The sequence below is a fragment of the Heteronotia binoei genome, chromosome 16 (assembly GCF_032191835.1).
Source record: "Heteronotia binoei isolate CCM8104 ecotype False Entrance Well chromosome 16, APGP_CSIRO_Hbin_v1, whole genome shotgun sequence".
Lineage (NCBI taxonomy): Eukaryota > Metazoa > Chordata > Lepidosauria > Squamata > Gekkonidae > Heteronotia > Heteronotia binoei.
The window spans coordinates 39615624-39723708 of record NC_083238.1 but is presented as its reverse complement, the minus strand read 5'-3'; the positions used below and the strand labels follow the sequence as shown (position 1 = coordinate 39723708).

At 46.4% G+C, this 108085-nt stretch overlaps 1 protein-coding gene across 2 annotated transcripts; it reads left to right on the top strand.

The window, feature by feature from the left end:
• Nucleotides 1-20156: 20156 nt before the first annotated feature.
• Nucleotides 20157-89579, top strand: FRZB (frizzled related protein). Of its 2 annotated transcripts, XM_060257323.1 has the most exons (6): nucleotides 20157-20634; nucleotides 44494-44541; nucleotides 69573-69638; nucleotides 75791-75995; nucleotides 78217-78280; nucleotides 89318-89579. In XM_060257323.1, the coding sequence occupies exons 1-6, from the start codon at nucleotides 20175-20177 to the stop codon at nucleotides 89426-89428; spliced, it is 954 nt and encodes a 317-aa protein (XP_060113306.1). In that variant the 5' UTR covers nucleotides 20157-20174; the 3' UTR covers nucleotides 89429-89579. The 2 variants fall into 2 exon arrangements, with proteins under 2 accessions (XP_060113306.1, XP_060113307.1); XM_060257324.1 differs by lacking the exon at nucleotides 44494-44541.
• The last annotated feature ends 18506 nt before the right edge of the window (nucleotides 89580-108085 follow it).

Sequence of the window (108085 nt, the reverse complement as noted above, 5' to 3'; positions counted from 1 at the left end):
AAACTGTTTAAAGGTGTTAAAGTAAAGATAAAGAAGATGGATGAATATTTACAAAAGTTAAAAATAGAGCCCCTAACTGAAAATATGCGAAAAGTTTTGAATGATCCAATTGAAAAGACAGAAATTGAAGTAGCAATCAACCCAATGAAAAATGGGAAAGCTCCCGGGCCAGATGGATATACAGCTAAATATTTTAGAACTTTTAAGGACGAATTAATACCAAAATTGCAGAAGTTGATGAATATAATAAGAATAAAAGGAAATGTACCAAATACATGGAAAGAAGCTGTTATTTCCTTGATACCTAAAGAAGATAGAGATGCCACGAATGTAAAAAATTACAGACCAATTTTGTTATTAAATAATGACTATAAAATATTTACAAGAATCTTGGCAGAACAGCTTAAACAACATTTGATAAACTTTATAAAGGAAGATCAAGCAGGGTTTCTTCCCAAAAGACAAATAAGAGACAATATTAGGACTGTTGTAAATATTGTAGAATATTATTAAAGACATCCAGAAAAAGAAGTAACATTATTCTTTGCAGATGCAGAGAAAGCATTTGACAATTTAAGCTGGGACTTTATGTTTGCAGTAATGGATAAGATGGAGCTGGGAGAAAGTTTTATAAGAATGATAAAAGCAATATACTCTGAACAAAGGGCAAGGCTGTGTGTTAATGCAGATCTCACAGAAGAAATGAAAATTAGCAAAGGTACTAGACAAGGTTGTCCACTCTCACCATTGTTGTTTATAATGACTCTTGAAATGTTATTGCTGCAGATTCAAGAAGAAAAAGATATAGAAGGCTTACAAATAAAAGGATGTACTTATAAATATAGAGCATTTGCTGATGATATAATGTTTATAAATGAAAACCCCATACAAGTTATACCTTTGTTGTTAACGAAAATACAAAAATATGGGGAGTTGGTGGAACTTTCTATAAATAGAGAAAAATCTAAAATTCTGTGTAAGAATATGCAGATGAACAGACAACAAGAATTACAAAGACTAACGGGCTATGAAGTTACCTCTAAGGTAAAGTACCTAGGGGTGGAGATAACAATGAAAAACATTGATCTTTTAAAAAATAATTATGAGAAGTTATGGCATAAAATGGATGAAGATATGCTAAAATGGAACAAGCTTAATTTGTCATTGCTGGGCAGAATAGCTGCAATAAAAATGAATATTCTACCAAGGATAACGTATTTGTTTCAAACTATTCCTATTGTGAAGGATGCCAAACAATTTGATAAATGGCGTAGGAAAATTTCAGAATTTGTGTGGGCTGGGAAGAAGCCAAGGATTAAAATGAAAATTCTGTCAGATGCAAAAGAGAGAGGCAGATTTCATATACCAGATTTAAAATTGTATCATGAAGCAGTTTGTTTAGTATGGATGAAAGAATGGATAACATTGTTAAACAAAAAACTTTTAGTGTTGGAAGGTCACGGAAATAAATTTGGCTGGCACTAGGGTTGCCAAGTCCAATTCAAGAAATATCTGGGGACTTTGGGGGTGGAGCCAGGAGACTTTGGGGGTGGAGCCAGGAGACATTGGGGCGGAGCCAAGAACAAGGGTGTGACAAGCATAATTGAACTCCAAGAGAGTTCTGGCCATCACATTTAAAGGGACAGCACACTTTTTAAAATGTCTTCCTTCTATAGGAAATAACAAAGAATAGGGGCACCTTCTTTTGGGGCTCATAGAATTGGACCCCCTGGTCCAATCGTTTTGAAACTTGGAGGGTACTTTGGGGAGAGGCACTAGATACTATATTGAAAATTTGGTGCCTCTACCTCAAAAAACAGCTCCCCCAGAGCCCCCAAAACCTCCAGATTAATTCCCCATTATACCCTATGAGAATTGATCTCCACATAGGGAATGATGAAGACGTTTCCCTCTCCTCCTCTCTCCCCCCCCCCTTTCTGGCAACTGAAGCGAGGGACTGGCCTTTCTACTCACGAGTTGCTGCCAGCTTCTTTACAGCAGCAGTCACACCATCCCAAAGTGGAGCCTTGCAATCAAGCCTCCGGAGGTGCAAAGGCACATGGTCCTTTGCAGGCGGGGCTTCTCTCCTCCCCCCCCCCAGCCAGCTGACTGGGCGCGGGAAGCAGCTTGCGAAAAGGAAGAACGGCTGCTGCAACGGGGCTGGGTGGGAAGGGAAGGGAGGAGGAGAAGCATCGGGCATTGGAGTCCGTCAAGACCCGCCTGCGTTCGGCAGCCACCTCCACCCGCTCGCTGGCGAGCCAGCCTCCCTTCTCAAGATTCCCTTGCCAGGCTCAGCACCTCCTCCCCGGACGACGCAAATGCTCCTTGGCGCCATTCCCCCCTCCTCCCCCCGCTTCCAGAGTTATGGAAAGCGGGAAAAGAGGCTGAAAATCCAGTATTCTCCCGCCAGGGCGGGAGGCTTGGGAAGGCTAGCTGGCACGCATATTTATATTATGGAAAAAAGAGGATGGATGGTCTTTTCTCTCACCATTATATAAGAAGCAATCTATTAAATACATGGATAAAATATAAGAAATATGGAGATGAGAGAAGACCTTTATGGATAGTGCCAGCTGAAGTGATAAAGATAACGGCTAAGATAGGCGAAGAAAAGTGGCTGTCATATAATCAATTATTAAAAATACAAAGTGGGAAAATAGAACTGAAAACTGCTGAAGAATTGAGTCATAAATATGATTGGTTTCAAATGCAACAAATAAAAAGCTTGGTGGAGAATGATATCAAAACTGAAGGAATAAGGAAAGAACAAACAGAAATGGAAAAAGTTCTGCTTGGAGACAATGAGAAACTAATTTCAAAAGTATACAAATTACTTTTACAATGGTCTACAGAAGATGAAGTAGTGAAATCTCAAATGATAAAATGGGCAATTAATGTAAATAAAGAAATAAAGATGGAATCTTGGGAATATTTGTGGAAGAACTCTATGAAACTCGCAACATGTCAAAGTATTAAAGAAAACTGTTTTAAGATAATGTATAGATGGTATATGACTCCTAAAAAATTAGCAAAGATGAATAACAAGATGCCAGACAGGTGCTGGAAATGTAAAAAGCATGAAGGTTCTTTCTACCATATGTGGTGGACTTGTGAAAGAGCTAAAATGTTTTGGCAGATGATCCAGCAAGAGATGTCTAATATCTTGGGATATGAATTTAACAAAGTTGCAGAGACTTTTCTGTTGGGATTACAAATGGAAACATTTCCAAAAGAAGATAGAACTTTAATCTGGTACTTGCTCTCAGCTGCTAGGACATTGTATGCACAGTTGTGGAAGCAAGAAAAAATACCAGAGAAATGGGATGGGATTATAAAAGTTATGTCATGGAGTGAAATGGACAAATTAACAAGAATATTAAGAGACTATGATTTAGAAGTTTTTAAGATGGAGTGGAAGAAATTCAGAAGATACGTAGAAAAAGAGTGGAAAATAAAAGGACATTGGACAATCTTTGATAATGATTAAGTTTTTTAAAACAAGAATATAACTTTTGGTTTTTTAATAGTTAAGGGTACCTTTAATATTTGTTTTTCTTTAAGTAAATAACACTGGCGGGGGTCAAGTAACGGGGGGAGGGGTGGGGGAAAAAGTAAGATATGGGGTAGATAAATCTTTCCTTTTTTAAGTTGTTAGATTTGCTACCATATGTTACCAATAAAATTGTTTATTGCAAAAAAAAGAAATCTCAAGGTCTTGCTACATCTCTTTCAGAAAATATGTCACAAAATTGGAGATCTGCTAACTATTTGGAACAGACCCATAGCCATTGGGGGGGGGGATGTGGGGGCCCTGCCCCTGACTTCCAGGTGGTGTCCCCTGAATTCCAGTGGACGCTTCAGGGCACAGGCTGCTTTCCCCCTCCTTTTGCCATGGCTGAGCTGGTAAAGCATGGAATGGACCAGGGAAGGGGGGATGGATGGAGCTACTGGCTACAAAGTGCTGGGGTCAGGGAGAGGGAGATGGAAGGAAACCCCCCTGCTTGCACACAAGGTGCAGTCCCTTCTTGACTCTAAAGTTTTAGGGTTGGCTGCCTCGACTTGGCCACTTTCAGAGCCTCCAGCTTTTGTCCCTACCCCAGGAAGCTTCTGAAAAGCAGCAAGCCCCACAGTTGTTGGGAAAGGGTGCCCCCTGACTTTTTAAAAAGCCCCCCAACTTTTAAAATCCTGGCTAAGCCCCTGATTTGGAATAATTGGTGGACCTCCTGATGGTGCCTGATTTTTTTTACCACTGTGTGACACAGAGTGTTGGACTGGATGGGCCATTGGCCTGATCCAACATGGCTTCTCTTATGTTCTTAAGAACAAGACAGCTTTGGAAACCATCTCGTAGATGCACACTCTCCCCCAACCTGAATTGTTTTTTATGCTCAAAGTTTGTTGCAGGGTTAAATCTAAACCCTTAAAAGCTATAAAAAGGCTGATGTATATAATATCCAAGCCAGGATGCAATCTGTGGGACTATACTGGAAAATTGCTTTTCTCTGCCAAGCCAGGATGCAATCTGTGGGACTATACTGGAAAATTGCTTTTCTCTGCCATGACATCCTCTCCCCCCTTCCTGATACCCCCAACTTTTATTCAGGATCTAAAGTACCTAATACCCCTTCTCTTCCTGTGTTGCCTTTAGATACCTGGCAACAAGAGCTCCATAGTGCAGAGTGGTAAAGCTGCAGTACTGCAGTCCAAGCTCTGCTCATGACCTGAGTTTGATCCCGGCAGAAGATGGGTTCAGGTAGCTGGCTCAAGGTTGACTCAGCCTTCCATCCTTCCAAGGTCAGTAAAATGAGTACCCAGCTTGCTGGGGAAGGCAATGGCAAAACAGCTCGTGAACAAAAACTCTGCCAAGAAAATGTTGTGCTGTGATGTCACCCCTTTACCTTTAAGAAGAACAAAACAAGGGCTGGATGTGCCAGATCCAATCAGCAAGTGATGGGAGGGGGGCAGGCACTGAGAGCTGCGAAAAGGCTTGGGGAAAGTTTCCTTAAAAGATCATATGAACATCTTCCAAGCAGGGCTGGCTTATCCACTAGGCAAACTAGACATTTGCCTAGGACACCAGGAGAGGGGGGTGGCAAAATGGGATCCCCCCCTGGTACCCCAGACAAATGCCTAATCCCCCCCCAAGTGTGCTCGGAGGAGTGATGCCAGCCTCCCCCTTACCCATTTTGTCACGGGCATTTCAGTAAAGCGTTCTCTGAAGAGAGCGCACGAGGCTTTGCTCCGCCCTCCCTTCCAATTGGAGCTGAATTTCACTGATATATATTACCAGGGTCTTTTTTGATCAGGAATGCACAGGAACATAGTTCCAGCTGCTCTGGCGTCAGGGGTGTTTGGCTTAATATGCAAATGAGTTCCTGCTGGGCTTTTTCTACAAAAAAACCCCCATGTGAAACAATGCTGATGTCAGGGGTGTGGCCTAATATGCAAATAAGTTCCTGCTGGGCTTTTTCTACCCCAAAAGTCTTGTGTATTACTTTTCTTTCAGCTGACCTGGTGGAAAGCCTTAGGGCCGTGGGTCCAGTGCAGAATGATTTCCTTCAATTTTGTCAAATGGTTGCGCCTCTCCACTTAGCAGTCCTCTTGAAGGGTATTTCAGCAGGAAGTTCTGATGCGGCAGGAGGACTGGAGCAGTGAAAGACTGATGCTCCGACAGCTGGGGAAAATCCCTTTATAAATTCCACTGCCCATGTGCAAGCCGAGAATCTCTCTCTCTCGGCTTGGCTTCGCGAACGAAGATTTAAGAAGGGTGCAATAGTCCACGTCTGCTGCAGGCTCGCTGGTGGCTGACAAGACCAATGCGGGACAGGCAGGTCCGGCCACAGTGGCTGCAGGGAAAAGTCTGATTTAGGATTGGTGCTGTAGCAGTGCGATTCTTCCTCAATCTCCTTTTGTCCTCAAGACCAGCTATGCGTGCGTTCTCAAAGGAAGAGACAGCCTGGTGGATGGTGTGTCTCCATGCTTTGCGATCTGAGGCTAGGTCAGACCACTGGTGATGGTTGATGCGACAGGCGCCAAGGGATTTCTTCAAGGAGTCCTTGTACCTCTTCTTTGGTGCCCCTCTATTTCGATGGCCGGTGGAGAGTTCGCCATACAGGGCAATCTTGGGAAGGCGGTGGTTTTCCATCCTAGAAATATGCCCTGCCCAGCGCAGCTGCGTCTTCAGCAGCAGTGCCTCGATACTGGTAACCTCCGCCCGCTTGAGAACTTCAGTGTTGGTCACAAAGTCACTCCAGTGGATGTTGAGGATGGTGCGAAGGCAGCGCTGATGAAAGCGCTCAAGGAGTCGCAGGTGATGACGGTATAAAACCCACAATTCGGAGCCGTAGATGAGGGTTGTCATCACAACCGCTTTGTAAACATTGATCTTTGTGCCTTTTTTCAGATGCTTGTTGCTCCACACTCTTTTGTGCAGTCGGCCAAATGCACGGTTTGCCTTTGCCAGCCTGTTGTCAATCTCCTTATCGATCTTGGCATCTGAGGAGATGATGCACCCCAGGTAGCTGAACTGCTGGACTGTTTTCAGAACTGATTCACCCACAGTGATGCAGGGAGGGTGATAATCTTCCTGGGGTGCAGGCTGATGGAGAACTTCTGTCTTCTTCAGACTAACTTCTAGGCCGAATAGCTTGGCAGCCTCTGCAAAGCAGGACGTCATATGCTGCAGAGCTGATACCGAGCAGAGCAGGACGTCATATGCTGCAGAGCATTTCTCTTGGAGCTGCCTGAGAACAAATACCATGTCGGTGGTGCTCCTGTTAGCTCTGAAGCCGCACTGGCTCTCTGGGAGGAGTTCTTCTGCAATGGTGGGCACCAGTCTGTTCAGGAGTATTCTGGCAAGGATTTTGCCTGCGATGGAGAGCAGGGTTATCCCCCGGTAGTTGGAGCAGTCTGACTTTTCCCCTTTGTTCTTGTATAGGGTGATGATGATTGCATCGCGAAAGTCCTGTGGTAATTTGCCTTGTTCCCAGCAGGTGACAAGTACTTTGTGAAGTGAGCTATGTAGTACTGTGCCCCCATGCTTCCAGATCTCTGGTGGAATTCCATCAACTCCTGCTGCCTTGCCACTTTTCAGTTGCTTGATGGCTTTAACAGTCTCTTCTAGGGTGGGGATCTCATCCAACTCTGTTTTCACTGGTTGAAGTGGGGTGAGGTGGATTGCTGAATAGGAGTGTGCAAAACCCACAGAAAGCAGCCGGAGAATAAAACCAATACAATTTCTGAGGTGTCAGGATTTAGCTAAGCAAAATTATCTCCTCCAGTTTGTATATCTAACCGTTCTAGTAGATGCTTCATTGCCAGCTTAGACAGCTGAGACATTCTCTATTTTTGCTCTCTTTTCCCCTCCTCCCCCACTTTGTATGTTATGTAGAGAAGCATTTAGTAGGCACAAATATCAAAATAAGCCCATCTTCATCCATTCAACTGGCAAGATTTCGGGTGACTTTTTGAGGTTGTGCTGTTAATTAACAAATAGTTTCCCTAAGTTCAATAAACAAGTCTGTGGTTTTGTTTTTTTAAAAACATAATTGTATTCCTAGTATGCTACTGCCAAGAAAATTAATGAAAAATATTGAAGAATAAATTGAAAGTGCTTATAATAGAAGCTTTAGCAAAACATTTGAAAATAATTAACTAGTGTTAAAAACCAGCGTGCTAGTTTAAAATGCATATGCTGAAGCTAAGGTATAATGCAATCTTTTTTCTTGATTTAAAACATCAAATAGTGTATTTTTCCAGCTGATTTGCATATATACATTGGGGAAGATTTTCAATATTTTGAAATATTTTGAATATTTTTTTTGTTATTCATTAATACAATTCAGCATACTTTGAGGTCTTTTTTTATTCTTCAGTTCAAAATACAAGACAACAAAACAAGAAAATACAGGGGGAAAGTGTACCATAGGACAGACTCAAATAATAGTAGGGTGTGGATCCCAGGTAAAGCGAGTAATAACCCTACCCTTTAACAAACTATTAAGAACCCCATGGTGCAGAGTGTTAAAGCTACAGTACTGCAGTCCAAAGCTCTGCTCATGACCTGAGTTCGATCCCTGGTGGAAGCTGGTTTTTCAGGTAGCTGACTCGAGGTTGACTCAGCCTTCCATCTTTCTGATGTTGGTAAAATGAGTACCCAGTTTGCTGGGGGGGAAGTGTAGATGACTGGGGAAGGCAATGACAAACCACCCCGTAAGTGAAAACTTTGTGAAAGCAACGTCACCTCAGAGTTGGAAACGACTGGTGCTTGCACAGGGGACCTTTCCTTTTTCCTTAACAAACTATTAAAGCTAAATGTAAAAAAATAGTTTTAATTCTACTAGGGAAATTTATGAACATTCCAGTGATTTAAAAGTGGTGTGCATACCTGCACTCACACACATACACATTCAGGATTTTGCATTGTGTTGCTGTTGTTCTTGCTTGATTTCTATGTATGTGATTGGGCTCCTCCCCCCTCCCGTACGTCAGACAAATGCCTAATTCGTCGCCCACCAGCACGCTCAGAGGAGCAGAACCAGTCTCCCATTACCTGCTTCGACGCGGACCTTTCAGTAAAGTGTTCTCTTAAGAGAGCACACGACGCAATGACGCTTCCCTCCCCCCTCCCTTTGAAGGGAGTTATGTCAATATCACAAGAAGGGAGGGGAGTGGGCAGGAGGGGGCGTGGCGTGCGGAGGGGGCATGGTGTCACAACTCTGCACATCCTAGGGCCAGCCCTGTCTCCAAACCAGGAGATCCCCTGCCTCCCAAGTAGGGATTGGCAACCCTAAACAGCAGCATGTAAAACCATTTTGCTCAGCACTGTTGGGGCCAGAATTCTGCCTAAACAACCAAGTTCCCTGAAGCACTGCTGGAGCCAGAGGTGTGGGAGAAAGCAACAGGCATGGTTTATGCCCAACATTGGCTCTCAGACCTGCATGGACACCAACCAATCTCAAGACAAATCCCCAAAATGCTGGCTGGGCCACCGAGTCTTGGCTTGTTCCAAGCACATCTGGCTAAATACAACCCTCGTGTTCCCCCTCCGCCTTTTGTTGGCCAACTTCATCATAGACACACATATGGTTTTTGACACTCCCTCCCACAAAGTTGCATATTTCTGCTTTAAACTTGCATGTTTCTGCCCCCTTTGCTGCAGGAAAAAAATCCAGAGGGAATGATTTCTTAATAGTGGCCTAGCTTGTCACAGCTTAAAAGCTAAGCAGGTTTGTGTTTGGATGGGAGACCACCAAGGAAGACCGGGTTGCTAAGCAGAAACAGGCAATGGCAGCCATCCCTGAATGTCTCTTGCCTTGGAAACCCCACGAGGGGTCACAGTTGGTCATGACTTTAGGGCACTTTTTGGATTTTAAGAAAAGCCCAAATAATATTTTTAAAAGGACAAGATTCTGACATGCCATTAAAGCTCAAAGTCATGAGACTTGAATTGTGAAATCAATGCATCCCAGATGTGTACTACTCCTTAATAAAAGTAAGCTGCCCAAAACACACTAGCTCGAGGGTGTCAAACATGCCGAATCAGGCCCTCGGGGGGCTCCTATCAGGCCCCCAAGCAACTGGCTGTCACCTGCTTTTTTCTCCCTCTCTCTTGCTTCCTTCTGCATAACAGCTTGTTTTGCAAGGGTTGCCCAACCGCACCAGAGCTACAGAGCAAAACCTCTATTTTCTCCATTTGCTGAGGCTCCTCCCTTGGGGAGGAAGGGAGGAAGAGCAAGCTTGCTTTGCCAGGCTCTCTCAATTGCACAGCAGAGCTACTGAGCCAAGCCTTTCTTTTCTTTCTATTGACTGAGGCTCCTCCCCCTCCTGGTCCCCTGGGGAAGGAAGGAAAGAGCCAGAGCTTCCTTTGTCCAGTTCCCTGGATCCCATGGGAAAAATACAAAGAAAGCACCTTTAAGACCAGCAAGTGATAATGTTTTAAGGATGTTTTATTGTAAGTTTTTTTAAAACAATCTTTGTGTTTGTCTGTGTCCTTTATAAAGTTTATATCTCCGCTATCTAATCTTAAATAGGCATACACATGGCCCGGCCCAACCCGACATGGCCTGGCCCAACAAGGTCTCATTTATGTCAGATCTGGCCCTCATAACAAATGAGTTTGACACCCGTGCACTAGCTCAAGATAGGTGTCAAAATATGGCTGAGGGAATGGAATGGATCGTTAAAGGCTGGCAAACAGCACCAGTCCAACATCTCCAGGTTGTTCCCAACCCAGAGTTGGCACTTTAATAGGGAGGCAGACAGAGCTGCAGATACTCGGAGCAGAAAGGTTATCGCAGCATCACTGCAACCCCTGCAACCACATAAAGAAATCACAGACCCACATCTCTTGGGAGATGTTAAGTGTTGAAGACCAAGTTCTTTATGGCGAAATGAAAACGATGCCTCTGGACATGTCAGTTCAGAGCCTTGATCCATCTTGCAGTGGACTGCACTTTTTAAAAAAACCTAGAAGTGCTGTACAAGCAGCTGAAGGGCTGTGAAGGGTTGAGCCTTGAGTGACAAGCTCCCAAATATCTAAAAATAAGTCCATACACAATTGTCATCTATATGTCATATATTCAAATCCTGATAAATTTCTCTTCAGTTACCAGAGCCTTGGCTACCTTGTATAAATCCTACCAAGCCTGTGTGTACCAAAGATGCTACAACCTTCTGAAGTCTAGAACAAATTTTGAGTCCAATGGCACCTTTAAGACCAACAATAGTTTCTTCAAGGTATGAGCTTTTGTAGGCAAGCACACTTCTTCAGATACTGTCTGAGTATCTGTTATATCCAGGGCTTTTTTTGAGCAGGAACGCAGTTCTGGCTGGCTTGGCATCAGGGGGAGTGGCCTAATATGCAAATGAGGTCATGCTGGGCTTTTTCTACCAAAAACGTTCGTTTGTATCTGTATCTGAAAACGTGTGCTTGCCCCAAAAAGCTCATACCTTGACTAAACGTTTGTTGGCCTTAAAGGTGGACTCAAAATTTGTTCTACTGCTTCAGACCAAAACAGGTGCCCACCTGGATCTATCTTTTGAAGTATGTTAGCAAGAATAGCAGTTAATAACATCCACACTCATCAAAGTGATGGGTCAATATATGCACATTGAATATGGTCTTTGCCAGGTCTGGGGATCACAATGATATAGGCAGGTCTTTTTTGGTAGAAAAAGTCCAGCAGGAATTTATTTGCATACTAGGGCACGCCTCCTGATGTCACCATTGTTTCACACAAGGCTTTTTTTTGTAGAAAAAGCTCAGTAGGGCTTATTTGCATATTAATCCACACCCCCTGACGCCAAGCCAGCCAGAACTGCGTTCCTGCTCAAAAAAAGCCCTGGATATAGGCATCATGAGAATATACCAACAATGGCAATGAACCAGATTTTAAAAATCCCATTTTACGATTGGTAAAGTTTGGGAATTAAGAAATCTGAAAAGGTTTGATATTGTTCAGTAATCAAACCATCTGGTCCTGGGGATTTGCCATTATTCTTGTTCTTTATCACTATTCCCATCTTAAAACAAAAAAAGAAAACAAGAAGAAACAAAAAAATAAAAAATAAGCTACTTTGGTTTAGTTTGCCTTAGTTATCTATAGGTGGTAAAGTAAAATAGAGCCAAAGTCATTATTTTATCTTACCACCTACAGATAAACTCAGGGTCACCAAAGTTTGTTGAGAACACGTTGAGCTGTTAGCCAGAATACAAATTAACACTGTCCCTTAGCTGTGTTGACTCTGCAGCGCTACCAGAAAACACTTATTGTGGGTCTAGTGTAAACAGATGTTAAGTATACGCTCACAGCTGATCTACATGGTGAAAAGAGCCATTGAATCAGTTTAGAGGCCTGTGTACTTAACTTAAAAAAACAGTCTGAGGGAATTCAGCTAGTATAGGCAATAAGGACAGACATCCTCCAAAATTAAAGGTAAAGCTGTACTGATGGATGGGTGATGGTTGGAGACCCTTGGGAAAGTTATGTTTTTCTTCCTGTATGCAAACCCACCCACCCCCCCTCAAGTATGGAAGTATTGACATATGCACCAACATCACCCCCAACAGGCCAGCAGTACCAACCCACCAAAATACTTTCCCGCTTGATTGACTACTATGAGCCCCCTTTTAACGATTCCCAAATTTAAACTGCCCATTATTTTATTGAGTGCTGCCCACCTGTGTATGTTTAATTATAAGCCCAGTAAACCCTTTGGGTGATGTTATATCATTTATTGGAATACAATTTCTTTTTAGCAGTGGTTTAGATAGTTAAAGAAAAAGTAATCAGGAGGACCAAGTCAAAGTGAGGGCCTCTTAAGTCCAATGATTTTCAGTCTTTCTGTCTGTCCATCTCTATGTATAAATCTGCCTATCTATCAAGGTAACATACATGATTCTGCTGCCCTCCTTTTTATCTTTATGACGATCCTGTGAGGTAAATTAAGCTGAGACAAATGGATGAGTCAATGAGACCACGTTTCAGGGGCAAATAGAGATTTGATTTCCTAGTCCTTATCCTAGCCCAACATCCTACCATTTTACCATACTGAGGCCCTATTCACACAGCGTGTTGAGTCCGTATTAAACTGACCTGGTTCTGTTCGGGATATCTTTGTTCCGGATATTATCGATCAGACTGCCATACTGCAATTTGAATCACTCCACAGTGAAACCATCTTCTCCCAACCACATGAGGGCACCATGCAGTTATTTTTTCTCCACTTTTATGTGCATTATGCGCACATGCACATCGGTTAAAACATTATGTGGTTATGCAGTTATGCGCATATTGCTAAGTAGTAAAAAAAAATGGTGACTGTAAACCGGATGTCTGAGGCTCCTTTTGTTCCGGGACAGCCTTCAGACATCCGGAAGTTGGTTGAGAACTATCCAGATGGGGAAACTATGAGGTGAAACCAGAGAACTAAAAAAACATTGCAAAGGAGCAGGTAACAAAATACTCCGGTTCCAGGGGGCTACTACGAGTTAATACCGAGAGGCAGATGTTGCTGTCCAATCAGCCACTTTTAATCTGGTATGAAACAGCAGCGACAACTGATTATACTGTGCGTCTGATCTGAACAGCCCCCGAGTCTTCTGTGCACCTGTGTTTTGAGAGCTCTTAGATGTACTTTACTTCAGGACTCCTTTGGAAGGAACTAAACAGCAACTGCACTCTTACAACAGAGGAATGCCTATTTATGGTCCTAGAGAGTCCTACTCCTGCTCCCAGGTGCTGCTGAACCACAGCCACCTGGGCCAACCGAGAGCCCTGAGGGTACTAAACCTGTTACCAGAGGCTTTTAGCCTCACAGGTGCTCCTCTGAGGCTTTCTGCAAGCTCTCTGTAACTCGAGACACCAAAAGATAGGAAAATACTGCAGTTTTAGTAAACTGCTCAAATTACAGAGTCACACTAGGCAGGAACTAAGGCACAAGCACTAGTTACAGGGGTGGCCAACGGTAGCTCTCCAGATGTTTTTTGCCTACAACTCCCATCAGCCCCAGCCATTGGCCATGCTGGCTGGGGCTGATGGGAGTTGTAGGCAAAAAAACATCTGGAGAGCTACCATTGGCCACCCCTGCACTAGTAGATAAAAGAATAATACTGAGCTACACCTGACTGAAAGCTATCTTTGGTGTAGTGGTTTGGTGTAGTGTAGTGGTTAAGTGCGTGGACTATTATCTAGGAGAACTGGGTTTGGTTCCCCACTCCTCCACTTGCAGCTGCTGGAATGGCCTTGGGTGAGCCCATAGCTCTGGCAGAGGTTGTCCTTGAAAGGGCAGCTGCTGTGAGAGCCGTCTCAGCCCCACCCACCTCACAGGGTGTCTGTTGTGGGGGGAGAAGATATAGGAGATTGTAAGCTGCTTTGAGTCTCTGATTCAGGGAGAAGGGCGGGGTATAAATCTGCAATTCTTCTTCTTCATCATCTTGCTATGCATTGACAGCATGCTGGCTTGTTTGTCAGGTGCAGGCTCACCACACAATTCTTGCATGCAGGCTTGAAAGAGAAAGTCCATCGTGTGCTGGGCAGTCCACGATGCAGGAGGACCACTGACTAGGACCAGCTCGCCCACTAGGCAAACTAGGCAGTTGCCTAGGGCGCCGGCAGCATGGGGGTGCTAAATTTGGCCTCCCCGCTAGGCAAACACCTAGTTTCCCCTCCACACACCTCCTTCTCCCTCCCTTCCTCACCCCAGGTTGATTTCAATGTCCGGAAGGGCGATCAAGCGCCACTCCCGGCTGCGTAAAGGCGCCCACCCGCTGATCAGTTGATCAGCAGGGAAAACCATGCTACGCGCTCACTCAGCACCCAGGCATGTCAGCGGCAGCTTGAACAAACCACATCTGGAAAGGGTGCCACGGCTGTTCCCTCCTTCACACTTCCTTCCCATCCAGGAAGTAGGGAGGAGGGAGCAGCCACGGCACCCTTTCTGGATGTGGATCGTTCGAGCTGCCGCTGGCCTACCCGGGTGCTGAGTGAGCGTGCAGCATGGTTTCCCCCGGCCATCAGCTGATCGGCGAGGGGAGCACCTTTACACAGCCTCGAATGGTGCTCGATCGCCCTTCCAGACATTGAAATCAACCTGGGGTGGGGAAGGGAGGGAGGAGGAGGCATGGGGGGGCATGGCACAGTGGGGGGGGGAGGTACGGGGGATGCTGTGGAGGGGGCCGGCAGGCCACCCAGTCTGCCTAGGGTGCCATGCAACCCCCGACCGGTGCTGCTGATGACACAGTCCCTTCTCAGCTGTTGAAGGAATAGCTGGCCTCCCACTCCCTGAGGGAGGCATATTTTCAAACGTCCTTGCCTCAGCCCATGTGCCCATCAGCCAATCAGGACATGCCTGGGTAACCGGCACCAGCAGATTGAACTGAATTAGGCAGACTCCCAAAGATGGTTCTCTTTGCAGTCCAAAGCCACAGGTGAATGCAGTTAAAACAACCACATTGCCTCTAGCAGGCTGGGCCAGGGGGCTGCAAAAACCTACAGGCTAAGGAAACTGGTAAGCCCAAATAACACCAAGGCTTTCTGGCAGCTATTCCTTACAGTCCGCAAGGGAAGGTGAGCCTGTGCTTCAGATTAGACACCTATTCTTGTGCTTCTGAACACTTCATGCAAAATTCTGTTTGGCTGCTTCATCTTTCCTCGCTCAGGTCAGGATATTATCTACCGCAAAGGAGACATATAGTCAGCTTGCAAGTTGTAATCAAGAACCATTCGACTTTGCGCCATCTACCGTGATTGTCTAGAACAGGGGTAGCCAAACTGCGGCTCAGGGCCCACATGTGACTCTTTCACACATATTGTGTGGCTCTCAAAGCAGCTTGGAAAATGCATTTAAAATTAGTTGTTTTCATTCCATGTCTCCCTCCCTCCTCCTCCAGTCACAGCTGGCCCGTCCACTAGGCAAACTAGGCAGTTGCCTAGGGTGCCGGCAGGGTGGGGGCACTGAAATTGGCCCTCCCCATGCCCTGGACAAATGGCTACTTTGCCTCTTCCTCCTCCTGCCCTTTCCCCTCCTCCACAGCTTGCCTGCCTCACCTCCTTCCCATTGCTTCCATTTGTCACTTCCCTGTTCGTCTGCCCGCCCTGCCTCCTCCCTGTCACTTCCGTCTTCTTCCGCCCGCCCCCTCCCTATCGCTTCCCTCTTCGTCCACCTGCCTGTCCCATCTGCTCCCCATTGCATCCCTCTCCTCCGTTGCTTCTTCTGTTCGTCTGCCATGCGGGCGGTGGGGCACCGCAGGGCACCACCACAGAGGGAGACAGCAAGGGTCAGCCCTTTCTCCATCTATTTGCCCTGCTTCCTTCCTGTCTTGCAGCTCTCAAACATCTGATGTTCATGTTTTGAGGCTCTCAAACATCTGACATTTATTCTTTGTGGTTCTTTTTAAGGAAGTTTGGCCACCCCTGGTCTAGAACATTGTGCTGTCCCAGTTGCGCCCCTTCTTGTTGAGTGGCTCTTCATCATGGGTAGGGTTGCTATCATCCAGATGGTGGCTGGAGATCTCTTGGGATTACAACTGATCTCCAAGTGTCAAGATAATCAGTTCCCTTGGAGAAAATAGCTGCTATGGCAAGGGTGGACAACAGTAGCTCTCCAGATGTTTTTTGCCTACAACTCCCATCAGCCCCAGCCAGCATGGCCAATGGCTGGGGCTGATGGGAGTTGTGGGCAAAAAACATCTGGAGAGCTACTGTTGGCCACCCCTGCTCTATGGCATTAAATCCCCAAAAGTAAAAAAGCTGAAACTTAATCCCGACAAAACAGAGGTGCCATTGGTGAAAGGTTTAAGCAGAGGTGCCATGGGTGGGGGGAAGGTTTGACCTCAGAATAAAGTTATTCCCTGTTCTGCATGGGATTGCACTTCCTTAAAGGAGCAGGTTCATAATTTGGGGGCCCAGGGCTCCTGTTGAACACACAAGAGGCAGTGGAGGCTGGAGTGCCTTTCAGCAGCTTTGGCTGAAACAGAACTGATCTTGCAGCTGTAATAACACCTAAATTAGTTTCCTGCATAATAACACCTAGATCAGATTCCTGCATTGTGTTTTATGCCCTTGAAGAACTGAGAGCTGGTACAAAATACTGTGGTCAGAATATTGACTGAAGTGGGGACCGTATCACTCCAACCAGTTTGGAGCCAATTTGGTGTAGTGGTTAAGTGCCCGGACTCTTATCTGGGAGAACCAGGTTTGATTCCCCACTTCTCCACTTGCAGCTGCTGGAATGGCCTTGGGTTAGCCATAGTTCTCACAGAGCTGTCCTTGAAAGGGCAGCTTCTGGGAGAGCTTTCTCTGACCCACCCACCTCACAGGGTGTTCGTTGTGGGGGAGGAAGGTATAGGTGATTTTAATCCACTCTGGGACTCTGAGATTCAGAGTGAAGAGTGGGATATAAATCCAGTATCTTCTTCTTCCTCCTCCTCGTTCCCCATACTTGGCTTACAGGCTCAAAAGAGGCGCTGGCACTGACTCCTAAAGCTTTGTACAGCCTGGAACAAACATACCTTGAAAACCACTTTCTCCCCTACAAACCTACCCACTTACTCTGGTCAACTGGTCAACCTCGGGGGCCCCATCACCTCTGTGTCATTTGAGCCTAGACGAATTGTGTTCCCTCTAAGTTGAGCTAGTGTGAGCTCACAGATTTTTAGCCTCCAGCTCACACATTTTTGTCTTAGCTCAGGAAGGATGGCCCCAGAGCACACTAATTTACGCGGTAGCTCACAACTTTAATGCCAGTGGCTCACAAAGCAGAACTTTTGCTCACAAGGCTCTGCAGCTTAGAGGGGACAGTGAGCACGACCCATTTACTAGTGTGTAAACCCCACTGCAAAACATGGAATTCAACTGGTGTGCAATCCTGAGTGTATTTACTAGCAAGCAGAGCATATTTTCTAGCAACGGGGTCCATTCCCAAGATACTAGGAAGTTAATGCCACATTGGAAGCCCTGGATGTGCATAACTGGTGTGCAATCCTGAGTAGTTACTGGCAGGGCTCTTTTTGGTAGAAAAAGCCCAGCAGGAACTAATTTGCATATTAGGCCACACACCCCTGATGGCACCATTGTTCCACATAGGGCTTTTAAATAGAAAAAGTCCAGTAGGAATTCATTTGCATATTCAGCCACACCCCTGGCACCAAACCAGCTGGAACTGCGTTCCTGCTCAAAAAACCCCAACAACCCTGGTTACCGGCAAGGAAAAGCCAGTAACCGTGGGTTTTATTAACAGGCTTGAGGGTTGCCAAGAGTACCCGTCATTGACCTTTCTTTTCCTCTGGTCTTCAACACCAGATTCTCCTCCTCCAGAAGCAGAGATGTGTAGGCCTCAGATTCAGCAGGAGCTCACTGGAGCAGAGCTCCTGAACCTTTCTGAGGGTTTCCCCCCTTTCTCCCCACCTACCTTGCCCATTGAATAAGAGGTGCAGCTGCATAACAATCCCTGGATTAGGAGAGCAGGCAGCCACCAGTTTTGCCATACCGCCAGCAGCCCTCATTAACCCCTGCAGAAGCCCACGCCACCCTTTCTCCACTTCTTATGTGATTTGGGGTGGTGGGTGGCTTGCTGGCCTTTTGACTGGGGGGGGGGGAGTGGCCCAGAAGAGCCACAGGCGAGCAAAGCTTGCTTGGGCTGGCTGGATCTCCAGCCAGACCAATGAGGCCTCGCTGGCCCAGAGCTCTCCTTTCGTGCATCGGGTTGCTTTTGGCTGGGGGGGCATATGTTAATGAGCTCCACCACCTTTTCCCCCCTACAAAATGACCCCTGAAGATGCGTATATCTGTTAAGGGAAAGACGCATTTTTTTAAGCTTGCGACTCAATGGGACTGTAGGCTTTTACAGAAAGCGCAGGGGGGGGGGGCGTTTGCAGGGAGCGGAGGGTATCCGTTTCTTTCGGCACGGCGAAGGGAGAGAAAGAGCAGGGCGCAAACAAAGGCCTATTTCAGGGGCGGAGAGCAAAGGTGATTTCCTGTTGGGTCGCCTCTCTGGGCGCTTTCGGCGGCTGCTCCCCTCATGGAGGATTAGTTTCAACTTCTCGGGCTCCGTGCGCAGCGATCTGCCAGGGGGACGAGGTCGATGCTTCCGCAGGTCAATGCAAAAGGAGATTAAGTGGGAAGCAAAGGCGGTGGAGGGGAGGGGAGGGAGAGACGGTGGCGGCGAGAGAGGATCTGCTTTCTGTTTCCCGCTGTAGATTAAACGCATCTGGATCCCTGCGGAAAGCGCTTCCTCGGGCCGCTGCGGTGCGCAGATTTCCCAGTTATTTCGCAGGCTTCGTGGGGCGGCCGAGGGGAGGGGAGGGGCAGGTTGAATCAGGACAATGGAAAAGGCCTTTTCCTTGCACAAGGCTGCAGCGGGGTAGCTAGCAGGGAATGCAAAAGAGCTTATCGACCACTTTTGTCCATTGATCGCTGTGGGGGGGGGGGAGGCGAGAGCACGAAACGGACTCATTTTTTAGGCAGAAAGAAGTCTGTGGAAGGGGTGAGCAAAGAGAGGGAAGGGGCTGCAAGTACATTTTCGCTCCTCTCTGGGGATTTATGCACTTTCTGCAAGAAGAAAAATCTCGCTTCTCTCTGGGGATTTAAACATTTTCTGCAAGGAAAAAATCTTTCTCTGGGGATTCATGCATATTCCACAAGTAAAATCGAACTCCTCTCTGGGGATTCATGCACTTTCTGCAAGTAAAAATCTCACTCCTGTCTGAGGATTCATGCACTTTCCGCAAGTAAAAATTTTACCCTTCTCTGGGGATTCATGCTCTTTCTGCAAGTAGAAATCTCCCAGGGAATTCGTGCACTTTCTGCAAATAAAAATCTCACTCCTCTCCCAGGGGATTCATGCACTTTCTGCAAGTAAAAATCTCACTCCTCTCTAGGAATTAATGCACTTTCTGCAGGTGAAAATTTTACCCTGGGGATTCATGCACTTTCTGCAAGTAAAATCTCACTCCTCTCTGGGGATTCACGCGCCGGAGAGGGAGCGCAGGTGTGCAGGACGCTCGCCACCTCGATGCTTGTTCCAACTGGCTTGACCGTGCTCCTGTCCCTAATTCGTTTCCCGCACCCCCCCCCCCGCTATGAAGGGGCGGGGAACGCAGCTTCCCAGGGGGGAAAGCAACCCGAGGAGCGGCTGCAACTTCAGGTCATCTCGTGTGCCTCTCCCGCGACCACCTCTTTGCAAATGAACGAGGAGGAGGGAGCGGCGGCGTTGCTGCTGCCGTGCAGGGGGGGAGAGGAGGAGGAGCTGGGGCGGCTCCTTGGCCGGGAGGTGGGAGAGTGAAAAAGGAGCCGCGTCGAGGCGCACGGGAGGACAGCCGGTCTCGCTCCTCCAAGCTAGTAGCGGGACCCAGCTCTGCAGCAGAGCTTTTTGCCTTAAGCACTCTCCGGCCGCCACCATCTCTTCCCAAGTTTTGCCAACTTCCCCAAGTCCCGCCGCAGGATCCTGATCTGCAAATGTGAGCCGGCGATCTCGCCCAGGCTCGGCGGGCGTTCCCTGGCCTCGCCTCGCCTCCTCCCCGCGGAGCTCTGCGCACGAGAAAGGCAATCTGGCTTCGCGGGGCGCCGCTGGGCAAGGCGAGGAGCGCTGAGGAGGAGCCCCTCGGGTAGGGAAGGCGAGCGCGCCGGGCCCGGAGGAGGGGAGTGGCCGCCCGCGGCCGGACCGCTCGGGGAGCCATGGTGCCGCCGCCCGCCGCCTTGCTGGTGGCCCTGGCCGGCGGGCTGCTGGCGAGCTGGGCGTCCCCGGCGCGGGGCGCGGCGTGCGAGCCGGTGCGCATCCCGCTCTGCAAGTCCCTGCCCTGGAACATGACCAAGATGCCCAACCACCTGCACCACAGCACGCAGGCCAACGCCATCCTGGCCATCGAGCAGTTCGAGGCGCTGCTGGGCGTCCGCTGCAGCGCCGACCTGCTCTTCTTCCTGTGCGCCATGTACGCGCCCATCTGCACCATCGACTTCCAGCACGAGCCCATCAAGCCCTGCAAGTCCGTCTGCCAGCGGGCCCGCGCCGGCTGCGAGCCCGTCCTCGTCAAGTACGGCCACGCCTGGCCCGACAGCCTGGCCTGCGACGAGCTGCCCGTCTACGACCGCGGCGTCTGCATCTCCCCGGAGGCCATCGTCACCGCCGAAGGCTCGGGTGAGTGAGCCGGCGGCTGGCTGGGCGGCCCCCTCCCTGCGTCAAGCCTAGGGTTGCCAAGCCCGACTCCAGAAATATCTGGGGACTTTGGGGGTGGAGCCAGGAGCAAGGCACGAGTTCTTAGCCAGCACTTTTAGAGGGACCCTGATCCTTTGAAATGCCTTCCCTTCATTTGGAATAATGGATAGGGGCACCTTCTTTGGGGGCTCATAGAATTGGACCCCCTGATGCAATCTTTTTGAAACTTGGGGAGTATTTTCAGGAGAGCCGCCAGATCCTATGTTGAAAATCTGGCGCCTCTACCTCAAAACCCAGCCCCCCCCCCCAGAGCCCCAGATACCCATGGATCAATTTTCCATTATACCCTATGGGAATCAGTCTCCATAGGGAATAATGGAGTGCCCAGCAGACATCCCCCCCTCTTTTTGATGATCCTGAACGGGGCCCCCCTCCAAAACGGGGGATCCCCTGGCCCAACCTGCGGATTGGCAGCCCTAGCTGAGTCCCCGGTCACCGGCGGCGGCTCACCCCCCTGCCAGATCCCAGCTCGCTGCGCTCCCACCCGGAACCTCGGCTGTACCCATGCGGAAGCGGCTTCTGGTAAACTTTCCCCTGCTTTTCGGGACCGCTTGCGCGGCTTTTCTTCCTCTACTGCAAACGCAGGAATGCCTCCATCGGTCCACAAAGAACTGGGGACGCGTCCCAGCTCAGCGTTTGCAAAGCGGGGAACGACTGGGCATGCATTCCCACCAGCAAGCCCAACTTTGCCATCCTGTCTCCTACGGAGTCTCCTTTCCGACATCACCACGCCCCTCCAACACCGTCCCAGCTTTGGGACCCACCGGTGCGGAGTCGAGGGACCCATTTTTGGGGCCGACCCCATGCAGTTTTAGGATAAAAGCAGAGCCAGGTAGAGAGAAGAGACCGGGATATGATTTGCAGGACCTTCCCACCGGCATGCTCCCTGCTAAATATTTATTCAGTCAAACCAGTCAGACACCCGCCTTTCCCAGGGTGACTTGAGGCATCTTACAAATTGGCTGGCCAACAGGCAGCAAAGGGTTAAATAGAGGAAACAATGAATTGAAATATACTACAGCAGGGGTGGCCAACGGTAGAGCTCCAGATGTTTTTTGCCTACAACTCCCATCAGCCCCAGCCATTGGCCATGCTGGCTGGGGCTGATGGGAGCTGTAGGCAAAAAACATCTGAAGAGCTACTGTTGACCACCCCTGTACTACAGTATTTATTCGGTTATAAGACAAGGGTTTTTCCAAGATGCGCCATTAAAAGGGAGGGGATTACCTTATTATATTAGCTTTCAAGTGCCAGTTATGTCCAATAATAATTTTGTGTGTTTTTATATGTCAGTCTTCGGAGAGTTGCCTTACTTTCGTGGGTCTCTTCATATCCAGTAAATACAGTACCAATCGTACCCTGAGCTGCCACAAATTAATTCTCTATCAGTGAATGGCTCAAACAGGACAGCCTTTTCCGGAAGGAGGCTAACGAGGGAGCACTCTGCGCACGCTCTGGGACTGTGTTCCAGAAAGGAACTCTGTAGCACAGAGGGAGGGTTTTGCCTCGGAGCGTCTGAGTTTGTTCCAAAGCTCATAATGGAATGGGAAAGCTGGTCTCTTGGGTTCGTTGGCTCCAGGAAACACAGGGCTTTAAAGGTCAATACCAGAACCCTGAATTGGACCAGGAAATAAAACTAAACTTCTAAGCCTGGACTGTAAGGCCTTGAAGGTCAGGGGTAGTGTCTCCGTATTCAAGTACCCCTTCCTTTATTTGGTTGGGATACCTGGTTTGGACACGCTGACAAATGAGATGGTAGAATACTGAGGTGGTGAAGTGGAAGGTCCCATGTTCCAAATGTTGCTTCATGTGGAAAATCAGCATAGCGAGGAGAAAGCTTGTAGCCCTTTTCTCCTGTTGGCCTTGGGTTATTTTTCTGTCTGTGGGAAGTTTTTAACATGGGACCAAAACGTGAACCTCTGAAATCTTCCACTAGCGGTCTGATGTGGTACAGTCCTTTCTGTCTCCTCAGTATTCTGTCTCTTTGTTCCAGGGTTTCGGACTCCTGGTTGGGAAATTTCTGGAGATTTGTGGGCGGTAGAGAAGGGAAGGGTTGGGGGAGGGGGACCCTCAGCAGGGTGTAATGCCATAGACCCCACCCCCCAGAGTGGCCCTTTTCTCTAGGGAACTGATCTCTATTGTCTGGAGATCAGTTCTAATTCCTGGAGATCTCCATGCCTCACCTGGAGGCTGGCAGCCTTCCTTTGTTCCCACCCCATTCTGTAAATTAGGTAAGCTGCTCCTAAGCCCGCCCTCACATGAAACAGTAAACCACCCCCATGATTTGCAATCTCCACAGAAACCCCAAGCCTTGTCCATTCCCAGTCCGATCCCTCCCCCCTCCCCTAATCCTCTCTGATCTTAGCAAACTCGAACCATGTGCTGCTGTGCCGATCAGCCGGCTTCTCCCAGGAGATGGGCCTTCCTGCCTCTTTCCTTTCCTCCATAAACATCCCTTTCTCTCAGCAAGCTGTCACTCCTCGGACATTCTTCTCTGGTCTGGCAGATTGACCACGTTTTTAAACAGCGGCCACCATCTTGTCTGAGCTTCGCACACGGGCAATCCCAGATTCTCCAAAGCCCACCAGACTTCTTCACCTTGGATGATCCTTCCCTCTGTCCACACTAAAAAAGAGAGAGAGAAAAGGGTGAAGTTTCTGGTTCCAAACCACAAGCTTTTCAGCCTTCTTTGAGGAGTTTTAAAACAGAGGCTACATTGGCCATCTGACAGCCATGCTGATCCTGTGAATTTAGGGGAAGGTACTTGTGATTTTCCTGCATTGTGCAGGGGGTGGGACTAGATGACCCTGGAGGTCCGTTCTGTCTCTGTGATTCTGTGAACCTCTGCTCTCCCCATTCGCCTTCTTTATCATTGAACGATGCCTGGATTTTCAGTTTTGACAATAAGTGACATTCTTTAATACAGCAAAATAGGAGTCTGTTGCACCTTTAAGACCAACTAAGTTGTGTATTCAGAACGTAAGCTTTCGTATGCTCTTAAGCACACTTCATCAGAGAGGAATCCGGCACAGTGAGCACAGCCACTGCCTACCAGCTATGTGTGGCTGTGCTCTCTGTGCCGGATTCCTCTCTGATGAAGTGTGCTTAAGAGCATACGAAAGCTTACGTTCTGAAAAAACTACGTTGGTCTTAAAGGTGCTATCGACTTCTGTTTTGTTCTACTACTTCAGACAAACACGGCTGCCTACTTGGATCTATTCTTTAATACAGTTTGTGTTTTGGACTTCCTATTGTATACTTTCGAACAGGGGTGTCAAACTCATTTTTTATGAGGGGCGAATCTGACATATATAAGATCTTGTTGGGCTGGGTCATGTCAGGTCGGGCCGTGTGTGTACCTATTTAAGATCTGTGCAGGGGGACACCAAAAGTTAGCCTTGCCTAGGGTGCCAGACAGTCTAGGGCCGATTTTGGGAGGTTGCAGTTGAATGCTCTTCTCAGAAACACCCCCCCCCCCCCCAGTTCATGCAGACAGAAAATAAATTACTAGAGGAAAGGCCTATATGCTGACTTTCTCATGTGCAGAAGTTTTGACCCCCCCCCCCTTTTCTGGGAACAGTCAGTGTTGTGTATCTGGAGAGAACAAACTACAGCTGGAGAGAAGTGGGTTTGAATCCCCATTCAGCCACGAAGTTTACTTTGCATCAGGCACTTTTTAAGCCTAGCCTACCTTGCAGGGTCATTCTGCAGGGGGAAAGAGAGGAGAGGAGAACCATTCTGAGCTCCTCAGGAAACAGGTTAAAGATCTGATGGGTGGATCATTACCAAAATGTAGGCAGCCTGAAGCTTTAGACTCCAGAAACCTTGCAGTCCGATGTTGGCTTAGTCTTCAGTCGCAGTGCCTTCATATTTCATGTTCTCCTTTCCCATCTAGCGTTTTCCTTTTTTTTTGCTTCCTCCAGATGACTCTGAAAAGTCAGCAAAAGTCAGGACAGTTGTAGACGAGTCCAAGCACAAGATCCTGTTTACATTTGACAAATTAGAATTTGCATCTCGGGTTGCCAGCTCTGGGTTGGGAAATACCTGGCGATTTTGGAAGTGGAGCCTCGGGAAGGTGAGCTTTGGGGAGAGACCACAGCAGGGTGTAATGCCATAGAGTCCACCCTCCAAAGCAGCCATGTTCTCAATTGGTTTCAGGGGTGGAATTCTAGCAGGAGCTCTGATGTAGCCAATCTTCCAAGAGCTTACAAGGCTCTTTTTTGTAAGCCCTTGGAGGATTGGCTGCATTAAGGGTGTGTGGCCTAATATGGAAAGGAGCTCCTGCTAGAATTCCACCCCTGGTCTTGGTCATTTGGAGATAAATTGTAGTAATAGCGGGAGGTCTCCAGGTACCCCCTTGAGGTTGGCAACTCTTTTGGCATCCCAATGCAGAAAGCACATTGAATCCAAAGGTGGAATTCCATAACCAATTATGAACGGTCTGTTTTTAGGAACAAATGAAATTATAGACCCTCATGCATGTTCCTTATCCTGCTTCACCCTTTTTGTCCCTGAAAAAGGCAATAGTGGGGGCAGGATACATTTACATGTGACAGGGTTGATTATTCCTCCTTCCCATGGTACCCCCATCCTCCTCAACACTCCTTCCGGGAGATAGAGAAGCCCTAGGAATAACTGGGAGAATTAGAGGTCTCTCGTGGGAGAGGGGATGGGTGAAACTCACTCTTTCTTTGCGCCTACAGGATCTAAGCCAGGAGTGGCCAAACTTGCTTAATTTAAGAGGCACACAGAATAAACATCAGATGTTTGAGAGCCATAAGGTGTGAGTGTCAGATGTCTGAGAGCCGCAAGACAGGAAGGAAGATGGGGAAGGAAATAAATGGGGAAGGAAGGGAGGTGGAGTAGAAAGCAACTTTAAATGCATCCTCCAGGCTACCAGCTGGCATGACTTAGAGAAGTGATTTAAAGCGAGAAATGCCTTCTTCAAGCTGGCCAATGTGGGAGGGGGGGCTTCAAGAGCCACACAATAGTTGTGAAAAAGCCACATGTGGCTCCTGAGCCACAGTTTGGCCACCCCTGATCTAAGCCATAGTTTGATTGCAACAAACAAACAGAGAAAGGGCTTAACCAATCTGGCCCTGCTCGCCTCTGCTTTTTTTAAAGTTGAAAAAGGGTCAGTGAGGAGAAGTTACACACATTTGCATAGCTGTGGCCTAAATCTACCTGGGGCTTTTTTACCTAATGCCAGCAGCCCAGTGTCCTTTGTCGTGGGGGTGGGCAGAACAGGGAGAGGAAAGATTTCTTTTTAAATCCGTGGACGAAGTTCAAAGGGGCCTTGGAGAGCAGTGTTTTGCAGCTCTCAGAGAAAGAAGGAAGATGACTGAAGAGGGAGGGCTTTGCTGCAGGGGAAAACATCCCTGTAAAGAAAAGTAGAGTGCTCAGATTTAAAAAATCTGAACTCTGGGAGAAGCATGTGGGAGCAGCAAGTGGGAGATTCATGTTACTTGTAAGCAGTATTCCGCCTAAGCTGAGTTAGTGTGAGCTAGCTCACAGTTCTTTAACCTCCAGCTTGCCCATTTTTGTCTCAGCCCAGGAAAAATGGCTCTAGAGCACAATAATTTATGCAGTAGCTCACAACTTTAAGGCCTGTAGCTCACAAAGTAGAATTTTTGCTCACAAGTCTCCACAGTTTAGGGGGAACATTGCTTGTAAGTGACACTAATTTGGGCACTGTTAGAATGCTTGTCAGGAAACTCACAGGGTGATTCTCTACATAGCTACACCCTTCTAAACCTGCTAATTTCAGTGGATTTAGAGGGGTGTGACTCTCTTTAGGATTGCACTGTTGTACAAGGTCTCCATATGGCAACTCAGGCTTTGGATGGGAAAGAAAGAATTCCTCATGATAGGATCTTGGTGAAAATGTAATTCCCCTGGTCAGGGGTGGGATTCTAGCAGGAGCTCCTTTGCATATTAGGCCACACACTCCTGATGTAGCCAATCCTCCAAGAGCTTGGAGCTCCGGCTAGAATTCCACCCTTGCCCCTTTGGGGGGGGGCACCCTCTAATTGAAAGAAACTATGCCCCGATGCCATGCGGAACTGAGCCTCCAGTGCACAGTTGCATAGTATGGAAAACATCTGGAAAAGGACTTCATGGCCTCCTTCCCAATTGCTTCTAAAACCTTTTAGACCATGTTGCATTCTGTGGCTCGGGCAAAAGGGCTGTGAGTTGTAGGGCAAAGAAGAAGAAGGTGTGCCTGGAAGCAGTGACAGCTAGCCCAGGGCACAATCCCGTATTTTGTTGAGGCCTGTGCGGCAGCAGGGGGGGTATGTGGTTCTTCCTGATTTGGCCATCCAAATGACTCCTTGGGCAGTGAACTGGCTCTTGTAGTGCTGTGCCAGAGGAAGCAGCCCTTTTGCGACCCAGCCTGGCTGATTGGGTTGCCTCTTCCCCTTGGTGGCCTTGGCCTGTCATCTCCTCAGTATGAATGCAGCATGCGGTGGGCCTTTCCTCTTCTCAGGGCTTTTTTTGTAGCAGGAACTCCTTTGCATATTAGGCCACACACCCCTGATGTAGCCGCTCCTCCTGGAGCTTACAGGGCTCTTCTTACAGGGCCTACTGTAAGCTCTTGGAGGATTGACTACATCAGGGGGATGTGGCCTGATATGCAAAGGAGTTCCTGCTACAAAAAAGAGCCCTGCTCCTCTTGTCTTGCTTATTTATTTATACCCTTTTTTCTTCTCGCAGCAGCTTAAAACTTTCCTCTGTGTTATTCTCCCAACAACCCTTTGTGGTGGGTTAGGTTGAGAGGGGTTGACTGGCTCTGTGTCACCCAGCAAGCTTCCATGCAGAGTGGGGGTTTGAGCCTGGGCTTCCCAGATCCCAGCCCAGCACTCTTAACCACCGCACCAGATGGCTCTTCTGCTTTGGAACAGAAGCAGTGGCACTAACAAGAACTTGCCCTTCATCTTGCAGACCAGGGGTGGCCAAACTGTGGGCCGGGAGCCACATGTGGCTCTTTCACACATATTGTGTGACTCTGGAAGCCTCCACCACCCTGTCAGCTGGCTTGGAGAAAACATTTGTCTCTTTCAATCACTCTGTCAAGCCAGTTGGTGGCTTGGAGAATGCATTTAAAGTTAAAGTTGCTTTCTTTCCATCTCTCTCTCCCCACCTTCCTTCCTTCCTTCCTTCCTTCCTTCCTTCCTTCCTTCCTTCCTTCCTTCCTTCCTTCCTTCCTTCCTTCCTTCCTTCCTTCCTTCCTTCCTTCCTTCCTTCGTCTTGCAGTTCTCAAACATCTGATGCTCATGTCTTGCATCTCTCAAACATCTGACATTTATTCTATGTGACTCTTAGGTTAAGCAAGTTTGGACACCCCTCCTGTAGACCATCAGTGTAACCGCTAGCCATCAGGTGAAGCTGCATGATGTGGTGGTTAGAGTTTTGGACTGGGGGGCCAAGGATCAAACTCTCCACTTAGTCGTAAAGATCACTGGGTGACCTTTGGCCAGGCATTTCTTGTTTCTCAGCCTAATCTAAACGACAGGGATTTTGTGAGAGTAAATTGGATGGGTGGGTGGGTGTGAACTGTGTGTGCTTTTCTGATCTCCTTGGAGGAAGGGTGAGATAAAAACGGATCAACATCTTTTGGTCTCCTAGTGTCATCTGATACATTGTCAGTGCAGTCCTTAGCAGACTTATACCCATGGCTTTTTTTGTAGAAAAAACCCAGCAGGATCTCCTGCCTTCCCAGTGTTGAAGCCATTGGAGAGGTGTTTAAAAGATGCCTTCCTGCACCTTCTCCAGCGTGCCAGCCGGAGCTCTGGCCAGCCCAGGCGGAGCTCCGCTCCTGTGCGCTCCCATCCCCCAAAAGGCCCTGCTTATACCCTTCTGAAAAGAGCTCCGTGGTGCAGAGTGGTAAAGCTGCAGTACTGCAGTCGGAGCCCTCTGCTCACAATCTGAGTTTGATCCCAGCGGAAGCTGGTTCAGGTAGCCAGCTCCAGGTTGACTCAGCCTTCCATCCTTCCGAGGTCGGTAAAATGAGTACCCAGCTTGCTGGGGAGAAAGTGTAGATGACTGGGGAAGGCAGTGGCAAACCATCCCGTAAAAAGTCTGCTGTGAAAACGTTGTGAAAGCAACGTCGCCCCAGAGTTGGAAACAGCTGGTGCTTGCACAGGGGGACTACCTTTACCTTTTTATACCCTTCTGAAGCAGTTGAGATTAATGGATTTAGAAGGCTGTAATGTAACTCTGCTTTGGATGGCGCTGTGGGTCTCCTGCTGTGACATTCTTCCCAGGCACCAGGTTGATGGTGAGGCCAAATATCAGAAGTGTCAGTCTTAGTGTCAGCTTCCACTGAATCTCGCCTTTGATACACAAAGGCTGGCAACAGATGGCTGGTTTGGGGTGGAACGTCTAGAACGCTCACGTGTCCAGCTTGCAGTTCCCCAAGTGCTCTCCGGGCGTCTCCCCGCTTTCCAGACAGCCGGGAGGCGCCTTGGAGGCGCTGCAGCAAAAAGTTGTACCTTTTGAGCCAGCTCCCGGCCAGCCTGGGATGGGGGCGGGATGGGGAGAGCAGGCAGATGTGTGCATGTGGACGCGCTTTTTTGGTCTGCCTGCCTCCCGTCCCCCGGGCGGCTTTAAACGTCCATCGATTCTCACCCAGAGTTACCCTAAGAGGATTCAGAGAGGAGTTCATTGAGTTGTGAATGTTCACCAAACTTATATTCATGAACGGGCAGGGCTTTTTTGTAGCAGGAACTCCTTTGCATATTAGGCCACACCCCCGAACATTTTCTTCATTAATTGTAGGCTGAGGAATCCTGCCTTGAAACTTCTGCACATTAGCCTAGGATTCTGGGATCATTTCTGAGAAGGGCAGTCTCTCTTTATCGGTTGCTGGCCAGGCCTCTTGGTCCTTACGACCGTCCTGTGTAAAAAAGAAAGCCTGCCCTAGAATGCACTGTCTTTGGGGAGCACAATGATTATTGGTAATGACAGAGATGCTATCATTTAGGGAAGGTCCCCCCCCCTTTTGAAAAAGCTCATGAGGTATCCCAGGATCCTCCGGAACATTTATACGTTGGTAAGGTCACAGTATATGTGTGGAATGGGTGGGGCTGAGACATCTGTATACCCCTCCCCTACCATAGCTACCTCAGGGAAGGGGTTTGGATTGATGCCTTAGTACTTGAGGAAAGGGCTAAATACCTGCCCTCCCTAACTTTTCCTGATGAAAATAACAGTCCCCTTTGTTCTTTTCCCCTTTGTATTTTTATGTGTGTGTGTGTGTGTGTGTACTGGGAAGCCATGGTGACCTCTGGTGACTCACCCTTTCTGGAGGAAATTCAGAGAGGCAGCTGAATAAAGCCTACCTCTGTCCTCCTGACTGCTGGTATTCCAAGGAGGTCTCCCATCCAAGTATTTGACAGAGTTGACTCTGCTTAGAGTTGACTCTGAGATTGGGCTTGCCTGGACTATCCAGGTTAGGACTTCCTATAGCTAATTTGAAAGGAATAAAATGCCTACCAAATCACATTTAGGAAGACCCTGCAATTTTTTTTAAAGTACTCTGTAATTCAGCAGAGCCCTTGTACTTGAATGGGACACCAGCTGACTCATACTTGAATGGGAGACCAGCAAGGAATACCAGAGCTGGGATGCAGAGGCAGCAGTGACAAACCACCTCTGAACGTCTCTTGCCTTGAAAACTGTATGGGGTTGCCATAAGTCAGCCATGTATAAGGTAAAGGTAGTCCCCTGTGGCGCAGAGTGGTAAAGCTGCAGTACTGCAGTTGGAGCCCTCTGCTCATGACCTGAGTTCGATCCCAGTGGAAGCTGTTCAGGTAGCCATCTCCAGGTTGACTCAGCCTTCCATCCTTCCGAGGTTGGTAAAACGAGTACCCAGCTTGCTGGGGGGAAAATGTAGATGACGGGAAGGCAATGGCAAACCACCCCGTAAAAAGTCTGCCGTGAAAACGTTGTGAAAGCAACGTCACCCCAGAGTCGGAAACAACTGGTGCTTGCACAGACTACCTCTACCTTTTTTTTAAGTCCCCTGTGCAAGCACCAGTCATTTCTGACTCTGGGGTGACGTCGCATCCCCATGTTTCCATGGCAGACTTTTTATGGGGTGGTTTGCCGCTCTCTTTTTCCCCCCCAGCAAGCTGGGTCCTCGTTTTACTGACTTCGGAAGGATGCAAGGCTGAGTCAGCTTTGAGCCGGCTACCTGAACCCAGCTTCCAGTGGGATTGAACTCAGGTCGTGAGCAAAGCTTAGGACTGCAGTACTGCAGCTTTACCACTCTGCGCCACGGGGATCTTAAGTCAGCTGTGACTTAGCAGGAAAAAGAGAAAAAGAAAAAAATCAGCATGGATGCAGGAACTGCTCCATTGAAATGCATCCCAAATTTCCAGGTTCACACTTGCATCCTGCAAACACACAGCTCTGGATTAAAGTTTAAGGTTTGAAGGAATGGTTGTCCAAAGGCATTCCGGTATTGTAGATGCAGTCGTGTGATGGTTTGTGTGGGAGACAATCCAAAAGGGCAAAGCAGAACAAACTTTGATTCATCCTCTAGAGCTCCTTTGCTTTTGTGAGGACAGATCCTTCCTTTCCCTCTCTAAACAAGTCTTCTGTAATGCATCTTTGGCCGCTATCCTGCAGCGGGCATCTCTGGTTCTGACCCGCTTAAAATGTCTGTCAAAAACCTTCCTGGTTTCTTTGCCTGCTTCCCCTTTCTTGAATAGTCCAGTTTTTCTCTGCCCTCCCTCAGGCTAATTCTAGTTCTCGCTTCCTTCTCCCTTGGCCTTGTATTTTGACATCTGCTCTTCAAGTTCCAGCCATTCAAAACCTCACTCTCCCTGCGTTTGTCTGTAGACAGAAGGCAGACTGTTGTTACAGCTGTGTGGGGCTGATACCTGCTGGGAACGTTTCAGCGCGAGTGGTTTTTGAGACCCAAATGAGGAGCCGAGGTTGTGAATGTCCCATATTGAAAGCGTTTGCAAACGCCTCTCCTGGCAGAGCGGGGATGCTTTCCAAAAGTGCCTTAAGAAACAGATCCGGCACTGACAAACCGAAGAGAAGTCGTTTTTCTGTCAAATTGCCCCTGAGTTACCTATTACCGAGGACCGCAAGGCACACAATAGCTTCTTTGAATGGCTCCAGCATGAAATCCATGAACGCTTTCTTTCACAGGATGGGAACATGATGACATTTCTGAATTCTGAGTTTAAAAAAAAAATTAAACCAATATTCCAGTCGCTGTGTAGAAATCATCCCCATCTCTCTCTTCCCCTCTCCCTCCTCTGCAGGAATCCAGATTTACTTTCTAGAAGCAGAACAAAAACATTCCTATTCTAGTTACTAATATGACAAACTGTTCCTGCCCCAAGTGCTAAGAGCTTGCCTCAGGCCAGGGACCAGCGATTGAAATGGAGGGGGAACCTGGAACATTTGTGGCCGTGACTGTACCACCTTGCCATTTTGGCTACACTTCTTGCCCAGTGTGATAGGTTTAAGGACGCTTTATGGGTTGAGGGGTAGAGCAGTGAGGGATGGGGTGGCATCTCAGTGGATTATCACATGGTTTGGGCATGTCCTGTGCACAGGAATGGTGGTGGGGGGGAATCACCCTCAGAGTGTGATGCACACAACTTGTCTTGTGATCGCAGCCGCACAGTGAAATCAGAAATCAGGAGGCTACTACATGCAGTGCCCAGAGACAGACCTCCACAGACTCAGTCATATGCTGCTCTCATCTGATTGAGACATTCTCAGGAAGGGCACCAATGGGGTTAAGGGTCTGCCTGGGTCCTGCATCCGGCAGACCAATATTCCGGCAGCTTCCCTGACACATGACCCTGCAGTTCACGGGTTAGGGGTATAGGGGGACCAAGAAGCCAGGAGCGTATCTCCTCCCTACTGCCTCCAGTGTATCTTGGAAGCAGTATAGAGAGAATAGGATTATGAAGTAGATTTCTTTTACATTTTCTTTTTTTTTTTAGTTAAACTTTTAAAAACAATATACAAGTGCAGTCAAATATTCACAAAATCCTTAACCCTTTAAATCCCCTCTCCCCCCAGACAAAAATCTATAATAACACATCTATACCACTCCAAAGGGATCTGTTGAGGCTGGGTGAGTGGGCATCAATGTGGCAGATGAGGTTCAATGTGGCCAAGTGCAAAGTAATGCACATTGGGGCCAAAAATCCCAACTACAAATACAAGTTGATGGGGTGTGAACTGGCAGAGACTGACCAAGAGAGAGATCTTGGAGTCGTGGTAGATAACTCACTGAAAATGTCATGACAGTGTGCGATTGAAATAAAAAAGGCCAAAGCCACGCTGGGAATTATTAGGAAGGAAACTGAAGATAAATCAGCCAGTATCATCATGCCCCTGTATAAATCGATGGTGCGGTCTCATTTGGAATACTGTGTATAATTCTGGTCACCGCACCTCAAAAAGGATATTATAGCATTGGAAAAAGTCCAGAAAAGGGCAACTTGAATGATTCAAGGTTTGGAACATTTTCCCAGTGAAGAAAGGTTAAAACGCTTGGGGCTCTTTAGCTTGGAGAAACGTCAACTGCGGGGTGACATGATAGAGGTTTACAAGATTATGCATGGGATGGAGAAAGTAAAAAAAGAAGTACTATTCTCCCTTTCTCACAATACAAGAACTCGTGGGCATTCGATGAAATTGCTGAGCAGTCGGGTTAGAATGGATAAAAGGAAGTACTTCTTCACCCAAAGGGTGATTAACATGTGGAATTCACTGCCACAGGAGGTGGTGGCGGCTACAAGCATAGCCAGCTTCAAGAGGGGATTGGATAAAAATATGGAGCAGAGGTCTGTCAGTGGGTATTAGCCACAGCATATTGTTGGAACTGTCTGGGGCAATGATGCTGTGTATTCTTGGTGCTAGGGGGGGGGCAAAGTGGAAGGGCTTCTAGCCCCACTTGTGAACCTCCTGATGGCACTTGGGTTTTTTTTTTGGCCGCTGTGTGACACAGAGTGTTGGACTGGATGGGCCATTGGCCTAATCCAACATAGCTTCTCTTACGTTCTTATGCTAGGATCAGATTCAGATTGGGGAAGTTCAAGAGGTAGAGACAACAACAAGACAAGGTGAAGTAGATTTCTTGAAGTGGTGAGCTGTGGGGCCCTTTTTCTGGAGAACCACCAGGCCAAGTTCTCGCACTCAAGAGCGGCTGAGTTGTAGAAACCACCTGCGTGACAATGTTTTTTTAGTTAACAGGATTCCAGTGCAAACAGATGGGGATTTTTTTCTGCACTGATAGTTGATTAGGGTTGTGAGGGGGGGATTGCGCTTCTGAATTTCTGTTCTGGTCCCTTTGTTTCAGCTTATCTACTGGAGACGGTTGCAAAATACCCAGCTGTAATGTGAAGATCTTCTTCGTGGTCTCTGTGCTTCACACTCATGGGATAGTGCGCCTGCGCCGATCCCCGAATCGGTATATGCAAAAGCCCGGGATTTTTTCGCGCCAGGCGCCAGCAGGCATGCGCAAGCGACCCACTGCGCATGCCCACCGGCGCCCGCGCGGCAATCCCGCCAGTTCCTTTCTGACCGCTGCGCTAGAGAGGTTCCCTTTCTGATTCTCCGGTCGGTGAGAGCGATCTTTTTCTCTCTTTCAGCCCGTTTTGGATTTGTATATAGTTAGTTAGCCAGTTATTAGTGTTAGTTAGTGTTAGAAAAAAAAAAAAAAAAAAAAAGAAGAAGCGTTTTTGCTTTTAGTCCGGCGGATCGCCCTTTGGGGTGGTCCGCTTCCGTTTTTGACCTCCCTTTCTCTCAGACGTTTCTGAGTAAAAGGAAAAAGCTTTTCCCGCGCGACCGCTTATGGAAAGTCGCTGGGGGTTTTTTAAGCGCTGCCAGGCTTGTGGGAGGAAGATTGCCCCCCCCGACGGACATTCCTTGTGCCTACTGTGTTTGGGGGAGGCGCACAGAGTCGAGTCGTGCCCGCATTGCCTTCGGTTCTCGAAACAGACCAGGAAGAACCGAGCGGCTCGGCTATCGGCAGCGCTTACCGAATCGGCGCTTCGACCCCATCGACCGATGGAGGGTTCGGCACCGAAGTCGACCGACAACCCGGCACAGGAGCTTGCATCGGCCGATGCTGCTCCGATTCTGACCTTGGAATCGCCGGAAGAGCGTGGCTCCACGAAGCGTCCCCACGAGGGTTCGGTGGATACGCCCGCTAAAAAACGCCGAGAGGACTCGGGGACCCGAGATCCGAAAAAGGCGAAATCGAAGAAGAAGCACAAGCGACCCCGCACTCCTTCTCCGTCGGAGGGCGCATCGGCATCGGCAAAACCGCCGAAATCGATTCGGGTTTCCCCGCGCAGGAGCCCAGCAGCCCAACAACGCCTGTCGGCGTCGGAGCAGGAACCGGAAATTGACCTTACCCAACGGTCTTCATCCTCAGGCTCGCGGCGTCGGTCGAGCAGCGGATCGACGTCGGGGGTGGACGCTTCGGCACCGGTCATAGACCCGCCCTTCAAGCCCCGACCCCGGCGGGACCTAGCCTACACCCCGCAACGCTTCCCGATACCACCATGGGAGCAACGGCGGTGGCAACCTCCCTACTCCCGATACGAATCCTGTCGGTGGTACCCGGAGGACTACCAAGACTGGGAACAAGCTTCGGTGTTTTCTGCGACGTCGAGGGTCTCGCATCACTCCCGGAAGGCGTCGGCGTCGGTGTCGGTCCCCCCGGATCGACAGCTAGTCCCGGTCGAAGCTCCCCCGAGACTTTCGTCGGTGCAACTCCAACCGCGAGAGTCGACACCGAGGCTCTCCGAGCATTCCGCCCAGCGTGACTCCTCGTCATCGGAGTCGGACAGTGAGATCCCTGATCTGGAGCCTTCGCCTGGTTCCAACACGGCGGAGGATCTCCCGATCTCGCCGTCGGAAGACCTGAAATCCTATGGCGACCTTGTGAGGCGCATCGCTTCCACCCTTAAACTGCCTGTGATCCAACCGGAACCCGTAGTGGACGACAACGTGTTCGACATAATGCAGAGGAACACGTCCACTGCGGTGGCCCTTCCGGTCACCAAGGTGATTCTGCAGGCCATCAAAGAATCGTGGAACAAGCCTTCCTCCACACCTGTCTCCTCTAAACGCCTGGACCACATGTACAGGGTTCAGGAAGCAGGTGCTGAGTTTCTATTCACCCACCCACGTCCGAATTCCGTGGTCGTCTCCTCCTCCTCGAAGGCAAGGAAGGTGCACTCCTCCCCACCGGACAAGGAGGGCAGGAAGATCGATGGGATGGGCCGCAAGGTCTATTCAGCGGGGGCACTTGGCATCAAGGTATCCAACTATGCAGCCTGCATGGCCAGGTACCAGTATGCTGTGTGGGAACAGCTTTCCCCCTTCCTCTCTTCACTAAGTGAGGACAAGAAGACGGCGGCAATGAAATTACAAAGGGAAGGTCTCGCTGTAGCCAGACAGCAGCTGGCTGCAGCGAAACATATGGTGGAAGCTTCAGCCAAAGCCATCACATCGGCAGTTTGCATCAGGCGACACTCCTGGCTCAGGTCAACGGCACTGCACCAAGACACCAAGACCTTTATCGAGGACTTACCCTTCGAGGGTGAGGGGCTCTTCAGCACTACGACCGACGCGGCGCTGCAAGAGTTTGATAAGAGCGTCAAGACATCCAGGAACTTGGGGGTCCAGCCTTCCTCTAAGTCTCCGAAGTCGAAACAATGGTCCAAACCCTGGACCAAGAAGCCCTATCAGAAGTTCTCCCCTGAGCAGTGGCGTCCTCGCTCGCAGCAACCTGAACGACCGCCCTACTCCGGCAACGGTAGAAACCGTTATGGGGGCCAGCCTTCTAATAAATCTAAGGGGGCTCGGCCACAGAAGCAGGGGGTTTGACTTCCCGCAAGCACGCGTCATCGCCCCCACTGTCGACCATTCCATTCGCCTACGCCCTTTCCTGCCTGCCTGGGAGTTGATCTCCACAGACAGGTGGGCTCTGTCCATTATACGAGAGGGCTACAAGATAGAGTTTATCCAGACCCCAAACCAGTCCGTGGTAGTTACCACTCCCCCTTCCCCACCTCTGCTGGCGGAGGTGAGCAACCTCCTACAGAAACAAGCCATAGAAGTTGTTCCACCGGAGGCCAGGTTGGGAGGCTTCTACTCCCGCTACTTTCTGGTCCCCAAGAGGGACGGGGGCCTACGGCCTATCATGGACTTGCGGGGTCTGAACAAATTCATTCTATATCAGAAATTCAGAATGGCTACACTGCAAACAATCCTGCCCCTCATCAACCAAGGGGATTGGATGGCGACCCTGGACCTCAGGGATGCTTACTTTCATGTCAGCATCCATCCTGCGTTCAGGCGTTTCCTGCGGTTTGCAGTGGGTGCTCGTCACTTCCAATTCAGGGCCCTGCCGTTTGGACTGTCTACTGCTCCTCGGGTGTTCACGAAGCTGATGAGTGTGGTGGCTGCTCACCTTCGTCTTCAGGGAGTCGTTGTTTTTCCGTACATCGACGACTGGCTTCTCGTGGCAAGGTCGAGGGAGAGTCTAACATCTCATATCGCCATCACTCTGCGCCTTCTCGGCACCCTGGGGTTGCAGGTCAACGTGGAGAAGTCTCATCTCACCCCGTCAAAGACAGTTCAATTCATAGGGGCTCTGTTGGACACAGATCAGCACAGAGCTTTTCTTCCCGCTCAGAGAGCAAGGGACATCATGACCCTAGTACAGCTTCTCCAAAGACGACAGTGGGGCACAGCACAGCAGATCCAGCGGATGCTGGGACTGCTGGCTGCGACGACGAGCGTGCTGCGTTTTGCAAGACTGCACATGAGGGGCTTACAACTATGGTTCTTGCGCCATTTTCGCCCTCTCAGAGACTCACCTCGGAAGAGGTTTACCATCCCATCCGAGGCTCTTCAATCCCTGCAATGGTGGGGGTCGGAGGGCAACATCTGCCAAGGGGCTCCCTTTCATCTGCCAACCCCTTCCGTGACTATCGCCACCGATGCTTCCATGTGGGGGTGGGGAGCTCATCTGGAGAACTTATGTGTGGGGGGCAAGTGGCCACTGAAACTCAACCGGTACCACATAAACTACCTGGAACTGCTGGCGGTCCACTTTGCTCTTCGTTCCTTCCGCCCTTTGTTAGCGGGGAAGATAGTGGCATTACTGACGGACAACACCACTGCCATGTGTTATATAAACAGGCAGGGAGGGACAGTGTCTCACAGGCTGTGCTCACTGGCATTAGATCTCTGGAGGGAGTGCCTCCAGTGGGGCATTTTTGTGAAGGCTACGCATCTGCCTGGGGTCCTCAATGTACGGGCAGACTCGCTCAGCAGGGGCGCAGCGTCCCCACACGAATGGGAACTGCAGTGGAAGTTCCTGGAACCGGTGTTCCAACTTTGGGGCTACCCGCAGTTAGACGTCTTCGCCACAGCGCGGAACAAGAAGTGCCCATTGTTTTGTGCCAGAGGGGGTGCGGACCCAGCTTCCCTGGGGGACGGACTCCTTTTCCGGTGGGAGGGCTGGTTCCTGTACATGTTCCCACCCTTACCCCTGTTGACGAGAGTGGTCCACAAGTTAGTGCAGGAGAGGCCACGATGCATTCTGGTGACCCCGTGGTGGCCCCGTCAGAGCTGGTTCCCGATTCTGCTCCAGCAGTCGGAGGGGGTCTTTTACCAGTTTCCGGCGGAACCGGACCTGTTGTCGGCCCAGGGCGGACACGTACTCCATCACAACGTGCCACACCTGAAGCTGACAGCGTGGTTCATCGATCACTAGACTTTTCCACCAGAGTTCAACATGTGCTCCAGAGTAGCAGGAAACCTTCCACCCGTGCCTCTTACGAGAGGAAGTGGAAGAAGTTCAGTGACTTCGTGGCTGGCTCTCCTGTGCCAACCAACTCGGTTGGGCTCCCAAAAATTTTTGAGTTTCTTTTGTCCTTGATCGATGAGGGGTTAGTTTTCTCCTCCGTCAAGGTTTATTTGGCAGCTATTTCTGCCTTCCATGTCTCGGTTGAGGGTCACTCTGTTTTTGCGCACCCACATTCCAAGAGGTTTTTAAAGGGGCTCTTCCGGCTTCATCCCCCCTCGAGATCCCCTCCACAGTTGTGGGACCTGACTTTAGTTTTGGACAAGCTAACTCGCCGTCCCTTTGAACCCATGGCTACATGCTCCCTGCAGCTTTTGTCATGGAAGACTGCGTTTTTAGTGGCCATCACTTCAGCACGCCGTGCGGGGGAGCTCACAGCGATGCGGTGTGACTACCCATACCTTGCCTTTAGGGAGGCCGGAGTTTCTTTGGCCCCGGACATTACCTTTCTCCCGAAAGTGGTTTCCCAGTTTCACCTTAACTTAGAGGTTTGGTTACCCACGTTTTACCCTAGCCCTTCCTCGGACGAGGAACGGAGGCTACATGCACTGGACGTTAAGCGTGCCCTCCTGTTTTATTTAAACCGTTCAAGGGGTTTTCGTAAAGATAACCAGCTTTTTGTCTCCTACTCTGCCCCTAAGTTAGGGTCCAAGATTTCGTCTCAGAGACTTTCCAAGTGGCTTACTGAGACGATCAAACTTTGTTATCTGTTGGCTAAAAAGCCTTTACCTGGACCTGTGCGTGGACACTCCACTAGGGCGATGGCTACGTCGGTGGCATTCCTGAAAGGCGTGTCCCTCTCCGATGTCTGCAAGGCGGCTACCTGGTCTTCTCCGCATGCCTTCATGAAGCATTACGCGCTGGACGTGCATGCTCAGCAGAGGACTCGGTTGGGAGCTGCGGTGCTACAGGCTGTGTCTTCAGGCTGACCGTCTTCCCGCCTCCAGGTATGCTTTGCTTGCTAATCTCCCATGAGTGTGAAGCACAGAGACCACGAAGAAGATAGACAGGTTGCTTACCTGTAACTGTAGATCTTCGAGTGGTCATCTGTGCATTCACACTACCCGCCCTCCTTCCCCACTGCTGACGGTCTCTCTCTCTCCAGAAGGGGGCTTTCAGCGGTCAGGGAGGAACTGGCGGGATTGCCGCGCGGGCGCCGGTGGGCATGCGCAGTGGGTCGCTTGCGCATGCCTGCTGGCGCCTGGCGCGAAAAAATCCCGGGCTTTTGCATATACCGATTCGGGGATCGGCGCAGGCGCACTATCCCATGAGTGTGAATGCACAGATGACCACTCGAAGATCTACAGTTACAGGTAAGCAACCTGTCTTTTCATGCTATTTTGGGTGTAGATAAGGAATTCTGTTCAAGGGCAGTTAGCTGCTACCTTGGGCCATTAGACTCTGAACGGGGAAATCACATAAACCCACAGAACAGCTTTTGTATGGCAGCCAGACTGTATGAGTCCAAGCTTGATAATGTATCTATCCAGTTTAATCTAAATGAGTGGATCTTATCTCCAAGTAAACACTTATGGAATTTGGTTCTTAGCAAACAGTAGTACAGTTAGAAAAAGAGCCCAGCAGCACCTAAAAGAAGTACAGTTATATATGCATTATCTCAGCAGTCTCTTTCCAAAGGCTCACAGTTTGGCAGCCTTTGTTGTTAAGATGGCAACATGTCCTTTTAAAAACCAACTGTGCCCTTTCCTTGATGAGGGATCTGGCCACTGTTACACCCAACTAGCTTGCGGATTGAACTTTGGCAAGGTATTTTCTGTGGAGGGCTGCCTTTGAAAAGTGTCTGGAAACTCCAGCTGGTACAAAAATGTTGCTGGTGGGAGTTTTGATTAGAGCACATTATCCCAAGATGTGAACCATCTACATGGGCTCATGATTTTTTCATAGGCTAGCTTTGTTTTTAAAGCCCCTGATATTCTGAGTCCAGGAGACCTTTAACGACTGTGTCCTCCCCTTATATTGAGGACATCTGCTGAGGTGTCACTTCATGTGTCCAACCACTAGAAGTGCAGGAGATGGCAAGACAGGAAAGGACAGCAGTGGTGACAGCAACGTAACAAGTTCCACAGTAGCCCTCTGAGGAACATTTGACTGGTTTCTTTCTATGAAGAGACAAAGAGATTGGATTTATACCCTACTCTTCGCTTATTTAATTCTTTTGTACCCTCCCTTACATCGTTCTCATCTCCTCCATTTTATCCTCACAACAACCTTGTGAGGTAGGTTAGGCTAAGAGGGTGTAACTGACCCAAGGTTGCCCATTGAGTTTCTGGGGCATGAGTGGGGATTCAAACCCAGGTCCAAAACTCTCAACTGCTACACTACACAGGCTCTTACGATATTTAATGGGCTGCTTTGGCTTTAAGATTCTTACTTTTTAACATTGGGTTTCATTGCTTTTTCCTCTTGTTAGCCAACCAAAAGGTTTCACTGGCCAGTGAGGCAAAAAAGAGATATTTTAATTAATACAGTAGTGTGGTATAGTGGTTAGAGTGTTGGACTGACACCTGGGGACCCAGGTTCAAATCCCCGTTTTGCCATGGAAGCTTCCTGTGTGACTTTGGGCCAATTGGGCACCCCCAGCCTGACATATTTTACAAGTTGTCGTGAGGATAAATTAGAGGAGAGGAAAATTATGTGAAAGCTGCTTTGAGTCCCCACTGGGAGAAAAGTAAATGAAGTAAACACTCTAGGCTGCAGCTTTAAGAAACCCCAACTCATCTATGCTGTGGACTAAAGCTTCCTAGAGTTTAATTTTCATTTGGGCAGTTTATTTTATTTGATGGGGTATACTCAATAGGAACCCAAAGTGGCCTACAATTTTGTTTCCCCCAGCTCCATTATATTGGAGAGCCAGTTTGGTGTAGTGGTTAAGTGTGCGGACTCTTATCTGGGAGAACCGAGTTTGATTCCCCACTCTTCCACTTGCACCTGCTAGCATGGCCTTGGGTCAGCCATAGCTCTGGCAGAGGTTGTCCTTGAAAGGGCAGCTGCTGTGAGAGCCCTCTCCAGCCCCACCCACCTCGCAGGGTGTCTATTGTGGGGGAGGAAGGTAAAGGAGATTGTGAGCCGCTCTGAGACTCTTTGGAGTGGAGGGTGGGATATAGATCCAATATCTTCTTCTTCGACACTAGGGAAGAATAACCCACACACCCCATCCCAATGGTCCTAGTCCTTCCCCCTCAGCAACTGTTTTTTGAGAGCCAAATAATAAATCCCGGGTTCTTATCATGGAAGTTCAGCATTATAAGCGGTTTGGCCTGCAAACGACTTCTGAAAGGAATGTAAAACAAACCCTGTTTGTTGTGCTGGTTTCCCTTCCTTTTCTAGCAGTTCAGTGGGAGCAGCCATGTTGTTCTGCAGGCTTGCCCCACCCCCATTCAGCCTGGCTCCTACAGAAATTTAAAGGCACACACACCTTCTGAAAAGCAAGCCGTTTCCAAGCTTCTTGCCTTCTGAAGTGGAAAGGCACATGGTGGCTGTTGGGGCAGGGTTTCCACCCTGCTGGCCAGCTGACTGGGGACAGGAAGGAACCTGCAAAACCAGGGAACCCCCTGCTGGGACCTTAGAATTGGGAAGCCTATTAATGTGGTTTGTTCCCTGGCAATGGTGTTATTGTAGTGCAGGCTGAGGAAGGGCAGATGCAATGAAACCAGTATTTGTCAAGGAAAACCAGGCTTTGAGCTAAATCCTGATATAAACTAACTGTGGCTAACATAAACAATGACTTTTGGTGTTGTCTGAACTGTGTCATTTACTGCAACTTCAGCTGAAGACTTCAACATGTGAACAAACAGATCTGTCATGGATCAGTGTAGACCTTCCCAGCACAGGTAGTCACCTTCGACCAGGGCCATAAGCCAGCAGTGGGACAGTGGGGGCAGTGCCCCCTATAGAATTTGCAGCACCCCCACCCAATCTTCAAGTAAACCCTCAAAGTGAAATGGAAGACTGGATGGTGGTTGCTGCAGGTTCTATAAGGGGCTACAGCCTTGTCTTCAGTGGAATCATTTCACACTTTCGTATGAGGAGAATCAAGAACTCAGATGAGAAATCAGTCCCCACAGGTTGTATGTGGTTATATGTGCTGCTCAGAGTTGGTATCTTTGTTTATAAAGGTGGCTGTAAATTCAGATTATAGGTCAAGGGTCTGCAGGTGGGAGCCCAAATGTGGCTCTGTTCTGAGCCAAGCACAGCTGTCTTAAAAAGGGAAACATTTTTAAGTTAATGTGTCTTGGAGGGGTAGTTGGGAGGCCGGAAGAACCAGGATGTGAAGGGAATGGTAAGCAACAGGGGTGGAATTCTAGCAGGAGCTCCTTTGCATATTAGGCCACATACCCCTGATGTACCCAAGCCTCCCAGAGCTTACAGAGCTCTTCTTACAGGACCTACTGTAAGCTCTTGGAGGATTGGCTACATCGGGGCATGTGACTTAATATGCAAAGGAGCTCCTGCTAGAATTCCACCCAAGGTAAGCAACGATCTTCAGGGGACAGCAGGACTTCTTAGAGATGCTTCACAGAAAGGGGAAGGGTGAAAGTGAACAGCCGCCAGTAATTCAAACGAGAACCAAGGGCAGATTTATGCCCATTTACTGAACTGTGCAAGATGCTCCTGAGTGTATGGCTGATTGTGAGGTTTCATGTATGCCAGCTCCTTAAAAAAAGAGAGGACTTGAAATAGCTGGTGTTTGGGCTGCAGAAACTTGATTATTAATCAGCATGTCAATAATCTGCACATTTAACTTCCACATTTTCAGTTATGAAAACGGACATTGTTATAGGGTTTTTAGTTGATCCCTTCCTTGCTCCAAATTCTGACGTAGCTTGATTAATTATAAACCATTACTGAACCCAGGGCTTTTTTTGTAGCAGGAACTCCTTTGCATATTAGGCCACACACCCCTGATGTAGCTGGTCCTCCAAGAGCTTACAGGGCTCTTAGTAAAGGGCCTACTGAAAGCTCCAGGAGGATTGGCTACACCAGGAGAGCCAGTTTGGTGTAGTGGTTAAGTGCGCAGACTCTTATCTGTGAGAATTGGGTTTGATTCCCCACTCCTCTACTTGCAGCTGCTGGAATGGCCTTGGGTCAGCCATAGCTCTAGCAGAATTGTACTTGAAAGGGCAGCTTCTGGGAGAGCTATGTCAGCCCCACCCACCTCACAGGGTGTCTGTTCTTGGGGAGAAAGATAAAGGAGATTGTGAGCTGCTCTGAGACTCGGAGTAGAGAGCGGGATATAAATCCAACTACTACTTCTTTCCACTGAAGGAGCACACGTGCATGAGAGAGAACCATACAGGTAGCTGCTCACTTCTCCTGTTTTTCTGTAGTGGTTCCCACTGCTGAAAAAATATGACTTCACCTGCCTCTTTGACAGGGGGATGGGTAAGTCCAAAAGCCAAGCTCCTCTAACATACACATTTATCTTGTGCACACATATCTGACTCTTTGTTGGATCTTGGCCGCGATAGGGAAACTGAGTCCTTTACTCCCTTCTGGCTGCTCAATGAGTTTATAAATGTTGCTGCAATTCTAAGACTTCTCTGTTGCTTTAGTAGGGCAAGTAAATATGAAAAAAAAAATAGATATCCTATGCTGAAACACCATGGTTCTAATTTAAGCGTGAGGTACATTAAGAAGATGGTCTTCCAAAATAAAGTATTTCCCAAAATGCTTTGAAAGGCTTTTGAAAGTTGGCATCATTTGTGCTTCCGTATCAGTCGATATTTATATGTTTGAGCCCTGATCTGTGGACATCTACTACAACTTTTTTCCTGCCTTAATATAGTCACACTCTAATATTCATTATATTAAAATTGAAGCATTTTAATATAAGGCTGTGTTGTCATAATCGAGTATTAAAAATACTAACACTTCTTTACATATTTAACAATTCATGCCAGATTTCCCTATGGATTCTAATAATGGCAACTGTAGAGGCACCAGTATGGGTGAGTACATTTTTTTAAAAAATCTGATCTTACCTTATATGTATGTATATATAAAATGCTTTGTAGTTTTCTTGGGACTAAATATTAACAATACAGTGATCAGATAGATGGTGGCACAATGATTACTCCGGTTTGCCCTGAAAACAGCCGCATGCTGTAAGATTGTTGACTGTGCTGTTCCTGATTTTGTATTGTCTGTGTTTTTTTATATTATTTTAAATCTGTTTGATTTTACTGTTGTAAGCCGCCCTGGGCCTGCTTGCAGGATAGGGTGGGATATAAATCCAAAAAATCAAATTAAATCAAATTAAACTTTATAGAGAGATTCACAAGCAATTTTTAAAAGGTAGTTAAAGCTTAAGTTTCTTGGAGGTGAATTTCACTCAATGGTTTCGGTCAGGCGTAATGCAAAATCATCATTTTTTAATAACTATGGCTAGTTTGCGACACCAGGATTCATCAAGCAAAGTGTCGTTTAAGTCCTCGTTTCTCTCAGCAAAAGCTGGTTTCAGCACCTTCATTCTTTCTCCTGCCTCCCTTGCAGAGATCTGCTTGGTTTCCAATTTTGTATGTCATGTGAATCCATAGTTAAGACTAACTGTGGTTAATAAATCAACTTCAGACTGAGGTTTCTGATTCTCTTTCAATGTACCCTAAACTCAGCATGCTGGACAATCGTATAAACCATAGTTAGATTAATTAAACCATGGTTTCGCATGGCATTTGATTGGATTGTTCTATATACAGAGAAGCTACAGTTTGCTTGATAGGTAACAGAGATGCCAGGGTGCCATTTGTGTTTGAAGACGAGATGATCCACCTTGGCAGAATGCATTGTCTACTGTAGTTATTCTGTACTAATAAGCAGGGGGGGGGGGTTGTAGAGAAAGCCCAGCAGGAGCCACACCCCCATGTCGCCATTGTTTCACCTCAGGGCTTAGCCCAACAGGAGGTCATTTGGAAGTCAAACAGAGAGCCAGTTTGGTGTAGTGGTTAAGTTTGCGGACTCTTATCTGGGAGAATCAGGTTTGATTCCCCACTCCTCCACTTGCACCTGCTGGAATGGCCTTGGGTCAGCCATAGCTTTCGTAGGAGTTGTCCTTGAAAGGGCAGCTTCTGGAAGAGCTCTCTCAGCCCCACCCACCTCACAGGGTGTCTGTTTTGGAAGAAGAAGATAAAGGAGATTGTAAGCCTCTCTGAGACTCTGATTCAGAGAGAAGGGCGGAGTAGAAATCTGCAGTCGTCTTCTTTGCATATTAGGCCACGTCCTCTGATGCCAAGCCATCTGGAAGTGCATTCCTTTGCATTCCTGCTCAAAAAAAGTCCTGATATTAAGAACAATATCATAAATAATATGTACATTCTATTAATTTACAGTTTCTTCATTAGCTTTCACTTTGAAGTTGCAGCACCATGAGGTTATGTGTATTCTTACACCCATAACTACAGATGTGGGGATAGGTGGTGGGTTTGGCAATGGATCCAAATATCCAAAATCCTGGGAATTGCAGCTTTCTTAATTTTTTAAAGCTAAGTCACTTTTATTAAACAAAGTTCCTTGTAACATATTACTATACAGATCACGTTCAGTTTTCCAAATCACATTATTCCAATTTCTTGTGATGTTTACAATGTCTTGTGACCTTTGCGATAAAGTTAGTTTTGAATACATTTCTTTAACCTTGTCCAACCAGTCATCTATCAATGGTCTAGTCTTCAATTGCCAGACTTCACCAAATGCTAAGCATGCTGCTGTTAATAAATAAAATTATATTAACGTTTTGGGACATATACAGTATAATTAAGGAGGACCAACTGAACTGATTTTCTCAAGGTTTCTTCAGATGCCATAGACTAGAAGTCAGGTCATATTCCAAAAGACAATTTCACCATATATGCAGAAAGGTAGCATTTGAGTCTTCACAAAACCAACGTTTATCATGACTGTTTCTAAAAATTCTGGTAATCTGGAGAGGGGAGAGATGCCACTGGTTTCAGGACTTTTTTTTGTAGCAGGAACTCCTTTGCATATTAGGCCACACACCCCTGATGCAGCCAATCCTACTGGAGCTTACAGTAGGTCCTGTAAGAAGAGCCCTGTAAGCTCTAGGATTGACTACACCAGGGGTGTGTGGCCTAATATGCAAAGGAGCTCCTGCTACAAAAAAAGCCCTGCTGATGATATAGGGCTACCAGCTCTTGGTTGGGAAATACCTGGAGATTTTGGGGGTAGAGCCTGGTGAGGGTGGGGCTTGGGGAGGGGAGAGAACTCAGTAGGGTACAGTGCCATAGAATCCATCCTCCAAAACAGCCATTTTCTGCAGGGGAACTGACCTTGGTCACCTAAAGAGAATAATGGGAGGTCTCCAGGTGGCACTTGGAGGTTGGCAACCCTGGTACGAACCATTGGACAAATATTCTCTTTAAATAAGGTAGAAGAGGAAAAAGGAGCTATGAGCAAATAAATGAGACAAGATTCTTGCGTCTGCATTGACTTCCTCTGTTTCTTAATGTAGCTGGGGATTGAAGCACTGTTAATTTCCAGTAGAAAAAAATAACATGTTAATCTGGTACCTTGATATTTTGATAAACAAATTTCAAACTTGTTCAATTCAGCCTTTAATTCTCTGTTGCTGTGCAACTGCATATATTGAAATACAAGAGTTGTGTAATTACTATGGTAACTCACCACTTCCTTAAGTATTACTCTGCTACCTTAAATCAATTAGCAGAAGTGATCTAAGTTTTCATGAGACCAAAACTTACATTGCTGACTGGTCCAATTTATCTTAAATCCAAACTCTGCCACAATGGGGACAAGAGGGGAAATATAAAGAGCAAGTGTCTTTCAGTAGTTATCCCATTGTGTTAATATGGCAAAAGACTTTTGTAAGCAAAACCTCTGCCTATCTACTTTTTCCCAAACAAAATCCTGTTTTGTAAGTGGACAGAGATTAACAGTCGGGAAAATTTAGTCTGGATCCAACCCAGTGCCTGGTGCAGTGTTAAAAACAGAATTTTCCAAGTTCACAGGATGAGGATTCAGTGCTCTTCATAACTAATTTTTCCCTCCATGCCGATAATAGGACCATATTTGCCTAATTTTCATAATTCAGGTGGCTGTATTCAGCTGTTCTCCCTCTGTCGGAGGCCATCTTGGGTGCTTTCCACCATCTTTTCAGGGAGGCAGGAAATAGAATAATTCTTCTTCCTCTTCCTTGACCCTGGAGCACCCAGATCTCCTCAGTTTCTTTCCTGCCTCTGAAGGGAGAGCAACTAGTTAGCTGAGCTCCTGTTAAAACAGGAAGCAGCTTAGTCTTTATTCTTTATTTCCTTACCTAAGTCTTATCTGTCAACCTTTACTCCTCTTTAACTTTAAATCTGGTCTAGACTTTACCTATTTTCTTCAGTCATATCTCTTTAAGCAGGGAGAGAGTGCTTTCCACGGCTGCTGCAAAGCGGCTGACTTTTTTTTCTTCTCACCTCTCTGTGGAGCGCCGCAAGGAGCGGCGGATGGAAGCCTTCAGGGACAAGTTCCTGGAGGACGCGGCTTCGCTTGGCTCTCACGCCGACGCCGTGGGAAGGGACCCCGGGACCAGCATGACTTCTCAGCTTGCTGTGGTTCCCGGCAATGTTTCCCGACATGGTGACTCTAGTCACCGCGGGTTAAAGCGCGCAGGAGCGGCAACGGATGGGCTCGATGTTCCTCCCCAGCAGAAGCTTGCAACAGATGGCAGCCATCTTGGGGAAGACTTTTTGGCACGCTTTTCTGCTGATGGTCGCCATGAGCCCCTTGCTTTGCCCCATGGGACGGTTGCCAACCTCCCGGCGGGAGCCACTTCAGGAGGCCAGCCCCTGTCAGATCAAGCCTCCACGACTGACCCAGCCCTACTTCAACGGTGTGGTAATGTACTTCACCCCACGGGGCCCTTTTCTCAAGAATTTATGTCCATGCTACAGCAAATGATTAGGGCAGAGCTGTTCAACGCTTGTCAATCAGGGGCTATGGGCATGGGGTCAGTGGGGTCCAGGTCTCCCTCCCCTTCTCCTTCCTCCTCACACCTCCCAGAACAAAATCTGCCCAGAGAGCACACTTGGCCAACTAAAGCAGCCAGAAAAGAGATTAATAATTCTAGATTTATAGAGGAGGATTCAGAAGAGACTCATTCGGATATGGAGTCTCAATCTAAAGATCAAGAGAGTTTTATTTCAGATGAGGAGGTGGAGGATGTGTGTGTCCCAGAACAGTCAGTTCGTTGCCTTAAAGCTGATGATTTTCAATATTTATTAACCAGGGTTATGGCAGCACTAGGGCTGCAGGATCCTTCCCCTGAGGAGGGGAATACCAGTACTGATACCAACCCCAGGAACAAAACTACTGGGGATAGGGAGCTACACACAACTTCTAAGGTTTTTCCACTCCCACAATTTTTTGAGAGGCAACTCAAAGCTGAATGGGGAAAACCTAACTCTTATCGCCAGTTTCCTGGTTTTGTAAAAAAGTTATATGATTTGCCTGTTTTTTCAAATGAGATGTTACAGGTTCCAGTGGTGGATGTGCCAGTGACGGCACTTCAGAACCCGGCTTGGTGTCAGAAGACGGACATGGTTCCATCAGAGAAAATTGGGACAAGAAGATCGATCTGGCTCTAAAAAGATCCCACGAGGCGGTAACCATGGCAATAAAGGCATGTACAGCGTCCTCCATTGTATCCAGAGCAGCTATAGTCTGGGCTAGGAGGCTTTCTCAGCTGTTGCCAGAAAACAATAAGAAGTTAATGGAGGGAACAGCAGCGGAATTCACGGCCGACGCTTCCTTAGACGCACTCACCTTTTGTTCCAGAGGTCTGGCCTCAGGGGCAGTATCCAGAAGAGGCATCTGGCTGAGAGCATGGCCCGCAGACAACCAATCCAAGCAAATCGTGATATCTTACCCGTTTCAAGGAGAAAAACTGTTTGGTAGTGCCTTAGACAAGATTTTAGTGGAAACTAAAGTCAAAAAGAAAGGCCATGCCAAAGAACCTTCGGAGAACTGATAGAAGAGGTTTTTATTCTCAGCCATTTCGTTCCTCACACACCTTGGCCAGATCAAGACCTTATTCAGATAACAAGAGATCATCTTGGAATCAACCAAGACAACCCTTCAGAAAAGAATTCAACAATCCTAGATTCCCCAAACAACTCAGATCGTAGGGACAAACAGGAACGGGAATCAAAGTTTAACAAGGCGTGACTGGACTTCAATTCTGGTAGGGGGAAGACTTCAGTATTTTCAAGACCTCTGAGAGTCTTCCCAGACAGACTGCTGGACATTAGAGATCGTCTCTTTCGGTTATGCAATAGAATTCAAAAACACCCCACCGGAACGTTTCCTAGTATCTCCGATCCAAAAGAATTTGCCAAAAAGATCAATAACAAACAAGGCCATTGCACATCTCCTAGAAATCCATGCTATAGAATATGTGCCAGCAGATCAGGTGGGTCAAGGCGTATACTCAATATTCTTCACGGTCCCCAAGAAGAATGAGGATTGGAGAGCAATACTCGACCTAAAGTTTCTCAACAGATTCATTCAACTTTGGCACTTTCGCATGGAGACCCTGAAGTCAATCACAGAGGCCCTACAACCAGGAGACCCTGAAGTCAATCACAGAGGCCCTACAACCAGGAGAGTTCCTCACATCATTGGCTCTTACGGAAGCTTATCTCCACATTCCAATCCTACTATCTCATTGGCGGTTCCTTCGATTCTGCGTGGGACACAGACATTTCCAATTCAGAGCACTTCCCTTCGACCTAGCCACAGCCCCCAGAGTCTTCACGAAAGCGATGGTGAATGTGGTGGCTCATCTCAGGCAACAGGGGATTCATGATCATCCATATCTAGATGACCTTTTGATCAGGTCAGTGTCCAATCAGAAAGCTCTATCAGATGTCCAAACAACCATCTGGTGTCTACAGGAACATGGTTTCCTCATAAACCTAGCCAAGAGTTTCCTAGAGCCTACGCAACGGCTAGAACATCTGGGGATGATCATAGACACACGAAAAAACTCTCCCGAGCAACAAGATCCAAAAACCCAAGCAGCTCGTGAATCTGGTCATTTGGAATGCTCACACTCCATTATTGACTTTAGCCAAATTGATAGGCCTACTTATTTCAAACATAGATGTAGTTCAATGGGGTAGACTACATACGAGACTTTTATAAAGCTTGCTCTGTCTCCATCAGTACCAGATCATGGAAAAACAGAATCCACAGATCAAGGTCACACTAGAGGTCAAGAAGTCCTTGATGTGGTGGTCCAAGGACTCCAATCTTCGACAAGGGAAAGTTTACTACCTTCCAGAGAAGTACAACTGTTCACGGATGCCAGTCTGTCAGGATGGGGAGCGACGCTCAACAACATCCCAACACAAGGTCACTGGTCAACGTCAGAGGCTCAACTCCCGATCAGTGTTTTAGAGTTACGAGCAATCCGTCTAGCCCTACTATTCTTCAGCGATCTAGTATGGAAACAACATGTTCTAATACGAACAGACAACATGGCTGCAAAGTCCTACCTGAACCACCAGGGGGGATCGAGATCCTCAGCCCTATCCCGAGAAGCAAAGACACTATTCAACTGGGCAGAACACCACCTTCTGTCCATCAGGGCAGAACACATCAAGGGCATTGCCAACATCCAAGCAGATTGGCTCAGTGGAACGACCATACAACCTGGAGAATGGAGATTGAAGACGTCAGTGTTCCAACACATAGTCGAACAGTTTGGTCAACCGGTCGTGGATCTATTTGCTTCTCACATCAGTTATCAAGTACCAACATTTTACACCAGGTTTTTTCATCCGGCCGCAGCAGCAGTGGATACTCTGACAGGGATTTGGCCTCAGGGACTTCTGTATACCTTCCCTTCGATTCCGGTGCTATCACGATTCCTTCGTCAGGTACAACACCAGAAAGCACAAGTTATCCTGGTAGCTCCATGGCGGCCATGACGCCCATGGTTCTCTTCTAGTCAAAAGTTATTGACCACTCAACCCCTGCGGTTGGAGATCCTTCCAGACATGTTGACACAGGGCCCAATCTGGCATCCACACCCAGAATGGCTGAAATTGACCTTGTGGAAATTGAACAGTCTACATTCCTGAAGTTAGATTACTCTTCAGAGATTACTAATACATTATTGGCCTCCAGAAAGGAGTCCACCCACCAGGATTTACAATGCTACTTGGAAAGCGTTTCATAGGTGGTGCCGAAGGAAAGCAAGGGATCCACTAAACCCTTCAATTCAATACATTTTGGAATTCTTGCAAGATGGGCTACAGTCTAGTCTGAAACCAGCCACTTTACGTAGGCAAGTAGCAGCATTATTCTCTGCGTTGGGACTGATACAGGGCAAAGATGTTTCCAGACACGCATATGTACAAAGATTCTTACAGGGGGCCACACTCAAGTGTCCTCCACAAACACACAAGTTCCCAACGTGGCGTTTACACACTGTCTTGTCCGCACTCACAAAATCACCCTTCGAGCCTTTACAGGACATTTCGCTAAGATGGCTTCGTTTGAAGACCATTTTCTTGATAGCGATCACATCAGCGAGAAGGGTTTTGGAGATTAATGCTTTGTCTGTAAAGAAAGAACTCTGTATTTTACACAAAGGCAAAGTGGTTCTTCGTACAGATCCTACCTTTCAGCCCAAGGTTGTATCTAAATTTCACAAATCACAGGAACTACATTTGCCATCATTCTGTCCAGACTCTAAACATCCTAGGGAACGAATGTGGCACAGTTTAGATGTTAGATGCTGCCTGAAGGCATACTTAGTCAGGACAGAACCAGTTCAGAAGACAGATGCCATGTTTATCAACATTACGCAACCAAGGTTGGGCCAGAAGATGTCAACCTCTGCCGTCAGTTATGCTATTAAGCAATGCATCACGGAAGCTTATAGAGCAATGAAATTAGAAGTACCCAAAGGGATTACAGCACATTCAGCCAGAAGCGTGGCAACTAATGCGGCCTTTAACAAATATGCCTCAATGGACTAAGTGTGCAGGGCTGCGACATGGTCTTCCATTTCAACATTTGTTCAACATGACAAATTAAACATTTATAGTTCAGCAGAAGCAGCATTTGGCAGAAAAGTGTTACAACATGTATTACTAGAAGAGAGCGATGCCCCACCCAGTCATTAATCTACTGCTATAGGAGTACCCAAGATGGCCTCCAACTCAGAGGGAGAACGACCATTGGTACTTACCGTGAGGGGTCATTCTCCTCTTGAGTACAGGAGGACATCTTGCCCGCCACATCGCATCGCTCATACTAGGATCTGTTCTGCCATTTCTGTATCTATTTCACCTTTTCTTGCTGCTTCACAGTTCTTTTCTGTTATTCCTTTAGCATATTAACTGGCTGTTATTAATGTTATTATTGTTTCATTCTTCTGAGTAAGGTTGATAGTTTAGAAACTGCTTCTCGGAGTATCCCAACTGAGGAGATCTGGGTGCTGCAGGGTCAAGGAAGAGGAAGAAGAATTATTCTATTTCCTGCCTCCCTGACAAGATGGTGGAAAGCACCCAAGATGTCCTCCTGTACTCAGAGGAGAATAACCGCTCACGGTGAGTACCAATGGTCGTTCTTGGCCCACAGTGCTGGCAGAGATTTTTTTTTTAAATGTACAAAGAGACCTGCCCATTGTCGTCAGGTTTGGTGGGTGTCTTTCTTTAAAAGAGCAACTGCTTAATTAAAAGCTTTGGGTGATCAGAAATGTTTTGGCCTGGCACCTAAAAGAGACCAACATAAGTGTTAGGGTAGCCAGATCTGGGAGCTGGTACGGACATTGCAACCAACTTCCTCAGTCCATTTCTTGCAAGTGTACTATTTTTAGATACTGTAGAAGCAGCCTGCAAACTGCCCCTGGATAAGAAAATGTATTGTAGCAAGCGGGAATGCCAGCTGTCTTTCTCTCAGTCACAGTGAATGAGGGCCAAATTCAGCACAGGAGATCCAGTATAGGCTCTTTATAAGCATCTCAACTTGCTGCTCACATCATCTAACAGACCTCCCTGCATTGACCCAACTATTTGGACTGCTAGATATCGGGCCTACAGCTATGACATCTATGACGCTTAGGATCTCTATATCCAGGGCTTTTTTTGAGCAGGAATGCAGTTCCGGCTGGCTTGGTGTCAGGGGGTGTGGCCTAATATCCTTATGAATTCATGCTGGGCTTTTTTCTACACAAAAGCCCTATGTTAAGCAATGGTGACATCAAGGGGTGTGGCCTAATATGAAAATGAGTTCCTGCTGGGCTTTTTCTACTCAAAAGCCCTGTCTATATCTTAATCTATAAAATGTGCTGTATCATCCATGCTGCATATTTTGATTGCTCATTGATTGTTTTATGGTTTTATTGTTGGATTTTTACTGTTTTAGTGTTTTATCGTGCTTGTGATCGGCCCTGAGCCCATTATGGGGAAGGGCAGACTATAAATCTACCTAAATAAATAAAATCTGCAGGGGCTTGTTAACTTGATTGGGGATGTAGAGCCAGCACAGTGTCGCGAGGGTCTGGAAAAGCCAGGTGCAAAACCCTGCTTTGCCACGAAAGCTTGTTGGGTGAACTTGGGTTTACCAGGGCTTTTGTTGTAGCAGGAACTCCTTTGCATATAGGATACATTCCCCTGATGTAGCCAGTCCTCCAAGAGTTTCCAGGGGTCTTAGTACAGGGCCTATTGTAAGCTCCAGGAGGATGGCTACATCAGAGGTGTGTGGCTGCTACAAAAAAAAGCCCTGGGCCTCTCTCACACTTTGAACCTTGCCTACCTCACAGGGTTGTTTTGTAAGGAAGAAAGGGAAGAGAAGGACATTATAAGCTGTTTTGGGTTCTCATTGTGGGGAAAGGCAGAATCTAAATATATTAATAAGTGGTAGTGTAAGCCAAACAGGCTGCTTACCTGATGTGCCTCACTCCAATAAAACGCATCAGGAGAGATTCCTTCCAAGCAGAGCAGAACTTGATTCGAATAAAGGAGACCCCAGCAAAAGAATAGCCAAGAGGTCTGCCCAAGACATTATGGTGTTAGCTTTTATAGTATGCAATAAATAGCTTCTCAGGCATGCACATTGTAGCCGATTCCTCACTGGTAGATGCTCCATCCCGGGACTTTTGCTTTCCCCAGCTCAAGCGATCAGTTCCCTACCAATTGCTGCATGGGCGCAGTTTGATTTGCGGTTCCCTCCAATTTCCCTTGCAGCTTCTGGATCTCTAAAAAACAAGAGCTGGAAACCACGAGGGAAATTAGAGGGAGCCGTGGATCAAGATGCACCTGCACAGCAACTGGTTGGGAATTGATCGCTTGCAGGGCTTTTTTTTGCAGCAGGAACTCCTTTGCATATTAGGCCACACACCCTTGGTGTAGCCAATCCTCCAAGAGCTTACAGGGCTCTTAGTACAGGGCCTACTGTCAGCTCTTGGAGGATTGGCTACATCAGGAGGTGTTGCCTAATATGCAAAGGAGTTTCTATTACAATAAAAGCCCTGATCGCTTGAGCCAGGGAAAGCAGATGCCCAGGGACAGATCAATAGCTAGTTAGGAATTGGTCTACTATAACTTTGACAACTTTGGCACTATAATGATAAGAGCATCATGTAGCAAACTTCCTTGTTCAGGACATCTCACAAATTCCCTCTGTTCCCTTATCTTTCAGAGTGCTTAGCAAGCGAATGCTGCTATGGCCTTCAGCACAACTGCCACAGAACAATGGCTTTAGTTTTCAGCATGTTTCTGTGCATTCTATTCTTGCATGTTTCCTAGCCTAGCTACATATCAGCAAGCCCGCAGATAAGCTTTTCATTTGTTGAGACAGAGAGACCATTTGTTCTGGCGTTCTCAGCACTCCCCCCACCCCACCCACAGGAATGTCTCTGTCTCTTACTGTATCAAAAATAGCAAAGTTGAGTGAAGACCCAGCCTGATGTTAGCTACCTGGAGCAAATTTGCAAAGTTGATCAGAATGGTGTTTCTGTTTCTTGTCAGTGGAGGTAAGGCGGCGTGATACAGCCTGATATCAGATCTCAGAAGCTAAGCAGGGTCAGTATGTGGACCTCCAAGGGAGACTCTGCAGAGGAAGGCATTGGCAGATCACCTCTGCTTCTCACTTGCATTGAAAGCCCCTTGCTGGCATCTCCCTAAGTCAGCTGTGATTTGATGGGACTTTACAAACACACAGTGATCACCTTTCTGCTTTCCCAGAGCAAGCAATAAGGGGAGAATTTAGATCTGGCAAACAACACAAGGAGAAAAGGGTTGAATTCTCTCTTTCACACAAATTGGCATCTTCCAGACACTGTTTTAAAATGCTTGGAGATCTAAACCTGCGGTCCTCAACCTTTTTGGCACCAGGGACCATTTTGTGGAAGACAGTTTTTCTAGGGACTGGAGGGGGTGGGTGGTAGCATTGTGCACTTTATTTCTATTAGTTTGGCATGGTGGTTAAGTGTACAGACTCTTATCTGGGTTTGATTCTCCACTCCTCCACTTGCAGCTGCTGGAATGGCCTTGGGTCAGCCATAGCTCTCGCAGAGTTGTTCTTGAAAGGCCAGCTCACAGGGTGTCTGTTGTGGGAGAGGAAGGTAAAGGAGATTGGGAGTCACTCCGAAATTTGGAGTGGAGGGGAGGATATAAATCCGATGTTGTTGTCGTCGTCTTATTATTATTACTACATTGTAATATATAATGAAATAATTATACAACTCATGGCCCGGTTGGGGACCCCTGATGTAAACGATAGAGTTGTCCATCTCCAGATGGTGGTCAGAGATCTCCTGCTATTACAGTTGATCTCCAGATGACCAAGATCAACCCCCCTAAAGAAAATGGCTTCTTTGGAGGGTGGACTCTATGGCATTAGACCCTACTGAGATCCTGCCCCTCCCCAAGCCCCGCCTCCTCAGGCTCCACCCCCAAATCTCCAGCTGTTTCCTCATCCAAAGCTAGCAACCTTACTAATCAGTAATCTCTCTGCAGTACTAATGCTGACCTTTCTTACAGAGGGCTGGTGTAAGGACTACAAGAAGATGGCCTATGTAAATAGTCAAAAAAGTGCTATATAAATGCTACATTTTTGCCATCCTGCATTGGGGATGATGGGATATAGTTTTGTCATGATTCTGGACCTAAGGCTGAGTGGCCTGTAGTCTACAAGGAAACCTCTCTCCCACTGGGCCTTGCAGGAATTTTCCCTACACCTACATTTCCCTGGCATCACCTAAGCCTTGTGATTGGACTGGGGTGAAATTGGAGGGGTATGGAAGGGCAGTCACCACCAAGGAGGCTAGGCCTTGAGAGAAATAATATAAGGCTTGCCAGAAGAGGATTGGCAGCAATGTTCCCTCTAAACTGCAGAGTCTTGTGAGCAAAAATTCTACTTTGTAAGCTACTGACATGAAAGTTGTGAGCTACTGTATAAATTATTGTGTTCTGGGGTCATCCTTCCTGAGCTAAGACAGAAATGTGTGAGCTGGAGGCTAAAAATCTGTGAGCTAGCTCAATGCTAACTCAGCTTAGAGGGAACACTGGTTGGCCGGTCCTCTCATTGCTCAGGTGGGGGGATTTAGGGGGCATTCCAGGACATCCCCGACATTATGATGTCACCCAGAAGTGGTTTTGGGGCAAAACTATATGGTAGGGTTGGCCAATGGTAGGTCTCCAGATTTTTTTGCCTACAACTCCCATCAGCCCCAGCCGGCATGGCCAATGGCTGGGGCTGATGGGAGTTGTAGGCAAAAAACATCTGGAGAGCTACCGTTGGCCACTCCTGCTCTATGGTAAAACCGGCTTCAAACCATAGTTTCACCCTCAAACCACTGTGTGACATTCCCAGCCTGATAACATCACTTCCGGATGACATCATTGTGTTAGGAACATCACACAGCGATGTTGCTGTTTGGGGGAAGGATTTCCCTAGCTGACCATTGGTGGGGGGAAGCCCCAAAAAGTAGGGGAACCCACACCAGGATCTGAGGACTGGCAACCCTATTCCGGAAGCTGAGAGGCTGCTGCTAGAAGGAGAGGATCCCTCACCCAAGAGCAGTATCGGGCTGGCCAAGGGTGTCAGCTTGCCCAATGGAAAGTGGACCCTGTAGGCACCTGATGAAGGGGGCCCTCTTAAACATTAGACAATATGTTAAAAATGTTAATGACCTTTTAGTAGCATGAAAATATAACAGAAGTCCCAATATTATTATTGTAATGCAGCTAAAATTTCTATTGTATTTAGGGTTGCCAACCTCCAGGTCAGGCCTGGGATCTCCCTCTTTTACACCTGGTCTCCAGCTGGCAGAGATCAGCTCCTGTGGAGACAATGCAATCTGTATTTATGTTTAGTATCTATTGTATACTGCCAGTAATATGCACAATACACGTACCCTGTAATTCCTTATATATATATACACACACACACACACGCACACACACATTTATTTCGCAAAAGTTTTAATTGTACCATTTTTCCAATTATGTATTTTTTGAAAATTTTATTTATTTCTTATATGAATTAAATGATAGCCATAGTTGTGGGTGGGCCCCCTGTGTCTCTTGGCAACCGATATATTTTGATCCAGTCCACCACTACCAAAAGAGAGTGAGATGGGCTCAGGAGGCGCCAGGTACAGTAGGGACCAGTGAGGCAGATGCCTTAAGGTTTGCACCCCCAGACCAGAGTTAAGCTCGTCAGGGCTGCCTCAGAGCTGTAGAGGCCCCCTGGGAGGGGACATCCATTTTAGACAACACCATGCATGACCTCTTCTGAATAGTGAAAAGTTTGAAGCCAAATCTTGGCCGGATTATTTCTTTGGCATGTTATTTCTAGCGAGCGCTGTCTGTATGCTGAGTGGGGCTCAAAGACACTCTTATCCCTGGCAAAGTCCCGTGTATAAATATCCCCTCCTGTTTGGCTCAAAATGACATTTTTCTCAGTTTCATAAGATGTTTCTGTGGAAGATGCGCCAGCTATCTAGTTGAAAAATTAATCATTTTTCTTCAGTAGATTTCTGCCAGGTGTAAATATTTGTGTTGCGCCATAATGCCCAGGAGTTTTATGGCAACCAAATAGTCCACATAGTTCTAAGGTTTGCTGTATATTTATAGGGACGTCCAAGTCTACCGCCTTCAACAACCTGGAGCTCTTCTGCTCCCTTCAATGACTTTTCCTTTTCTGCCTTGCTGCCCCCCGTACTTGTAATTCCCTCCCTTAACACCTACATAAATCATTTATTTGTTTCCTGCCATCATGGCATCAAGTCAAGTCATACAGAAGAGTCCCAAGAGGTGCCCGGTTCAGGTCCTGACCAGACTCCAAGTTACTTAACTTTAGCAAGACTGTTGCATCATGGATCCTCTCTTGTTCATTTATCACTTCATTTATGCTTCTTTTCTCCTCGGTGGGAATCCAAAAGTGGCCATTTCTCTCTAGGACCACCTTCTCTCTTCCTTCAAACCCCAGCTCAAAAACCTCTCTTTTCTGGGAAACGGTTGACTTAACTCTTCTTTCTTGTTCCCAAATAAAACAAAGCCCAAGTATGCGTAACTATCTTTGTTCATGTTCCTCTTTGTTACACTGCCTCTGTTCCCTGTCTCTCTTCTCTCTGATGCTTGTCTCTTTGTGTACAATGGAGATTAGTAAATTCCTTGGAATGGAACCATGTCTATTCTTCCTGTTACTCTGACCGATTTCCCACTCACCTTGTTTTGGTCTCGTTGCTCCTTTTCCCTGCGGGGCTGCTGCTGGATTTTGCCCTAAGCTGGCAAGTTGCCCCACCCCTTTTCAAGTTCCCTCTGCGGCAGACAGAAATCGGTTTTCAGAGGATCCTGCCTGCTGCGGAGGGAACTTGAAGAGAGGCAGAGCAACTTGCTGGCCTGGGGCAGTTTGTGTGAAATCCAGCAGCAGCCCCGTGGAGAAGAGGAGAGTGAGAGCGGCTTAAGGTTAGTGGGAAATCGATCTCTGTAAAGCATCGTGTATAGCAGGGATGGCCAAACTTGCTTAATGTAACAGCCACATAGAATAAATGTCAGATGTTTGAGAACTACAAGACATGAATGTCAGATGTTTGAGAGCCACAAGACGAAGGAAGGAAGGCAAATAGATGGAAGAGGGAGAGGTAGAAAGAAAGCAACTTTAACTTTAAACATTCTCCAGGCAGATCAAAAGGACAAGTAGGGGCTCCGAGAGCCACACAGTATGTGTGAAAGAGCCATATCTGGCTTCCGAACCACAGTTTGGCCACCCCTGATATATAGTTCTGATAAAGAATATTCCTATGGTTTAATTTTAAGGGCTATTCCTATATTTACTTGAGTAGTAAAACCTTTTTGGCTAATCTACAGCCTGAACTAGTGATCTTGAATAGTGCCTTTGAGTGCTACGGCACCCACAGATGTGTTTTTGCTTGGACAACTCCCATGGAGCTCCGTAGAGCCCCATTTATTTATTTTTTTGTCCCACGCAGGTACATGTGCAAAGAATTCAAGTGACCAGTAAGGGGACTGGGAAACTTGAACATATCTCTGGCAGTAAGAAGAAGAAGATATTGGATTTATATCCCACCCTCCACTCCGAAGAGTCTCAGAGCGGCTCACAATCTCCTTTATCTTCCTCACCCACAATAGGCACCCTGTGAGGTGGGTGGGGCTGTAGAGGGCTCTCACAGCAGCTGCCCTTTCAAGGACAACCTCTGCCAGAGCTATGGCTGACCCAAGGCCATGCTAGCAGGTGCAAGAGGAGGAGTGGGGAATCAAACCCGGTTCTCCCAGATAAGAGTCCGCACACTTAACCACTACACCAAACTGGCTCTCCATAACATACTGAGATGAGACTGGAGCTGAATGGGTGATGTTGATGGGTCTCCAGTTCCAGCCAGTGGCCAGTTACATTGCTTGTGAAAATCCTCATATATGTGCATGGTTGAAGGATGGAGTGAAAACCGAGCTGAATTTGCACCGTATCAAATCCTACATACATGTGTGTCCTCATGTGTGCGAATGGATTGAGCCCACAGCATAGAATTAGAAACTCAGTGGCTGGTTTTCTAGACTTTTCTGTAGCTTACAGTTCCCCTTGTGTTTTGACAGTGTTCATTTTTCAGTCTTAACACACTGATGCATACATTTGATCAAGGCTTTTTTTGTAGGAAAAGCCCAGCAGGAACTCATAAGAACATAAGAGAAGCTCTGCTGGATCAGGCCAATGGCTCATCTAGTCCAACGCTCTGTGTCACAAAGTGAAGGTAAAGGTAGTCCCCTGTGCAAGCACCAGTCGTTTTCAACTTTGGGGTGACATCACATTATGACGTTTTCACAGCAGACTTTTTACGGGATGGTTTGCCATTGCCTTCCGCAGTCATCTACACTTTCCCCCCAACAAGCTGGGTACTCATTTGACCGACCTCGGAAGGATGGAAGGCTGAGTCAACCGCGAGCCAGCTGCTGGGATTGAATTCAGGTCATGAGCAGAGGGCTCCGACTGCAATACTGCAGCTTTACCACTCTGCGCCATAGGGCTCTTATGTCACACAGTGCCCTCCCCCCCAAAAAAACAGGTGCCATCAGGAGGTCCATCAGTGGGACCAGGACACTGGAAGTCCTCCCACTGTTGCTCCCCCTAAACACCAAGCCAGCCAGAATTGTGTTCCTGCTCTAAAAAAGGCCTGCATATGACGCCGTCCATCTCCTCTCTGCAATCAAGAATAAAGAGAGGGGCAACTGAGAGAATCAATGGTTCTCTCTTGCCCTCCTTTGCAGCTTGGCATTTCGTGTTTTTCTGTGCTTCTACTCCAGCTCTGTGCTGTGTTCCACGAAGCTAAAGAAAGAGCTGTCTGCTGGGGAGAGGTATTTTGCCAAAGTATACATGAATTCCCAGAAGCAAGGAGTCTGCCAAAACCCACTTTATTTTTTACTGTCCTTATTGTATGAAACCTCTGGCACAGGAAAGCCTGAGACTGCAGACGTTCACAGACCACATGGGTTGCGCAAACTGCCCTTCTTGGCCTCGGCCACTGGTAGATGACTGGGGAGTCTTGGAAGGAAACAGGGGTCACTGTAACATGTAGCATCTTATGCAGAAATAATGCCTGGATGTAAACCAGTGGGTGCTTCTGTTTCTGCTTGGGGGTTTTTTGAAGCACCTCCTCTGCAGCGTCTGTTACTAGGAAAACCCTGAGAAGAAGAGCCTGTCCTGAGTGACACATCTTCTAAAGCCCTATATGGTCGGGGGCCTGCCTATCTACGGGGACCGCCTTTCTTCGCATGTTCCCCAGAAAGCACTGCGTTCAGGGACACAAAACCTATCTCCCCGGACCAAGGGAGGCCAGATTGGGTTCCACACGGGCTAGGGCCTTCTCAGTGGCAGCACCAGAAATGTGGAATGCCCTCCAGTAGGCCATAAGGGCTCCCCGGGATCGTTCTCAATTCCACAGGGCCTGCAAAACTTAATTATTTCGACAGGCCTTCAACACCTAAACCAGGAGAGGACTGCCACCCTACACTGCTGAGGAACTGCAATCATTATAGGATCACTGTCAGAAGAAAGAAAGATCCTGCCTTTACTGAACTGAAAGGAAAGGAAAGGTCCCCTGTGCAAGCACCAGTTGTTTCCGACTGTGGGGTGACGTTGCTTTCACAACGTTCCCATGGCAGACTTTTTATGGGCTGGTTTGCCATTGCCTTCCCCAGTCTTTTACTCTTTCCCCCCAGCAAGCTGGGTACTCATTTTACCGACCCCGGAAGGATGGGAGGCTGAGTCAACCTTGGGCCGGCTACCTGAATTCAGCTTCTGCCGGAATCGAACTCAGGTCGTGAGCAGAGAGTTCAGACCACAGCACTGCAGTACTGCTGCTTTACCGCTCTGCGCCACGGGGCCGCTATACTGAAACTGAACAGCACCATAAAATGTTTTTAAATTGTATTTTATCTTGTTCAAATTGTAATGGTAGATATCTGAATTGATTGTTATCTGCCCTGAGTCCGCTTGCGGAGAGGGCGGGATAAAAGTTTAAAGTAATAAATAAGTAAAGCACAAGGGTTTGCAGCTGAAATGATAGTTTGCTCCTCTGCCCGTGTGATCAGCAACGCTTGTTGCTCATGTGAGAGTGGAAAAGACAGTATCTCCACCCTCTCCACCCCCCCACCCCCCCGGTCTGCCATTGACTTCTACTTGATATTCTTTGTACGGTATGTGCCACAAGGTTCTCACTTCTGTACCACTCACTTTTGCTTGTTTGCTTTTTCACCTTCTCACAGTGATGCCGTTTATCTCTGCTCAGTCCCTTAAGCATGGGTCTCATGCTTGTACTCTTGACTAATGCATTTCCTTTTCTGTGCATGCTTAACCCTTCGAACGCAAGTGTTGTCTGGCAGCTAGTTTTGTGACTGATGACGCTACTGTCAGGCCAAGGCAGAAATTAGGGGCTCCGACGGTTGTCTAGGCTGGTCAGTTGCTAGGAAACTTTTGGAATGAGAAGCATTTGTGTCCTGCAAATGGGTAGGAGGAAAAGACAAGAGGTTATTTTACCACTAAAGCAAAAAGTCCTGAAAGTTGTTTGAGGAGGGATGAGACCTCAGACAGATATATTGGGATGTTTGGTTCATATAGTAGAGTTTTGCCCAGTCACAGAAACGTGATTTTGAATGCAGTAAATAAATCTTCTAAGAATTATATTGCAAAACAAAAAGTATATTTATTCAAGTAAATCCAGTACACGTTCAGGTAGCAGTCAGAAGAGAAAAAAGTCTAATCTAAAGAGTGTTTTCCCTATCACAAATGGCCAGCTGATCGAGCATCATGGGTGTGGGAGTATGTCTGTACAGGAGAGACCTGCAAAGATATGTTGTCTCCATGGAAGTGATTTACTCTGCTCTGGTAAGATCCCACCTGGAGTATTGTGTTCAGTTTTGGGCACCACAATTTAAGAAGGATATAGACAAGCTAGGACAGGTTCAGAGGAGGGCGACGAAGATGGTGAGGGGTCTGGAGACCAAGTCCTACGAAGAAAGGTTGAAGAAGCTGGGGATGTTTAGCCTGGAGAGGAGGCAGCTGAGAGGTGATATGATTACCATCTTCAAGTACTTGAAGGGGTGTCATATAGAAGATGGTGTGGAATTGTTTTCTGTGCCCCCAGAAGGTACGACCAGAACCAGTGGGTTGAAATTAAATCAAAAGAGTTTCCGACTCAACATTAGGATAGTTTGCCATTGCCTTTCCCAGTCATCTACACTCCCCCCCCCCCCAGCAAGCTGGGTACTCATTTCACTGACCTCGGAAGGATGGAAGGCTGAGTCAACCTTGAGCTGGCTACCTGAACCCAGCTTCCACCAGGATTGAACTCAGGTCGTGAGCAGAGAGCTCAGACTGCAGTACTGCAGTTTTACCACTGTGTGCCATGGGGCTCAATATGTATACGTGTACCTTCTATTATAAACTGAGGCTTTGAAAACAGCAAATGAGTTATTCAGCTCATAAAACACAACACAAGAACAGCCCAACAACATCCCCCCTTAAATACACTCCAGACATTGCCTCCAGCCAATCATCTTTTAATAACTATATACAATGTTAACAGGTGTCCCAAAAGTCAGCCAATCCAAATGTTTGTTGAAGGCCCGATCAGGGTAGTTTCCTCCGAAACTGCCTCTTTCCTGATTGGGCAAAGTTTAGCGTTCTTAGGAGCCGAAGGCTCAAGCTCTGGGAAGACAGAGTTCAATATACAACACCTTCATAAATCATTTGCCCAAAGTAATAACACACTTATCGACATCTTTTGCCTTCGACGAATGACTTTGCATGCTTCAGCTACATGTATCTTTTAAAACATGAAAATCTTAATTCTAGCTGAGTGTAGCAAATCCAAAGGCTTAGCCATACTTTGCAGACTCTTGTTTTTTTTTCCAGCATTTATTTTTCTTACAAAAGTAAATATTACACATAAACATCTTGAATAACTACTCAACTTGGAACTTCGGGACATGTCGCTGCCGTCTTTTAAAAAGCCATGAGTTCTGGAGATCAACGTTTTACATCTCTGCTACCCTCAAGCATCTAGGAATTTTGTATTACAGACTACCCTGTTTCTCCTGCCTTCAGGACAACACATTTCCCCCCATCAGTCTGGGGTTTTTTTTAAATAAAGTTTCCCTCTTTCCCCATTAGTTTCCCGACATATTTTTATGCCACTTTACTTTGTTTACTTGTTCTTAACCTGAAGTGAACTAGACTCCTCTCCCCCCATGACTACCCCTGTTTTCTGTTCCCACCTTTTGTGGGGTTAGCAGGCCTTGAATTCAGCAGGAGCTCACAGGAACACAGCTCCTGAACCTTTCTGATGGCCCCCCTCCTCCTCCCCACCTACCTACCTTGTCCATTGAATCGTAGGTGCAGCTGCATAACAGTCCCTGGATTAGGAGAGTGGGCAGCCAGCCAGCCTCCAGGAGCTTTGCCACACCCCTATATGAACATCTGAAGCTGCCTTTTACTGAATCAGGCCCTCGGTCCATCAAAGTCAGTATTGTCTACTCAGACTGGCAGCGGCTCTCCGGGGTCTCAGAAGCTGAGGTTTCTCACACGCCTACTTGCCTGGACCCTTTTTAGTTGGAGATGCCAGGGATTGAACCCGGGACCTTCTGCTTACCAAGCAGATGCTCTACCACTGAGCCGCCGTCCCTCCCCTAATCACAGGCCTGTTGTTGAAGCCATGTTCGGGAAGGACTCCCCTTACCTTCTGAAGAACTGGCCGAGTCCCGCGGCCGCCGGCCCTCCTCCTCCTCCCTCTCCATCCTGAAGGGTGTCGGGGGATACCCCAGCAACCCTCATTAATCCCTGAAGAAACGGTGCCACCCTTTCTCCACTTATGTCATTTTGGGCAGCAGGTCTCTTGCTGGCCTTTTGACTGGGAGGGGAAAGGTGGCCAAGGAGAGCCCTGAGTGAGCAAGGCTTGCTTGGGCTGGCTGGATCTCTAGCCAGCCTAAGCAGGTCTCACTCGCCCGGGGCTCTCCTTTCTTGCATCGGATTGCTTTTGGCTGGCAGGGGGATATGCTAATGAGTTAGACTAATGAGCTCCACGACCTATTTTTCTACAAAACGACCCCTGGGGGTTAGAATAGAATTACAGAGTTGGAAGGGGCACTCCAGGCCAACCCACTGCTCAGTGCAGGATCAGCTAGAACACCTGGCGAGTGTTCATCCATCCACTGCCTAAAGACTGCCAGTGGGGGGAGCTCGCCAGCTCCCTCAGTAGCTGATTCCAGCTCTTCCTGTAAACAAGGTTTTCCTAAAATCCAGCCGGTGTACTTTCCAGCCCTTAATTTAGACCCATGATTGCAAGTCCTCTCCTCTGCTGCCAACAGGAAGAGCTCCCAGCCCTCCTCTACGTGACAGCCCCCCAGATACTTCAAGAGAGCAACCATGCCCCTCCTTCAACCTCTTATCCAGACTGAACATTCCCAAGTCCCTCAGCCTTTCCTCATAGGGCCTGGTTTCCAGGCCTCTGATCATCCTCGTCGCTCTTTTCTGCACCTGCTCCATTCTGTCCACATCCTTTCTGAAGTGATTATCAAACTCTGCATATGCTTCACTTAAATATTTTTTCAAACTATTTTGGAAACATTCATAAGGTTTCCCCCTCCCCAGTTTATTTTCACACACTAATGTACCCAGGAGTGGAATTCTAGCAGGAGCTCCTTTGCATATTAGGCCACACACCCCTGATGTAGCCAATCCTCCAAGAGCGTACAAGGCTCTTTTTTGTAAGCTCTTGGAGAATTGGCTACATCAGGGGGTGTGGCCTAGTATGCAAAGGAGCTTCTGCTAGAATTCCATCCCTGAATGTACCCGTTTATTGAACTAATATCAAGGCCTGAGAATGGATTGCTGAGCTATAACCATCTCTACTTTTTCCACAGATTTGTGCTCTGCGATCTTGATTTTTGAAAAAGAGTGTGAATACATATATTTTACAAAGCTCTCTTGTATCCCTCTCACTGATTTTTTCCTATACTTTTTTCTAAAATGGCTAACTATGTTTAATTCAATGCAGGCGTGGCTGTCAACGTCTATTTCCCTCACAGAACTGACATATACGAGTCTTCCCTCCATTTTATTTCCATTAACCTAGGTTTGCCACCTGTTGCTTATTTCAATATTTTGATCCTTTGAAATTTTTCATGGAAACATGTAGCCTAATTGCAAAATAAATATATTTTAAAAATCAGTCTTTTACAAGACTGGTGTATCCTAACACAGGACTGGAAATTTCCCAACATGCCTACGTTTTAAACAGTTGCTTTCTTCCAAAGTTTCCAGCTGCGATTGTGTTAGATCCAGTGATCTGCTGGCCTGAGGGCTGTAGAATTTTGCTGCTTTCCCTTCCCCAGGATCCAACTTTTCAGGGGTTAGAAGGGACTTCTGGGGGAAGGAGGGGACTGAGGACCTCCCAGTAATGGATCAGTGGTTCCACCTCCACTGCCTTGTCTTCTCTCTTATCTGCTTTTCCTCAATATACTGCATTTTCATCTTTGGTTTTTTATACAGTTTTCTTCTCCTGACCCTTAGAGCGATTCCTCAGTGGAACAGGCTTCCTCGGGAGGTGGTGGGCTCTCCTTCCATGGAGGTTTTTAAACATAGTCTGGATGGCCATCTGACAGCAATGAAGATCCTGTGAATTTAGGGGGAGGTGTTTGTGAGTTTCCTGCATTGTGCAGGGGTTGGACTAGATGACCCTAGAGGTCCTTTCCAACTCTATGATTCTCCCTTGTTTCATTCTTCCCTATAGATCACTGGCCTGTTTTATATCATTTTGGGCTTTTTTTAATACCAGAAATTGGCCTGTGATTTCTCTCACAAAGCCTAGCACAGTTCTAAGTTCCTACAGGTTCTGAACCATCTCCTGTTATTTTTGTACCTTCTCTTTTTACCACTGTCAAGGTTTTGAACTCTTTTTTTAACTTGTTTTTAAAAAGCAAAGTTATTTTTTCTGCATACCAAGCAAGCCCCTGGAACTGAGGAATTGTGTGTTGGGAGAGGACAGTATGAGAATTTCCCTGCCCCTCCATAGTTTCTACCTTCATAATTCTGTGGGCTTCAAGGGCTTGAGCAGATTGATTTCCCCTTCCCACCTTTAACTGTGTCTCGACTACACTAAACATGCAATGCCTCCTGGAGCACGTTCAGATCTCATTGTTCCATTTGATCCCCTTTCGGTTCATTTACAAGGCCATGTTTTCTGCATATCTTGAGTTGGGATTGACTCTGACCTTGTCTGTGGATGGCCTGGTTTCCTTCCTTTTGTAACCTGCATAGGAGATAGGATTGCCTGGAGCCCCGAGACTTTGGGGGACAGGACATGGGGGTAAAGACAATATGTATTGTAACTTCTAGGTGAAAACCATAAAGATTGGTGAGATTCCTAGAAAGTTGGGAGATGGTGATGTCACTTCCAGATTTTGACCTGGAAGTAATGTTTTGAATTGTGCAACATCTCCACCCCCATTTTCCTTCTGTTGCTCTGTTACGTAGGAGTGGGTTGGGGTGAATATGGCTGAGAGGCTGCCTGCTATAGGCTGGCGACTGATATACCAAATGGAGTAGCTGGTTTACGATTAGATATAGTGTTGGTAACGAGAGTTTGCAGCTGTGCTTAGCATAATTTCACCTCTTCTTCATGTACCAGAGTGGCCAAACTGCAGCTCAGGAGCCACATTTGGCTCTTTCATACATATTGTGTGGCTCTCAAAGCCCCCACTGCATTTAAAGTTGCTTTCATTCCACCTCTCCATCCCCATCTGTTTTCCTTCCTTCCTTCCCCCAAACATCTGATTTTAATGTCTTGCAGCTCTCAGACATCTGACATTCAATGTGGTTCGTTTGTTAAGCAAGTTTGTACTAACCATGAGTATCTATTTTGTATGGATTTTTTGCATGTTTTGTGTCTCACTTTTGAAATGTTGATGGCAAGCTTGTGCGTTTTGCCTTTAATGGTTTAAGACATCGCATACAAGTTCCTAACAAGATATTCCTATGATTAGTTCAGATTTTAAAATTAGCATCATCCTCAGTTAAACCTTTTAAGATAATCACTATAAAACCAGAATCTTCAACCCACAGTGGGATTGCATGCATGGAGCAAGCATTTACTTGTTACGGAAGAAAATGGGGCTGGTGGAGGGATCTGATGGGTAGGGTAGAGGCCATAAACCAGAAGTGTCGAACTCATTTGTTATGAGGGCTGGATCTGACATAATCGGGACCATGTGTGCCATAAAATGTAATGCCAGGTAGCAGAGATATAAACTTTATAAAGGCCGCAAACAATTTAAAATTTTTTAAAAACTTAAAATAAAGCATGCTTAAAATATTAGCACTCATTGGCCTTAATGGTGCTTTCCTTGTATCTCTCCCGTGCAATCCAGAGAACTGAGCAAAGGAAGCTCTGGCCCTTTCTTTCCGTCCCCAGGGGACCAGGAGGGGGAGGATCCTCAACAAATAGAAGGAAGAGAGGCTTGGCTCGGTAGCTCTGCTGTGCAATTGAGAAGAGCCTGGCAAAGCAAGCTGTGATGCAGAAGGAAGCAAGAGAGAAGAAGAAGGAAGCAGATGAAAGACAGTTGCTCGGGAGGCTGGTTTGGCCCCCGGGCCGCAAGTTTGACACCCCACCATAAACATTCCATGTTTAGCTAGAAGAGGGACATTTGATAGATGTAGTCCTTGAACAGAGGTTCCAAAAAAAGGCACCTGCTAAAATCCTCTTTTATATAAGTGTTAAAGTGCTGGTGGAACACTTGCTTTTCAGTCTATCCCCTTAGCTGTGCATGCATGTTGAAACACAGAGTTGAGAGCAGAGCTTTAGGCTTCCAGGATGAATTCTGAGGGGTGTTTTTTTTTTTTTTTCCCAAAGGAAATTTGGACAAATCAGAGCATATAGCTGACACTTATTCTCATTTGCTTCTTGACTCTAATACCAAGAATTTTTGTTTTCCAGAGCGCTGCAAATGCAGACCTATAAAAGCTACTCAGAAAACTTATCTCCGGAACAATTACAACTACGGTAAGCATGGCTTTGTGGGAAGATGATGATGCAGACTTGTAGTTAGTAATAAAGAGGGCAGAAAAAGATTTGAGTGAAAGAGGTTATTAGTCAGCTGGTCTTGCCAGTAACCCCCCCCCCCCCAAAAAAAAAACAACCAGAAAAATGTTCTAGACCAGTGATGGCGAACCTTTTAGAGACCGAGTGCCCAAACTGCATCCTAAAACCCACATATTTATCACAAAGTGCCAACACGGCAATTTAACCTGAATACTGAGGTTTTAGTTTAGAAAAACAACTCGCAGTGAAATTAACAAACTGAAAGAACATTTGGTCTGGATAGCATTTGCTTAGGAAACAAACAAAAATAGTAACATATCAGAATGGGAGAATGATGGTGAGAGTGTCATAAGGCGATAAATGGAGGCTGTTCATTGCTCTGTTGCTTGCAGGTCTGGGTTAAACAGAACATGCCTTTCCCAGAGGTGTTCCTGTCCACCTAATTTACTTTTGAACATTTAACATTTATTTATTTATTACTTTCCATTTATATCCCGCCCTTTCTGCAAGCGGACTCAGGGCGGCTTACAACATTATAAAAACAATCAGTCCAATAAAACATATAAAACCATAATTTACATATCAACTTTAAAACCATTCTATAGCGCTATTTCAGTCCAGTATAGGCGGTATTGACTTCTCGACTATGATCGCCAGCATTCTGTAGGATGTCCGGTGGCAGCCCTTTTTCAATTAGACCGCAAAAGCCTGTTTAAACAATTCGGTCTTACAGGCCCTGCGGAACACAGACAAATCCCGCAGGGCCCTTATAGCTTCTGGGAGGGTGTTCCAAAGTTCTGGTGCTGCCACTGAAAAAGCCCTGGATCTTGTTATACATAGCCTGGCTTCTTTTGGGCCAGGGGCAGACAACAGATTTTTTGTCCCTGATCGCAGTGCTCTCTGGGGGATATATGGGGAAAGGCGGTCCCGTAGATAGGCAGGTCCCTGACCATAGAGGGCTTTAAAGGTTAATACCAACACCTTGAAGCGAACTCGGAACACAACAGGCAACCAGTGCAGCTCTCTCAGCACTGGCTGAATGTGCTCCCGTCGCGGCAGCCCCATTAACAGCTGTGCCGCAGCGTTCTGCACTAGTTGTAGTCTCCGGGTTAGCGTCAAGGGTAGCCCCATGTAGAGAGTATTACAGTGATCTATTCTTGAGGTGACCGTAGCATGGATTACCGTCGCTAAGTCGTTGCGCTCCAGGTAAGGGGCCAGCTGCCGCGCTTGCCGAAGATGAAAGAAGGCAGATCTAACAGTGGCTGCCACCTGAGCCTCCATTGTAAGGGAGGACTCAAGAAGCACGCCTAAGCTCTTGACCTTAGGGACCGGTATCAGTGGTACCCCGTCAAGGGCCGGCAGCTGGATCTCTCTCCCTGGACCGCCCCGACATTATAAACATCATTCTATTTTGCCATTAGGAAAAAGGAATACATTAATATATAGTGTGTTTAGTTGGAGCTGGTGGTTAGGGTGTCCATATCAGATCTGGGAGGTCCTGATTCATATGCCCACTCTGCCCTGGCAGCTTGCTGGGAAACCTTGGACCAGTAATATACTCTGAGTTAACCCACCTCCTAGGTTCGTTGTGAGGATAAAAGAGAAGGGGAGAGTGTCAAACCACTTCATTGTCCTTTTGGGGGGAGGAAGGCAGGGGATACATGATGTTAGTTAATAAATTAAGTTGATGAAAGGAGTCCACTGATTTATATGGCTAAATTTGAGTCCAGCAGCACCTTAGAGAACAAGATTTTTGAGAGTCAAAGCTCCTTTTATCTAATCGAGGGAGCTCTAATGCTGGAAAGCTTGTGACCCCTCCCCCAAATCTTGTTGGTCTCTAAGGTGCTCCTGGGCTCGAAGCTAGTTGCTCTACTATGGACCAGCACAGCTACCCTTGGAAACTTCAGGGATAGTCTGAATTGTATTAACTAGAAAGTATGATGTGAGAAAGTTTGGTGTAGAGGTTAAGTGTGTGGACTCTTATCTGGGAGAACTGGGTTTGATTCCCCACTCCTCCACTTGCAGCTGCTGGAATGACCTTGGGTCAGCCATAGCTCTCACAGAGCTGTCCTTGAAAGGGCAGCTTCTGGGAGAGCTTCTCTCAGCTGCACCTATCTCACAGGGTGTCTGTTGTGGGAGAGGAAGATAAAAGAGATTGTGAGCTGCTTTGAGACCCTGAGATTCAGAGTGAAGGGCGGGATATAAATCCAATATCTTCTTCTTTCTTTAACCTAAAACTGCAATCCTGTGCATGTGTAGAGAGTAGGTGCCACAGTGCTCACTGTAGATTATTTCTGAGTAACCATGGAGAGCAAGCCCAGTGAGGAAAGGCTAAGGGACTTGGAGATATTCAGTCTGGAGAAGAGGCTGAGGGGGGGAGACATGATTGCTCTTTTGAAGCATTAGAAGGGCTGCCACTTAGAGGAGGGCAGGGAGCTGTTTCTGCTGGCAGCAGAAGAGAGGACTGGCATAGGAAAAACTTTTTAACAGTAAAAATTGTTCAGCAGTGCAATTAACCCCCTCACTAGCAGTCTTTAAGCAACAGCTGGACGAACACTTGTCAGGGATGCTCTGAGAAACCAGAATAGCAGTGCAACAGTTCAAAAACAGCTTATCAACAATTTGCCTTATGGTCTCTGTAGCTTGACAGAGCTCTGCTCAGATACTGCTATCAGAAGCATCGTATTTGAAAGCAAGGAAGCCTGCAGTTCCTCCCTTTCCACTCCTAAACCAGAGGCGATCCCGGCCACTGTTTCTGCCACATTAGTGAGATCCAGCGTTTCCTGTAATAAACCCGCATCCCTTAAAAAAAAAAATGTGCTTGATTCAAGGTCCTGATCTCTCCTCCTCCCCCCCCCCATCCCCACACATCCATGTTCTCTTCTTCCCTTCGTCTTGGACCATGCTACAACAGTTTTGAAATATGAAATGGAACCAGGTCTTGGCCACATGAAAACGTGAAGCTGCCTTATACCCATCTCTCTAGTGCAGGGGTGGCAAAAACTGTGGCTCAGGAGTCACATGTGGCTCTTCCACACACATGGTGTAGCTCTTGAAGCCTCCACCAGAGAAGGCATTTGTCTCTTTAAACCACTTCTTCATGCCAAGCCAGCCAGTGGCTTGGAGAATGCATTTAAAGTTCAAGTTGCATTCTTTCCACCTCCCTCCCTCCCCACCTTCCTTCCTTCCTTCCTTCCTTCCTTCCTTCCTTCCTTCCTTCCTTCCTTCCTTCCTTCCTTCCTTCCTTCCTTCCTTCCTTCCTTCCTTCCTTCCTTCCTTCCTTCCTTCCTTCCTTCTCAGACATTTGACGTTTGTGTCTGGTGGCTCTCACACATCTGACATTTATTCTATGTGGCTCTTCCGTTAAGCAAGTTTGGCCATCCCTGCCCTAGTGGGTCCCATCTAACCCTCTCCCTAAAACTGCATGAGCACCTGCAAGGAATTTTCCTCTGTGTGTTGTGCTTGGGGGCTGCATTGTGGTTGCAGCCCCCCATGTCAGAATTCCAAAGGTGCCCACGAGCTCAAAAAGGTTGGGAGTGCCCTGTTGTCTCTCTGAAGGAGGCCCAGTTAGGGTTGCCAGGTTTGGGTTGGGAAATACCTGGAGATTTGGGGGAAGGAGCCTGAATTTGGGGAGAGGAGGAGCTTCAATGAGATATGACTCCAGAGCCTCATGCATGGGGGGTGGGGCAAGGGAACGTGCGTGCCCACAGAGAGGGCTCCGAGTGCCACCTCTGGCACCCATGCCATAGGTTTGCCACCACTGTTCTAGACTGACTCTTTCTTGATCACTTGTAAAAATAAATGCAAATCTTTGGCAATTGAAAACTTGTATTTTTTCTTTCTTTCCATGTGTTCAGGCTTCATCTTACCTAGCAATACTGCAGCCCTTGCAGATTTATTTGAAAACAGCAGAGTCCATTTTCTCTCTTGCTGAGGAGCCCACATTTTCATATTGTTGACCTATTTACAGTTAACACAAGAAGTATTTCAACTTTTAAGTGTATTTATTCACACGCAGTTAGCACCGGTCACCTTCAGACGGCCAGTCGATAGTGTTTATGTGTCCCAGATTTACTTGATTGGGTGATGGAATTTATGATGGAGATTTTTGGCCTTCTGATTCCGTTTGGGGGGCTGCAAAAACTACAGTTCCCATCTAACCTGAAATAAAGAAGACTGTTAGATTACAGTCTCCTAGCAACTTAGAGACAAACATGACTTTAAGGGTATAAACTTTTGAGAGTCAAAGCTTTCAAGTCTAACTGCAGACCAACATGGCTCTCTTCTGAAACAATCTTCAGGGGAAAACTGGGGAACTAAAATTAAGAAAGACAGGCCCAGATTGGTGGGTCGTATCCTCTGTTTTAAAAGTCATTCCCCCTGGCAGGTTCCGTTTTAGCTCCCACATTGCTGGATCTGAGCCACTGTTGTAGCACATTCGTATTAATACATGGACTTATTTTGATTCCTGAGCATGACTATGAAAGTGAAGCATGCATCTACAGAGTTGCAGATGACTGTCTCTGATAAATCTGGGCCTTGGAGCAATAACATCTGTGTTTCCAGTTACTCTTTTTAGCATGAAAGAGACTGAGAGGGCTTGTTCTGTCAGCGTGTTGAGTCTGTGTTAAACTGACCCGGTTCTTTCCCAACTATCTTTGTCCCAGATATTATTGATCAGACTGCTATACTGCAATTCGAATCACTCCACGGTGAAATCGTCCTCTGCCGTCCACACGAGGATGCTTAATAACCAGCTTAAAGAGTATCACATATTTAGCCAATGCCATCTTTTCTTTTTGTGCCCTTAAGATGGCCGTTCAGGGTCCCTTGAGTCTGCAGTGCCAGTGAGCCAGTGCAGAATAAAAAGGCCCCACCATGGGAACAGGAGCCATCAGTGGGCCCTGTGAAGTGGAGGAGTAGTGCAGTAGAGATGCCTTTACTCTCTGAACCCTTCACTTGTATGTTGAAAGCAAGAGAACAGAGGAACAAGCTGCAATTTTGGGTTACAATGGAAGGAAACTGGGTAGATATGAGTGAGATGACAAAAAATGGGGAGGCGGAAGACAAATGGGCATTAATGAACACAGAGTGAATTTAGAGTTCAGTTTGGGACTGCGACCCCGGGTGTGGAAGAGCCTCCCCCCACAAGTTTCCCTGAGCCAAAATGGCCCCAAGGTGGTGTTCATTTACCCTGCTGGTAGGCTGTATGTGCAATGAATACTACAGTTCCACAGGGCCTGTAAAATGGAGCTGTTCTCTCAGGTCTTTGGTTGAGGCAATGGATGTCCAATCCATCTGATCTTGGTTGTCTGGAGATCAGTTTTAATAGCAGGAGATTGCCACATGCCACCTGGAGGTTGGCAACCTTACCTACCACCCACATAATTTTTAGAGCAAATGAAGACCTGCTGAGACACAGAGAAATAAAATTCTAATATGGATGTCATTCTTGAATTTTTTCACCCAAACCACTAGCCATGGGGGGCAGCGGGGAGGAGGACAGAAAACAGCAGTGCCAGGACCCCACCTCACTGTGTGATTCTTAGAAATGGGTGGAATTCTATCAGGAGCTCCTTTGCATATTAGGCCACAGACCCCTGATGTAGCCAATCCTCCAAGAGCTTGCAAAAAGGAGCCTTGTAAGCTCTTGGAGGATTGGCTACATCAGGGGTGTGTGGCCTAATATGCAAAGGAGCTCCTGCTAGAATTCCACCCCTGCTTATAAATACAAAGCAGATAAATGTAAATCCACCTGCTTTTACAAATATGATGTTTACAAATACAACCGTTCTTTAAGAAGGGCTTGAGGATGACAGCAATAATAAAGTAAAAAGCAAATCATACATTTTTGTAAATTCCTTCTCAGTCTAGAAGAAGGAAAGTAGGGTTCAGAGGAATATGAACATCCAGGCTGAGGTCACATTTGCTAAACAATGCAGTTTCAATTCACTTTCAAACTGGATTTTGCCGGTTCACACAGTAAAATCCAGCTGGAAAGTGCATTGAAAGTGGATTCAAACTGCATTATTTAGCATGCGAGACTGCAGCCTCAGAATGACAGGTGTGTCTGGGTTGCATAATTTTAAATCAGCTCTTTTCCTCCCCCTTAGTTATTCGAGCTAAAGTAAAGGAGGTGAAGACCAAATGTCATGACATCACTGCAGTAGTTGAAGTCAAAGAGATTCTAAAATCTTCCTTGGTGAACATTCCTAGAGACACTGTTAACCTGTACACAAATTCAGGTTGCCTCTGCCCACCTCTTCATGCTAATGAAGAATACATCATTATGGGTTATGAAGATGAAGAACGCTCCAGGTAACTGAACTTCCTTTCTCTCTCCTTCCCTTTCTCATGCACCGCTGAGTGTTCAAAAACGCCGTTTCCAGAAGCCTATCAGCTCAATAATCAATAACAGTGTTACTGATGTAACTAACACGAATTTGAGCAGACTTTGGAGGATGGTAGATGATAGGAGGGCCTGGCGTGACTTTATCCATGGGGTCGCAAAGAGTTAGACTCGACTGTGCGACTGAACAACAACATCAGCTCAATCCTTTTCCACTGCCAGATCAATATAGTTTGCTGACAGAACAACATACTGGACATTTAATTTACCTGCTGTTTCCTTTAAATTAAATTTAAATTCCTTTAAATCAGGGGTCCCCAACCCCTGGGCCATGGACCAGTACTCTCTTTTCCTCCCCCTTAGTTATTCAGCCTGTTAGCAACCAAACCGTGGCCTGTTAGCAACTGGGCCATGAGTTGTATAATTATTTCATTATATATTACAATATAGTAATAATAATAATAATAATAATAAGAAGAAAACATTGGATTTATTTCCTGCCCTCCACTCCGAATCTCAGAGCAGCTCACAATCTCCTTTATCTTCTTCTCCCACAACAGATGCCCTGTGAGGTAGGTGGGGCTGAGAGAGCTCTCCCAGAAGCTGCCCTTTCAAGGACAACTCTGTGAGAGCTATGGCTGACCCAAGGCCATTCCAGCAGCTACAAGTGGAGGTGTGGGGTGTCAGACCCAGTTCTCCCAGATAAGAGTTCGCACACTTAACCACCACACCAAAATAAAGTGCACAATTGTATCATCCTGAAACCATTGCGCCCACCCCCAGTCTGTGGAAAAATTTCCTTTCACAAAACCGGTCCCTAGTGCCAAAAAGATTGGGGACTACTATTTTAAATTACCTGCTGCTTTCTATATTGGGTGCATGATCATTTTATTTATTTATTTGATTTATATCCCACCCTCCTCGCCGGAGCAGACTCAGGACAGCTCACAACAACAAAATGAAAACAATCAATTTAAAAATTGCATAACATTAATACAACAATTTAAAATTCAATCCTTAAAGCAATCATTAAAACAATCTGGTGCTGATATCATATGTAGTTGTTTCACTTCCGATGGCTTCAGTATTCTTACATTTTCTCCCACTATGACGGTAACTCTAGATCAGCTAACCGGAAGAGTATGATTTTACAGGCCTTGTGGAACTGGGCGAGGTCCCGCAAGGCCCTCATTTCCTCCGGTAGCTGGTTCCACCAGTAGGAGGCTGCTACCGAGAAGGCCTTCTCTCTGGTAGATTTCAGTCTTGCCTCCCTTGGCCCAGGGATCACTAGTAGGTTTTGGGATCCAGATCTAAGTGCTCTCTGGGGAACATGTGGGGAGAGACGATACCTAAGGATTGTCTTGTGGCAAATCCGGGATACTACTGGCAGCCAGTGCAGTTCCCGCAGCCCTGGCTGTATGTGCTCCCATCTGGGAAGCCCCAATATCATACAATATAATATATATGACCTTTGATTCTGATGATTTAAATGCAACAAAATATGTTTGAAAGAAATTATCTGCTGCTTCCAATTCTCTCTGCCCTTGTCAAAGTGCAAAACAGCATCTACAAAGTTTAACCACCTTTCCCTCTTTTTTAGAAAGTTTTTTTTAAAAAAAATAGTTATTTATTTACTCCATCAACAGGAACTCCCCCACAGGGACCCAAAGAGGCTCTCAGCATTTTCCTCTTCTCCATTTTAACTTCACAACAACCCTGTGAAGTAGGCTAGTTTGAGAGAATATGATTGTGGCCCAGGGTCACCCAGCAAGCGTCCATGGCAGAGTGGGAATTGAAACCCAAATCTCTCAGATCCAGGGCTTTTTTTTTGTAGCAGGAACTCCTTTGCATATTAGGCTACACACCCCTGATGTAACCAGTCCTCCAGGAACTTATGGTAGGCCCTGTACGAAGAGCCCTATAATCTCTTGGAGGACTGGCTACATCAGGGCTGTGTGGCCTAATATGCAAAGGAGTTCCTGCTACAAAAAAAAAAGCCCTGCTTAAAAGCTAGCCCAGCACCCTCTAAACACTGCAATATACTAAAGAGCGCAGTAGTTAATGTCTGAATGCAATCCCGTTTTTTTAGTGGTCTGTCATTTTCCTCTTGAACATGGACTGTTCTGTTCCTCAACTGATCTGGTTTTCACTCTTATATGAAATATTTTTTTCTCTCTCTGTGATGCGTAGGTTACTCTTGGTAGAAGGCTCCATAGCTGAGAAATGGAAGGACCGGCTTGGTAAAAAAGTAAAGGTAAGGCTAATTGTTATTGATGTTGGTAATTTTTTTCCCTCCCGCAAGCAGCTGCTGAACTTCAACGTTGTCTGTTAATGCAACAGGGACGATTTTCTGAGAAAATACGGTTTTAAACACCTAATGAAGGTTATTGATTTGATTTGGTTTGAAAAAATGTGATCAGAACATAAACGTACTGAGAATGACCGCATGGGTTTTAGGTACTTGTTATTTAAAACTTCCCAGAAAAAATGTTAAAATTAAAAAAAAAGAAAGAAAATGTTTTCTCATACCATAACTGAGCCTTCTTCTGCAGCAGTTCCAAAATGTAAATGAATACTTTAAAACTTTAAATGATTATTGAGAAAAACTTCCAAGTTATTTATTCCCAATCATTCATCTTGAAATTGCTGGTTTCAGACCAATGAAACTATGCCGGTACTCATAATAAAGTTAATACAAGGGGAAGCCATTCCATATTTTATTGTCATATACATGTTCTTAATACAAATATTAATTTTAAAAACGTAATGTCCTACTTTTCCAGTGCTTTTCACAGCAGCTCCCAGTAAACTGAAATAGACAGTGAAACCATTAACAAGAAACCAAAATAAATAATCAGTGGACAGTACAGAAAGGCAATAGAAAGAAAAGAATCTCCATGTAACCACGACATAAATCCACAAAAGACCAAGAGTGGCCATATTATCATGCAGTCCTAAAGACGCTATCTTGAGAGTAATGCACCATTCAATACACTAGAGCAGGGGTGGCCAACGATAGCTCTCCAGATGTTTTTTGCCTACAACTCCCATCAGCCCCAGCCATCAGCCATGCTGACTGGGGCTGATGGGAGTTGTAAGCAAAAAACATCTGGAGAGCTACTGTTGGCCACCCCTGCAAGGGTCCCCAGGCCACACCGGTCCATGGCCTGTTAGCAACCAGGCCGCAGAGCAAGGCAGAGGGAAGAAGAAGATAGAAGATGATATTGGATTTATATCCCGCCCTCCACTCCGAAGAGTCTCAGAGCGGCTCACAATCTCCTTTACCTTCCTCCCCCACAACAGACACCCGGTGAGGTGGGTGGGGCTGGAGAGGGCTCTCACAGCAGCTGCCCTTTCAAGGACAACCTCTGCCAGAGCTATGGCTGACCCAAGGCCATGCTAGCAGGTGCAAGTGGAGGAGTGGGGAATCAAACCCGGTTCTCCCAGATAAGAGTCCGCACACTTAACCACTACACCAAACTGGCTCTCCCAGGCGGATGAAAGAGGCAGCACGATCTTGCTCCGAAGCCCCACCTCTTTCATCTGCCTGAGTTCCGGACACACAGAAGGGGCAGCATGGCAGCAACCTTCACCTATCCCTCATTTAAAGACCCCCATGGGGGGCAGGGATTGGGTGGGGTGGGGGGACAGCCTGGGGACGCAAAACCCCCAGCGCCCCCCCTTCCCACATTCACACACACACCGGTCCATGGAAAAATCGTCTTCCATGAAACTGATCCCTGGTGCCAGAAGGGCTGGGAGCCACTGCCCTAGAGTAAAATCCAGTTTAGGATTACTCTCATACTAGTCTGTCTGGAAAGAGCTTAACACAGAAAGCAATACCAATAAATGAAAAATGTGTGACACGTAATTATTTGTAATTCACATTTTGTTCTTAAAAAGAAAAAGTTGGGGGGGGGGGGGTTGGACCAGAGACCACGACTTTTTATAATTCAGGAAGGTTCCCATTCATAAATTGGCAGCTGCTGAAATCTTAACTAAACATTTCAATAGCAGATAACTATGGGCCTGATGACTGTTCAGAAGAGGCTGGCTGCAACAGGCAGAATTTTCTGTATTATATAGTGCCTTTTTGTGCCACCAGAGATGTACGCTGTTGAATGCACAGTCAAGTAACAAGTGAATACCTCTGTGCTGCATCCTCAGTTTGGTGTAGTGGTTAAGTGTGTGGACTCTTATCTGGGGAACCGGGTTTGATTCCCCACTCCTCCACTTACAGCTGCTGGAATGGCCTTGGGTCAGTCCTAGCTCTCGTAGGAATTGTCCTTGAAAGGGCAGCTGCTATAAGAGCCCTCTCAGCTCCACCCCAGGGTGTCTGTTGTGGGCGGGGTGGGAGGGAAGGTAAAGGAGATTGTGACCGCTCTGAGATTCAGCGTATAGGGTGGGATATAAATCCAATACCATCATCTTCAATATCTTCCTATTAGAGGAAGAGTGTATTTCACAGAATAGTAAAGGGCCTCTTGTAGTTTGACCCCCTGTGCACACCTGTAGCCCGGACTTGGATGGCCCAGTCTCATCAGATCTTGGAAGCTAAGCAGGCTTGGCCCTGGCTAGTATTTGGATGGGCGATCTCTGAAGAATACCAGGGTTGTGAAGTGCAGGCAGACAATGGCTAATCACCTCTGAACATCTATTTGCCGTGAAAACCCTACCAGTCACCACAAGGAAGCTGTGACTTGATATCACTTTCCACCATCAAGTACTGGCCTAAGTTTCTACAGCTCGGGCAATATCCGGGGGGAGAGGAGGAACAAGGTAGCTGGAATGACATGTCGTAGCCACCCTGGGTCCTTCCATCACAAGGGGGCAGCTGAGCATGCTTCTATTGCACATGGCATTCTCCCACTTCCTCAGTTCTAGTCAGGGCTTTTTTTTCTAGCAGCAGCTCCTTTGCATATTAGGCCACACACCCCTGATGTAGCCAATCCTCTAAGAGCTTACAGGGCTCTTAGCACAGGGACTACTGTAAGCTGCAGGAGGATTGGCTACATCAGAGGTGTGTGGCCTAATATGCAAAGGAGTTCCTGCTACAAAAAAGCCCTGGAGAGCCGGTTTGGTGTAGTGGTTAAGTGTGTGGACTCTTATCTGGGAGAATCTGGTTTGATTCCCCACTCCTCCACTTGCACCTGCTGGAATGGCCTTGGGTCAGCCAGAACTCTGGCAGAGGTTGTCCTTGAAAGGGCAGCTGCTGCGAGAGCCCTCTCAGCCCCACCTACCTCACAGGGTGTCTGTTGTGGGGGAAGAAGATAAAGGAGATTGTAAGCCTCTCTGAGACTCTTGATTCAGAGAGAAGGGCGGGGTATAAATCTACAGTCGTCTTCTTCTGGTTCTAGTCAAGTTATTACCAAGGACAAAATGGAGTATCTGTAGATCCACAGAATGGCTCCAGCTTGCCTTTAGGTGTTTGCTTCTCTGCACAGAGACCTCCGTACTGTTATTCACCATGTGCCCCTATAACGGGGTAGATTTGATCCCTCTATTAACAACTCCTTTGTTTCCTTAAGAGACGCTGCTGTCATCTCCTTAGAAAAATGTCCACAGTCAATGTCTCTGATTTCCATTGGTGCTAAACCTATTGCTGTTTTTATTGGGTAGTATTATAACGGCCATTGCCATCCCAGTTAACTCCCTTGAAAGCAGCAGATATGCTGGCCTGACCTGGATAGCCCAGGCAAGTCCAGTCTCATCAGATCTTGGAAGCTAAGCAGGGTTAACTTGGTTGGGAGATCTCCTTGGAATACCAAGTCTGGAGGGCAGGGGCAGGCTTTATTCAGCCGCCTCTCTGAATAGCCTTCAGACCCCCAGCAGGGGTCAGTCACCAGAGGTCTCCATGACTTCCAGGTGCAGATAAACACACAAAAGAAAAGAAAGCAGACCCCAACCTTTTCAAGCTTGGGGGCACTTCGGAAATTCTGACATAGGCAGGGCTTTTTTTGCAGCAGGAACTCTTGCATATTAGGCCACACCCCCTGATGTAGCCAGTTCCCCAGGGTTCTTAGTACAGGGCCTACTGTAAGCTCTTGGAGGACTGGCTACATCAGGGATGTGTGGCCTAATATGCAAAGGAGTTCCTGCTGCGGAAAAAAGCCCTGGACATAGGATTGTGGGTGCGACCCCCAAATGTCTGTTGCAGCAAGCAGAGCTGACCACAAAATGCCAGGGAGTAAAGTTATGCATTAGTCTTACAGTTACTCTTCAATGTCTCAGACAGAATCTCTGCTTAACAGGATGCCTTTTAAAATAAACACATAACAGTAACACCGAAGATCCTTGGGCTCTGGTGGCAGCTGTCACTGAAGCAACGTTTTAAAAACCTCCCCAGCCAATCGGAATCCCTGTTGCCAAAAGCTGTACCTGGTCCCACCCATTTTCTAAAAACACTTGATGGGCACCAGGAAAGGTGATGGCAGGTGCCACCTGGAGCCCACGGGTGCCATGTTGAAGACCCCTGAGCAAGTGTAGAATTCTAGTATTGTAAGCTTTTGGAGGATTGGCTACATCAGGGGGGGGTGGCCTAATATGCAAAGGAGCTCCTGCTAGAATTCCACCCCTGCCCCTGAGACACAGAGTCCATGAAGAAATAAGCCGTTCTGTTGCTGTGCCACTGGGTGTATTTGATCATGTACGTGAAGCCTTTGAGATCTTTTTACTGCTGCTTGTTTTGAGCTGTCCTGTCCCTTTGAGCGCCCTGCCGCTCTGCCTCTATTGCGTTTGTTCTTCTGTTTCTTTTACTGCTGCCAGAGCATGAAACAATAGTCCCCTCAGTTCATCCCTACAGGGGTTTTGGAGAGCATTAAGTCAGGCACTTTAAATACCTGTCTTTTGGGATTCCAGAGGGGAAAGCGCCGGGCTTTGAAGGTCTTTCTGTTATTTCAGCATTCATGGAAAAGGGGTCTCTTTGAATCAAATGAAATCCTTTTGAATTACTCAGCAATGTGGATAGAATTATGATGCGGACTCTTTCGTTACGGGGCTTTATCTGTTAAAACAGGGAGGGCCCGCAGTTCACCTACTTAGCAGAGCTGAGCCTTACTAACTAAGCTTTCGTTCATAAATCCAGTCTTTCTCACTTTCATTTGCTGGGGGGGAAAGGATGAAATCACGGCATTGCTATTGGCTTCTCCGTGAACACGCTAATTGAGACCAGAATCACCCAACTGCTTCCAACCAGGTTCTGTGGCCACCAGAAACTTGATAAATATTCTATTTTGCTGCGCACTCTAGACTAACACAGCAATCCTGGAAAGAGTTAGACTCTCCTAAGCCCACTGATTTAAACGGATTTAGAGTGGTGTAATTGTAAACCCCCTTAATGAGAAGAAAGGCTGGATAGAAACTGTATACATCAGCAAAAACAAGGAAACGGTGATAGATTCTTAAGTTTGCTATTATTTTTAAGGATAGGCAAGTAGCCGACCCGTGTCCTTTTATCATAGCTGCTCTGCTGTTGTCTAGATTACCAAACCCTGACGCTTTCCAGATGTTCGGAGGTTGTTTTATACAGTCGTGCGAATCCAGACCTAGGACCAATAGCGCAGCATTCCATATGGCAGTGTGTACGTCTTTTTTAAAGCCTGCCCTGGATTAGTGACCTAGCACTGGATCTAAATAAAAAAGAAAAGAGATGCAGGGCACATAAATAATACAGAAGTAAAGTTCAAACGAAGGCCAGATTAGGAGGTGGGGATTGGCAGCAGGATAACGTTGCTACTTTTCAGGGCAAGAGTGACCAAACTGCAGCTCATATTGTGTGGCTCTCGAAGCCCCCACCTCCCTGTAGGCCAGCTTGAAGAATGCAGTTAAAGTTTCTTTCCTTCCTCCTGTCCCTCCCTCCCCAATCTTTTCCTTCCTTCCTCCCTCCCTCAAACATCTGACATTCATGTCTTGCGACTCTCAAACAACTGATGTTTATACTACGTGGTTCTTACGTTAAGCGAATTTGGCCACCCCTGTCCTAGGCCTTTGGGGTGGGGGGATTCAAGAAGGGAGAGCAATAGAAAGTTGCCTAAATCTGCCAACAAATTAATTTTTTAAAAAGTTTGTAAGTGAGGCCCAGGCATGAAATGGGAAGATTTATGGCAACATCACTGGTGGGGGAGGCAGTGTCCCAAATTGTATTGAGTCTGAGGGCACTTGGGAAGTTTGAGATGGGGAATGGGCAGAATGGATGCTGTAGGTGTCAGTTGCAAAATGGCCGCCGTGGGATGTTGAAGCCAGTCATAGAATGTTGGGAGACTGCAGTCCAACCTTTCTGTTGTGCTGGAGGCAGCTGGTTCTAAACAGCAGTCTGCTTCAAACTAGTAAAGTTCCTGGGCTTCCTGGCTTCTTCTGAAGCAATGTAGCGAGATGGAAGAAAGTCAGGGATCACTCTTTGCTTTAAAAGCTAATGAGCTCCAGGAAATCCATTGGTGGGTGTGATGGCGCCACATTGGGGTTCAGGCTAGTAGTCAAATAGAGTCCACGACTTTTGAATTGCCACGTTCCATATTGTATAGCTGTAGTAACAGTGACTGTGCTAGCAGGGGAAGAGCTGAATTTTGCTAGGTATTCATCGAAGGCTGGGGAAAATATAACCTTTTTATAATAATAAATGCACCCTAGAGTCAAAACATCTGGATTCTCTATAATAAATGGGCAGCACCTGCCTGTTCATCTCATGGAAACCTGACGTGTTCAGAAAAGCTTGCAGTGTGTGATCGTGTTGTTATATTTTTGTCCTAGAGGACAAAGCCAGAAGTTCATGACTTGTTCTAATGACCTGTCTCCGTTGCTGAAAGCCTTTCTTTTAGTAGCCTGCTTAACATTATTTGATACTGCTCAGCTAAACCGGCCTGGAGCCTTAATGCAATACTCACCCTTTACTGGTTCATGGCGTAATTTTTTAAAAATGGCATTTTATACTTAATTCCATGTCCACCCAAATCTTAGACTCCGTATACCTGTCTCCTCCATGTGTTCATTCAATACATGCAGAGGGGCGGGGGGGGGCAGGGTTCAAGCATGCTGTCCCCCCCAATCTCGACATGACCACCAGCTTGGGAGCATGTCTGCAAGCTGAGGAAGTCTTTGCCATGGGCTGGTTTCCTTGTGGTTGAGAATGTTAAAAAAAGCAGCTTTCCTGATCATGCGGAAGGCATCTACATGCATACTCTTCTTCCTCAAGTAGATGCCATGCCTATGATGACAACTGCAGATTTATACTCCGCCCTTCTCTCTGAATCAGAGACCTAGAGCGGCTTACAGTCTCCTATATCTTCTGCCCCCACAACAGACACCCTGTGAGGTGGGTGGGGCTGAGAGGGCTCTCACAGCAACTGCCCTTTCAAGGACAACTCTGCAAGAGCTATGGCTGACCCAAGGCCATTCCAGCAGGTGCAAGTGGAGGAGTGGGGAATCAAACCCGGTTCTCTCAGATAAGAGTCCGCACACGTAACCGCTACATCAAACTGGAGGCAGGGAGCAGGACCAGACAGCTCGTACCTCCTTCCCGTCCCCTTCTACATGCCTTGATTGAATATACAACCTGAATGAGTGCACAGGACTTGGGCCATGAACAATGCTATTCTGTGAGCGACTGGCACTAAAGTGGTGAGCTGCTGCAGAAATTAGCTTGCTCTGGGGCTATTTTGCCTGAGCTAAGATTAAAATGTGTGAACTGGGGGCTAAAAAACTGCGAGCTAGCTCACACTAACTCAGCTTAGAGGGAACATATAAGTGACCTCTGGGAACTTTTGTAAAGTATTTTTGCCATCCTGTGTTGAATTATGGAGTTTTAGCTGGATTACTGTGCATCTGTCCTTAACTGTCTTATCTGTTCAAATTTGTGAGCTGCCCCGAACCCACTTGCAGGGGATGGTGGGACAGAAATATCATAAAATAAATAAATTCAATCTCACCCTTCATCTAAGGAGATGAGGCAGTTGTGCTAATGTATGACCCTGTAACATAATGCACACTTATCTGGAAGTCAGCCCTGTTGATTCTTGATTCTGAGCAACGCAAACATACCAAGCAACGCCGTGCATTTCATTTATTGCTGAGGGGAATGGATTCCTGGATGCAGCTGTGCGCATTCATTATTATTTGGGGGAAGGGGTATGTTTAAAAGTGGAAGCCTTACAGTTCTGGGCAGTGGGGGAGAAATGGGGCAAAAATGAACCTCAGCAAAATGGTTCTGTTCAGAAATCCAGCTGGACTGGGTAAAACGGTACTGGATAATGAATGGAGAGTGGGGGGGGGGGCAAAGCATGTTGGTTTGGTCACAGCCGGAGGGGTCTAAAGTGTATGGTTTCGTCTTCCAACTTTGGTTGACTTGCGATTCTCCTCCTACCCAGCTGTTACATTCAAATTACTTGGCTGTTTTGCTTCCCTCCCCCCCCCCCCCTTTTGTTCTGTTTTCTCAAATGGGGCCACAGGTGGCTTTACTTAGACTTTATTTTAAAAATAAATAAAGCTTAAATGCGGGACACTTTTCTGCTTGAATCGTCATGTGTCGGCGTTGGCCAGCTCATTTGAGCTGTTAATATGATCTCTAGGGTGGCCGGGAACTCCTTGATTAAAGGCACTCTGGAAGGAGAAAAGGCAATGTTTAGAAACCAAGTGGGGGGAGGTTGGAGCCATTACTGGTGTTCTAATAACACCTTGGGGGCTAATCTTGCAAAAACGTCCATATGTGTGTAGGTTTTACTTGTTCAAAATCCTTCGCTGGCTTTAGCCAGAGCAGGAATTAATGTCGTTTAAATAAGATTCTTCGTATAAATAAAATGGACTTACGTTCCTATTCTTGCAAAATCCTGTAGTATTTCAGCGTTAACATAGTACTTAAAAGCCTTTCTTTTAAAAATGACACGTCCTTGCCTGCCACACGCACGATGAAATAATATTAAACCATTCCATACGAAAAAGAAATTGCTGTCTCTTGGGGGGGAATGTACATCTCATCCTGTTATTTTGTTCACAGATGTTTATATCCTGCCTTATTCTGAATTGATGAGCAGCAATGAGGAAACCCAGTAAAACTGTAATAAAAACTGGGGGAGGGGGAGGGGAGGTTGCAAGCAGACAGCAAATGGGTTAAGAGTCAGGGTATTATCCAAAAGTCAAAGTGAGAGTTTTTACCTTCCTCCAGGACTCCTGCAGAAGTGGTGCCTGATAGTTGGAGGTGGGTTTTTTTTTTTTTGTAGCAGGCACTCCTTTGCATATTAGGCCATTCCCCCTGATGGAGCTTTTCCAAGAGCTTATGGGGCTCTTAGTACAGGGCCTGCTGTAAGCTCTTGGAGGACTGGCTACATCAGGGGTGCGTGCCCTAATATGCAAAGGAGTTCCTGTAACAAAAAGAAAAGCCCTGGCTGGAGGGGGTTTCCACAGCTCTGAATCAATTGCATTAGAGAAGGGCTGCTTCACCCCTGTAAGATGGAATTTAAAGCAGGTTTTCCTCCAGCTGAAACTGGATTCTTAGGGTGCAGTGAGACGAGCTGTTTGATCTGATGCAATGGCGTCTCCATTCCAGATCTAATGCGTGTCCAGATGGTGACATCTGTTCCCCAGTCAGATGCCCCTCTGTCCTCAACCCCAGCTTTCTCAGCATTGGAGAAAGTCAGGTAATTAGGAAATGAATTGTTTTCACTGTGCATTTCTGGACGCCTGATTTCTCCATTGCGTTCTCAAGCCATTTGGGAAGTCAGGCTTCTGCTCCCTTACCTACATTTCTCCCCACAATTAGTGATAGACACAAAATATACCTTTTTTTAAAAAAATCAAGCTGCCCTCCAACTTGGTAGTGTAGCAGTAGTCTGATGGGTCAACCACAGAGTGAGGCAGGATTAGGGTAGGGTGTCTGGTCAGAACTCTCAGATTAAAGGTGTGACCAGACCACGCCAAGCCTGTCGTCTGATCGCACCCTTACAAAGGTTTATATGGGAAAAAATGATCCGGGAGGTACACAGTGCCCAGACTGGTGGTAGAAGGTGCCATCAAGCTGATTTAACAGAACCCTGCCCCCCTCCCAAATCAAAGCAAGACTCAAACTGTGTGGAAACTTTGGTGGTCTCCCATAACCAGGGCTGACCTGCTTCATTTCAGAGATACGACAAGATCGGGCTACTCTGGGCCATCCAAGAGACTAGAAGAGTTCAAAGGTCAAAGCTAGCACGTAGTATTAATAATAATGAATGTAATATTGCCATCTGAAAGTATTATTAGAATAATTACTATATACATTTGTACCATCAAGCCAAATCAATAAATACGGTCAATGGTGGTGGAAAGGGCCATCAAGTCACAGTTTACTTTAATTTAATTTTTAGATTTATATCCCACCTTTTCCCACAAGTGGGTTCAGGGCAGCTTACAACAGAAATGTAGACATCTATTACAGATTTTAAAACATTATAAAAACATAACAGTATAAAAACAAGGGCAATACAGCATCACAGGCGGCGAGCCAACAACAGCGTGTAGGCTGATATCTATCAGCACAAGTCACCGTGATGGTAAGGTGATAGGGAGGCCTGTTAATACCAAATGGATGGCCACTGGATCAATTAAAAGCCTGGTGGAAGAGCTCCGTCTTATAGGCCTTGCAAAACCTTGGTAAGTTCCACAGGACCCGGATCTCCAGCGGGAGCTTATTCCACCAGGTAGGGGCCTGGACCGAAAAGGCCCTACGCCTCATTGAAGCCAGTCAGGCATCCTTAGGACCAGGGATACCAACCCTGTGGGGCTTTTCAAGGCAAGAGACATTCAGAAGTGGTTTGCCGTTGCCTCCCTCTGCACCATGACACTGGTATTCCTTGGAGATCTCCCATCCAAACACTAGCCTTACTTAGCTTCTCAGATACCTGATGAGATTGGTCTAGCCAGGTTCAATAGAGACAAGTTCAATAGAGAGGTGGAAACAAATACTAGAGAATCCTGCCTACCAACCCTGATTTTCTCCTTGAAAGTGCATGAATAGCTCAAGTTCTCATTGAATTAATTGGCAGTCCTCTCTGATACAATTGTTTTCCTCATTGCTGTGTTTTCCATATCTCAATTGGGTATTCATGATTTTGGAAGTTTTGTGCTACTTCCTCATGGGGTATGGGAACAGACACAGTCTGGGGGCAGGTTTGGACATGAACTGTGTAATGAGCTGGCCAGGTGCAAGAAAACTCATTATGGCTGGCTGATTGGTAACTTACTACTAAGATTCCAGTCCTCGTGGCTGCTAAGGGCAAGTTGTCAGGACGTAAATGAAACTGACTCTTTTCCTTTTGAAATCACACAGCGCTGGGATCAGAAACTCCGTCATCCTGGAAAAGGCAGAAATGACCCCGGGCAAAGCGATTCTGTTCAGAAATCCAGCCGGACCAGCAATCCACGGCAGAGACGAAACTAGAAGTGAAATGTCAATTAAAAAAAAAATAAATCCATGGACTTGCATAAATTAAAGACTTGTTTGGAGCCGCAAAGGAGAAATTGCACTATTGCACGTTATATTCTTTTGTTTACTATGGGATTATGTTGTAGCCAATATTAGTTTTACCTTCCCTCTTGTTTTTTGTTGTTGTTTTTTTCTGGCATCCATAGGTGTATTTACACCCAGAAAAATTTTATATTTTACTCAACAATATCTGTGGATCCCACTTTCAGGAGTTTCCTTTTTTCTTTTTTAATTGGCAAATGAGATGAAGTTAGACTATAACCATGGTTATTGTTGTTATGTAATTAATGCAGTCAGCCTCCAGCGGTGCAGGCACTGGATTTCTATGCCTAAGCAGTCACTGGATTTAGGCAGGCCTCGGATTCAGCGGGAGCTCACAGGAGCGCAGCTCCTGAATCTTTCTGACAGTTCCACCTCCTTCTTCCCGCCTTGTCCACTGAATAGTAGGTGTAGCTGCATAACAATCCCTGGATGAGCTCCACCACCTTCTTTTCCTGCAAAACGACCCCTGGATTTAGGGCACAGATCTCTGATGGTAATAATGGTTTCTTAAACAAACCCAGACGTGGGCCAATTTAGGCGATCGATCGTCTTTTTGGAGTAGAGACTGTGTTCTGTAGACTGTGCTTTGGAGTAGAGACTGTGTTCTTGTGTCTCTTGCCCAAACCACCATACGACTACAATCAGGGCTTTCTTTGTAGCAGGAACTCCTTTGCATGTTAGGCCACACCCTTCTGATGTAGCCAGTCCTCCCAAGAGCTTACAGGGCTACTGTAATCTCCAGGAGGATTGGCTACATCAGGGGTGTGTGGCCTAGCATGCAAAGGAGTCCCAGTTACAAGAAAAGCCCTGCCTATAATGCTTCAGTAGTAACTAAGCATTAACATCGAGCATCCGTGGGCCATAACTGCATGGTTGGTAGCCAATACAGAGTCTTGGAATGAACTGCAAAATTTTGACCTGTATGGGGGTTGGGGGCAAGGGGGGATGTGTGATTTGTCTCCCGCACTATGCATTCCTCTTTTCGGGGAGGATCGCTTGAATGAGTTTGTGGTTGAATACAGGAATGGGATCAGGTATAAATTCAGAATCTGCATTTTGCTATTTGTGAAAAACGGGGGCCTGATATAAAAATGAATGACAAGATGCAGGGGTTTTGCAGATGCGGGTGTGGGCAGGGCAGCCCCATAAACGAGGGTGGTTTTTTTTTCAAATTGGCAAAAGAGAATGAAATTGGCTGTTGTGCATTTAATATGTGGCAATTAACCTGTGCAGGAAGGAGGTTTTGCTGCCCTTAAGAGTATATTCCCTCTCCACCCCTTTTAAAATTCTTGTTGGCGGAATGGGAAAGGGATTATGCAAAAAGATTATACAAAGAACTCCGCTCCTATCAGCACAGGTCTGTAAAATGTCGATTCCTCTTCAATAAACCACTTGTATTAAGTCAAGCTTTAAAACGTTAACCATGTCAGATACCACATAGACGACTTGTTTTTGAATGTCTTAATCCTTGCAGCGGGGGAATGTTGTACAAAGTTGTTTTAAGTCTTGCCAGAAGTTATGTTGTACTCATGCTCTGATAACATGCGCTCCCGCCCTTTCTTTTCCTTGAGTGTGAAGTCATTGGAATTAGACAGACTTCAACCAGGCCGACTACTTCTTGGCACTGGCCTGTACTTTATCATTTCGGTTTTGTCATATTGACTGTGTTTAAGTGGCTACATTAAGCAGCGACACCCTCTGGTCAGTACTGGAAATACATAACCAAAGATTTGCAGCGACAGAAGGTTATGGCTGGCTTATGGGGGAAAACGTACTGCAGCCATTGACAAGAGATTTTATCCTGCCTGTTTAGTCTTTTTGCCAAGAAAGGTACCATTTTAATAGCCTATGATATATTTCTGTTAGCATATGCCAGCCAGCCAGCCATCCTGGTAGTCTCTTCATCTACGTCTTCCAAGCCAATGCCAATAAGTTTTGAAGTTGCAGTTCTGCCTCTCTCTTTCTCCCTCTCTCGTTTTAAGTACAGTTATCAGTAGAATACCAAATTTAAAAAAAATACCAAAAAGACAAATATTTTATCAGAAAATAAAACATATATGTTACAAACGGCATAAGCATTTTTATTAGTGGTTCTGGTGTTCCTGAGATGGAGGATACTGTTCAAGCAATAAACGTACAATGGGGAAACATTTTAAAATATTTTAAGAACATAAGAACCTTGCTGGATCAGATCAGTGGACCATCTAGTCCAACATTCTGTCCCATACAGGTTCCTCTGGAGGGCCAAGAACAGGACATAGAGACTGAGATCTTCCCCTAATGTTACTTCCTGGCTCTGGGATTCAGAAGTTTAGTGCCTCTGAATGGGGAGGTTCCCCTCAGTCACCACGACTAGTAATGGACCTATCCTCTGGCAGGGGTAGCACTCCAGATGTTTTTGCCTACAACTCCCATCAGCCCCAGCCAACATGGCCAATGGCTGGGGCTGATGGGAGTTGTAGGCAAAAAACTGGAGAGCTACCGTTGGCCACCCCTGCTCTCTGAATCTATCTAATCCCCTTTAAAGTTGTCTATTTCTGTAGCCATCACTACATCCTCTTGCAGCAAATTCCACATTTTAATCACTCTGTGTAAATTATTTCCTTTTGTCCATCCTAAATCATCTTTTGTAAAAGATAAACACCTGGAGCATAACACCTCTGATAAATAATGAAAATAATGTTTGGATCATTGATACTGCAATCTCAGGAGAGAGTAGACTAGAAAAGAAAAAACAGTAGAAGACCATGAAATACCAAGATCTGCAAAATAGAGTGCCTCTGGGAGAAGAAGGTTGCCATCATACCAGAGGTCCCTTCCAACTCTATGATTGGAGCAGAAGCTGTTATTTACTTCATATATACCCCATCTTCCTACCTCATGGGTACACAAAGTGGCTTACATTCTTCCCTTCTCTTTCTGTCCTCACTATAACATTGTGAGGTAGGATAGGCTGAGGATGTATGGCTAGAAAAAAGTCACTGACTCCCTTGGGACGCATCATCTTCTGTGTCCATACATAGTGAGATTTGAGCAGTTCTTGATTTTTATAATACTTCCTATGAATTTTTGTAATCTGTGTTATTCCTTTCTTTCCTCAGCGATTCCCCTCCTCTCTGACTGATGAAAATAGTATATTTCTCATAAGAACTTCCTCCCCACTAATAACCTTTAAAACTATTTCAACACAAATTCAGCCACGTTAGTCACAAACAAATACAGCTGGCCTGAATAAGCCAACAAAAATGCATGTGACAGCCAACTTGGACCATAACGTTAATGATGGAAATGGTGATATTTTGTCTTGAAGCAAACATACGGAGATGTGTGTGCAATTGGGGGAAACGGGATGTATGGGATGACTGATTAAAACCATACCACACCTGCTTATTACTATTTCAGGAAGCAAAAACACAACGATGGTCTTTGCGGATAATTAGCAGGATGCTGCATTAGCGTAAAGAAGACTTGTGTATCCCTGTGAGTAGAATGGCAAGGGTTTTCATTCAATAGGATGCCATTGTTATTAAAGGGTACCAGATCCAAGCCGGGAGAGACCAGAGCGATCTTTCAGGCTGCTAAAGCAGAATTTGCTTCTGGCGGTAGGGTTCTCAGGTCTGTGTTGGAAAGCACCTGGAGACTTAGGGAGTGGATCCGGAAGAGGGCAGGGTTTGGGGAGGGGAGGGGCCTCAGCAGAATACGCCATAGAGCACCCTTCAAAGCAGCCATTTTCTCCAGGGGAGCTGATCTCTGCCAGCTGGAAATCAACTGTAAAAAGCGGGAGATTGCCAGGAGGATGAGTAACCCTAGAGTACCACAGTAAAGGGTGAACTGGATCCACATTTTTTTTTGTATTTCCAGTTCATCCATTTGGAGGCTGGTAACCCTACATGCTGACTGACACTGGAAGAACTGTATGATTCCAGTCTGTAGTATCTAAAGTTCTTTAACTGAGCTGGAACGAAAAAGACCCAAAGCAAAATTGGGCCTTCTAAGGTACAACAACAGTTGCCAATATATTCCTGTGCTACATACCGAGAGTCCTTTTTTCAGGTAGGCACAAAATAAATCTCAAGTACGGGACTGCATTACATTCACTGTGTAAGACAGGAGGGTTCTTTGTCTTACCAAACAAAAAAAAATCCCCCATCAGCCCCAAACTCTTACAAGGCCGAACATTTTTCTGCAAAGTTTCTAGTTCTTTTAATTCACGGGTCTATCCTAGGAAATGCCTGGCACAGTCAGTTTCTGTCCATTATAAAGTAGCCAATTAGTCCCGAATGCCTTCAGTGTTTTGGGTTTTTCTAAAATAAAGAACAGCATGATTAGGCGGGGGAAGTGAATTCTAATCATGAGGATTACTTCAGGCTTGGACGTTGTTGTGCATACCACTCCGAAAGCCAGTGCATCTGGACTTCGAATATGTTTGGGGGGGTATCTAAGTAGTTAGGAGAGCTGTCTTAACAAAACAAAACAGAGTTTCTATTGTGTGGCTTGAGGAGGAATAAATTAGATCACTGTTTCCGTAGGCCTGTCAAAGGAGAATGGGGATGAAAAGTTCAAAATGGCTGGAATTAATTCTGTATATATAATTATTTTTTTGTGTCGGTGTCCTGGGAGTTGTAATATGGCCTAAAGGGCATCTTTTTCTTGCACTATCACTGTTACAAAATGCAAATGGCACCTTTGCTTGTCCAGGGGACTCCTTTAGACATCCTAAAGATGCACTGTATTTGCACTGGAGTTTCCTATGTGTTTGGAGAACAGCTTTATGGCACTCGCTTGTTTAGGAATTGAACATAATCGTGTAATAAGCACATTCAGTCCACCACACTTCTGCTGATCCTCAGCTGTTTAAACTGAGATAAAGCCTGTAGTAAAGTTAGGAAATGTTAAGCTTTGGACTTCATGGTCTTCTCACTCGCTATAACGTTTACTTCAAATGCAAAACTGACTTTCTGCCCCTATTTGAGCCTATGAGCTCAGGCCCAGTCCAACCTAGTCCAAAGTCCAAATAGTACTATATGATATACAATTGGATTGTAGCTGTGGCTCAGCGACAAACCATTCTCAAGTTCTCTCCCACCATTTCCAGATAATAAAAAGTGCCATCAAGTCACACACCACAGGTTTTTCCAAGTAAGATAAACAGAGGTGGTTTGCTATTGCCTGCTGCTGCATAGCAACCCTGGACTTCCATGGCGGTCTCCATCCAAGTACTAATCAGGGCCCACTCTGCTTAGCTTCTGAGATCTGACAAGATCTGGCTTGCTTAGGTCATCTACTTCAGAGAAGTCAGATAGTAGGTGATATTTCTTGAATCTCTGGAATGCCACTGCCAGTCAGAACAGACAAAGAGTGGCCCTTTTCAAATTACCATTCTAAACCAGATGTTATTTGTTGTTGGCCTGATTTTGAGTAAAGCGAGACAGATGGGGGTTTCATACAGCAAATTTCCTTCTGTTAATGAGCCATCTTTGAAGCACTCTGGTCACTTCAAACAGTCCTACTTCCCCCTTCCCTGCCCTTTTTTGCCATGTGATCTTCCTCAGATGTAACCCCCCCCCCAACATTCTAGGTGAGCGCTATAGCACTAAACCGCTTCAGTGCTATGGAGGTTTAGCACCATAGCACTTACGTTCTTAGAACATTATTTAAAAGCCTGAGGAAGATGGCACAGCAAAAAGGGTGGGGAAAAATAAGCGGCATTGTAGGAAGTACTGGACATTTTAAACGGCACACCACAGTAATTCAGAAGCATAGTGAAGGGGTTGAAAACAGAAAAAAGCAGTCTCCATCAAAAGCAGCTCAACCACACTTTACGAACCCAACAAGCGGGTTTGTATGAGCGAGTAAATAATTTCTACTAGTAGCAAGTTACTAAAATGGGTCTGTCTGAAATGACAGGGAAAAATCCACTATCAACCAGTTACTAAAACGGAATACAAAGGCAGTGAAAAGGGTCAAAGTGTGTGTTAAGTGCTGTCAGTTCACCTCTGACTTATGGTGATCCTAAGAATTAATGTCCTCCAAAACATCCAATTATTAACAGCCTTACTGAGGGCCATGGCTTCCTTGGCTGAGTAAGCCATCTTAGGTATGGTCTTCCTCTTTTCCTGTTGTCTCAGCTTTTGCTAGCATTCTGTCTTCTCCATTGAGTCTTGTCTTCTCATAATGTAACCAAAGTACAATAGCTTCAATTTAGAAAGTTCAACTTCTAGGGAGAGTTCACGCTTGATCTAGTCACTACTTGTCTTTTGGGTAAGGTTGCTGTCCAAGAAATATCTGGGGACTTTGGGAGTGGAGCCAGGAGACTTTGGGGTGGAGCCAGGAGCAAGGTTGTGACAAGCATAATTGAATTCCAGAGGGAGTTCTGGCCACCACATTTAAAGGGACCACGTGCATTTTAAATGTCTTCTCTCTCTTTGGAAATAATAAAGGATAGGGACACCATCTTTGGGGGCTCATAGAATTGGACCCCCTGGTCCAATCCTTTTGAAACTTGGAGGGTATTTTGGGGAGAGGCACAGGACACTATGCTGAAAATTTGGTGTTCTAGCTCAAAAAACAGCCCCTCCAGAGCCCCAGATACCAATGAATCAATTCTCCATTATACCCTAGGGCAGGGGTGGCCAATGGTAGCTCTCCAGATGTTTTTTGGCTACAACTCCCATCAGCCCCAGCCAGCATGGGCCACCCCTGCCCTATGGGTATCAGTTTGCACAGAGAATAATGGAGTGCTCGGCAGACATGGTGACCCTGAAGTGGGGGGAGGGCCTCCAAACCGGGGGATCTCCTGGGGATTGGCAACCCAACCTTTTGGCAGTCCATAGTATCTACAGAACTTCCCAACAGCACATTTCAAATGAATCAACAGACAATACTGAACTTGATAAGAGAGCGCTGGTCTGCCCCAATTTAAGGAAGGTTTATATGATTCATTTCAGTTTTGTTATGGGATGTATATATCCATTGAGTTATCTAGCAGTGCAATCCAAAGCATGATTTAGAAGGGTATAACTCTGCTTCAGATTACAGTGTACTGTATTTTTATCCTGCCCTTCCTGCAATGACTTCTGGAAGACGTGTGCAGTTTTCCCTTCTGCATTGTGTCTTCAAAGCAGCTCTGTGAGGAAGGTGAAGCTGAGAGAGAAGGGTTGCCTCACTGCATTCCTGTGCGTTCCTGCTCAAAAAAAAGCCCTGGCTGTGGGGATTACCGAGTCACAAATGGCTTTTTTTGAGCAGGAATGCAGTTCCAGCTGCTTTGTTATCAGGGGGGTATGGCCTATTCTTCAAATGAGTTCTTGCTGGGCTTTATCTACAAAAAAAAGTCTTATGAGAAACAATGGTGATGTCAGGAGTGTGGCCTAATATGCAGATGAGTTCCTGTTGGACTTTTTCTACCCCAAAACCCCTGGTTACAAACAAACAAGCGCTGTTATATGCTGGCTAACACATATAGGAAAACTTAAAAAAAAAAAAGAATTATACAAATCTTTTGTCACGTCACAAAGAAGTACAACCTTACAATTACTTAGCATAACTTGAGTCCAGTAACGCTTTGAAGACCAACAGGATTTCTGGGGTATTCTGTGAGGTAGGTGGGGCTGAGAGAGCTCTTACAGCAGCTGCCCTTTCAAGGACAACTCCTACAAAAGCTATGGCTGACTCAAGGCCATTCCAGCGGATGCAAGTGGAGGAGTGGGGAATCAAAGAGCCAGTTTGGTGTAGTGGTTAAGTGCATGGACTCTTATCTGAGAGAACCGGGTTTGATTCCCCACTCCTCCACTTGTACCTGCTGGAATGGCCTTGGGTTAGCCATAGCTCTGGCAGAGGTTGTCCTTGAAAGGGCAGCTGCTGTGAGAGCCCTCTCAGCCCCACCCACATCACAGGGTGTCTGTTGTGGGGGGAGAAGATATAGGAGATTGTAAGCCGCTCTGAGTCTCTGATTCAGAGAGAAGGGCGGGGTATAAATCTGCAATTCTTCTTCTTCTTCTTCTTCAAACCTGATACTCCCAGATAAGAGTCCGCACACTTAACCACTACACCAAACTGGCTCTCAAGGCAGGAGGGGTGTTGCAAAGAAAGAGAGTCAGGATGCAAAAGGACAATGCAAAATGCACTCTGCGTGATTAGAACGGGAGAGAATTGAGTCAGCATATGAGGAGTAATTTGGACATTCAGAAAAGCACAACATCCATGGCAAAACAGCCACTATCTCCAATCTCTCCAAGTCTGATCACTCCAGATTGTAACTTGAAAATACAGGATCTGTTTGGCCTTGGGGAAGCTGTGAAAATATGTTTCCCTTGGTGTCCAAGTTCCTTCCTCTTCCCATAGGTCGTGGTTGTAATTGTGGTCTTTAATTCAAAAACCGTTCAAGCAGAAATGCAGGCAAGAGAGAAGAGAATAGTTCCTGAGCAGAAACGACATTTTGGCTTGGGATTTGTCCCCCCAAATGCTTTAAATAAATAAATGTAGTCTCACTGCTAATTATGGTCTCGCAGGGCCAGCAAAGCAGCTGTTGATCTCCGGTAACGTTAAATGCTACCAGCTGAGACTAATTAGGCCTCCCAACGGTAATTTAGGAATCATGTTAATTTTGGTGAAATTTATCTAACATGAGCATGACTAGGATTTATTGACTGTGACAGCATTTAAGGTTTACGTTCAACCAGCACATCCTGATTAGGTGCAGTGTTTTTGGTGCTTGGAACACATTTTCGTAGTTTTAATCACAGCTAAAAGTCTTTTTTTTTAAACAAAACAAAACATTTGCCTAAAATTGGTAATATTTCCTCTCTGTTTTCTCACAGTAAACATCTAGTCTACATGTTGTAATAGCTAGGGTTGCCAAGTCAAATTGAAGAAATATCTGGGGACTTTTGGGGTGGAGTCAGGATACTTTGGGGGTGGAGCCAGAAGAAAGGTTGTGACAAGCGTAATTGAACTCCAGAGGGAAATTCTGGCCGTCACATCATCACATTTAAAGGGACCACACATCTTTTAAATGCCTTCCCTCCATTGGAAATAATGAAGGATAGGGGCACCTTCTTTTGGGGCTCATAGAATTGGACCTCGCAGTCCAATCTTTTTGAAACTTGGAGGGTCTTTTGAGGAGAGGTGTTGTATGCTATGCTGCACATTTGGTGCCTCTACATCAAAAAACAGCCCCTCTGCCAAGCCCCAGGTACCTGCAGATCAATTCTCCATTATTCCCTATGGGAATCCGTCTCCATAGGGAATAATGAGTGCCCAGCAGATATTCCCCCCCCACACACTTTCTGATGATCCTGAAGTGGGGGGAGGGCCTCCAAACCGAGGGATCCCCTGCCCCACTTGGAGATTGGCAACCCTAGTAATAGCAAAGCGTCCACGTCTTTCACCTCCGCTCCTGCTCAGCACTGTTTTACAAACTCAGGACCCACAATAATTCGCTGTGGTGTTACTGTACAGCTCGGTAAGGAATGGGATACTGTACAGCTCGTTAAGGAATGGGATAGTGAGGGGGAAAGGAGGTGTCCCAAGCTGTGGGCACTTCCAGGCAAATGGGCAATTCATGCAGATGCAATAGGAGAAAGCCCTGACCTGCATAGCAAGGGTAGGCTGTCTCCAGGTGGGGGCTGGAGATCTCCCAAAATTACAACTAATCCCCTGGGCTTCTTTTGAGCAGGAACGCACTGGAACACAGTTCCAGCTGGCTTGGTGTCAGGGGTGTGGCTTAATATGCAAATGAGATTTTTGTAGAAAAATCCCTGTGAGGAACAATGGTGACACCAGGGGGTGTGTCATAATATGTAAATGAGTTCCTGCTGGGCTTTTTCTACAAAAAAAGCCCTGAGCACATTGCCTGGGCCCATGATACTTTTAGGGGCCCATGAAAATGTTTTAATTTATTTTAAAACAAGAAGAAATAAAAATGTTGTAATTCCACCCCCCTGATTTCAGGAAAAGCCTTACAATGGCCTTCCCTTCCTCTCCCTACAGCAGGAACCTTGTGAAATAGGTGGGGCTGAGAAAGTTCTGAGAGAACTGTGACTGGCCCATGGTCACCAAACTGGCTTCATGTGGAGGAAGAGTGGGGAATCAAATCCCATTCTCCAGATTAGAGTCTGCCGCTCTTAACAATTGCACCATGCCATTTTTGCATTATAATTTTAAGCTCTTGGCAATGTTTTGGGATGCTTCACGTAATTTGGTTCCTAGAAATGTAATGAAGAAATTCATTCTGCTTGGGAATTGGACTTCAAGAGATGTCAACTTGTTTCAAAGCTGGTCTTCTGGTCCTAATATCCTTGGTCAAATTAGGTATGTTTCCCACCCTTAAGAGCCCCGTGGCACAGAGTGGTAACGCTGCAGTACTGTAGTCCAAGTTCTGCTCACAACTTCAGTTTGATCCTGGTGGAAGCTGGATTCAGATAGCCGGCTCAAGGTTGACTCAGCCTTCCATCTTTCTGAAGTTGGTAATATGAGTATCCAGGTTGCTGGGGGTAAAATGTAGATGACTGGGGAAGGCAATGGCAAACCACCCTGTAAAAAGTCTGCCAAGAAAACATTGTGATGTGATGTCCACCCATGGTTCAGTAATGACTCAGTGTTTGTGCAGGGGACTACCTTTACTTCCCCACCACCACCCTTAGATTGAACAGGGCGATATTGGAAGACAAAATGGGAAGACAAAATGAGCCAAGTTCAGGCTTAAAATTTGAATTCCTGTTCCTGATCTTTATTTCTCACTGTGCTTTCAATACATGCCAAAGCATAGGTCATAAGAAACTTATCATTTCATGTGCTGGAATGAGAATACAAATATACTGCTGTTTTACAGATCACTGGGAAAGCATCAAGCAGTTTCTTTCTCCTGGGAGTATATTTTCTTCCCCCCCCCAAAAAAAAAATCCAAAATTTTCCCCCAACAAACAGACATTCCAAATCTGATCAAAACAACAGATGTGGAGATAAATCTGCAGTGTGCAATGGTTGCTAAAAACAGCTGGGCAGTGATTATACCAGTTCTTCATTCAGATGCTGACGACACTGTTGAAGAATACCACAGGGTTTCTTGAGCAGTTCTTTAAGGCTGCCTAGCCACCTTGGCAAAGGAGGTCACTGCTTGGGCAGACAGACCCCAAACATTTCCCTGAGCCCATTATAGACTGGTAAGAAGTTCTTCCCATCCCATGACCCACCCACCCACCCCGCCAAATGCTGGTATGTTCAGCACAGGGCAGGCAAATCTAGCAATATAGTGGAAAGGGGTAGGCAGACCTGTTCTCCAGAGGCCAGGTCTACCAATAGAGTGGAAAGGGTTGGGTGAAATTTGACTTGATTCTGTTTTACAAGATTATGGAAATAATCTTCTAAAAAACCTAATTTACATGATAGTCAAATGTAGACTTGCTGACAACTGTAATATTACTAGTTTTTTCGCTCATGGGGGTAATATTTCTGCTCACAACATTGTGGAGCTTAGAGGAAACATCTGCCTGCAATCTCTGTGGTCACTTGCTTCTGGAGGTAGGGTTGCCAAGTCCAATTCAAGAAATATCTGGGGACTTTGGGGGTGGAGCCAGGAGACTTTGGGGGTGGAGCCAAGATCAAGGCGGTGACAAGCATAATTGAACTCCAAAGGGAGTTCTAGCCATCACATTTAAAGGGACGGCACACCTTTTCAATTCCTTCCTTCCATAGGAAATAATGGATAGGGACACCTTCTTTTGGGGCTCATAGAATTGGACCCCCTGGTCCAATCTTTTTGAAACTTGGGGAGTATTTTGGGGAGAGGCACTAGATGCTATACTGAAAATTTGGTGCATCTACCCCAAAAAACACCCCCCCCCAGAGCCCCAGATACCCGTGGATCAATTCTCCATGATTTTCTATGGGAATAAATCTCCATAGGGAATAATAGAGTTCCCAGCAGACACTTCCCTCCCCTCCCCCCACTTTCTGACGACCCTGAAGCGGGGGGAGGGCCTCCAAACTGGGGGATCCCCTGCCCCCATCTGGGGATTGGCAACCCTATCTGGAGGTCTGAGACACAGGGATATCGCACCAGGCACTTCAGCTCTCCAGAAGCCAGGTCTAATGAGATGCTAGGCCGACACTCTAACCCCTATACCAGACTGGCCCTCACACGCCACACTGGCAATGTCTGGTGAAACAGTGGGTAGGCCTGAGCTTCCCTTATCAGTCTGCTCTAAGTCCCAGTTTTCCTTCATGAGGTGTATCATTTTAAGGGGTCTTTGTCCCAACAAAGGACAGAATCTTCAGCCCATTACAAAAGAGACAATCCCAGGCAGGAAAGAAAGACACAAGACCAATGTGATGTGGTTAAATTCTGAAATTTTATTAGAGTGCATGCCATATGTAAATCTTTGCCTACTGTGTATTCATAGGGAATTGGGATAATATCGCTACTCCCAACCTTGAGGAAGTTTTCAATTAAACAAGCCATGGAAATAATCAACTGCTTGTAGCTGGGTCTGGCTTTTCTGGATCCTTTGGGACCATTGGATTTATTTCAGCCTTTGAATCAACAGAGAGGAACTGAAATGTCTTTGTGATCCCTGGAGGAGCTTATGCCAATTTATTCTTAAATATCTTTCATTGTATACTTGTGTATACTCACAGAGGGACTTGATACTTCTATATTTAGTAGTTTCTTTTGATATTTCCACTAAAAAATGTTGTGATATATATTTTGAGTGCTTATAGTAACTTGGGGATACAATACCATTTCATATCTCATTGCATGCTCTATATGTAGCCTTCTCCCCTGTTTTTTTGTTATCCTTGGCGGGGAGGGCGGGGTATAAATAAAAACTCATCATCATCATCATCATCATCATCATCATCATCATCATCATCATCATCATCATCATCATCATCATCATCAAAGATGGGGCAGCAGAGAAATGAAAGCAATGCAGAGAGGGTGAAAACCCTGCATTTACCAGACCGCTCTGGGTGACATCCCAGAGAAAAATTCCTTCTCAGCTTCAAAGTGGTGACTGGCAAAGTAGCCTGCACTGTCTGGTTAAAATGGTGGAGACTGCAGTGAAACCAAGATACTTATTCAACAGCCATCGTCTTCTATCTTTGGCAGGTGGCTTCTCCAAATCATAGGGTGTTACTGGATCCTGAAAGGGACTGCTACCTAACTTGCATTCTTCATCTTCTACCTTGGGCAGGTAGCCTCTCCTAATGAGAGGATGTTCCTCAATCCTGGAGGTCTGATTTGAATTTGAAAGGCTAAGTTACGAACCTTGTAGTTGTCTTGTACCTTTGGCAGGTAGCCCGTCCAATGAGAGGGTGCTCCTGTATCCCAAATGAGAATGTTACCTACCTTGTAGTCGTCTTCCATATTTGGCAGGGAGCCTCTAATAACAAGAGGGTTCTCCTGGATACTGAAAGGGAATATTAACTACCTTCTAGTTGTCTTCTAAGTTTGCAGGCAGTCTCCTGGATTCTGAAAGGGAGTGTTACCTACATTGCAATCATCTTCTACCTTTGGCAGGTAGCTGCTCCTAACAAAATGGTGCTCCTAGATCCTGAAAGGGAACGTTACTTACCTTATTGCCATCTTTTATATTCAGCAGGTAGCCTCTTGGATCCTACCTTTTAGATTCAGCAGGTAGCCTCTCCTAATGAGTTGTCCTGGATCCTGAAAGGGGATGTTGCTTACCTTGTTGCCACCTTCTATATTCAGCAGGTAGCCTCTCCTAACAAGAGGGTGTTCCTGGAGCCTGAATGGGAATGTTACAAACCTTTTCTTCTTCATCTTTTGGCTGGTCGCCTCTCCTAACCAGAGGGTGATTCTGAAAGGGAATGTTACCTATTTGTAGTCAGGGTGGAATTCTAGCAGGAGCTCCTTTGCATATTAGGCCACACACCCCTGGTGTAGCTAATCCTACATGTAGCTTACAAGGCTCTATTTTGTAAGTTTTTGCAGGATTGGCTACATCAGGGGTGTGTGGCCTAATATGCAAAGGAGCTGCTGCTAGAATTCCACCCCTGCTTGTAGTCAACTTCTACTTTTGGCAGCCTCTCCTAATGAGAGGTTGCCCCTCGATTCTGAAAGGGAATGTCACCTACTTTGCCTTCTAACACCGTTTTTTAGGTAGCCTCTCCTAATGAGAGGGTTCTCCTGGATCCTGAATGGGAATGTTACCTACCTTGCCTTCTGATACCTTTCCTAAGCACCCCCTCCTAATGGCAGGATGCTCTTGTATCCTGAAAAGGAGTGTTACTTATCTTGTAGTCATTTTTTTACCTTTGGCAGGTAGCCTCTCCTAACAAGCAGGTGGTCCTGGATCCTGAATGGGAATGTTACCAACATTGATGTCTTCTATGTTGGCAGACAGCCTCTATAATGAGAGCATGTTTCTGGATCCAGAAAGAGAATCTTACCTACCTTGCTGTCTTCTACCTTGGGCAGGTACTCTTTCTTAATGAGAGGCTGCTCCTAGATTCTGAAAGGGAATATTACCTACCTTAGCTCCTTCTACCTTTGGCAGGTAGCATCTCCTAATGAGTGTGTGCTTCTTAATCCTGAAAGGGGATTTTACCTCCATTGCCATCTTCTGTAGTTTGCCTATCCTGATGAGAGGATGCTGGGTCCCTTATCCCATATGGCAGGAGAACGGAGCGTCTCCTCAGTTGAGCAGGTCTTGGGGGGATTTTAGCTCTCAAGGAGAGGTGTTTCTTCCCCCAAGGAGAGGCCAGAAATTCTGGCCTTTAATTGAAATGGTCAAATGTCTTCGAGGACATGGAGCGCTATGAGGTTGTGGAGGCTGTCTGGGCTTCATTGTGACAGAACAAAAAGGCTGAGCAGCCATCTGGCAGAGCTGCTCACTTGCCCTCCCACCCTCCTGGTTGGCCCTGATCCTCATACCCCCTCCCCAGTTCTCCTGTTGTCATGGTGCCTGAGTTGGAATCAAGAATCCCTTCTCCAGTTGACCTCCCTGACCCATCCCCAAATTGCACACTCTACATGGTTTTTTGAGGCAAAACTTGTAAAGTGAGGGCAATAAAGCCATTTTCCTGTATCTGTTTTCACTGGCATCATTATTGGATGGCTGACTTCAGCTGTGTATGTTTCAGGAGCTTGGTTTTTGAGAGGATTCTGTTCTCGCCCAGGAGGCAAACCTTGCGTTCTTTTGGCTGGAGCACCTTTTGGAGAGGGTTGTATTTGTTCCTGGTGCAGACGAGCTTTGCCTTGAGAAATACTTTCAGGGTGAATGCAGAATTTTTATTGAGCAAATGGATCAAAGTTGCTTTGCTCATTCAAAGATACACCCTTAAAATATTCCTTCTTTTCCATTCCAGAATATTTCTGACGTATGATTTGTGGTTTTATTTTATGCTTTCCTGGTTTGCATACTTTGCGGTTCACAAATTTTATTTTATTTCAATTTTTATTGATTTGATTTGTATCCCGCCCTCCCTGCCGAAGCAGGTTCAGGGCAGCTCACATTAAGAGATCATAAGACCAACATTAATAGACAAGATAAAAACACAAGTGCATCATAAATAAAACATATAAAACAATTACTTAGAACAATAGTAGGTGCTATTGATCTCCTATTAAAATATAGTGGTGTATTAAATATGGCGGATACTACCAACTATATCAGTGTTAAAATTTTGTTCTTCAAGTATTTCTGCTGCATGTCCTGTTAAAAAAAAGATCCCCAGTCACAATATGATGTTCAAGGTGGGCCAAGTGGATTTCTTCTGCTATCCTGTTATAGATTTTGATTAAAAAATGCCTGGTGGAAGAGCACCGTTTTGCAGGCTCTGCAGAACTGCGTAAGCGCACGCAGGGCCCTAACCTCCTCCGGCAGCTCATTCCACCAGGCAGGAGCCACAGCAGAAAAGGCCCTGGCTCTGGTCACCTTGAGCCTGGCCTCTTTGATGCTGGGGATCAAGAGCAGATTCTGCGACCCCAACCAAAGTGCTCTCTGGGGTACATGCGGGGGTACAAAGCTGGATCCAGCCCCTAAGAAGTGTATGGTGAGTGACCAATTGTTTGACAGTCCCCTCTAATTTGTGTGTGTGTGCATGCACATGTGTTGTCATGGCAACTTCTGGTGACCGTTTATGGCTAGCCAGGATGGCACGTGACTCTGCCCGTCTGCCTGCCACTGGCACAGGTCTCTGACAGTGGGTGGGCACAAGGGTGGTCAGCCTCTCAGGAGAGACCTTTCCTGCCCTCTCCATCATCTGCCACAGCATCCACAGCGGGAGTGGCCCATCCCATGGTTCCTCATTGCTTTTCCTCCTACCTTGGCAGCAGACCAATAGTGCGTACTCAAGCGGATTCGCCATGGTGACAGCTTCTCCCTCTTGTGCGCACACCCAGCTGCACTCCCTTACCTTCCCGTTGGTGGAACTTCTCTTTTGGAAGCCAACTAAGCCCATGGTAAGTCTACGCTCGAGCACACCTCTGCAGCTGAAGTTAGGATTGCTCTGTAAGCTTGCTACCTCCACCATCGCCATGGCCCTTTCTCTACTTGGACCTCCACCCAGGTTTTCTCTGAGAACAATTTGTGTTCATTTACCTTGAAGGAAAACCCTGGGCATATCCCAGGTGAGTTGTGGGACAAAACTGGGGTGAACTCTGAGCAGTATACAAACAGGAAAAAAAAGATGAGATAAAACATAGGGGTGACCTCGAGTGTAGTGCAGAATGTCACTTCAGGGACAGGGTTGAACCAGAATTAAAAATCTAGTGTAGAAAGGATGTGTGAGGCACTCTAAAGCCCAATAAACGTAATAGCCACAAGGAGTAATTGTGCTCCATGATGCAATCGATGGCATTTCATGTTTGGCAAACCAGCCACTATTGAAGAACCACCACCTTAACAGGAATCAGATGAGTCAGTTTTCCGAGAAGGCCTGGAATTATTCCATCAAATACCGAACTTCTGTCTGGTACTCCTTTTCTGCAAGAACTTATGCCGGGGGGGGGGGGGGGTACTTGGAAAAACAAACCTCCGTTCTCTTTCTTGCCCGAGGGTATAGCACATGTGACCAGTGATTTCAGCCTCAGCGTTTGGCTGTGTTCCTCTTTAATTTAATTGAAAACACTGATGATTTAGATGCCACCCAACGTTTTCTTCTGTTGCCTGCTCTCCCTTTACTAAAATGAGAGAACTTAAAATTTCAAGGTTTTGAACACCAGAAACAGAAGCATGAGAGCTAATCAGGTTATTAATCAGGCAGGACCGTTTATTACATTGTAAAAGTATGAAGCCGACTGCCAAGAGACGTAACATAACACATCGATCACTCCCACAAAATGCCTCCTCAAAACGAGCACGACAGCCTAATGACGTTTGTCAAGTGGTTCTGTATCTGCTAATGAGGAAAGCCAGAACAGACAAACTCCTAGAATTCTGATGGGACAGTTGAGAACGTGTTAGAAGAGCATGTCTGGTCTTCTCTTTAAGAGGGAAAACGGCTAGTGATGTCCATAACCAAACTATGGGTGCATGCTTGTCAAAATAATCCATGTCCCTTATTAATGGATCCAGCAACGCACAAAGGGAAAAGCAAACTGACATGGTGCAGTTCCATTTGTGCAAGATTGTGTGCAACTCCTGGTGTTATTACAGTGCCCAGAAATTAGTTGAATATTTTGCACAAGCAACAGTTTGACTTCATACCGTGATATTTTTCTCACATTTTCCACTTGCTTGGGAGCTCTTCATGCAAGCAGAAATGTTGTACTGGATCCAACCCAAAGTAGAAAAAGTTTTCTCGGTTCTTTGAAGCATCTGCTCTTGAACAGCCCAGTATAGATACTAACCTGCAAGAACGTGGTAAAACTTGGGCTTTTACAGAGAAAGAAAAAAACCAGTTTGAGCATAGAGAGATTTTACAAGACTTTCTCAAGTACTCTGCTATCGATACAAACACTTGCAAAAATGATCCTTACAGTTGTTTAGAAATTCAGAAGGCACTTGAAATTCTCCAGTAACCCAATTCACATTACAAAGCCATTTTTTTTTTTTAAAAAGCATACAGATAAAACAAGTGCCTCAAACCACTGACATGGGCCTCCACCACTAAAGCAGAACATGTTTACTGTAAGACAAACTGACCATTCCATACTTTTAAGCCGACAGAGAATCATGAAGACGCAACTTAAGAGTATCCACGTAGTCAGCCATGTTGGTCTGAAGAAGTAGAACAAAATAGGAGTCCAGTTGCACCTTTAAGACCAACTTAGTTTTATTCAGAACGTAAGCCTTCGTGTGCTCTAAGCACACTTCCTCAGACGAGGAATCCGGTACAGCGAGCAAAGCCACACATAGCTGGTAGTCAGTGACTCAGAATGCAAACTGGTACAAATTTAAGATCCAATGACAGTACAGTGAAATTATTTGGTAGGGAGTGGTTTAGAATGCAAAATGGTACAAATTTAAGGTTCAGTGACAGAATAGTAAAATTAACAAATTGAGCATTTTACTACTCTATTGTACTATACTATTGAGAATTGTACTATTCTGTCACTGGATCTTATATTTGTACCATTTTACATTCTAAACCACTGCCTACCAG

Coding starts and splice junctions, on each gene's coding strand:
- FRZB (XM_060257323.1), top strand. CDS start 20,175: ATGGTGCCGCCGCCCGCCGCCTTGCTGGTGGCCCTGGCCGGCGGGCTG. Junction 20,635..44,493: donor CGTCACCGCCGAAGGCTCGG/GTGAGTGAGCCG, acceptor AATTCATGCCAG/ATTTCCCTATGGATTCTAAT. Junction 69,639..75,790: donor CCGGAACAATTACAACTACG/GTAAGCATGGCT, acceptor CCTCCCCCTTAG/TTATTCGAGCTAAAGTAAAG.